Source organism: Embiotoca jacksoni, unplaced genomic scaffold (assembly GCF_022577435.1).
Source record: "Embiotoca jacksoni isolate LCO1_2020_lvr unplaced genomic scaffold, fEmbJac1.0.p SCAF_4, whole genome shotgun sequence".
Taxonomy (NCBI): Eukaryota; Metazoa; Chordata; class Actinopteri; family Embiotocidae; genus Embiotoca; species Embiotoca jacksoni.
This window is the reverse complement of record NW_027185392.1, coordinates 16,542,994-16,687,172: the sequence shown is the minus strand read 5'-3', so window position 1 is coordinate 16,687,172 and position 144,179 is coordinate 16,542,994. Positions and strand designations below refer to the sequence as shown.

The following is a 144,179-nucleotide window of genomic DNA, read 5'->3' as shown; positions in this document are numbered from 1 at the left end:
TACACATTCATACATCTTGTGCTTTGATCAGACAACTGATTACAAACTGATCTAAGCTAAAATATTTTAACCTGTTGCAATGTGACACAAACATGCTGTAGATGACTTGGATATTTATGTTGAGATCTAAAAATTCCAAAAGTGTCAAATGATAAATTGGGAAAATGTGACTCATTCACAGCAAAAATAGTCAAATATTTGTTTAGAAATGCTTTGTTCTTATATTTCACAACAGTTCTCGCTGTCTGTTGTGTTCACAAACTACCAAAGGCACTAACACAAGAACGGGTTATTCCAATTCGCACTTTTAGCTTATGACTAGTCAGGTGATATAATGTTGACCAAGTAATTGTATGTACTCGTCAGTGAGGTTTTCTATCATTTGCAGTACTGTAACAGCAAATATTTGGTCAGCACATAGCAGAATGTAATCTGAAAACGTATTCAAGGACGACAACAAGAACTTTCGTAGTATATCTCTTCCTTCAGAGAAGACTTTCAACTTCTGATATTTGATATCGTTTCCATTTGTTCAATGCAGGGACGCCATACACATGCAAGATCAGGTCAACAACAATGGTGTTGTCCTTAAACAGAGGTACACATTATGAATAACTATATTATTAACAAATTAAGAATTGCTTTAATTTTATGTGGAATAAGACATGCACATCTTTATTGTTTCTCTTACATAAGGCAAAAAAGATTGTGAGTCGGTTCCATCCAGAAAACTACATCAAGTTATACAGAACATAGACCTTTTAGAGTATTATCAATCAACACAAAGGCACTTAAAAAAGGGACAATGAAATATTGCTTTGCAGCTTACAAAATAGGAATCTCCAATCACAAAGATGAATGGGGCATTCTTGCATGGCAGCTTTTTATTTGAGTGCTTCAGTTTGAATAGCGAGTCCTCTAAAATGCTTCATTTCTACAACATATTATTACCAGACTCTTCGTTTGAGACATGTCCTCAAGCCTCAACTGCAGCATTTTTCACTTCCTGTTTGTCTGCAAGAGTGTGACTTTACTTTCATTTTAGGCAACTCAACAGTATGAATAACAGAATTTAAAACTGGTCTAATTAAATAGTTTTACATATTCTCTCAAGCCATCAACCTGGTCCAGTGAGCAACTCAGACTGACAAACATGCATAAACTTCAACACAGATTATGTTCTGTGCTTTTTCTTTCTTTTTTTTCTTAACTTTGCTATCTTTTAGTTTCTTTTCTTATCGGTGTTATTGTTTTGTTAGGCCTAACTGCTTTTTCCATACATATATATTTAATACAATTTTTTTTGGTCTCATCTCTGGGACTCAGCAGTACTGATGCAACTCAACAGTATAATTACATCTGTTCCCACAGTTTCCACAGAAAAAAAGGAAACCACAGTTAATGTGTGGGACTTTGGTCTCATACTCCCATTTTAATCTTAAATACAAATTCCCTGAAGCAATCATATTTCACTGTCCAAATATTTATCCAGTACTTCTGCATTTTTGGGTTAAATTGCCTGCTTTCTGCATTCCAAATGAATGATAAAAATATGACAAATAAATGCTGCGTGTGACTGTTTAACCAGGAGCAGTGCAGACTCCCGTTCAGCCACAGCATTTGGTCTAATAGTCTGTTTTAGGAGTATGGAGGCGAACAGTAAACTTCCTAACCCTTCTGAGCCCTCTTCTGAATGTCTGTGGATGCTGGAAATGCAAGCTTACTGCCATATTTGGATATCCTGTCTGTTCTTTAAAGATAAAGGGCCCCCTGCTTTATGAAATAGTCCCTTTCTGTGGCATTCATCAAAGCGACAGGTCACTTGGTGGGACGCCAACGTCTTATTTTAACTCCAGTATAAATAAATAAGTCCGTGTGGTTTTTCTGCATCATTAAAGACTACAATATGGTGAAATGAAGTACATTTCGAGTTTTGTAATTGGTCGTGTAATCGTGGATTTGATCATTTCCAGGACAAAATGAAGAACATCTATACTCGTTACCACACCTCATACTAAACCCGGAAGTGAGAGCAGAACTTACTGTGTCCCAAACTCCAACACTGGGGGGTTAAAATGCAAGGGCCTCCCGCTCTCCTGTGTATAAGGAGAAGAGCTGTTGAACAGAAGGGGGAAAAAAATAAAAACGTTAAAAGAACACCACTAACAGTATATTTAATCATTTTCACAAAACAAAATAAAGATTAAAAGATGAAAGGAAAAATGTTGTATATTTTATTGAACACCTAAAGGCAAGAAGAACACTGTGTCTCTTTCCCAACAGTGCATGTGACAGTTTCCTGTATGAGGACCAAGCCAGCATTGAAAAGAGATTACTGTCACACAAGAGGAGATGGGAGAACTGCATATTTGCAGTCCTCCCATCTCCTCTTTGAATGAAGTCTTTGCATATGAAAGTCATTACACACTCCACAGCAGGTTACGAAAAAGGTTTGATAACACACATTTGACAAACAAACTAATACAAACTATATACAACAATATAACACTATACTCTGTGTAATAAAGGGAAAAGTCACACACCTCCTAAACAAAAATAATTAACAGTCTGTATTTCAATGAAGTTTTAACCTAGAAAATGTTTTCTTGTTATTCTTTAGACATTCGATCTGACATTGAACCAATTCTCTCAAGCTTGGCATAATGAAAAATCTATAATGACCAACATTTGACAGAGAAAATGTGCCGTCACTGCAGCTCTTTTTTGAGCCCCATTGTGTTTATATTGGTAAGTGTGTGTGTGTGTGTGTGTGTGTGTGTGTGTGTGTGTGTGTGTGTGTGTGTGTGTGCGTGCGTGCGTGCGTGCGTGCGTGCGTGTGACATCGTGCACCAATAAACTTGAAAATGGGAGCCTTGAAGCAGCAGCTGATTTGTGATTGTATGTGCATTTGTCTTTAAACAAGACTCTAACCCGATGACAGAAGACTGAAACGGCTGTTGGCCAAAAGGAGGAAGCAAATAGAAGGACTATGGTTTAAGCATCCATATACATAGATGGCCCTAGCAAAACAATAAAATAAATAAATAATCAGTCAATATTAAGTAGTTAATTTTTCTATGAGCAAGTAGTTTGAAAAACTGCAGTCCACATAATGGGCCAACGCAAACAAAATAGCATGTTAAATGTAAAGTTAACAACATCAAGAGGGGAAATCACTCCAAACCGCATTCTGCTAAGCCCACTGCAACATTTTCAAGTCATCCAATAACTACTCTTCTTTCAGCGACACTTCCTCAAAACAATACCGGCAGGCTGGGTGATCTAAATTTGGTTACAAAAGCACATCCAGGGAGTAGCTACAAATGAAATAAGATAGCATCTTCTGCCAGGTTAAATGGCTCATGACTTAGTGACTATTCAAATTAGTAACAGTTTCTCATACCAGTACCACCAACAGCAATTTTCCATCACTACTCATACTGTAACACTATGGTTGTTAAATGTTATCATAGAGGGCAGGCATGATGGGTCCAGGAGAGGAAGTGATAGAGCTGATGGGATGGTCACAGGTTAGAGGCGGGTGACGCTGGAACTGTGTATGAATGCAACACTGATCTAAATCAATAGTGTTTTAAGACAGCAGACGAGAAAAAACTCCAGATGAGATCAGTTTGCAAGCAGCACAGTTTAACCTGACACATTTTACACTGGTGCACACACCTCTTTTGTGTATCTGGTGACAACAAATGCACCACATACAGGCCTAGTCTTGCAGTCTTGCATAATTTCAAAAGACAATATGAGTTATAAAGCATTTCGAAAGAAATTCAAAGCTCGCCCTGAGGCCAGTCACTTCTTTTTGTTCAATCTTGATTAAGTCAGCGTTCTTCCTAATGTTAACCCTCTCCTGACATATCTGAATCGGTTTGAGTTTTGTGTGTTTGTTTAACAAACGATGGGCCATGTTGGTACAGATTCACTGTTTAGAACAATCTTTAAGTTTTTCTATGACCCCCACCAGTGTTGTAAACTACTTCGATTTCTTCTCACTAGTCATTTAAAAGCCACGCCTTTTTTAAAAAAAAAAAAAACCATCCTCAATTGTTTTTCCTGTAACAAACACTCCTACATGTATAAATCTCGTGAAGAAGTTTAACTAGGGACGTCATGATGAGGTCATTGTCACAATTCTGACAATGTGATTGTACATCTTTGTAATAGTCCTGTGACTACTGCAGATGCTGGACAATATTAGCAACATGTTGAGTGGCAGCAGCAAGTACAGATGTGGCAACAGGGCTGCTGAAACACCAAGAGTTGCATGTGGAGATAATTTGTGTTGGATGATCAGGGACAAGCAAAAGACAGCACACAAATGAACAAAAAAAGAGTCATCCAGATCTGTACACAGTATTCACAGTGAGTGAGTTTCAGTTGTTATCTATATATTAATGTGTCGTTTTACCGTTTCTTATTTTTGGTATTGAATTTGATTGCTGCTATGGCACGTCATGTACAATTTGATCAGCTGTGTTAAGTTATTGTGCTAGAGATCAAACAGTGGAGACGGCATCAGTTCACAAGAAGCTCTGGCAGTGTTGTATGGGTCTCTATCTCTTGTTTTGGAGGTCAACAGAACAGTATTTACTGCTGGGAGGAAAAATTACAAACCTGACAAGTTGTTGAAAAATGTATTTATGGTTTCACACCTGAGTCCAGATGCAATGTCACAAGCCATCTGTGCCAAAGCTCTGCTGAACTGCATCACTTTCATGCACAGTTAGTAGAAAAGAAACAGCTGAAACAAAAACAGTACTGACAAGTCTAAAACCCACTGAGCATCTCTTTATCTTACTGCCTCTCTGGTCAATCAATAAACGCTGATTTTTGCTTTTGTGCCCTAAAAACGTGAAGAGGAAGAATAAAAATAGGAGGATCTGCTCAGTCATCAGTTAAATTTTTTTTTTTTTTTACTTCAGGCTGAACTGAACTGGAATCATTATCCACAGAGGTTATTAGGAGATTGCAACACAGCACAAAAATACACACAAAGACATCCACTACTGGCCAGACTGTGCTATTTTCCTGGGCAGATAGTGATGTCATCATGATAGAGTTCTATAGACACTGAAATAGGTAATGAAAAACTGGGTTGTCTCTTCTACTTTGTAGAATAAAGGGTACAGAAACAGGAGAAGGGTAAAAATATACACCCCCAAAATCCCACAGAAACTTCCATGCTGGTCACCCAGAGTGTACATACATGGATATATATTGTGATAATTATCAGATCAAGAGAACTATAATTATATAAATATCTCATTCAATAAGACTATAGAATGATGATCACTTGATAAACAGACCTAGATCAGATAAGCAGTTACGCCAACTGAACACGTTTTTATTTGCTTGTTTAATTTAGTGCAGTAAAGCTCTTGTTCCTTGTTCCCATTGAGGCTGAATGCACTGACTGCAAGTTGCTTTCAACCAAAGGGATACATGAATGTAATGTAACACTGGCTCGCAAATATGCTGGAGAGGAAACAGTGAAAATAGATTCAGAGTGGAGGTCCAACTCACAAACAGAAGCATAAGAAGCTTTGAATCCTCTGTCCTTTTATATTTAATGACAGTAGTAAGATATTTCACTGTAGGCTGCCATCCAAAGAAACCTAAGCACAGTAACAGGTGAGCATTTAGAGTGGCTGATTTGCGCTCAGGGGGCCTTATTTATTTATATATATATATATTTCTATTTACTTCACATCAGATTGCTGTTGACCGTACTTTTATGGCAGATACTACTACATAATTACAAACTACACAGTTATGGCCATAATGAGTCACCTGCTCTAAAGGACTGAGTTGTCATAATGATTCATTTTTTTCAACAACCAAATGTTGTTGAATTTACCACCTTTGTCTCCTGCAGATTGCATCTATGATAAAAAAAAATAAATAAAAAAAGCTAATTATAACAACAAAGCAAATGAGCTGGCTGTGGGGTATAACTTCATAAGAGGGACACTGACTTCTGTATTATATTACAAGTGCTTCTCTGCCCCAGGCTCTCTGCAGTTCTAATTGTTTGTTAATCCATCAACTGCCGAACAGTATAACTTCAAACAGTGTTACTTAGAGCAGGAAAACTCTGTGTGGTCACATACGATGGGTTAAACATGAAAGGGAAATGAGGTTATCTGCCTCTGCAGAAGAGAGTTGATATAGACCCAAGATTGTTGTCTGAAGGTTGGCAGTTTCCACATTACATGGCCATTTATCGAGTTAAAAGCACATTTTTAAATTGACCTGGAATAAAAACAGTTGTAAAAGACAATGTTTAGGAAACCACTACCTAATAATAGTGTAATCACTGTTAATATGTTGATTGATGCAGATGTAAAGAATATATTTATTTCCATAGGCACAACTCCGACACAATGTTAAAATGCAAAGTAGCAAACATGCTGCGCTCTCTTTGAGGGTTAGTAGTGTCAGGTTCTGTGCAGTGTCATGTTCTCATGTATTTCCATAAAGGTAGATGAGGGCATTTACCTTTTCATAGATATTAGTGACTTAGTATTTACTGTACATTCAAGAGCAGCTGCCCTCGAAGAAAAACCCGGCCTCTCAACAGGCGCACCACTAAGCTGTACTCCAAGGCTTCTGTCCACTGCCACAGTACAAAAATAACAAGTTATGTTTGCTGCTATTTGATCCCCTGGTTAGCAGTGACCTCAGCTGTGCTTCAGGGGAGAGGTTGGGACTGGACGAGTGCTTAGGTCAACTAACGTTTGCAGAAATGTTTGTAGAAGAACGGACAACAATAAGACTAGCAGTAAAATGAAATCCACACGCCACAGTGTTAACAGTATACCGCTGTGAGGAGTCGGTTTGTGTGGGAGGGATATTTTAAAAGGACATCATAAGAAATGACTGTGGTGGAGATTAAAGTAAAAAGAGCTTAAGAGAAAAGGCGGCTCAGACACTTTGACACAGACAGGTGCCTGATAACCCAGGTACGAGAGGCCTCACAGCCCACAGCTCTGCAGGTCTGAGGTCAACCAGCACTGTAAAGCCCGTTCTGCTCGCACCTCTCCAGATTTAAAAATAGCCATATTCACACTGGTCAGCAACTGTTGACTGCATGTAAACCAAATGACTGAAAGCTTGTCACTTTAAAAGGAGTACTCCATCAAGTTAGCATCACACTTTTATGAAAGCTGCAGGTCTCCTGAGCATGGGTTGAGATATTTATTCTTAGACTTTTTTTCTTTTTTTTTCATTAAACGGACCCTGTTTGGAAAACAAACACTTTCTACAGGCTTCTTTCATACGTTTGTAGTCCTCAGGCTCGAGCTGAGATAAGCATGATGACATCACTATGTCATCATGCTGTTATTTTACTAAGACATTGGAAAACTCCTTCCAGAGCCACAAAAAATATTTTCAAAAGTTCTACTGGCCGAGGAGTGACCTTCTTTTAGTACAGCTCCCATGAAATTAGTAGAGTAGTCCCTTTAAGATACTTCTACTACATAAATAGTAATTGTATAAAAATAGAGCATTAAAATGCTATGGCATAACTCAGTTCATTATCATTTAACTCTCAGGGAAACTGAAGACAGTTAGTTAGTGCTAGTCATTCAAATTCAAGCATCAAATCACCTTCAGATTACTTCAACAATTGCATGATACTGTCATGCTGGGTTATTCTCTCTGTCGCTACATACCATTTAAAACTTCCAGAGCAACACCAACATCTGGCAGATCAAATTTAGCGAAACTACACCTATTATGCTACGACACACAAGCGTCAAGGCAAGGAACACTAGAATGTGGGGATCACATCTCTTCAGGTATATGACTGGATGAAATCTTTATATTAAGATAGAATATATGTGTGGCTTAAAGAAACTATCCAACATCCAAAAGAGGGATAAAAAAAGCATCAAGGTTGCTGTTTCTGAGGAGGCATTGTTGCCACTAGCCTTTTACTGAATAATACAAGGCCCTTTTGATATTCTGATGAAAACATCTATTTTCCAAACTATTTTCTGCAGAAACAAAAACAGCTGGGAAAGACAGACCTCCCCTCCTTTTTCGTTCAAGGAGTTCTAAAATTAGCCAGGAATTTGGTTGTGTGCCTCCATAACACACGCCCCCAAACTCTCTCCGTCACACACCCACTCACCCACCAACATAAACAACACAGCCTGCATACAGGGGGAGACTTTTTTAAAAGGCTTTTTAAACTTGTATGTTACTCTGTAACCGCACCATGTCATTTGTCTGTGTGCGCACAAAACAAGGAGTGACTTGCTACAGCTACAGTTTAGCTCTGCACATTGAATAAACCATTTACCAGAGCTCCTCTATGCTTTGTAAGTGGCTAAATATCTTTCCAAAAAAAATGTCACTTATTTTCTGTCCTAAAGAACACAATAGATTTTCCATTGAGCTGGTCACAAACCAAATCCATGCCACAGTTTAATGACAATCTACACTACGCAGGAGAAACACTTCTGTATAATGACATCTCTGTTGGTGTAGGGTTTGGCGATGTGTCATGTTGGAAAGTGTCTACCTTTTCCCCAGAGCCACTCATGCACAGGTGCAAACCTCTCATCAGCTTCATACACGTTTAAAATAGCGGAACGTGATTTTCTCTGACTGATGTTTGAACTAGCAAAGTAAGATGGTTAAAATGTCTTTTGCACCTTTTCATCTGATGTCGGTTGGTTGTCATGAATGCATTATAAATGTGTAAAAAAAAAAAGACCCAAAGGAGAGTTTCAGTTTTAAGCTGCTCCCACACAAGATGAACTAAAAGAAAAAAAAAGAAGAAAAAAAAAAAAAGAAGCTTACCTGTCTTCTAGTGGAAGACCATCTTTTCTTCTCTCTTTCTCCATCTGAAAAGAAAAGAAAAGGACACTTTAGTCCAAAGCCCTTTACGTTCAGGCTGTTACTCCACTTCGTTGTTCTGTATAAAAGGTACAATCACTGGGATGGTTGTTGTTCTACTGCTAAGACGGCAGTCACAGAGCCGAATGGGCACAATACCGGCTCTTCCTTTTACACTGACGTTGAGAGCCAGCATTGCGAGAGACTAGACGCCGATGCTGTTGTGTTACACGTCACGCTGGCAACCTATGGAAAATCACACACTGGGGCGACACTATGCTGACTTTGTTATGTTCAGTTCAAAAAAAAAAAAGCCAGTGTAACGAGAGGCGTCCATCGTGATGACTAGATCGTCTGAGACTTTAGATATCGTGATATGTTTTTCTTTTTTAAATGCTGCATTACTCTAAAGTGATGTCATTTTCTGAAATGAATCTGATACATTTCACTTTGCACCTGTAATCAATTTTTTCCATTTTGTTTTATTTTACATAAATAAAATATAATCTGACTGTGAATAAACCAGCAAATCGAAGCAGAAAACTGGGAATGCCTCGAAGTTAAAATGGGCATTAAATCCTTTGCATCGTCACTCTAAATTAGACAGCAGGCAGCAATCTCTGCCAGTGTTGGCAAAGTATACTATAGTTCTCAGAATAAAACAATGAGCATCCAGTTTGTTTTCCATGACATGCTCTCACAATGTACAGGCAGGATTACTGAATAAATCCAGAACTGAGGATTCTGCTTTTTTTTTACTCAATACAAAATGGACTCCTAGCCTTATTAGTACCATATCATGCATCCATCAGCCTTATGTAAACACAGTACTCACAACGGGGTGAAATCATGGTAATTAAGATGCTTGTATTTTTCTTTTTCACTTTGCAGCACTAATATGTTCCTTGCAGACTGCAAAGCATTTCTACCTGAAATTACTGAAATCTAGTAACTGTAAACCATGTGCATACTTCACACCACTGCCTCATCACTACACTGTGCATGTTTTGATGCATGTTCACCCTACCTGAGGGGAGACCAGTAGCACGCTTAGTGAATTGATAACTGATTGGTCACTGCTACAATAGATCTGTGTGATTTGTGTAATAACACTGTGTAATGTTCTGAGCACAGTCATAAAGAGTCAGGGGCAGTCTGCAAAACGAGGCTCAGTCTCACCACTACCTCAAGACATTTTAAACAATACACACCCTAAACAATGAACATGTGCACAGGGAGTACATTTTACTTTCATTTAGTGAGGCTTGTTAAGAAGGCAAGAATTACCACACAGCAGTACACAGAGCAAACACTGTTAACTGCAGTGTAGCATGTTATGTGTGCCATGCATGGCCGGTAGAGATAAGCTCTGGTGTATTCAAACGCAGAAAAGACAGTCTCCATGTGAACAATCAGGGGCCTTACAGCTACATTATGGTTTCATGATCACACCACAAAACAATACCAGTCTACCATGGATCATGAACTGTCAAGAGATTTAATCTGTCTTGTATGTTGCAAACTACTTCACTGCGCCAAATACAAACACACAGACCTTTTGGAGCCTCATATTGTTGACGTAAATAAAAGAAATCTTCTGAAGAGCAATATTAATGAAACACTTAATCATTTCTGCTGTATTGTGAACAATCATTGTAAGTGTCTTCACAGGATGAGTCAAAATGTGATTGAATTCTGAAGTGAAGTAGGTATCATTTTACTATCTCTATGAATCGCTGCAAATCAAAGAGCAGGACTGCTTTGGAGTAATACTGGACTTATAGGATTTTTGCAACCATGTAATAATAGACCTCGGTTTGTGAGGCATGTATGTTATTCACTGGACTGGCCAAAAGACATTCCTTTCTGGATGTTTTAATTGTTTCTGCAAAATAAAGTGCATATATATGTATATATATATATATATATATATATATATATACACACACACACACACACACACACACATATATATAACAGGACAAGTACCGGAGCTGTCTGCTTTCTGTTTGTCGTCAGATTGACCAATCTAGTTTGAGTGGGCCTTGCTTGCACGATGCCGGTAAACAGTACGTATGGAAAACATAAGAGGTTGGAACCCACTGGTCAAAGCGCAATGTTGCAACCCGTCGGCTATAACCTGACAACAATATAGCTTTTTATTAAATGTGTTGTTGTGGTTTTTTTTTTTTTAATTGTTGACTGAATGTATGTTGTATACATCTCCCAACTCTAACTCTATTCTCATGTCTCACGTTGCTAATAGGACTGTAAACAATGAAGAGGAAGTCTTGGCCCAAATATCTGCTGCCTACACCAAAATCCCCCAAAATGTTGGCCATTAACACACATAGGCTAAATCGTTCGTTAGGTTGGCAGCCGATGACTTCTGAGAACGCCCTTAGGCAAACCCAAAACACAAACCCATGGCTACAAATATCCCAAAAGGTAGGATCGGAAAACAGCAGCAATTATAAACTCTAGTAATGCACACTATATTTGCTCAGTTATAATTGCTATAAAACTAATTTGAGTTCCACTGTCTATCGGAGCGTGTGACACTTCACCTCATGCATCACTATTTCAACAAGCCCACAGCAACATGCAATATTTAACCAGCTCAGAATCAGAATCGCTTTATTGGCCATGTATGTTGACACATACAAGGAATTTGACTGTGGTTTTAAGTTCGCTCTCAGCGTCCAAAAAAACACAGGCAGACATAAATAGACATATAAAATATAAATAGACATATTTACAGGATATAAATGAATGAATATATACATATATACACCTAAAACAATGGTGCAATTGCACCTAGTGCAAATGCTGCTGATGCGGCTGGGTGGCTGACCACCAGCAACACCTTAGTGTGGGATAAAGACACTCGTGTCATGCTCTGTTTCACATAGCGCATGTAACTGAGACAGTCACTCCATTCACTGCTAAACATGACACCTAACACAGTCAACCATCCTGCCATCTGCCAATTGATCTGCAAGGTAAGGACGCATGAAAAAAATAAAAACATCTAAACATAGATGTCCTAATTACTTCTCCGTTTGTCCATCTACGAATGATCTTCACTGCTGAATCAACTCCCCGTGTGTCATCTCTGGTAATGGTAATTATTGTAGTGTGCAGATTGCATAACAAGCTGTTCAAATCTTTATTAACCAGGCTGCAGTAACAAAATCCAGTGTGCACGTGTTGTTTTCTTTTGTGAAAACCAGATCAACTGTTAAGTATTTACAGTAGCCTATATTTTAAAAATTTAACACAAAAAAAAACCTCCCACTCCAGTAAAACATTAAACACAGTTGACCTGAAACAGTTGTTCACTCCATTTTGCGTGATCTCTCCCCCCAAGGAACCAAAATATCAACAGTGTTTCTGTACATAGTCCTGCACAAAAAGCCACACCCCCCTCAGGTAGTAACATGACAAGTCAGCTGTTGACCTCATGGCAGGTTGTCAGTCAACACTGAACTCCTGCTGTTTGAGTTGGCTTTGCTCCATAATTACATAACCATCACAAACGCCTACTTTAAAATGATTAGGGAAATTGTAATGCAGGTCGAAGAAAAAAAAACAAAAAAAAACGTCCTGAGTAAAATGTGCAAACCACAGAAGAAGGTAAAAGTGTGCAGGAGAGGACCGTAAAGGACATATTATCCACACCGCCTCTGTCCTGGCGGTGTGTTACCAAAAAGATTTTGAACTCCACAACGGACACGATGTACAAAAAAAAAAAAAAAAAAAAAACCCGAGGAGGAGCCACATGGCAGGTGGCCTCGCGCTCCGGTTTCATCTCCGGAGTTATTTCCAAATATATGTCGGTACTAGAAAGATTTGTACATACGACGACGATGACAAAACGCTGGATGGTTCCTGACGCATGCACGACTCAAACTATGTGCAAAGTGAAGACGAGCGGCGATGGACACGTGTTCATTCATCTGGCTGCGTTTTATAAGCTGCTGTTTGGTGGTCGTTTTTTTTTATTATTATTTATTTATATATATATATATATATATATAAATGTTTTTTTTTTTAAAAAGCATTAACACACTCTCGATTTCTCCTCCACACAAAACACACCGGAGCAAGAAAAGCGTGTGATGATTGATTTACCTGCAGCGGGACTAATGGCTCCGCGTCTTCTGGCTGCCAGACCTCGACCACGCTGGTGGACATCTGACTCAGAGCTGTTGAGGGAGCAAGACACCAAATGAACAGCTACTTTACTTTACTTTACTTTAGTTTAGTTTAGGTGCTGAGCTGGAAACTGGAAACTGAGCGACATGGAAACAAAAACAACACAAAAAAAAAAATAAACACAATTTTTTTTTTTTTTACACACACAACAGCCAAGCAGCCGATATATATATAAATATATATAAATGGTTTTGCAAACTGCCATGTTTCGTGAACATTACGGTCATGATGATCGACAAAGTGAGGAAATGACTCCGGCTGACAAAAGGCTGTTTGCTAGCTTGCTCGTTTAGCAGCAGTTAGCTCGACGGCTAACGAAGTTGAAACCACATCTCTCCCCCTCTCCCGGTAAACACGGTGAACACGGTAAACAAACACGGTAAACAAACACGGTAAACACGGTAAACACGGCCGGTTCAGCTCCCAACACCGAGAAGAGTTATGACGGTGACAAACCGTGAAGTGACCATTTAAAGTGATCCGCTGCTTTCAGCTAGCATGAACTAACGTTAGCGGGCTGATCAAACATCAGATTTACAAATTAGGTTAAAAAATAATAATAATAAAAAAACGAAATATGTATAAAACGCAACTTTATAATGTCCTCTAACTGTTCTGTGGAGCCTCCAGGAGGAGGTCGTCTCGTTTGTTCTGGAGGTTTGATCTGGTTTGTGTCACCAGCTAACTTCGTCGACGTGGAGAACAAAGCTCCGACAAACCTCCCAGCTGAGCTCCTCCGTGTTGGACGAAGGGAGAAAGGAGCTGCAGGACCCGGAGGACCACGTTCATCCATGTTCTCCTGTGACGGTGGCTGCCTGGATGGAAGTCCTGTAGCCCCGCCATGCTGCTCCGTCAGCTAGCAGCCTGACTGATGTCTCTCTGGTCGGTGTCTCTCTACCCCTCTCTCTCTCTCTCTCTCTCTCTCTCTCTCTGTGTCTCTCTCTCTCTCTCTCTCTCTCTGTGTCTCTCTCTCTCTCTCTCTCTCTACCTCTCTCCCTCTCTCTCTCTCTGTGTGTGTGTCTCTACCCCTCTCTCTCTCTACCTCCCTCTCTCTCTCTCTGTGTCTCTCTACCCCTCTCTCTCTACCTCCCTCTCTCTCTCTCTCTGTGTCTCTCTACCTCTCTCTCTCTCTCTCTGTGTGTGTGTGTGTCTCTCTCTCTCTCTCTGTGTCTCTCTACCTCTCTCGGGGAAGAAGGGGGGGGGGAGACACAGAGAGAGAGAGAGAGAGACACACACACACACACAGAGAGAGAGAGAGTGAAGCTTGTGACAGAAAGCGGGTTTATGTGTTGCAGCAGGTAAACTCAAAGATGTCCCTGTATAATGTACCTACAAAGTACTAATGTACTTCAGAGGAGCTGAGTACTGATACTTCTACTTCACAACAGTTCAGTGAAATGTTGGACTTTAATAGCCATAATTTCCGGTTACTTGACAGATTAAGAAGCAACTCAGTTGTCTGTAGGTCTGTTTAAAATAACAGCAGGCTATATCAAATATCTCCACTTGGGACAGCAAATAGCAATACTTTTATCATTTTTATCTGTTGATAATTTTCTCGATCAATTGATTCATAAATAATAGTAGAATTATTGGGCACTATATTTGTATATGTGTAGCCTACGCTTTGATTGAGCTAATTCATAAAAAAAAAAACTTTTGATGACATTTTCAATGCAGGACCTTTCCTTGTAATGGGATGTTTTTTTTTTTTAAATTTTTATAGTATTGTTATTTTTGCTTAAATATAATTTTTTAATTTTGAGGTACTTGTACTCCTTCATCTTTATTGGAAATATATTGCACTTTTTACTCCACTGTAGTGACACCTGTAGTTAAGAGCTGCTTCACAGATTAAAGATTAAACCAGTGCTTCCCAACCTTTTTAGATTATAACCCTTTTATAACAGCTAAAAACAATATACCTGGGACCTGTTCGTAGTTCCACCAAAATGTGTGTTCCCTTCTAAACATGAAAAAGTTACAGGCCTAAAAATGTAAAATTTATTTTGCAATTATGCTTTCATGAGTATTTCACCAAAAAGAAATAAACTGTAGGAAACTGTTGCATGTTATGGCAGAACCAGTACTTTCTGATATTTCTGTAATCTTTCTAATGTCAGATTGTAATGGATAGTTTTTACATTGTTGTATTGGTACTATTACTTAAATCCAGGTCTGACTACGTCTATCACCACTGACACTATAAAGAGGCACGTGGAAATCATGGTGAAAACATTTATTACTATAGTAGAAATTTAAACCTAGTTTATAGGAACACTGAACATGCAATAAATGCCCTTTCTGCACCACTTTGATGTTTTATGTTCGTCCTTGGGCCTGAGGTTTAGATGAAATGAAAGTCCATAGTACTACAATATTGACCTCTTTTGAGAGCGAAGCACATTTACAACTACATACTCTGTAATTAATACACTATTTATGCGAGTGAGGAAAAACTATGCTCGGCCTCCCGGGAGAGCTTTGGCATTCAGCATGTCAGACTGATGAATCATAGTTGTGACAGTTTGGGCAGGTACACGCATGAAGGTTACTCTTCTGTAGGTGTGTCAGCTGCCTCAAACAAACTGATGCGAGGCATTTCGAATTTTTTATTTTCCTGCTGGATCAGTGTTGCCCCATTCATGTGCATCTCCACCAAGGTTGCCAGAGTAAACGTACAACATGGAAGAACACAGAAATCTGCAAGTTATTTCAGCAACGGATTATTCTTTACAATACCAATAACTAAATTTGCAATCATAAAACTGCAAATGGAAGCCTTATAAATAACCAGTGACCTACATCTTCAGGCAAACCTTAATACCAACATGTTCTTTAATGGCTTGCAGACAAGAACAACTTTGCGTTCACTTGAACCAGCAGACGACACATTTGCATACAATTCATTTACTTGAGGGATAACTAAACTGATGTGGGAGACAAGACGAGCACATTTGAAAATTATACCACCAAACCCAGAAACATTGGCACCGTCAAGTAGGTCAATGAGTAAAAACAGAACTCACAACTAACTGTTCTGCATCTGGTTTGATGGAACAAAAAAGCACTGCAACAGTCATTCTATACATTTAACGACTGCAGTGTTCCCCTTTTTTTGTCATACGGAAAGTGAATGTGCAGCCAACAAAAAAGTTGTGCTTTTGTGGCAGATTCTGCAGCATTCCCGTGTCGATTTCTAAAGAAAAACAACTGCACAAACAGGACTGCAAAACTCACGAGCGTCATTTTATTTGCAATATAAAACAAAACAAGGTTCCACTGAAAGTAAATGTACTAGTAAATATTGACAGCATCATAAACATAACATATCCTCTGTAATTTGATTCTGCCATCTGCCCTTTTTGTAAATGAAGATTCCTGAATGTCAAAACATAAAAAAAAAAAAAGGGGAAAATGTAGAAGAAAAAGTGCACAAGTACTTGAGTCCAAACCATCTGTTTAAACTATGTAAATTCAATCATTAGCAACGCAGATGCAGTCAGTGTTGATCCCTTTCCATCATCAACTTGGATCTCAGTTTTCATGCAAACAGGTGTCCCAAGAAGTCCGGCTGCTAAGTTGTTTATCACATGACCCCGTCACCCCTCACAGCCACTAATGGTTGGTTCAGTCTCTTCTCTGGTTGCACCGAAGAAACGTATCCGCTGATGATAAAGTCCATCTGCTGCTGCCAAAAATCACTGCTTTTCGTCCTTATGTAAAGCCCACCCACAGGCTGTGAATGTGAATCCTGGTGCACTTATTTTCAGTCTAATACTCAGAAAAGAAACTACAAATGCAGAGAGCAGGTATGTGGGCTTCAAACAGAAGCTTAAAAAAACTGATTTGTCGATGATTGTGCCCATGAAAAGCTGGCAGTTAGTCCATGTAGTCAAAGTCTTCGGGGATACCGAAGGCTTTATTAATGCGGCTGTCTTCAAAGGCAAACTTCTTCTTTGTCCAGGATTTGATGGCGAAAACATTGTCTGAAAACAGAAATTCAAACCCATTACATAATTAGATCAAATACGCCGACGCATCTGCCCGTTCAGTGTTCTGCAGATTTACAGCAGAGTCAGGCTGAGAGTCGGAGAATATTCCTGGACTTGTGAGTGATGGATGTGTCGAAGGACAAAACCATCTGCTCCGGGATTCTGAAGCATTTACTCGATGCTATTTTGGCTGAAGATTTAATTTTACTTCCTGAGCAGCAAACATCTCACTTCAGTGAAGATCTGTACCACCTGGAATGAATTGGGATGATCAGGGGGAATCTCGGGATTAAGGGGGCTCTATTGCTGCCTTCAAAGGGACTGTAAAATATATTACATTTTAATAAAATGCAATTTTACATAACATAAACTTGTTTTTTTTCATCCAGATTAATTTTTTCAAAATTTTTGCCCTTCATAGGTAAGAATTTGGGCACTTCCCGTCTAAACATGTTCGTAACTGACACATGATTTAGTTTATAGTTTTTATTTGCATTTTCACACCTTTACTCAACCATGAAAAGGAGGTGGAAATATCTCCAGAACCTCACAATTATGAGGATTTGTGCAATGTTTTATATTTTAACTTAGCCGCTTTATTAGTTGAAGTCTCATGTCAAATTCCTACATCTGATTATTACCCTTAACGAAAAATGCAGGTGCAATGTTGCACTTGAATGCAGCACAGCACACTAGTGCGCTTGAGCAACATTAGTACCTGTGTTTCATGTGTTTATGTGACCACTGGTAGGTAACTTTAAAAAATTACATTATTTTACTTCCATGTAACTCTTGGTCAAAGTCTCTGTTTACTGTAGTATAAACGGTTGTCAGAACAGATCATTTAGAATCACATATCTTTAATCTGATGATTTACGATGTTGAAATCATCCCGATCATCTAAAATGAACATACATTTTCAACATCAGCACAAGATCGTATGATGACTTCTTATTGTAGTTTATCCAACTAATAATTAAATGAATGTATGACTTATAACTATAAGGAAATGTTTTAGAAGGGATTCATGAGACGAGCTGAAAACCTGTAACTAGTTTAAAAAGAAAATCTAGTATCTTCCTGTGGACTAACGCAGGTCTTATCAAGAGCTGAAAGCCAATAAACTGTAAGTTACACTATTAGTAATACTTTTCACTTGAAACCTGCAAATGACTGAACTCCAATTTTGATATGACCAGTGACTAAATGTGTCTCACTGTAACATGGCTCCGTTCAAAGCTGCACATCATTTTCAAAAAGTGAGGCCTTGAGATTTCACAGAACAAACAACAGCTCCAGATAATTCAATATATTAAGCAGGGTCATCAGTCAAAGCTGGAGGGGTCTGGGGCTGCAGAAATAACGCTGAAAACAGCAGTGCATGTGTCATGTTTTGTTCAGGGAAAAAAGGCTGAACAAAGTTGAAGCTATTTCTTTCACCAAGTCTAGAAGATTTGGCTTTTCTTATTTACAAAGTATTACTACTTGTTATAACAGCACAGCAACGAACATTACAGCCTGTAATGAAAAAAAAACAAAAAACATTTTAGTTGTCTTAGGACGGCTGCTGTACATCGTAGCTGTGAGAAAACACTTCAATGCGAATAGGAATGCGCGTTCGTTTCGAAATGTCCACCCCAGAAGGAGGAAGTACAAGTTGTGGAGGAAGCGAATATGACTCAGTTTGTCCAAATGAGCTAAATTGTATGAAAGCAAAGCCGCAACGTGTCAACCAAAACTGACCATGTGCCAACAGAAAGACCACAGACTTTGCTGATCCCCGAAGGTCCGCCGTGTCTGAGATTATCGCTCAGGTCAACAGAAGCACACAGAGAGCCTAAGTGATGACTCCTGGGAGGTGACGGCAGGACTTGAAGTGTCCTTACAGCCTTCACTTTGTGAATGTGAGTGTGGGTTTGGGTACGCTCCGCAGGGAATCCTTCGTAGTCGTTGCGTTCGACTGGGCGTAGACCGAGGGTTCATTTTGAAACTATTGGAGCAGCTTTAACTAGTTGGTATGCGCCGAAACCAGCCAAAACTCTACCACCAATTACATCTCGGAAAAATAGCTCGACCTCACCGTCATCGCACTTAACTACTGACATTGGTCTCACATTGGTGAACATTGCTGTTCAAAGAGGCTGAACGCACGCTAATGCACACAGGGTTCACAAACTATTAACGCAGCAAAGAAAACTGAATCTGTGAGCAATAGTCTGACAGAGCCAAGCTTGAGAAATGCATCAGAAAACAGCACAAAAGTGCACCCAAAGAGATGTCAATCACTGTCTTCAATCATCAGTTTAAAAGCCAGGAATATTCAATTTAGTACAATACAAAACAATTACAGTTGGCAAGTGCTCACTTCTTACCGAGGAGACCATCAAATTGTTCATCAAATGTTGAACACAAAAAAATGGGTTCATTTTCTGTTACTTAAATATTGCAGCTTTAATCCAGACTTATTATGTGTGCATGTAGATGAAAATAAATGATGACTCACCTGTCCATCTGGAAACAGCATCTTTCGCAACAACATTTGACTTTTCTGCAAAACAAAATTTGTGATCAGTAAATGCATTATATCTGTAAAGGCCATCAGTCTATTTACTACTCATCCAGAGCCGGATCTCAGTGCCAGCAGCTTCAAAAATTGCAAATGTGGCTTTGCAGCAGCAAAGCATATTTCTGTCATAAAAAGACTTCAAAGACACAAGCAAAGTCATTACAATAACATCACCAGTTCGATGACGAGCTTTGCTTCATCGTGCTGTAAAAAGACTCCGAGAAGTTGAATGTCATGCGTGAGATTTGAAACAGAACATCAATGTCCATTTAGAATTTGGGTCCATTTGCTATGCTTTGTTTCTTTAGTTACCTTTAGTGCTTATGGGTCAGATCCAGACATTGTGCATATGTAAAATAGGCCAAACAAATAAAAGCAAATGAAAGCTTAACGTAGGAGTTCAACTGACAGTCTGTCTTCTCCAGAGAGGAAAATACTTTTTAGAACTAATGTACGACTGGTAGATTAAATACAAATAAAACTGCCACAAAACAAAGAGCATAAAATACTAGACAACACAAACATAATGAAGGTTTGCATCACTCAGTCAGCCTGATAATACCTGACCCAAATACACTGTGTCACTATAAAGGTGAGGTGTTAGGGTTGGGTCGATGGTCCAAATCCATCAAGAAATCTGTACTTTTATGTTTTTCCTTCTGTGTGGTTGTAAATAAGATGCGTGTATTCACACGTCATACATACATGTCATACCGAGCAGGCACATTAGCTCTGATGCGTTTGCCCTGCCAATGTCTGGTGTTTTTTAAACCCCACCTATAACCACAACAGCTTATTAGTAACTATGGGTGTGGAAACCGTTGTCAAACAACCTGACCTGATAAATGCAACATAATTCATAACGTGGTGTGAACCACCACTAGTTTTCCCGTTGGTTATCACAATGAGCACGACTGTGTTTTTAGTAGTACTTTGTTTCTAATCTAATGAGAGAACTTAAACAATAACTCCAATCCATTGATTTAAATATTGCTTTCTGAAAACAGCAGTGCATGTGTCATGTTTTGTTCAGGGAAAAAAGGCTGATCAAAGTTGAAGCTATTTCTTTCACCAAGTCTAGAAGATTTGGCTTTTCTTATTTACAAAGTATTACTACTTGTTATAACAGCACAGCAACGAACATTACAGCCTGTAATGACAAAAAAAACAAAACGTTTTAGTTGTCTTAGGACGGCTGCTGTACATCGTAGCTGTGAGAAAACACTTCAATGCGAATAGGAATGCACGTTCGTTTCGAAATGTCCACCCCAGAAGGAGGAAGTACAAGTTGTGGAGGAAGCGAATATGACTCAGTTTGTCCAAATGAGCTAAATTGTATGAAAGCAAAGCCACAACGTGTCAACCAAAACTGACCATGTGCCAACAGAAAGACCACAGACTTTGCTGATCCCCGAAGGTCCGCCGTGTCTGAGGTTATCGCTCAGGTCAACAGAAGCACACAGAGAGCCTAAGATGGTTTTAATACCAACAGTTGCCAGAACAGCGTAGTATCTATGCAATTCACAGTTTTGCTTGTTAGTTTTTAAGAAAAAAAAAAAGAAGCAAATTTATAGTCTGAACAGAGACACAGTTGAGGAAGGAAGTAACGCATACTAGTTACCCGACTTCTGATTTTTGAATGAGACTTTAGTATGGACATTCACAATGATTAAAATGTGTGTAATAACAGCAAAGAGCTTGAACCTTGAAGATGCTCTCTGCACCTCAGAGTATCGTGGTTACAGCTGTCTTACATGCAAGAACAGGTCTGGGCCCATTCTGCAAGTTCAGTCCAACCTCCTTCAGCAGCAGACATAACATAATGTGATACACTGGGCACATATTTGCATGCATGCAGCTCACCCAGTACAATTCAAGCTTCACTGAGGGGAGATGGTTATCTGGAACAAAGCTTTTTGTGTGTGTGTGTGTGTGTGTGTGTGTGTGTGTGTGTGTGTGCGTGTGCGTGTGCGTGTGCGTGTGTGTGGTAGTTAAAAAAGAAGAAAGAAGGACCTGCAGGCATGTGGAGACAGTTGAAAGTGAGAGCAGGCCTGTTGTTTCTGGATTTATGTAGTGAATGTGTTTATGATCTGTATCTGACATGCACTGTTGTGGAATTTCAGAGCAGATAACAACAACAGATGACTTATCCATTTAATAAGGTGGCCAGTGATACAATAACAGATGATATTCATATTATTCACACTTATAAAAGTAAAAATGTGATGAAAGGAATATATTCATTCATTTGTCAGTCTGCGAACACGATAATAATTGATTAAGTTACCTTAAATACTGTTATACTTAGATTAACAGGGAATTGTGTTTGTTTCTATGTTGTTTGAGCTTTTGTGTTTAACGCTGCTCTCATTTATTTCCTAGTTTTCACGGTGTTCCATGTTACCTCTGTAATAAAACTTGAATATGGACATCAGTAGGAAGCGTGGACTCTTTCATGACCAGAGTTGTTACACCCGTCACTACAACAAGATGCAAATGAACAGCAGCCTCAAAAATGGCCGCACAGTTGAATCCTCACCTCTCTAAATCAGTTTGAACAGAATTACACACTTCAAACTTCACACCCTTCATGAAGGGAGGATTCACTGCAACACTGTTGTATCAAACTGCATTAGTTTTATACACGTGTACCTAATTAACTGGCATGTGAGCACAGTTGTACGATGTCAAAAACTCTATATGCCGGGTTATATTTATAAACAAGGTGTCCAGCTGCACTTGACAAAGTACTTGCATGGTAGCCTTCGATTTGTTCGGAACGAGGGAGACTCTACGTGGGGATTCAATTTTGGGTTGCAGTTGACAGCTGTTTTATGATTGAATAATCTTTTGGTCAATAAAATGCCAGAAAACAGTCACAAATTTTTCATGACAACGTCTTCGTTGATGACATATTGTTTTACACTGCTGCTTTACTCGCTCAGTTTCCTATCAGAGTCTAAGACAACAATCAATCACATCTGAGAAGCTACAACATGTGAATATTTGGTATTTTTTGCTTTTATCTTGATTGTTATATTGCTTAATTATAAGATGGCTATGAATTCCACCTTTTAGGTCATTTGCAATAAGAGCACTGTTAAGCGCAGCAGTAAAATGGCTTATTTGGACAACAAGTAGGTATCAATAATCTGCCTGTGTGTCCATACGACTGTCAGTGGGAAAAAAAACAGCCAAACTGTGTGCAGACAAAACGCAAACATGGTGCAACATCGGGAGGTGCAGATAAACAGAGCAGATATATTCGTGACACCACACATCGGTCGATAAAGTTCCACACCCAATTTGCCACAGGTCAGCTGGAACACAAACATAAAGCGCTGTAGGATCTTTTATACCACAGATACCTGTGTGCATTGTGAGGCCTGGAAGAGGTGTGCAACAGCCAGTAAAGGAGTCGAGTCCAGTGGTCTTGTCTTGTCTTTGTGTTTTTAAAAGTTTTTAACCGCAGCACTGTGAGCTGAGAAGTCAGAGGTTTATTTAGACTGCAATCAAAACTGACACAGGACTCTTAAGACCAAAAGATGTCTCAGTTTCAGCAAGAAGCATTACATGCTGTCTTGTGTCCATATTTAACTAGTTTGTGGTTCAAGGTGATAAAAACGCATGAATGTGAAAGCATGTTGTGGGACCACTTGTGTTCAGTTTTCACTTCCTCCTACATATTTTAATGTAATCATGAGAACCCACACGTTTGTTCTCAGTAACGCAGTGACAAGTATCTCACGCTGGGTACACACCTTAAAATCATGTCTGAGATGTCTGACACAGGAAGATAAGCTGCATCTAATTGTGTTTCACAGGCCTGCTGTGACTAGTCAGTGAGGCGTGCATTTGTGATCATTACTACATAAGGTAACTACATGAGGTAACGCATGTGACCTCTTTTAACAGCCAATCAGCTTGTCAGCTGATCAAATTGGCAGAGTTTTGGACAGAGGAAGGAGAGGATCACTTCATCAATTCCTTTGAGGAACAGCCGTGTCTGGAAGAAAAGTCGAAACGATGGAACTGACCAGAAAGACGTTAAAAAAGCCCGCTCGGTATTCAATGTGAGGCAGCGACACATGGGTGGCTCCAAATTCTCAACCCTGTCGTTTTGTTTTTACATTTTTGCTGTTCCATCGCAACTAAAACTGCAACTGTTGCAAGTAGCTCCCAATCACTCTCCTCATTCATCTTTTAAGATGCTACAAAATCCTATCTAAATATGAAAAAGGCTGAAAAGCCAACAGTTAAGATGGAGGTGCAGAGTCGTTGCTGTGGAGCTCTTACACCGTCTCGTCCAGTTCATTTCGTCACAAATCTTTGGTCTGAACTGGGCTTTAAATGCATTTGGATAATTTAACACCTCATTTAAATCAGTCTGAAATCCAAGACGGCTTTCAGTAAAATGTGCGAGGAGGGAGTTTGAGGGCGTAAAATACGATCCGTCACATCCTGCGTGTGTTTAATTATGAGCTTTTGACTGAAGGCCAAGTTCAGTGCAGTGCTGCTGGCTGGAGGTGTTTTCTGCTATTATTTCCATTAATGCGACTGTATCTGTGTTGAGTGATTGGTGAGTTGAGCAACTACAAAAAAGGGTGAAAATTGTTCACGTCTGCCAAGTGCACCAAAGTCTCACTGGCATCACCTCAATATCTGACAGTGTGGGAGGCTGCAGCGAAAAATAATCCGGCTCCAACTGCACAATTGTGTGTCATTATCTGGTGTGAAAGCACTTGTCCATGCTAAGTTGAAAACTACAGAAGCTTCCAGCTCTTTCCTCTGCCTCCTTTTAGTCAGAGATCCCACATGGATGCAGAACAGTACCATTTTTATGGATTAGACACCTGATGGTAGACTCCACTGCTCCTTGTTATTCTCTCAGGAGCTGAATTCACTTTTGGAGCCAAAATCAAAGCTTTCAGCAACAACTTCTCACAGTAGAACTTGAAGCTTATTAATACTTGGACTGTAATAATTTACAAAGAACACATGCTGTGGTGTATCAGTGATGCAACGCTTGATTAAATTAACATGAATTTAAAGTCCCATTCTGTATACTGCTTGTAGACTGCTTTACTAGGTTGTGTTAGTTTGTACAGGGGGATAATATATTTATTTTTTTATTTTTTATAAATCGGTTGGCATGTACTCACTCGTCTCTTTAACGACTTCGGGGTCACATTCTCGGTACTTCTCCAACTCGGCCTGCAGCTGTGTTCGTTCCCCTCTCAGAGCCTGCAGCTCCTTCAGTAGAGCGCTTCGTTCTTTCTACACACATACAAAGATATTTTTTGAACTCCTTTTGTTCGGTTTCATTTACCGAGACATTAAATTAAAGTATGAATTTTGTGTGCTATCATATGAACGTATTCTTACCGTGTCTTCACGTCCTACTTGTGCTTTTTTAACCACTTTCTGTAGAGACGTTTTCCGCTGCTTGGAGTCAGAAATCTTTAAAGCACAAAAGAGTTATGTTACAGTTGACATTAGCTCATTAATAAGTCTATAGACAACTGAGATGTTCCTGAACTGTGACATTTAATCAATAATAAAATCACTTTTAACTTACAATATTGAAACAGTGACTGACTAATACAGAGGAATATGACTGTAAATTCATAGTGGGTTCATGAGTCCTCACCAGCATATTAGACACTAATGCACGAATGTGTCATTAACAGCCATTTATATTGCTGTTAATTGAACTGTTCAGGCATGCATACAGATAATTTGGCAGCAAGGCGAAGCTGTGTTGTAGTCTGTACATCGCTTATTATTCTATGGTGACACTTATTTGTCATCTTTTATTCATGCCATGGAGCAAACAAATTTGCATTGCTGTTTAAAGAGATGCATGATGATCTAGTGACCAAATGCTGTGGCTCCTCACTGTCGGCTGTTCGCGTATGGTCCGACCAAACGTGGGTATTTAGCGAGAGCTCGCTGCTTCACAACATTTAACTTCTGTCCCAGAAATCTGGTGGCTAACGTTCTCCGAGGAGTCGCCGCCCTCGCACCATCTGTCCGCCGTGCAACAGGCGAGAGGGAAGTGGGTCATCACAGACGACGACACGTTCAAGGATGCGCGGTGTAACTTTCCGTGACAACAGATCTCTCAGAAACAGACCAGAAGCAGGTTTCTTTTTATCATTTTTTTTTTTTAATCTGGTAATTTTTTTTTAAATAAAATAAATATTGGATTTAAAACATACATAATTAATATATATATATATAGATATATAGATATCTATATATATATATATATATATATATAGATATATATATATTCCTATACATACTCTGAGAAACAGCTCATTTGTGTTTTCTTCCTGTTTCTTTTCACCTTATATTAGCAGAAGTTTTTTCTGGACTGTGTTCGTCACATATTGACCTCATTGCAGTGAACTACAGTGAGCAGTGTCCTCTTAAACCAGAAAACACAACAACTCTGTGTGAGACGAAACTCTATCTTAAATTAAATTATGGTTTTCAACAGAAAGATGCAGAGATACTGTGCATCACAGCATAAGAACATCCCATATGTGCCGTACATGAGGCCAGACTACAATCAGCTGCACTCACCTGCTTCTGCAGCTCGTCCAGTTTGTGCTTGCGAGCGTTTAAGGCCTTACTGGGAAAGGCCCAGTAGTAGTTGGATGTGCCAACTCGTTCACAGTCCACCATGTTGTCATCGACCAGGCTCTGCAGCACCTCCTTCACAGACATGGGAGCTGAAAGCAGCACAGAGGAGACAGCACACTTTTCACATTCAAATCTCAATTTTTTTTTTTTAATCATTATATTGCTTCATAGTGGAGTTAGTAACATCTATAGATTCGTGAGTTGGTTTTAAAATCTAAAATGCATCTGATGTTTAGTATATTTCATTCAGCTAAGGATTTAAAAACTGCTAGTCATCACTAGGTCTCCTTTTTAGCAAAGTATGCTCCTGAAAGGTTCACAAAGCTGAGCCCACACATCTGCAGCTTCTCTGGCCGTTTTTATACTTATCTGAACACGGCATGAGAGAATGTAACAGAGCAGGAGTTATATCTTGAACAGTGTCAGCGGTGAAATGTGATACTCCCACGCGCTTCGCTCAGCCGATCCACTGTGAAACTGAAAGGCCTTATCTGCCGAGAGGAGTTCGAACGGCAGCAAAAAAATAGGACTGGCAGCGAGGATTGAAAATGAAAAACAGTCTGGATGGATTAACCAAACTTGGCATGTGCTCAGCTCAGGAACTGCCTTCTTCTCTGTTCATGTGATTCCAACGGCTTTTTGCCCTTTTCTAACTTCAGACCATTTTTAATGATTACCAGTATGTTATTACCACTTCTAGCTGAGATCACTCCCTTGGCCCCTTTTCTCACGTTTTCTCTTCTTCTACAGGAAAATGTGCCCACAGTGCAGATCTCTTGTTGCCCCCTTCTCTCCCCCCCCACTCCATCACTCTGGAACTACACTGTGCCCAAGTACAGGGGCCTGTAACATGTGCTTTTAATCACAGCAGCAAGATCCAGTTTCTCCAGATTCATGCTTTGTCCATTTAAAAACAAAATCCCTCCTCAGTCCATTCCAACCAAGCCAAACACAGCATCGTTCTTCTGGACAGTCTAGCACTAAAAAAAAAAAAAAAAAAAAAATCTAAGTTTGTATGTTTATCCGTTTTCCCTTGATGCTCATAATGTTAGGCTGATGTTTTACGAAAGAGCTGAAAGCTTTCAAAAGTTCTCTGAAATGTGAGACTACTGCTATTGATAGGTCTGCTGCTGCTTATTCAGACTAAATATGGCAATTGCAAGTCCTGGTTGCCATGGTAACTCGGTAAGCATGTCACCAGTGTTTTCAAGAATGCACGAGGGTGCACCATTGTTGATGCTGTCTGTACAGTCCCTGAAAGAAAACTAATGGGATTCTACTAAAAAAAACAGAACATTGAAGAAATTCATGCATGTTTTATCCCATTTGTTACTTGCCAAGCACATTTTAGTTTTATTCTCTTCTCCTATTATTATTATTAATAATAATAATACAGAACCATTTAGATAAAGAAACTACTGGGAAATCTTCTGCTGGTCTCACAAACATTCCTGACAATTTTTCAAGTGATTGTCTTAATTTAATTCATAGTTTATATTTTCTTTAAGAATTAAGTTGTTTTTGGCAGTTTAGACTAAAAAAAACAACCAAGTAAATGGGTCCAAAACATGCAACACAAATTAACAGTATGATCTATGAGAATATAAGATGTGTTTTTTTTAAGAGTGATGTCTCTGCCAACCTGTAGATTTCGTTGGAAATATTTATTGAGACACCAGCGAGGGAAACAATAAAAAGACTGTACATGTTTTACACATAAGGGCAGTTAATGACAGTTCTGTTGATCACTACTCACTTATGCCTTTTGTCTTCGGGGCAATCTTCTCTATGTCTTTGAGTTGAAACACATCTTTCTGAAAAGAGAGTGAAAAATATAATCAAGGATTTCTTTTTTCATTAAATCCAAAATAAAGGAAACATTTAACAACCATCTCAATCAGTTTCTACATTGATGGCTTAGTGCCACTGTATTTGGGCTCCCTGGACTTTAATACAGTTGATATAATTGTTTTAATTATTTATATATCAGTTTACCTATTTTTAGGCATCCCAGGATATTTTATGTTCTTTACTATTACCTGCCTGGTTTAATTCAACTGCAGTACTAAAATGTTGGAAAGCACTTTCTACATCTTTTGTTAGTACTATTATTAATAGGGATGGGCATTTCGTGCAAATATACTATTCAATTAAGTTTTTATATTTTAACGACTATTTGGATATTTGAAAATCTTGTCCCCTCCCTAATCATTAGATAGCTAAATGACCTCACATGCAAGGACTCAAACAGTGAATGTATCTATCTAGTAAATATATGATATAATGACATACTCAAAGCTTAGAGATTTAACTATTTCAGTTTTTTTTTTTTTTTAAATGGATTCACATTCATAACATAATAATCTCATGTTGGTACTGCCTTGTCCATTCATGTTAAGTTTTTATCAGGCTGTGTATGTGCATGATGAGAGTGTGTATGAAAGAGAAAGACAACCACACAGTGATGAGAACAACATGTTTTGCATCAGAGGCAGCTTTTTGAAATGAGGACATAAAAACCTCCTCTGTGCCCGTTCATGTTTTGGTAAGTACTTTGCATGTTGCTTTTGTCTCCTTCCCAAAATGTAGGCATCCTAACTCTGTATTAACAACTTTAAATCAATACTCTCCTTTTTCAGATTGTGAAATAATAGTAATTTAGTAACATAACAATAGTGACCAGTATGAGTAGTGATCAGCTTTTAAATCCATGCAGTCGCAGTATAACCGAGATAGCAGAGACATAGAGGGGACATAGAGGCTGGGACACATATCACACAGATATCATATATATGGGCCACCTGCAAAGAAAAAACTCACCGATTCAAAGAAAATTTCCATCATGCGAGTTCTCTTCTCCTCCAAACTCAGTCCTTTCTTCTTGGACTGCAACAGAGTTTGATGTGATTACTAATTCACAAAGCAGTAACTGATTTAACAGATTTGCTGAACTCCTGTTATTTACATGCAACAAGGAGCGAGACATATCAGCATAAACCACAGCACTTTGAGATAGCAATTTGTCTTATGGGCCGGTGATACTACCAGCAGAGCTGCAAATAACAATTGCTTTCATTATTAGTTAATCTGTCAATTATTTTGTCAATTGATTGAAAATTGTCAGAAAATGATGACAAATCTCAATCAGTGTTTCCCAAAGCACCAGCAGGAGCCTAATATGTCTTATTTAGTCCAGACCAACAGCCTACAACTAAAAGATATTCAGTTTATTATCATGGAAGACAAAAAGAAGCAGACCATTTTCACATTTTAAAAAGCTGGAATCAAACACTTTAAGCATTTTTTTTTTCATAAAAAATTATTCAAAACAATTTACTCGGTGATCAAAATGGTTGGTGATTAATTTTCTGCCGCTCAATCTCCTAATCGTTGCAGCTCTAACTTCTGAATGAACTGTACGTCTGTCCTCCTGCATGAGTATTGTTGTAATGTGGCCTCCGACCAGCAGCGGCAGCACTGAGCAACGACAACCTTCACAGAGGAGATAGTTAGTGGATGAACTAACAGGTTTATGGGCCAACAGAAATTACCCGCACATAACCGAACCAAGTCGTGTTTTTGTGCTGTATAGTCGCCTGACATCTACCCATGTTCTCTCTACAATGACTTCATATTCTCACTGGTTCTCCATAGCGTAACTTATTGAGCACCGAGTACCGGAAGTAGACGTTTCACACCGGGCAGCGACGCGCCAATGTAATTTAGTATGACGGTCCTGTTGATATTACAATTGATATGGCCACAACGACGCGAAACGATAACCTCGTAGCACTTCGCTTAATGCATAATGTGAAACAAACCTTACGTGTTAACTGCTGCTTAGTGAAGGTAACGTTTCTGATAGCTCAGAGATTACAGCCTCCAGATACGTGAGCGTCGGTGGACCTCTCGACACTGCTCTGCAAATCAAAGTAAACATTTACCTACCATTTTGCGTTGTATACTGTACGAGCAACGACCACTAACATCAACGAGTTAGGCGCTTAAATGTAATACTGCGCGGTTCCGTTTGTAATCCAAAGAAGAAGAAGTGTGTTCAGGCAGGACTGAATTTCCCGCGCTCGGCCGTCACTGGTTAGTGCTGCGTTCAAGGCTCCTCGTAAACGCCTGTACTCCACATACTTTTAATATCAACAGAGCGCCGTTAACAAACCAAGGTTTTCACGCAAAAGATATTAGCTTGGTGTTGTATTACGTGGCAAACAAACATAAACAGAGTTACATATCGTGTACAATAATATAAATGTATTTAATATTTCTATAGATAAATAAAACAAGAATATACTGTAAGTATTGCTCGTAAAGTCAATAACAGCAGCAAAATCATTAACCCAAACATCTGCGTCAATGTCAGCTGGACAACTACAACTACAAACTGGAAATTGTTATAATGTATGCCTGGACATTTGTTAAGTTGAGAAACTACTATGTGCATAAGTACTTTGTGCTACGCTGTCCTGTTGAAAAAGATAAAATATTAGAAATTCAAAACAAAAATAGGCCCACACCGACATCACACATTCTAAATCAATTGAATACGTTTACTTAAGTTTAAACACTACTTGCACGCTCCGTGATTGTCACACCTCTCAGTATTGACTATCATTTAACAAAGAGACTTCTCCAATTTTAAAGGTGGTTACAGATGCACTGTTGTTTGACTTCATCTCATGATTTTCTTACGCCCTCTGCTGTCTAACAAAATTAATTGTTCACTTAGAGACAGCAGAGCAGACATAAAAGCACTCAAAGGAAAACTGCTTATATTTGTCTAGGTTTGTTTAGCAGCATCATAGTAAATTCAGCTTACCTCTTTTACACAAACCCAAACACAATATTATTTTCTATGGGCACTTTAATTCCATTTGGCATTACAAATATAAACAAGACAATGGAAAACAAATGATTTGACAGGATCGTGTAGAAAATGGATGACCAAATTCAGGATAACAAATAATGACAATTGTGTGCTTGAAGACAAACAATGTCTGAGCAAGGCTTTCTAACAGGAGCACAGTGCATTTTCACAATATACAACTCAACTGGTAAACTACATATTGCATCTTTCTTTTGAGAAGATAGACAAATTGTTTCACTAAAATACAACCTGTTAGTAGTTCTAGACATAAGAGCACACAGAGAGGAGTGAAGGTGATCGGAGTTCTGCTGCTCTGATAGATGAAACCTACTTCCAGCATGATGAACACACCTTTCAAACAAAGACTGACGCACCCTGTCGAATGTCTTTTCAGCCTTTTACTCAAATTCTGCCACAAATTCAAAGATGTTTGCTCATAATCACAGCAGATTGTGAGTTGTGTTAAGAGGCCTCATACACAACCCAAACACACAGGTGCATTCACACCTGCACAACAGAGGCCTGCATATCAGGTGGCTTATGTTTGGAACCTTAATTTATCACAACACACGGTTAACATTTGTCTTGCACACGCAAACACACAAAATGTGGTTTTCCAAAACCAATTAAGCCCTCAGAGTACTGTGTTAATTTAAAGTGATGACATAGTTCACACTAAACAGTTGTTTTCACACAGATATAATTATTATTTCTTATGGTAATGTTTGTACGTGTCAGCCTGAAATTGCTTTATATATTGTGCTCAGTACGCTTTCAGGTGTTAGTTAGTAAAAACAGCATGCTCATGCTTGAAAATAACCTGCTACCTACACTAGGTGGAATATTTATTTTATAGTGAACAGGCAAAATGTGAGGACTCTTAAGGGCATCAAACAGGAAGCTGCAGTTATTCTCACTAAATGGAAATCCATTATTTCTCAGGTAGCTATATTTACTTGGATTTCAATCTCACTTAACACAGTGACCAGCCAGTATTTTATAGGAACAGATGCAATTGCATAATCTTCCAGTTTACTGTCGGGTGATGAACAATCCAAGGTCTACCTCGTGTTCAATATTAAAGCTTCATTTTTTTCCCAAATCAGCACGGTCAAGATGGAACGTGAACAAGGTTAAGAGTGACTCCTCAAAGCACCAATCAGCAGCAGCCATCTGTGAGTATCAGAGATCCTCTCGCTCCCACAAATAATCCTTTTCTATTGTTTTCTTCAGCATCAGGGGTCAAACAGATGGCACGACGACAGCGCGATTCAAGGATGAATGGATGAGTGGGTGAGTGCAAAATCTTCCAGTCGCTCCATACTAATGTTTGTGTGTGTGTGTGTGTGTGTATATATACATATACACTGTACAAGTTGTGCGTTGAGAGGAGAGGGGGCTACTGCAGGTAGCGGTAGACTTTGAAGCAGTGGTTGCCGGAATCGGCGACCACAACGTGTCCGTCAGAGGTGAGCGCCAGTCCCTGCGGGCCGTAGAGCGGGTCGGCTGACGTGTTGATGTAAGAGAGGAAGGAACCGCTGCCATCAAACACCTGAGAGAAAGAGAAGGCTTATCAGTGTTTGGTTTGCATTTATATTTGGAGTAAAACAAGGGCATGCTTTGCTTTACATAAATTAAAAGTCATGTGCAATTAAGTCCTTTAATGGTTATGTTAAGTGTAGGTGAGGTAAAGTAGCACACATAAATGGCATTTTGGGATCTTGTGGTACAACAGGTATTTTGATCTTTGCAAAATAACGTCAGTTTATGATAGCAGATAGACACCAAACACAAATATTGCGAGTGAGTACAATTGAATATGATTCCTCTACTAAAACATAGAATGTATTATAATCTGTCAAAGAAAAGATTCTTTCAGTTCTGAGATGGAACATTAACACTTTATATTGAAACAAGTAGAAACACTGCTGAAGTTGAATTTGTCCAGTGTGTTATCCAAGGATAAAAAAAAAAAAGACAAATACTTCTTACTTACTTCTTCTGCTTCCTAATGGAAAATCCATTTAGTTACACTTAATTTTAATAAAGTATGTGATTGATTTCATAGTAAGAGGGTAATCAAAGTGACTGAAGTGGTTGTTTGAAAATGTGGCCTATTAAATAAGTACATTATTTAGAAGAGGAAGCGAGAATTGTTTCTTATAATTTATTTTCATGTTAAGTTTAGACTCCACTGTGGACGCAGCTTTTTCTGTGCAACTAATGCAATGTTGTTTTGGCAACATTACATTACATAATATGATGGAAAACAGTAAAATAGCATGACACCAGATCAAAAAGAAAAACCATCAAACAAAATGTCTTTGACACAGAGTCTGTCAAGTGTAGAAATGAACCATAAAGACATTCTGTACTCTGTAACTCAGACAGCTGTGACTGCTGCAGGGCAGTAAAGCCGACCTCTGTTTGTTTTTTCTTGACACTTGTTGAGGTGAGACGTTTTGTACTTTGCGCTGACCTGTATTCGGCTGTTGCCCCAGTCTGCTACTATGATGTTTCCGTTGACGTCCACTGCCACTCCCGTGGGGGCGTTGAACTGCCCGTTGCCTTCGCCGTTAGAACCAAACTTCAGCAAGAACTCCCCCTCTGTGTTGAACACCTACAGTTTGGTTTTGAAGGAGGAAATAGAAGAGAAATAAGACATTTAAATTACTACAAAAGCAAAATATTGCACCTATGGCATGTGAGTGTAGTTAGTAAAATATACAAATTAAGTTGCAGAAGGTTGGCTATTGCTTTTGATGCCAATAGTTCATTATATTGTGCTCTTAGCAGGAGTAATCATTGATGAGCTTCAGGAGAAGATTACTGGTATTATTCTTTTTCTTAGGCCTTTTTTTTCTTCCAGTGTTTTTCCCTTCTGGTATGTTTGCAATTTTAGATTTGTAATGTTAATTATTTTGCCTAGTAAAATACACAAATGAATACATAAGCTTAAGTATTGTTATTAAAAAAAACAAATTAAGAGTTTCCCTGTAGACATGCATATACCTTCCTTTAAACAATTATTTGTGCCTGACTTATTTAAGAAATCTTAAAAGTAGATTTACTCCTGCTGAACACAAAATGTCTCCCACTTTACTGAATGTAGTCAGGGACCTATGCGAAACATAGTGCATACTGGACTATGATTGGTTGCCAGACTAAGTGTGATGTCACAAAATCCTGCTGGGACATCCAGATGTTAAACAGAGACAAACTCTCCCCCTTCGATGGGTGAATGTGAGAACAGCCCTGTACTGTCATACATCCAAATGAAGTAACAATAGGTAAACACATTTTGCCTGGAGAGGCCTTTAAGGCTTGTTTATGTAAAAAGTTTAAAAAAGTTTAAAAAAAAAACAGCAACAACATTCTATCGAACATGCCGTAATTTTTAGTTTTAAAAACGGACTAAATGTCATCTTCAAAGATTCGATTTTGTTTCCAGTACAGTTGTAATATACTTTCACTACTCTGACATTGCTCTTACCTTGACTGAGTGGTTATGGAAATCCGTCACAATGATTTCATTGTTGTTGTTGACAGCAGCAAAGTGAGGGCCTGGGTTAAAGAAAATAAATCAGAAAAAGGGTTAAGACATGCGTCATTTGTCTAATTCTGCAAAAAACATAGAAATGATTGAGATCATCAAACATTTGCCTGGCAGATGTGTGTGGAAAACATGCAGCTTGGCAATTTAATGCAGTAAAGTGAGATAAGATTCATTACTTTAATTAACGGTATTGTGAGAAAAAAAATGAGGATTTTTATGAAGCTATTCATAGCATGATCAACATGTTCTGTGGACATGTGAGTTAAAAATGTATGTAATGACCAATGCAGCGATTTATTGGACTGAAGTTAAAATTCACTCTACATTCACTCAAGCTCCCATCTTATCTCTAAATGTAGAGAAACTCAGAGTCCGGGCGATCGGGGTCTTTATGGTTCCCGTTTTGTCATTCGACGTCATTCCAGCATGCAGGTGTGAGCTGGTTGGAGAAAGACTGTGCGGGGGACAGTGCACGGTATTACCATTGAGTGTACCTGCAAACTGCCTGTCACCGTTGCCACGGTTACCGAACTTGGTGACCAGCTTGCCGTTGACCTGGAAGATGAAGACGCAGCAGGCCTTGTTGTCGACTACAATGATGTGTCCGTTTCTGTCCACTGACACACCTTTGGGACCCATCAGTTTCCCCGAGCCGATTTTGTTCTGGACAGAAAGAGGATTTTATATTTCTCTGATACGGGGGCAATATTTTTTTTTCAATTTTTCCACGTCAGGAAATAAATAATAACTCTTAACGCAACAAATTATCAGCATTAGTATTTATAGCAGCAGATAAATGACAAGTAGACAGTCCCCTTAGGATTGTACACTAGAAAACATCCATGACTGCACACACACACACAAATAGTTCTGTGACTGTGGTTGATAAAAGGCCTGCATTCAGTGAATGAACCACAGCCTGCCCCCAAGTGGAACATGGGAATATCTCACATCCTGCCATTGCAACTCTCTTGTTACTTAAGAATACAGAACAACTTCTATTAAATTATCCAAATATCCAAACCATGAAACAAATCATTTCTATTTTAAGATATGCAATTTCTACCATAAATAAACAGAGACTGAAAGGGGAAGCGGAAACCTGCATGAGTACATCTCTTAACACTCCAGAAATTTGCAAATGAGGTGTGATGATTGTAAATGGCCAAAGGAGGAGCATCTGGTGCAGCTGTACTGCTGTCTGAATAACAAAGAACTCAACCTAAATTTCACAACAATCGTATGGACCTTTTAAAAAGTGGTGCAGTGTTGCTATAGGGACGATATAAATATTGAATAACAGTATTATTGTGAAATCCCAGTTAACACTAACACTGACACTAGGTAATGATAAAAGTCTGACTTACCTTAAACTTGCCATCACATGAAAAGATGCTGACCCATTTGTTGTCATAGTCGGCGATGATGATGTCACCGTTAGGGTGGACGGCCACACCCGTCGGCCGCTGCAGTTGGCCCGGAGTCCGGCCCCGGATGCCAAAACGACTTTTGAACTGGCCATCATTCGAAAAAATCTGCAAGAAACAAGAAAATTAGATTTTAACATCGATTATATTTTCAAGGTTCCACAAGTTCACGCTATATACTGTATGACAGCAGAAAACTAAGAAAGTACAAAGGCAGCACTGTTGAACTCCACTCAGTACTAGTACATTATAGTTTTCCACCAGCGTCCTCTGACCACAAACCTGTTTTCTGAGAGCAACAGGAAGCACGGGAAGTTCCTCTTACCTGGACACACTGGTTGTTGCTGTCTGCTATCAGCACCTTTCCCAGAGAGGACGCAGCCACTCCCTGCAGGTTAGTGAACTCCCCTTTGTTTCTGCCTTTTGTGCCTGTAAGACACGAAATACAGCAAAGTTCATGTTGGACTGATGATGTGATGTGTTGCTTTTGACATTTTGTTGAACCTGATACTTGAAATGTGCCTTTATGGAGTTACTTGCACGGTGTTACTGCCTGTGATCAGGTGAGACCTTTCAAAGGTGGCATAATGCTCCATATTAGCACCAATAGGCAGCACCAGTCCTGATAAGTTTGTCTACTGTATATTACTGAAATATAGTGTGTGTGGGCCATACTGATTAATTACCATTCAATTGTTTTAATTATTTATTCTTTATTTCTTATTTGTTTTGGTAGAAAAATGTGACATTTTTTTCATTAATACTTCCAAAAGAGTGAGGTTATGTCTTCAAAAAAAAATAATTCTAAACTAAAAAAGTCAAACCTCAAACCCCATTCATTTAACAATGTCAAAATTGAGAAATACAGAAAAACCTCACATTTGAGAAGCTGAACAAACGGAAGATGTCTGGCTTTTTTTCCCCTTTTGGTAAATAATTAGTCATTTGTCAAAATTGTTGTGAATACTTTTTCTGTTGATCAGCTTTAATTGATATGGACTCTACTGCACACGAGTTAGGTCTAAAAAGATTTTACAGAAATGAGACGTTTGAGCTCCTCTGACATCTGGCAGATTTACAGTGTTGATCTATTGACCAGAACGAACTATTGTTTCAAATGTTTTTGCCACCTGATATTGATGCAAACATAATATATGCATTAGTCAATACCTTACATGGAGAAAAAAAAAGCTTTACTTATCTTTTGATAATCCTATTTTTTTTTTATTTTTTTTTTAATAAAACCACAATGATAAACTAAATAGGCACCTGCATAAGAACATACATTTTGGGCCACTTTGTAATCAAGTGCTTAAACTAATTGTAGACATTTATTTACACCAACTAAACACTGATAGTTACCTGGTATTCCAGGCTTATTTCAACTGATACCAAAACAGCCCTGAGGTTTGAGCTCCTGCTGCCATTCTTACCGATTCTGAAGATCAGGTCGTCCTCGATGGGATTCTCTTTCCTCCTCCCTGTGCTGTACATACTGGCCGGCCTCTTGATGGCCTTCTGCTTGATGTGTCCACTGCCTGGAGACTTCAGCCTCTTCTTCACACCGTCTGAGGTTGGCAACACATCTATGGATTTGGTGGCCTTTATCTTAAAGGGGCTTCCTTTAATATGTTGTTCATATAAACGTAGTGATAAATTAAAAGTGCCCTCTTTAGGAGCTGTGAACAGGTACTCATACGTGCCGTTCTTGTTGTCCAGAATCTCTCCGTCACCTTTGCTGCCTTCAGGTGAGGAGATTTCCGCAGAGATGACTGCGTTACCCATCTTGCACAGCTCTCCATCTTTGTCCTTGGTTGTTATGGTGATGGACGTGGACATGCCCACCACACAGTGCCGTAACCCTTCACCTGTTGCCACGGTCTCCGAGGCCACGGCGTTGGTGGTTACAATAGTGCCCAGGTTGTGGATGGACTTCTTCAGTCCTTCGGTCTCCACGAGGAAGTCCAGCTGGTTGTTCTCTCCGGGCTGCAGCGGCAGCTCCTGGCTGGCCAGCTCGACGAGACGCTCGCTCATCTGTTTCTTCACCAGCAGCACCTCGGCCTCGGTGCCGTGGCTCAGCGCCTGCTCCGTGAAGTTACAGCTGCTGTTGATGCCCTCCTGGCCCTGCAGCAGGGTGTCCAGCTGGGCTTGGAGCACCTACACGTGGACACACCAGAGGACAGCACGGTCACATTCAGATTACATGAAACAGTGGGATTTTCCTGATTCCACTGAGTATGTTAAAGAGGCTCGAATATACCTGGCATCATTTTACAAGAATATTACATTTTTTCCCTCTTGTTCTCTCTTTCATCTCACAGATTTATCTTTATCCCTTGAGGATTCCCGATCCCCGGGTGGGGAACCACTGAAATAGACTCTTCTTCTGCAGTCAAGCCATCATTAAAACCTAACAGGCTTCTCTGTTTTGGAGGAGGGACAATCAAAAAAGATTTCTTCTAAGGGATCAAGACCAGTGGGAAAATAAAGCATGACTTGTCAGCATGAAGGGAATCTGAGCTCATTAAGAACATGTTGGCAGAACATGTTCCAGCCACTTGCTGGATTTATTTCCACTTTTTCCCCAAGAACACAATATCATTAAAACAAGCTCACATGCCTCTCCCTAAGAAATAGATGTGACATCATGAGTCATGCAGCAGCATGAAGATGTGTGATAAACAATCTGATTAAAAAAAAAAAAGAAGAAGCATATTTCAATGAGAAAAGTCACAAGTCTAAAACGACCTTTTCTGTGTAACTGAATTGTTGCTAATGTGGTCACGTATGAATTAATATAAAGAAGTAAATCAACTGATGATCCATATTGTGTTAGTTAATAACATAAACTCCAAGTAAGTTGATCCTTTGTTAACATGAGCAACAGGAATTGATGAAACCTTCTGCATTAAATCATCACGAGTCCTGCATTAGCTGTGCATTATGTGTCGTAAAACCTTGATGTAAAGTGTCTTTTTACGGTAACAGGTCACATTCAGATACACTTTAAACTAACCTTTAGGATATCACCACCCACTCATCAAAGCACCAAGGCAAACCCACCTGCATCTGGCCATCCCACTCCTCTTCTCTTCCAAAACGAGAGGCCATTACGTTGTTTATCTCAAACCGGAGTCAAACGTTTCATCCAAACGCCTTCAGCTATCCCACCCTGTCGACTGATTCACACAGTGACGCTCTGAAGATCTCCATTCACACTGTGTTTGCAGCATGAAGAGCAAAGCTGTACTGTATCCCCTCGCCACACATGACACACCCAAATCAAGCACACGGAGTACACTGGCTCCATCTAGCACCAGCAGCAGCGATGCAGCTGAAAGTCACAGATCTGACTTCCCCTTCTGGGCTCCAGTGTTTTGACTGCACACCAGCCAGTGAGTTGTAAATCATTAGCAGCACATGTGATGAATCTCCCTAAAGGGAGCAGCAGCAGGCTCTTAACCCAACACGGTGATTGGATGTCTGGTCGGGGTGGTGCACCAACTCCACCAACCCCCCTGCCAGTTGCAGCGGCTCAGGCCAGCTGAGCCCTTGACACACAGATCAGCAGAAACAGCCTGATGAGTGGTCTGTGATAGGTTGAAGGCTCTCCAAAAAGAGATTATAATGAGGTCAGTGTTGCATTCATTTTAATGATGCACTAATGTTTTTCCTCCTCTATAAATTCCTTATGCTGCATAAAGACTCAGTGTCCAGTTAATACAGCTCCTTTAAGAGCTAGATAATAACAGCAAAGTGTGTTACATTGATTAAAACACTCAGACAAAACTTATCACCACCAGATAGTTTGAAAGTCTATGCCGAACGTTGAAGCAAAACACTAAAACTACACTCTACATTACTGTCACGCCACTTCACCTTCTGCTTGAGGCCGTAGTTGACCTCCAGCTCCATGAGTAAAACACTCTTGCGGACATTGAGGGTCTTCTGCAGCTCATCAAAGGTGGTGTGGATGTCCTCCTCAATGGAGCTCTTCTGATTGGTCAGCTGCAGCAGGATCTCCGACAGCGTCTGCAGGGCCGAGTCGATCTCTGGTAATCTGAGAGCAAGCGAAGGGAACGCAGAAATGAAGAGAAAGGATTGTCAGCCATATGACCCAGTGGGGAAATAAAAAGGACGGCTGTGTTCATGCCATCATGGTCACTGCTCGGGAGTGATATGCTTAAAGTGTGCAGTGCAGTATGACGACATCGTCAGTGCATAATGCTCCTGTTGTACCTCTTCTTGACAGCATCCAGCTGATCCTGTAATGAGGCCTTGTGTTGTTCCACTACATCTTTCAGAGGCACAGTCGGGTGTTCTCCATGTTCCCCGCTGGTGCACTCCTGACACATGGCAGTCTCACATGGAGGACAGTAAAACTCCATGACCTAAGGGACAAGAAAAGTAGAGATCGGACTTTAAAATGGGCATTTAGCAACATTATAGCAACGTCAGAAAGTTCACCACTTTGGTACACACTGAAATATTTCAAAAAATATGGGTAAGATTGCTTGGAAATTTTATAAAGACATTAATGGTCCTAAAAGTATGACTTGGTCCGGCTCCAACATGAGGTTTATTTTGTTGATTTTGAATGAAAGCTGCTGCCATAGCTGTAACCTCTCATTAAAGTTATAAATGACAAAATAAAACACTATTTTTAGTTATTTAACCATCTCCCAAGACAAAGTTATGTTGAACATTCAGTGAACATTTAAATCTACCACAAAAAAACCTGTAAACCAAAAATGTAAAAGTAGTAAGACTATGAGAAAAAAGAAAGACTGTCCAGATATGGTTCCTTAAAGGCTTAGACTCCGTCTCAAAACATAACTGACCTACAGAGCTGGTTTACACACTGTCACTTGTAACACAGTTTAGAGATTTGTTGCATGTTATGTGATCATAATTGAGTATTTTGTGTGTAAGTGTGCGTGTGAGACCAGAGGACAGTGTGAGTAACTCTTACGCTGCCTCCATGGTTGGGGCAGGAGAGCAGTTGGCCCGTAGCCACGGTGGTGATGTTGTTGAGAGCGGCGGCCTCCTGGCTGCGGCTGTCCGGCGCCCGCTGCAGCACGTCCATCAGGTTGGTGATGAAGAAGTTATTCTGCAACGCCGCCACACCTTTCTCCGGCAGGATCGAGGTCTGGCGGCACACGGGGCACGACAGTGTGAGGCTGTGGGCGGGGATGTAATTCTGCAAGCACCTGGAGGAGGAGAGGATGGACTGTGAAAAGTTACATTAAACAAGATGGTTTTTGTCTTGAGATAAGATTCAATAATATGATCAACGACTCCATTAACAGTTATTCCAGTCTATAGAGTGTAATTTCCCCCCCTGAGGTCATCTAGTGGTTGAAATGTTTACACTCAGATTTAAGGTAGCACAGCACACTGAGGCTGTGTTCCAAATGACATAGTTAATGCACTAAAATAAAGCAATCGAATGTGTTAGGACTCTCACTAGAACTTGAATTTTGACTGGGCAGTGTTAATGTCTCAAACCGCACGCTGCCGTTCCGCACTTTACGGAAATAACCGCAACATTTGAATGCATCATCTGCTAACATATATGCAGCTATAATTATTTTACCTGGAAATGAGAACGTTATCATGCCCTCTGATTCACACATTCTGTAAACATACTGATAGCTTCTATCAAACAGCAGTAAAGTGGTATTTAGTGAAAAATAAACACTTTTGTGCAGCTTCAGCTTCCACAGACGCCTTTATTTGAAAATTCCTTTTGTCGGTGGTCATTTATTTCATCTTTTGGATATGAAGTGCCATCACTTCATCATTTTATCCTTTTACACATTTGTGTGAAATGTTGCCATAATTAGCATAAATACTTGAGTTATGGTCACAAACATGTTTTATGAGGTCAGAGTGACCTTTGACCACCAAAATCTACTCGGGTCATCCTAAAACGTTTGAGCCAAATTTGAAAAAAATTCCTCCATGCAGCTTTTGCAGGTGGCTTTTGTAATTTCATGTGTATATATATGCATACATGAAATTACATATATATTATATATATATATATATGTATGAAATTACATATATATAAAATACATCATCACCATTGCTTCGTAATAAATTTCACTATACATGTATTTACATCTTCTTGGTCAGAATTATGGGAGGCTTTCTAACTTTAAGGAGTTAGTGTTAGACTGCACCTTTAACATTCATTTAGTTACTCTGAGTTGTTGTTTCGTTTTATAAATTAGGGAAAAATATAAAGCTGGATGAGTGTTATCTTGCAGAGGGTTAAGGAAAATCAAAGCCAAGGACAGAAAATGATACATTTTGCTTCATATTAATTTCAATGTTAAATATGGGAGGTGATCTCATATTTATCTATGAAACAGATCCACCATCCAAAAAGAGGAAACAACTGCATTGTTAAATGTTACAGCATAATGACTCTCCAGAAGCAACCAGAGCAGAGGGACAGCCAGGCACAGTCCACAGTGTCTCTTTTGTATCAGAAACAAAGACTTTGGTGAGTTCAACACACCAAAGTCAAACAGCAGTGATGCAAAACCATCTACTGTGAAACAATACACAGAAACAATGCAGTAGTGATTTAAAATTATTACGGTTTTTTTACTACATCTTCCTCGTACTGTCGCGCATCCCCTTTATATGTGAATTTATACAAATAAAAAGGTCAACTAGCCTGAAATGGAGAAAATGTACAGGGCTAAATAGAGCAGCTTAGTAACTCCACTCACCTCTCACAGAAGGTGTGCAGGCAGGGCAGTACTTTGGGGTTTTCGTAGCGGTCCAGACATATGCTGCAGATCAAGAACTGCTTGTCAATCTGGCGGACGACGGGACTGGGAAGAGTGGAGCCTTCACTGGCCATCCTAAAACTCTGACATAGGAGTCCCTCTTCCTCTTACCCTGCACCCTGCGGAGTGACACAGAGGGAGCACAGACCCAGTGAGTACAGAACAACATGGCAGCGCATATGATCAAATGCACAGTGACGACGTCATGACGGAGAGTGGAAATCTGTGGGGGGTAAAGATCAGAGTGGGAAGGCAAAGACAAAACACCTTCCTCCTTTCATCCTCTTAGTGAGAGAGGAAATGCCAAACACACAGAGAGAGACACCAATCACCGCCTGTGGCTACAGGCTTTAAATCAAACCCATAAAGTAATACAATTAGAGACAGTGGCTGTAAACATCCTGTCAATAAGTAGGACAAAACTCACGACTGGATCTTCTTACTAATGGTAGGTGGAGTAAACTCAGTAATATGTAATCATTATATCGATGGGAACAGATATAGTATATGAGAAGGTGAGAAGGGGCTGAGAGGTCAAAGTGAGGTCAACATCAAATGTTTGCAAAAGTGTCAACTGATGAACTGATGTTTTAAGACTAAATGTTTTTTTTTTTGTTGTTGTTGTTTTTAATCAATTTATACATATTCATAGCAACAGTCAATGTGTCCTTAACTTTACAGCTTATGATCCTTCATAGCGAAGTAGTGTTTACATTTGATTCAGTGTCACAGCTGCGTATGATTTCCATGATTTTGAGTAATTCAACCGAACCAAAAGCTGGATAAGTATCCAAGTAAAACAAGCTGTGACCAGAGAGCGATATTTCTTTCTCACGTTGTTTGACTTGAATAGCTTCCAAGGTTCTCCTGTTACGATGCACCAGATTGGTATCAGCACAGATACTGATGTTATTAGTGGATCAGGTATCAGCCAGATTTCACTGAACCACAGTTTCTTCGTAGATGTCATTATAAATGTGAGTTTGTCATTTTGTTTCATGAAATGATGATTATGGGCACTACAGCAATCTTTGGCCTCATTTTGCTACATAGATCTTAATTTATTGTAATAACTTACCTGAAGATTTAAAATTTTGGAAATAGAGAGCACTTGTATAAGAACAGTGCTCGATATCAGGTAGATACATCTTAAATTGAGGTGTCAGAATTGGTATTTGTTGAGAAAATGAGAACTTAATCGATATATCCGCCGGCAATTTCATCAGTTGATATTGACCTATTACAGATATATTGGTATTGGCGTATATATATCGTTTGATATGTGCTGATATAAGAACCTTTTTTTACAGAACATAATGCAGACAAAAATGTTTCTGGTAAATTAGACATTGTGCAATTTGTGTGTTTTTGGAATAGTTATTTACAATACCCAGTGATGTTCACCATTTCCGTGCACTGATGTTACTGTGGATGATAAACTGTAAAATATCCAGCCTTAATTACATATATCTGTCACAAGTGTTGAAAATGCTTGATAACCACATTTGAGTCATCGGTGCCAAAAAAAAAAAAAAAGATTTCGGCAGACATCAGTATTAGAAATCTGTTACTCCCTAATATTGGTATCAGCCCCAAAAATCCAGTATCAGTCACACCATAGAGAAAACGTTGAATTAGTGCATCAATACTTGTTAGAGACCGATTGAGTTAAAACTATTATCCTACTTAATTAAATAAGAGTGAGAAATAATAAACATCCTTCTTATTTGCTTTCATGTCACATTTTGTAATTATTTTGTGACCCCACGGTGGGTCTCGACCCCCATGTTGGGCACCGCTGCAGTAGAAGAGCAGGGGCTGTATAAGAGCTGGAGCTGTGCTGGCTGTTTGTTATAAAAGGCACTTTAGGTTATAAATATTTGATTGTAAAGTAAAAGGAGGGCACTCTGTGTTCAGCACAGAAACTACCAAAATAAAACACGACATAACAGAACTAAACTGAATCATATTCACACTGATCCTGCACCATTTCAGTTGAATCTGAAACGTCTTTAGCGTGCATAATTCCCTCTGTCTGATATCCCTGTAATACTGTCTGACACGAAAAGTGTGTCAGCGCTTTTATTGTCTCTTCACATTCAAGACGGGCTCAGAAACAGGCCACCTCTGCTGCTCAGAGGAAACCCTCTGGGACTCTACTTCTTTCTACAGTGCATGCTCTTTCTCTTGCTCTCCTCCATGCTATTTTCTCTTAATCTTCCTCTCTAATACACATCTCCTCCTTTCATTCCCCCACTCTGAAAGAAGATATGAAAGGCTGGAACTACAACGTGGTGGTTCGGTAAGCCTGAAAACACAGATTGGAGGATACAAAATACTGTTATAACGAAGCTGTCATTCTGTCAGTGGGTTATTATCAAACTTTCCGTAATGTCAGTAATGTGTTTGCTGTCAGATGCACCGAGCAGCTCAGTCCAGCTGAACCATAAACAGTAAGTTACCATAGCAGCCAAATGATGGCTCCTCTACGAGCTGATTGAACAGCTGACTTTTACAATTGTAAGGATAATATACATTCGTAAATCTGCATACATGTGTAAAATAAAAGCAATCGTTTGCATCAGTGAAATTTGAATGACAACATGCCCGCACATACATACACAAACATAAAAAGCTCACATGTGAAGCTGCCCGTTAAGAACTTACCAGCTCCACAGACCGGATTAAGCGGATGAATTGAGCCTCGAATATGGCCCCGATTATAAAACTAAAAAATCCTAAATCCTGCAGACAGCCACAACAGGACAACAGGAGCAGCGCTGTGCTGACAGTGCACAAGGTTGCAGCAGCCACACAACGCTCCACTCTTACATAATCAGATCCTCACCAGCTAAGCGGAATAATTCCTGTTGGACTCAACCGTCATCTACTACGCAGAGGAAAGCACACATGACAAAGCGAGAATACTATTAAAGGGATCTATACTACATCGATTGGACCTTTTCGCATAGACTTACACCAGGAGAGAATACTTCTGCAAAAATGTGAGCTCAAGACAACAACAGCTACTCCCAATGGTTCAGTACAACTATGACATTATTAATAAGGAGACTTACAGAGAGTCATTTATGGACCAATCAACAGGCATCATCCAGTCCAGTACACAGACAGAAACACCGTCTCTAAATGCTTCTTGATGCATTAAATCCCTCTGAACATGCTTTCAAGTTCAGTCCTGGCGTGTAGTGATGTTTCCCTCCAGGTAGCAACGGCGAGCCAAACACGAGACGCCAGCATGAGTGTGTGAGCGAGGCAGCTTCTCCCTGTGTTTATGGGTGTGTGCACACGTGAGCAAAGTTGAGGAGGGGCGAGTTGGCCAGACTGTATTTCAGTTTTTACATCATCTTTTCCCCTCCCTCCGTCCCTCTCTCCCTCCTTCCCTCCCTCCTTTTCTCTCTCCCTCCCTCCCTTCCCATCACTTGCACTGCTTGCTCAGTCTGTCTCATCCATTCATCTCCCTCCTTCCTCTCTGTTTGAAGTAAATGCTGGCTCACTGCAGCGCAGCGAGCGTGCGCAGCATCAAGAGTATGTGAGCGAGTATTGGCTGACAGCTGGTGATCTCACAAATGAGGGAGGAAATAAAAAAAGATTAAAAAAAAATAAAAGAAAAATGGGACAGCAGTTAAAGGTCCCCTCCACAGCCAATAGAGATGAAGCCAGACTGCATATGTGTGCAGGTGCGTGCGGGGCTGCTGACTCACCGTACGTGCACGGACGAGACTAAAAGTCAGACTCAAAGTGTGGAGCGAGGGAAGGAGTATAGAGGAGAATAAACTTTAGTAATGAAAAGGGGATCAAAGTATGTCAGGAAGAAAAAAACAGTGCTTTAAATCTGAAAACCAGAGATGCTTCTGTATGCACACATTCCTTCAATACGCCCACACACGCACACACGCACGCACACACACACACACACACACACACACACACACACACACACACACACACACTTCACCACGTCAGGGTGATGCATGGAATTGGAGTTGTTTCCTTACGGTCCCTTGACATCACACTGAGGTGAAACCTTCCTCCAGGAAAGATAAAAAGGCTGCCGGATGTGATCTCAGTCACTGCACAGCTGTGTGTGTTTCAGTAGATGGACTCTATAAAGCTGCAGATCCGTATTTACAAGAACTGATTACTTAAAGCCATGAAGCAAAGCTTCAACCTTCAGACAACGGCAAAACAACGACCTCGCAGACCTTTTGAATGAAGTTAGTACTGCATGTTTTGGATAATGCCAGCACACTACAGTACTTGTACATCATGCAAAGGGTTTGCCACCAAGAGAAAGAAGATGCATGCGTGTTTGGTCAGCATAATGATTGATTTCAAGGGCTTTCGGTGCATGATTGCAGTACGTCAGTTACTGTGGTTGCTGACAGCTGGTTAGTGGTTAGAAAGCAGACGACAAATCAGAGCTTAGTAACGAGAGAGTTGAGAACGAGAGCACCGTCCTCCTGCATGGCTAGCAAGCGTCTGAGCTCAATTCAACTGTGGATGAGATGAAAAGAGCTGTTCAGGTTTGTTTTAAGTCCACAAACAGAAATGACGACTCCTATTTCATCACATATCTTTTTGACCCTTCTCTTGGAACTGCTCCCACAGCTTCTGTGTCCGAATGAAAATTGGGATGGATGCATCACTTGCTACTCACTCCTCCACAAATCAGCTGATATGAGCACAGTGTTTGGCTGAATATATTAACATAAATCAAAATGGACATTTTGTGTGATAATCAGGCTATATTTTTTTGAATTGTTTGCTCCATATGCTGTATAGGAGCATTTTAAAACCTATTTTGTCTCGATGGTCAGAAAAGGAGTCTATTAATGACAGGACATTCTTAATTAGGTATGGAAATGATAATGTAATAACATTTCTTGGAAAAGTCTACAAATAAATGCGAGATATCTGATATTGCTGTATTGGTGCAGAATACAGAGGGAGAGTAATGGCAGTGTAGTTTTTGAGGCTGCAATTTGTTGCTTAAGTCATACAACTAGCGAAAAGCTGCTCTTACAAGGTTTCACCTCAGTGTCAACGAATAAAAGTGCAAAATAACAGCGCTTTTGTTTCTACAATTCTGTGTCGCAATCTTTGATGTTGATGGAGCTTTTCCACGCATTTCATTATGCCTGGCAGCGCCAAGGTTGTTCCAGTGATCTCATCGCAGCCTCTGCCAAACTCAGCGAGCTCAGTCAGCCAGAGGAGTCAGTGGGACACAGAGCCAGAAAAAAACCATGCAACTCTGCAGGCAGGAGAAGAAAGAAAAAACAGGCCAAACAGTTGATTGCGTTGGTGCAGCATCAACATGCAGGCGAATGACGGACCGCAGCCTAAGGCTTCATTTTGGATTAATTTACTCTGAAGGACAACACTGGTGTTTTGTATTTTTGACTTATTGTCAACAAATCTCATGAAAAAAACCCAAACCAACATCGCATTGGTCAAGTTTTCAGCACTTTACAGACTGAATGTCTCCTAAAAGGTTCGAATCTTTTAAGCCACAGTGCGAGACCTTTGTCTCCCTCTTCTGGCAGTGAGAATAATGACAAAAACCCTGCCTGAACGTGCAAATGTGATGGCCTCCGCTGTAGCCTGCTGTGTTGCTACTGTTGCAGCAGTAAAACTGGATAAATTGTAGATAGATAAAACAAAAGACATAACAATGCCCGCAAAACTATCTGAACTTGATCCATTCCGTCAATTTGTAAAGTGTAGAAGAGCCACATGATTTAATTTTTTGTTATCCCCCATTCAAGTTAGCAAGGGGCTGAACCGAAAGTTAGCCGGCTTAGCCAGTGGAAGTCTGCATGCTCAGCCAATAGAGCATTCACAGTATGGGTTCATCCAGCCAGAAATATCACTATTTTGAGCTGTCAACTCATAATCATTTATACATAAGCATTGGTGAGCATGCAGCAGCTATGTGAGAGTCACACAGTAACAGTTATGGGCTGCAATTGAGCTCTTGGCACAGACAAAGAAACTATATCAGGCTCTGGCTCCACTGGAAATACTTGTTAGTCCGATCAATTATATTGGTAGTTTCTGCTTTTTTTTTTAAAATAAAATATAAAAGTATTAACACACTGGTCCTTGACAGATATCCTTGCAAACAACAACAAAAAAAACATTGCTCCATACTGCAGCACTAATAGTGGTCAAAATCTCTAGATGGTACCTTTAATAGAGGCTGCCTTTGATTTGGATAATGCAAATTTTGTTCATGCACTCATCCTTACAGCCAGCAGCTTTTATGACAAACACACCTTCATCACTTTGTTTCTGCTTTTTAAAGGCACACACTGAAATCCAAATCTGAAACTGTCTGTTATGTTTTTTAAATATTAATCCACAATCACATTTCTTATGCTTTCTGATGTCGAGTGCATCAACAGTGTTTCTAAACAAAGCAGGAAAAGAGAAGGATATTTACAAGCTAATGGATTTTCATTTGCAAGTAAATCTCTGTGATTACATGTAAATATCCTCACAATTACAGGTTACGACATTACGTCCCTCAGTTTCAGAGACAACCAGAATGCTCATTAAATCAACAGGTGACCCGAATGATGGCCGACATAAAGAGGAGACACAAAACAAAAACACACAGGTGAATTAACACACCTTCATCATAACCTCGAAGGCATTAAGACACTTCAAAGAAACAGCAAAAATATGCAAACATTTGTAACTTACTTAAAGCCAAAAAAAAGCAGAAAAAACAGACCTGCTACAACCTCAAGCAACCTCAACCAAAGGTTAACCTGCTGCATGTTGAGATTCTGGTCCAAGTTTGAATTATAAATCATTTCCAATCACCATGAAGAACAGGCATGCCGCTCTTTGAACTAAATTTGAGGTTTTGGTTCTACATGCTGGTTGTATGTTACTCTGAGTTTCTCTCTTCTGTCCATCGCACAGCTCTTTCCAGAGCACTGACCTCAGCTGTTTGTAACCATCTCTGTTTCTAAACACACAAAATACAATGAGGACGCTGCCCGGTCGCAACGACCATGTTCACAACGTGTAAACAACAGACACACGTTCAGCTAAGAGAAAAAGGTGTTTCTGTTTGACAGCACTGACGGTGACTTTCGCCTCACTTCACCTGCATATTACTGAGCCATGTTTAACGCTTTATGATGTAAGAGTCATTAGTTTGTCCGGTCAGAAGTCCAAGAGTCCAGTCACATGCAGGTTTACTGTTATAATAGCAGGTTATGGAAGCAGAATAGAGTCACTCAGTCTTTGTAGCTGCTCTCTTTATGCAGAGCCAACTCTCCTTTTTAATCGGTTTATTAAATGGAAGTAGAGCTAAATCTTATATCTCATACAAAGAGGATTATATTTTCACATTAAAGAGCTTGTGTGAATTTAAAATAAGCTACTTTCCACTGTCTGTAATGTTTGGTACAATCTACTTGTCAATATAATAAGGAACAGAAGAAATATGAAGACTGCACTGTCATGTCTGTGCCAAGTGTCTCCCAGCTCTTTATGCTAAGAGCTGGGAGACACTTGGCATAAAGAGTGGAAGAAGAGTGAGAAAATCATGTCCGGATGTATTTGAAGTCCAAATTTACACCTACTATCACCGCTAAAGCTTTTATGGTAATCTATCCAGTTTTGTAGGCGTTTCACTTGAAACTACACATGTGAAATGGGACCTCAAGATCATGATGCGAATGATGGTGCTGATGGAATAATGACAGGAAGCCACCAGGATTCATCCTCTGCGAACCATGAACGTCTGTGCAGAATTCAATCCCAATCAAAGAGCCATGGCTAAAAAGTTTGTTATGTTTTTAGGGGATGCTACCAAAGGTGTAGCGCTGCCGGAGCACATCGGCAAAACGCTCCGCCACTTTTTCTCCAAGTGATAAAATAAAATGTTCACAGTTCTCTTGATCCAGTGCTTGAAAATCCAGTCATCTCTAAAGCATATTTCATAACAGAAAGACAATAAAAACAAATGGAATAGTCACATTTGCCATGTTGGCATTTGGGTTCTATTGATTAATTTACAATATCAACTCAAAGCCTCATTTTGACCCACTACTGTTTGCCTAATTAAAGTTTCTACATTACACTGTATTACAAACTCAACACTTCCTGCATGTGTTTCAATTAAAAAGCGTTTTAGAAACTCTTCATTTCTTAACAAGGCTTTTATTCTGAAACATTTGCAGGAACCTGCTGTGACTGAACTCGGTCAATCACACTTTAATCCAGAACAACCGTTGAAAACTTGGGATTATAATGTTGACTTTATTTAATTAAAGCAATGAAAACATGCAAAACTTGACTCTTTAGGGACAGTAGTTACTTCGGTACTTCAACCCTGGATGTTATTTGCCGTTTCCTCCTGCCTCAAATCTTTATGCTGAGCAGGGCTAACTGTTCCCTCTCTCTGGCTGCATATTAAATTCACAATCACGAGAGTCATGAGTGTCACAAAGCCCGTCCATTCTCCACCGCGCAGTGTCAGCGTTGGAGTTGGTGGAACATTAGCACGTGGGGAGGCGTGTGCTCAGAGGTTGTTGTTGTTGTTGTTGTTTCCTGTTGCAACAGGAATATTGAAAACGGTAGCACACAGACAACGGAAAAGAGGGAGAACGTCACAAACAGTCGGACAAAGGGCAGCTTTATACCCACATTTTACATCCAGTGAGTCAGACTTGGAGAGGAGTGAATCTTCTCTCCTAAAACCCGCCTGATCACACTTTACATGCTATAGAGATAAGGCTGCTCTCACATTACTGCCATCTACCCACTCTGGGGACACAAAATAAGACTAAAATGACTTTTCCTGTCATTTGCACGAACTCCAAGCAAGACAATTAAACACTGCATCCAATTCATCATGCCCTACATGACTATAATGCCACATAATGCCACAGAAGGCCTCCCACGTAGCTGCCAACTAACGGCTCTTGTGCTCATTATGTCTAAAAATCACCATAATCAGGAACCGACAACATGAAAATTACATCATGTTGACTCTGAAGATTGTAAACTATGTTATAAATGGTTTTTATGTGTAATTTGACAGTAGCCGTTTATTTGTTTTGAGAGTTTTCAGTCGAGTACCTAAATTCAGATGCCTATTATGCTTATTGTATGTCCACAGTGAATTTAGTAGGCCCACCATTTCATCCACGGACAGATGAAAAACATATTTCTGTGCAGCAGCTCCATTACGTTGACACAAAATAAGGAGAATGACACCTTTACATAACCTTTCCAGCTTTACGTTTCAGTGGAATCAGGCGCGTTGTGCCTTAAATGATAAAAAAGGGTGATATAAGCCCCGCCCCTGATTCATAAGAACACTCTCATGCTAATCTAAAGGATCCACTGGGGACAGGATAATGAGTGATTACAGTGGAAGAGCACGCCTTTACTCTCAACATCCACATCAGCCCAACCCCCCTTCTCAAACGTCTGAACCAGCAGAAGCATCTTTGCGAACCGCAGATGAAAGCGCGCTGGGTCAATGAGGTTTTTAAACCCTCTGTTTGGGTAGATGTAAGACATTTTTCATGGTGGATAAAGTCGTTTCTTTTTTTAGGTTTATGTGAATGTGTTTGAAAGGTTTCTGAGAAAAGAGCTGTACTCCGAGTGAAAAAGGAAACCCCATGTCAGTGCGTCACTTGGCTGTACACTGTATCTGCCAACCATGTACTCTGGAGACACAAGATAAGAAAATGTTCTGTGTGTGTGTGTGTGTGTGTGTGTGTGTGTGTGTGTGTGTGTGTGTGTGTGTGTGTGTGTGTGTGTGTGTGTGTGTAAATGACTGGGCTCAAATTAAGGCCTACAGATGTGCAGACGTAAGGCCACTGGAAACTGTCCATGCTGCACATCTGTCAGCCAGAGTTCAGTGAAGCTAAAACACTGTGGCTCAATGTCCAGACAAAATGTACTTCCTTAGTCAAACAGTTACGGCATGGAACAGTTTTAGACAACATGCAGCTGAATGAAATGACTGGTTTGTCCATTTGTACAGATTATATTCTGAACTAGAACATTGAACTACCTTGGCTTACTTTAGCATAAAGACTGGAAATAGGGGGGGAACAGCGAGCCTTGCTCTATCCAATGGTAAAATATTTACGAATTGAAATGTTGTGTTTGTTTAAGCTATTCAAAAATCAAAGTTTAGAAACAACAATGCACTGTTTTACAGTGGGTTGTATTTGACTATTCCTTGGCTGCAGGCAGTTGCCAAGCAACCACCAAAAACTCCAGGAAGTTGCTGCTCCCAACCAAGAAATAGCCATTTTTAGTAGATTCACATGGATTAGACAAACGAAATATAACATGGTAATATAGAGGTGCCTCAGGTAGAGTTCAATGATGCTGCTAGGTGTCATGTATCATTATATTTAGTGAGCTGAAATATAGTAGGCTTTTGAATTATTCTTTATTTTCTCTGGACATCAACATGGAGCTTCCTCATATCACCGCCAACTACAACTGAACCTTTTGATTACATGTCAAATTAGTGGTTGTATTTTGAGAGCTACATTTTGTACATTATGGTAAACCCTCCAAGATCAACTTTGGGTTATAAACGTGACTTATTCCTCAACATAGAGTATAAACATGTTGCACAGTGCACCTGCTACTTTTCAAAACAGACGAGCAGACGCAAGTGAACATCACAAACAGGAAAAGGAAATTAAAATATTTGCTGAAAGTAAACGGTATGTATTTCACCATGTGGGCTGTAGCTGAAACCTCTTATTTTTAGTATTAGCTCAGAAGACTTTCAGGGTAACACCCTGGAATGGATTACAGAAGCATCTTTCGATGATTTTTTTTCCTGTCACAGAAGCACAACAGACTGACACACAAACATGTTTTCCAGACTGTATTTTCCATAAGACAACACGGTTATAGTTTGTCCCTTCCTTTAATTATAAATCTTCTATTTCCTCACGTCATCCAGCCCACTTACTTCATCTCCATGGCTGCTCTCCTGTCCTTTCTCTCTTCTCTGGGGCAGAAGAAAACAAAACGCTGCTTTCTGTCAACTAATCCCTCTCATCTCTAAAACACTGTGGTGTGCGAGGCGGGCAGTGAAGGGAACGCATGAAAGAGGCCTGAGCTGTTACGATAATCCAAACAGACTGACAGGGAGCCACTGGGTGTGCAGAAACAGAGGGGGGAGGGCTCTAACAGCGGTGAAGAGGGAAAGCACTGACCATTCAGAGGGGTTAGTGAGGCTGCAGGAGGCTGGCCTTAAAGCTGCTCTTTAACCTCAGTGAGGCCAAGAGTCCCAGAGCCCCAACGAGCGCGGTGGAGAGACAGATAACGGAGGCCAGGGGGATCTGACAGATAAGTCAATTTCATTTGTCAAAGCTCTCCCCCTGACACCGTGGGCGCAGCAGGGATGTGTCTCTATCAACTGTTATTGTTGTTTGTTTGTTTTTGTGACACAAAGCTGGATAAAGTTGAAATCTTTGTCCCCAAATAATCACAAATTGACTTCTTTTTCCCGGAAGTGAAAAGGGACAAAAACGTGTAACATCTATTATGAACTGTTTAACTGCATGAACTATACGGCAAACTATACTACATACTTTAAGACAAACATCTATATTCCTGAGAATCCTGGATGTAAGTGTTCAGGAGCAGCAGTCGGTCAAAGTCTCAGGAACGGAAACGACCATAACAATCTTCTGAATGATGACCACAGTGCAGTCAGTCATATACGATAGTTCGAAGAGCAGAGCTGCAGTTAAACACCGGCTACAAAAACACGTTATTGTCTGTCCTGTTTGCCCTCGAGGGACTCGGTGCACTGAAGAGGAGCTGGTAAACAAGAGAAATAAAAGATGACGCAACACAACCGAAGACTTCAACTCAGGAGAGACAACAAGAAGAAAACTGTTTTCTCAATTGGCAAAATATCTATTAAAATAAAAAAACTACAAAATCAAATAAAACAGGGTTTCAAATCAAATATTTTGATACCACAGCCATTTTTAGGTTTTATTATGATATCACATTAGTTGTTTTTTTTCTGACCTTAGTTTTAAGGATGTACAACCCCATCCTTCCCAACACACACACACACGCACAAACACACACACACACACACAAACACACGCACACGCACACACACACACACACACACACACACACACACACACACACACACACACATCCCCTTTTCTTGAAAGCTTTAATTTATTGGCAGGCTATAAACAACGTTTGAGGTAATTATCCAAATGTATCTGTTTCCCCTCTGAACATCCACTCCCACTTAACTGGATTACACACAGCATAGAAAACTACTCTAAACAGAAACAGGAATATATGATTCAATCCTTTGCTGCTTAGATTTATATCGTAGTGACTGGGTTGTAACTCAGTAACAGGACACTAGCTGAATATACAGCAGTTCTAAAAGATCCAGTGAGTATTGAATATCAATCAAACGTATAATGTCCCATTTACTCATGAGAATATAGAAACAAAGTTGAAATGCCTCATAATATTGCTGAAACAAACCATCCAGTTGCTCCGGACATACTGCAGTGCTGCATGTCGACTAAGTGTCAGTTCAAGATAATTAAAGGGAGTCCGGTGAATGACTGCAGCAAAACGAGACCCAGAAAGGTGAAACAACACTCCCAGACTGTTCAGGCTGTTTTTCAATATTCTCTCACACTTCAGAAAACAGACAAATCCACCTGAATGCAAAAGAACAGAAATCAAAGGAACACGCGATAATCTGAAATCCATACACAAAAAAAACACAGTTTTCTTAACTCTGCCTCTTCCTCACTTTCAAATATGGCCAATAAGCTAAAACAAGTCACCAAGCTGCCAACTGGGGACTGGATATGTTTAAGAAGCATCATAAATCAATATTTATGCTCATGTGAGTTATTTGGGTTACTCGTGTTCCTCTCGTGCAGCGCTGATATCCCCTGCTGGCTGCAGCATGCTGTGCACTCAGCAGGAATATGGTGCATGACAGCAGAGACAGATTCAAGACAGTGAGCAGTTCCAGAGGAAAGGTTAGAGGATGGTTCCCTCCTCAAAATAATTGGTCTATATAACACTATAATCTACCACTGTTACCCATCCATAACACACAGATTTAACAAGATATCACCTAATAAAAATTCATGTAGATGCCGTCTAATCTCGAAATACAACGCAGATTGTATTTTCAACAAAGCATGAGAACATATTTGTAATCTCAGAAGATGAAAATGGTAAAAACCTTACAGACAGATTTTGTCATTATTTTTATTATATTTTTAAGCCAAATGTCAAAACATTTGATGACATGAGATTCTTAGATGTGAGGATGGGCTTCTTGTCTTAGTCACTGAATATCTCGGTTTTGAAGTGTCAGAAAAAACAAGACATTTGATGGTGTCTTGTCTACAAATACAACAAGAGTTGCACTCAGTCAAATTGTTAAATCTTAATACTGTGTTGTTTCATTGAATTTCATGTATATGAAATGGAGAAGCACAAACCAGTCTCATCCAGTTATACTCAATTAGATGCTTTAGGAGTCTGTAATTTATACTGAAAAATTCATCTCCAGCAATTTTCAACAAATATATAAAGACTTTTCTGCGTTTTATATGTTGGTGAAATGGTCATCCATGAGCTATGAACTGTTAATGGGACAAAACAAGCAATTTGAAGATATGATATTAGATTCTGGGAGCTTCTTAAGGGCATTATTTCTTGACAATTCATGGATTAAGCGATTACGTTATTTTAATAATAACTGACACCTTAATTGAGAGTTAAGATAGTTATTATCTGCATGCATACTGTTTACATTATGTATCAAACCAAGCTCAAAGAGCCAACATAATCACACACACAAAAAAAACAAGCAGCTTAGAAATGGTTAAAAAAAAAAATTATCCCAAGGATTTCTTGGCTCGACAGATAAACACCACATACATCGTGCGTATTTTGGGGGTTTTCATCACCAGGCAGCTTTTTCACAACTACGGTACAGAACTCATTAAATAACAGCAGTTATAGAGACGGTGAGCCCAACACAAAAGTCCCTCCTGTTTATGTCGTTTCACAGCAACAGTCACGACCCTTAACGCACAGACAAGCGGTGACCCCTCTGAATTCCTCACACACAGGGAAGCGACTCAGTTAACAGTGACTGAGCTGGCTCGTGTCCAGTGTTAATCAATGAGTTTTAACCAGGCGTCGCTGTGGAAGAGACCCAGCAGAGCTCCCAGCACAGAGCCCATTGATCCGGAGAGTCACAGGGCAACAGGTCAGGACAGCGAGCCTGCAGTCACTGTACAAGACAAACATCAATACCAAACACAGTCAATATGGAGTGGAAAACCTCTTGTCACGATCATCAATGCTTATGGTCAACTGTACATAAACATATATTCAGATACTGTAGTGTTAAAAAGTCCTCTACATTAGATTTGAGTTATAGTTTAGTATTGTAGTTGAGCTATACAGTATGTACTGTATCTGGATTCTAATTAAACAGATGTTTGTCATACAACTTTGAATATGATTTTTGTGTTCATTATATTCATAGTTATTTTCTATTTCCCTTCCTGTATTCTGGAGTATTTCTTTGGTATAAATGACCATATTGGACAAACTAAAGCTCCAGCGGTGGACAATGATTGTATACCACTGTACAAGTGTCAACCTCAAATAATTTACATTATTACACCTGAATAAATAGAAAAAAAAAACAGTCCTGCAATAAACCCTAGCAGTTATAACTATTTGAGTTTTGTTTTAACGACTGGAGCAAATATGGTGCCTGAATTTTGCAATTTATACCAAATTAGTACTTTAAAAATGTTCATCTACAAAACTCTTTTTCAGTTTTCCTAAAGATGCTACATTTCTTGAATGTTAACTGTCATATAAACAAAAATAGCCATACAAAGACTTTTCAAAATTCTAATCTAAATGACAAATTGTCTGATGAAAACAGGAAGGAAGAACATGAATCTGCCATCCACACAGTTTTCAGTACTGAGAGCGGCAGACACGTTTTTATTTCTAAATATTGGAGTTCGATAACAGGCCTCATCTGAGCTTTATGAAGTTTACAATAATATGTTTTTCTTTACTTAACTTGATACTCTTTGAGTCCACAGCAAGTGGTGATATAAGCCTTTTCTAATATTTTGAAAATATCAGAAGACTTGAACTCTACATAAATCAACTGTCAGCGTGGGATGATTGTAAAAGCAGATAGTCTTCACTTGATTTATGACGCACTGTGACAAGTCAGCCAGCTACTGTAACAGCGAGGTTTAGTGCGCATGTTGCATCAGTCCAGGGCTCTGAGTCATCTCAGAGGCTGCCTTATTTCTTGATTAGCATGAGAATGCTCCTACACATCCACTGCTTCAGCTGCAACACGCTGTACTGCAGTGGTGAGAGAGTTATGCAGCCTTTTACTGCATCACCCTCCGCTTCCTGTTCCCAGACCCACTTACTGCATCGGAGCACCTCACAATGTCACAGTGACTGAAAAAACAGCAGCCAAAGAAAAACTACCGCTCAGACATTAAAGACTCTCACACACAGTGAGGAAGAGACACAGACACAGAGAGAGAGAGAGAGAGAGACAGTAACGAGACTTTAATCCATTTAGTTTAACTATGAAGAACATCACTGGAGCCATCTAATGACAGGAATATGGCTCGAGGATGTGCCGCTGAAGCATCATCTGGATGATGAATCCAGTGTCAAAATCTTAAGAATTGATGTCAAATGCCAAGTTTACCAGAATCCAATGCTACTGTTGGAGATCTTTGGTGCTTTGATCTCCTCGCTGAAATTAGTTCGAGGAATAGTTTTACATTTTACAACACTATCTCGCCAACGGCTGAATGAGAAGTTTGACCCCATTCTTGGATGCAAGACTGATATTAATCTTCTCATGTAACTCTCAGCAGGAAAGTGGATATCCGTGTTTCCCAGAATGTCAAATACAGCTTTAGTTAACAGACTTTTTCTGCCATGCCTCCCCTTTGGAAAATGCCCCCCAGGGTGTAAATTGATAGGTTTGTTTTTTTTAAATGTCACAATAATGAGCCGAGAAGCATTCCTAGGGCCGGGCGACATGAACAAAATCAAATATCGCAATATTTTTTTTTAGAATACTTGCGTTGTATATAAGTATCGATATACTACAATATTGTAGGGAGGACTACTGGTGCTTACACAATATATTTATAAATCATCAGAGTGTGGATACAATGACGAAGTGGATAGAGGTAAATAGTAAAAGAAGCTCAGACATTCGGGAAATTATCAATCCATTTACTGTCAACTCTCGTGCCATATCAAAATATCATCGTATCCAAAATCTAAGTCGATATCTGGTCTCACATCATGATACCGATATATTGATGTGTCGTCAAGCGCTTGCTAGATGTGTGCTCTCAATAGCCCGTCCATGTATCAAACCTTATTAACATCAGTCAACTCCCACAGGAATCTGATTCACAGACATTTTTCATAGCAGAAACAAGTGAAACTGATGATGACTCTACTCCAGCAACTACTGCAGTGATCAGAATCTGTGCTGTAAAAAAGGCACTATTAAACTTTAGTATCAGCTCAAACTGCACTTTCAGGTTAAGCTCAACTCCAAACAGTAAACAGGGCGACCAGGTGTCCCACTTGATGTGGGACTGCACAGCATTTGTATCCCTTGTCCAGTGTCCCACATACCGAGACAACGTCCCACATTTTGATTGGGTCTATAGTTTGAAAAGTCAATACTGCAGGACAGAAGTTTTCTCAAATCTGAACATGTAGCTACAACAAAGACATTCCCGCTGAGAACCAAAGCTTACCAAACTGGGCAGCACTCCCAGAGTTGCATTCAATTAAAACACATTTGTTTAGTCCTTCACGTGTCTGACATTATGTTGTGTGTTTCTATGCACTAAGTTGGATAAACTTATCACAGTTTTAGAATTCCTCTCAGCATCGGTAATGTGTCCCACACAAACATACTCTTTGTCCAGCATTTGGTTTGTTGGAATCAGGTAAACAGTAAACCAAACATTTCCTTATTTAAGGACAAGAAAACATACTGTGGTAGCTGTAACAGCTCCCTGTGCTTCAAGCTTCCCTCGAACATGTAAAGTGGGAGCTGAAGTCAGACCAGAGGTTTATATCATCTCACTGTAAACCTGAATATTTGACTGCACTAAAAACGATCTATACAAAACATAAACCCACCAGTCATGTGACACATGAGGTCCTGTTTGACACAACACTCGGCAGGTGCATCAGTAGACACAGAGGTTAATTTAGGATTTCACAGATTTAAGATGCTGACGCAAATACAAACCTGCAGTTTATCCATATACACGTGTCCATATTTATTCTGGAAGTAGATCTAATATGATTAACTGGGTGATTGAAGTGGTCCTCATAAATCAACAGGACCCAGACAGACGGCTGGGACACTTACACTTTATATGATTGGATGAATATTTAATGTTAATCCAGAAATTTAAAATTATTTCAAAGCTTCTTCTTTTTTTAATACACTCAGGTAAAGTCACACATAAAAGCAAAAAAAAAAAAAAGGCCAAATAATCGCAGCTGGTGTTTTCACTCACCTAAAGGTTGTCTTTTCTGCCGGCGTAAAAACTACAATTAAGCACCAGGATGTATCAGATGACGACAAAGCGGTGATCCTCACTGGGATGTTCCAGGTTTAAGTGGTCCGGTTGTGGCTCCCCTCCGTCCCCCCGTCCAGGCTGCTGCTCTGCACGAACAGACTACAGCTGAACTGAGACTGACTCACTTCACTTATTAAAGGGACCCGCCGACATTAAAAAGGGAGAGGCGACCGCAGCCGGATGCAGTCTAATCCAGACCGAAGAAAAAGCAGAGAAACCCTCATCAACATTACATCCACGTGTAAAAAAAAACAAATAGCCTCGGTCCGCACGCTTTACACAGGCAGTTTTGTGGTATGCCGTCCACTGAGGTGTAAAACTGATTATTTTTATCTCTCAATTCCCATCTTGAATTCTTCTGTCGTAAATGATAGTTATCGGAGTCGTATTTAAAAGCTTAAGTAGGCTAATAGTAGGCAATGATAAAAAAATAAATAAATAAATAAATAAAAAAAGTAAAGTTTCACATTTGCTATGCAGAAAAACGGCTCAAGGAATTTGTTTTTAATCTCCAACAACAAATTATATTTTCATAGGTTTTTTTTTTTCTAAGTGTATGAATTAATTAAAAAAAATTAACTACTATAGCTCTCAATGTAACCAATGAGCTACAGTATAGGTTAATATAGGCGAGGTTACTTCCATCTTAAATGTAGTCTGTCAGAAGTATTAAGTGTAGCTACTGTAACAGGAAGGAGGAGACTCGTTGTTTTTTTTTGTGGAAACAATTAAGTTGAACTTCTTCCTTTCTGGCCTAAAGTCAGACAACAAGACGAAACGACCCTGTGGCACGCTTCGATACTATTTCCGGGTTGAACGGCGTGCATCGCTGCTTCGAGCTACGTTTTCGCAGGTTTGGTCGTTACGTCACAGCGGTTACCCAATCAGCAGGGAGGGCTTTAACCCGCCATAATAAAAACGCAGTGCGCTTGCGTAATACCAAAACACATTTAATTTCAATAAACGTTTTGCTAGTTATTCACGTGTTTCTGTTTTTGTATGAAGGTTAAAAAATTTTTTTTTTTAAAAAAAGCTGGTGTATGAGCAAATTAATTAAACACATTATATTTAATGTATCTAATATGTAAAATAACTACAGAAATGGAGTAAAAACGTTACTTTTAGGTGCCCAGCTATTATTCTTCCTAGTTGCCTGGCAGCTGCTTTTAACCAGTCCTGCATATAACAGAAAACTACAATATGTTTTGTTTATCTGTTAGTTCATTTTAACAGATCAAACAAAACAATTTATGGCTGTTTATTTCGCTTTAGAGGTGCTTGTGGGCAATTTAAAAAAAAATTATTTTTTTTTAAAATCTATGGATAGAGCTGTTTCCTCCAGTTTCCACTATATTTTCTGTTTTTTTTTTTTTACTAAACTAGGCTAACCTATTGTCCACTATTTTTGTCCACTATCATTTCATTGCATTCTCATTTAAAAAGAAAATAAGCATACTTCCCAAAATGCTGAACCTATGTCTTAAGAAAACTAACTTGTTATGACTAACTCTTAAAAATAAAAAAATAAAAATAGGCTACTTAAAAAAAAAAACCAACAACAACAACAAAACACCAACTACAACAATACTGCCAAACTTTAAGAAATGTGTTTTGAAATAACACCAGCTTCCATTGAGACTCCTGTTGGGACGTCCCAGCTGCAGTTGTAACTGTGGTGTCCAGTGAAGCCCCTCCCTTCTTATGAGGGAGGCTGTTGCCATGGTAATGCTACATTATGCAGCAGCCCATGAAAGACTCTTTTCAGATTAAAAAGAAAAAGAAAGAAAGACAGAAACAAGTTATTTGCATTCCCTTTCCATTAATGAATTTGTGTGATACCAAAAAAAAAAGGCGGCATGAGGCTCATTGTTTGGTGGGGGAGGGTTTTGTCTTGATGCATCTGAAGGCCTCACAACTATTTTAGAAAACTAATGCACTCTGTGTGTGTGTGTGTGTGTGTGTGTGTGTGTGTGTGTGCCACAGTCAAAGGGCATCTGCTTAGCATGCAGTGCACAATCATGGGCTCGGGGCAAAGATTTCCGTTCGTTTCAGCATGCCACCTCCATTTTCTGTTTTCTGACAACTAAACAAGTACAGTAGCAGCCTTACACCCCCCCTTTAGAAAAAGCTAAAGAGACTTTACTGTATGTAAAATTCTGCATGCAAAGTCTCACAGAAAGAAAAACTACAGGAGTATTATCAGCACGATGTATTAAAAATAAAAGTCCTAATTCTGCAGGATGGTCCCTCAACCTGTTATTCTATCACATTTCACTGATGCAAAATTATTCACTCAGCATTTCAGTATTATGGCATAATGAAAGTAATGCTAATGAACTAGATTTTTTTTTTGTGTGTGTGTGTGTAAACTTACTTTCCACTTCTGATTAAAACAAAAGCTTTTGTCCTGTCAGACAGTTTTCAGTTCAGACTCCTAGCTGCAACAAAAATACGTTTTAAGAATTTAACACAATAAAAAGGTATCTTGCTGTGAAAATCCCAACTCATGATGAAACTTTTGACGTCATCAGAGAAAGCTATCATTTGTTTTCAATTAATGGCATCGTGGGAGCATGAAGAGTAAATAAATGGCACCACAGCGTAAAATCGGACAATCTGCTTCACATGTTTCGGACAAAACCAAAAGATTGTTGGACCATAATTTCACGTCCGTGTGGTCACACCTGCTGCTGTCATTAGTTCAGTAGAGCATGGCGGGATTAGCACAGGGACCAGTGAATGGCTGCTGAATAATTGACCAACTTCTTTTGTCTCATTCATGCTGTTTTGATGGCACACATGTTGAGGAACTAATTTTGATGTGGAAATTGGGATCATTAAGCTTTTCTTTACAGTAAACAGTTATTAAGAACAAGGCTGCTGTTAAACATACAGGATCATCTAATGTCAATGTCCTGTACAGCAGATCTACTGATATCATACACAGTAAGACGACGCCAAACAAGTACAGACAAATGTTTGTGATGAGGTAAAAACACAACCAAGATCTCTCTGACGCTGAATATAGGAGTCAATAAGTAAGAAATGTTGTGTGTCAAAATAAATAAACATTGAACGTGTCTTAGAACATTTTAAATTGTAAATTAAAAGAACAGCAGTATAATATGAATCACATAAATGTAGGATTTGAATTTGGATGTTGCTCTAATAGTTTACTCATAAAATGGTTTCAGAAGTCATTTGTGTTGCAGGAAGTGTTACTGATCTTAATTTTTTTTTATAGCAGCCATGATCATGTCTGAACTGAATAAGTAATATTTCAATGTAACAGTAAATGTTGGGGCTGAAACCAATACATATTTTTATTATTCTTCCATTCACTAATTGTTTCCCTGATGAACCGCTAAGAACCGTAGTTTTGTGTCTTAAATATAAAAACATTTTAAAACAATATTTTGTTTTAACTTGCCAACAACACAAAACCCAAATCAATGTATTAAAACAGCAGCAAATTCTCACATTTGTCCTCCTGGAACCAGAAAATATTTGCCGTTCGGTTTGAGAAAAGACTGAAACACAGTTTCTTTTGAGTGACTATTTTGCTTCAGCTCTGCTGAATATCACTATGCCACATAAAGAAAAAGAGTTTTTTTCTCATCGTATTGCAGCACGAGGTGTAAAAACCTGTGACTAAACTAGAGACACAGCTTCTCACTTTAATTCAGTGTATGAAGGATGTTCCTCACCTCATGTTCCTTCCCGTTTTCTCTCCACCGGGTTTTCTCAGCGTCTGAGAGGTCAGTTTGGAGGCTTGACTTTCACTCTGAGGACAGAGGGAGAAGAAGAGCCACTCACATCACCTCTTCACTGTCACTCAAAGCCTTTCGCTCGCTGACAAATAATCACATTTTGTTTTGTCCTTGATTTCACGTCAGAGCTGTTTATATTTGTATGAGGTCATTTTTTAGTTTGCAGTGTTTGACCAGTAATCTGAGCCATCGCCTGCCGGCAGTTGTATTTAAACTGGCTGCTAATCTCAGGAGTCTGCTGTTTATCTCTTACTGGTAATCCCTGGAGCTGTAGTAGAGTATGACCTTATGGCATGTTTGTTAATGTGCTGTGGAGGCTGTGACACATATGAATACATTTGTTAAAGGTCAGAGTGATGCAGATAGAAGAATAAGTAGTGACATTATGTCCTTTAAAGTGACATGGAGTGAGGTCATAACCGGACCAGAGTGGGTAAAAGCTGTATAGACTGTCACCTGGTATCAAAACTATCTCTGAAGAATGAACCTGCATGAACCAGAGATTGTATGATTAAAAAAAAATAATAAAAAAAAAGGGTCAGGGTATATTTTAATTGTACCGTTTCACTTTGTGGTTGTCGATGTTTGATATCAGGGAAAATGTGCTGCTAATATGTAAACACTCAGTGATGGGAAACCAGAAGAAGACACACTTTTACTTCTCAGAAACAACTGCATATTGCTCCTGAAACAGACAAAAGTTGTGACTCACTCGTTGTAGAGTTGTTGTTGCTACGGCCTCCTCCCTGTACAGCAACACTGTCGTTGTGTCTGATCCCCCCGTGTCTGCTTCATGATGGTACTGGCGAGCAGGAGAACATCCCCGAGCTCCTCTTTCATCCACCAAACAGTCCCAAACTAGGAGTGACCTGGAACAAATGAGAGGACGCGTGACTGTACCTGCAGCTGTTATCAGAGTGAAAGTACAGATCCTCCTGTTCCGGTGTTAGGTTTAGCTGCAGGTTAAGGAGGGATTGGGAGGAGCATAATCTCTCCCACATGGCTACAGCAACTTGGATTGAGAGATAAACGTGCCAAGTCACGAGCGGTTTGACATCTCATGGGGTACAGCAGTACTTTCTCTCAGGTAGCAGCAGCATTGAGCTGAGCCTGAACTCTCAACGCCTCACAAGTCTCCTGTATTGGTTGACTGTACCGAGTCCAGCGTACAGTACCACACCACATGAAGGAAACCGTGTGGTGCTCTAGTTAAACCTGTGTTGTTGTTTATTATGTTGACAATTCAGTCCTGATAGATCATGACGACCGTGTCACAGTTTAATTTAGGGTACAATCACGAGGAACAACGGTTTCTGTAATTAGAAAAAAAACAATAATGTGTAGCTTTTGAGGCTTTTTTTCCGAGGTCAAGGGTCACTGTGACCTCACATCCGTTCCAGTCAAGTGGACATGATTTCTCAAGAATGTCTTTATGGAATTTCTTTATATTTGGCACAAATATTCACTTTTCATTTGAACTCCAGGATTAACTGTTTTGATTTTGGGGGTCAAAGGTCACTGTAACTTTACGAAACACATTTGTGGCCATAACTCAGCAATTAGTTCGCTCATTATGACACCATTTCACATACATGTCGAATAGAAGTAAAATGATGAAGTGATGATGTTTTATATCCAAAAGGTGAAAGGTCAATGTCACTGTCACATTATAATATTCTTCAAAAACACTTTTCTGGCCATAATTCAGCAGCATAACTAAGAAACGTAAGTGCTGATACTATAGATCGTCCGTGCTGTTGAGTTGACGATTTGTTTGAAAAGGCCACGTTGTTGAATTTGTAGCTTCCCTCGCAGCAACATCCATATTTGGAGCATCGTCTCCTCTCAAGGCTACAACTTTGAGTTGTATCAGAGTCAGATTCATCATCCATGTGAACATTTATAAGGACTCCTTCAAAGTCTTATGTACATAAATTATGTGAGTCTGGAAAAAGATGGATGTAAACTGCCTCTTGAGTAGTTGGCGGAGGGATACATGTGCGAGGTGGTAATCTTATTTCGAAAACTTACAGCTGGGAATGCAGTGATTTTAATGGTATAATAAGGTGAGGCGAGGACAGATGTCTGCTGCTTATTGAACTGCTCAAACAGATACTCTGCTGCACTCTAGTGGTGAACAGACAGACGGGGAACCAGCACAGCCCACATGATCACTGATTTAATGGTATCGTTTTTATATACAGTACATGTAACCGTGCTGTACAACATTATTGTATAAAACAATGTATAATTTGATCAATAATAGTTTTACTATATAACTGTATATTTAGATCAATAGTAGTTTTATGTTTTCTTAAAAAATAAATAGAAAATTGTATTGCGTGTGCCAGTGAATTTGTTAAAATAAACCACGTTAATTTTGTCATGATCTAAAGGTTATTACATTAAAACATTCAAATTATGTCCCAAAATAATTCTATTTTGCATGATTTTGGGAATTTTTTTTTTTTTAATCAATTTATCATTTTAAAAATGAACTGTTCTTCATCACGTCATAACTAATTCATTTGCACAGTCAGTTGTTCACAATGCTGCTCAGCAGACCAGATTCTTTAAACATTTATGCTTGACAGCAGCTTCCCCACCTGTTCACTTTAAAGAAACATCAACAACCATTGTCCAGTTTACACAGCAACATGTGATTTTATTTATTTCTTCGATGTCAGAAATGTAAACGGCAACAGGGTAACAACACAATTTGCAGCCCTGCGGTCTAGTGAACAGAGATGATCGTTTGCTTATTGTATTTGATCAGTCTTTTCTTTTTTCATCGTGGGACGTCAGATTTTTAAAAGCAGAGCAGTAGGGCGCCTACGTCTCAGCTGTGAAGACACGTCAACGTTCGCATCACAAGTCACATCAGAGTATAAAACAACCTGCTGTGTCGAGCCGTACCTCTCGGGTACAAAAGACATCCTCGGGGAAATGGATCCCACAACAAGAAACATTTCATCAGGAGGTGAAGGACACACAGGGGAAATGTGTTAAAAAGAATTAGCATCTGTGAGTCTGTGTGTAATGATGGAAGATGATTCACTCTAAATAACATAAATGTATTGTAAGTCAAAGCAGAGTCACATAAGTCACTTTGCTGGGAGTTGTAATGTGACAAAAGTCATTTGTGTTTACAGTTCCTTTTAGTTTGTAAAAGTAACTGATGTTTGAACTGTCACTATGGCAACTTTCCCCTAAAAAGGAAGTTGTGGTTAAACGGGAAAGTCAGTATTCAAATTGTACAGCACCTGCACCACTGCTCTAAGCCAGTGAAATGTAATGTAAAGGGCTGTTAAAACCACGGCAGCAGGGGGCATTGTGGGATACACAAAGGAGGTCGCCCCGAGAGCACAGGAACTTCATGTACAGACTGTGAGAAAAGTCTCTCTAAAGCCACTGAAGTCGCAAAATGTGTTTTATTTATTTAATAGCTCAATTAAGTTTAAATTAAGTTGATTCCCACAACCAAACGTCAAAGGGAGAGATCTTCCACTGCCCAGCTGACAAAGTCTGCTATTAATGCTGGATGCATTTTTTTTCCACACGTGAAGCAGCCATTTTATATGTTTGTGAAACTGAAAAGTGTTAAAAAAAAAAAGTGGATTTTTTTTTTTTTAAACAATTTTTATCAGTTTAAGTCTACATGCTGACACACTTCAAAAGAAGGCGCTTTAAGCAGCTCCTTCAGTTCAGACTGCTGCACCTTCAGTGCAGGAAAGAGCGCCACTGCAGGTTGTTTGTCCCGACGGCTGTCAGGCTATTCAACGCCACCCTAAAATAACGTTGCACTGTATTTCGTTTCAATTCGTAGCACCGGACACTTTCCATTCATCCCAAACTGTATTTATTTATTTGATTTTATTTGTTTTTGTGTATATAGTTTTTGTGTGAGTGTATTTATTCATTGCTCTTATTTTCTTCTAAAAAAAAAAAATCTTTTTATCCATCTTATTTTATTCTATATGTATTGTAATTTTTTTTCTTATTACAACAAAATTTCCCACACTGTGGTATTAATAGAGTCTATGTCTACGTCTAAGTCTAAGTCTAAGTATAAGAACTCGAGGTCGGACCAGTAGCTTTTTCCAGAGCTTTCAACCCCGTGAAACTGCAGCAGAGGGTCAAGAGTGAATTCAAGCTGAATGGCAGTGGAGGCTGTAAAGCAATAGTGCTCTCGGATACAAATCTTAAAACCATGTACTTGTGTGTTGAAATTATTTCTTAGTTAATTGATAAATATAATCAGCAACCGTTTTGATATTTCAGACAGTTGGTTGGACAAAGCAACAGTTGAGAAAACATCTCTTTTATGGATTTTAAGATGAACATTGTTTCTGCTATTTTCTGCATTTAAAGGTCCTGAAAACATGTTTAATCAAGAATTGATTTATTACTGTACCAGATGGGGTCCTAACTAAAGGTTCCCACTGAAGTTAGATCAGTTTAGTTTTTGTTTTGAAATAGGAGATTTCTCTATTTATGTCTTTGTCCGTGCTTTTTTTTTTGTTTTACTGATTGAGCGGGATCAGTTCAAAATGTCACATGCAGCATTTGAATCAAAACGTTGTTGCACTGGTAATTAAATATTATCAAACCAAAATCCTGTAAAACTCTTAATAAAATAAAAACTTTTCAAACTAAACTTTAACTTTAATCGATGCTTATTCGGGCATGGATATGTTATGGGGAAATAAATCATTAAAAAAACAACAACAAAAAAAAAATCGTTGGAGTCCCACATACTTTACATGATACTTTGTGATAGGGGATCTAAATTTAGGCAACATGCAGGCCACACACAGTGGCTGGTCACACGGGGCCTTTTGTGTCATCCCTTCATCAGCTTCATTTGCATCACAGGGAACAGGAAGACACCCACAGCATGTCAACACCCTGCAGGTCAAAGCTCTCTGTCTTCTGATCAAGATACAGTGGCTTTGATCATATTGAAAATCTGATTTCACACATACTTCACTCTGTTACCCTTCATTTTTTTTTTTTTTTATGCTATGTAAACATATTAACAGTCAGAAAATACTATGTCTTTACATTATGTACAAAGTGAGTCATTAACCAGCTGTTTCAGCTCGATGAGATGGAATGTAGGAAAAGTTTCTACCCCGTGCTACAATCGAGGAGTTTCTAGTGGCGGTGGGTCGGATACATTAAGCTTTAAGGCAATGCAATATTGGGAGTGTTGCTGCCATCACGGCCATGGCACAATGCAGTTTGAAAGGCAGGTGGTGTGAACGGGGCTGAATTTGTGCCTCTTCATGTTTACCATTACATTTGAGTCAAAGAGCCAAGAATCCAAGAGCCTTTCCATAAAGAAAAACAATGTTCGAAAAGCTTTGCGGCATCTTTTTTTTTTTTTTTTTACCCAGAACCCTCAAAGACTTTTCAAACCATTTAAGAGTAAAAATACTTCATGTTTTCTTGTTGCAACAGTATTTTCTATCCAGCCACCTGGGTGTGACAAATCTCCTTGCTCCGTGTGTACAACAGAAGAAAAATATAAACACATTAACTTGCATGGAAATATAAACTAATACAATGTGAGTAAATATAGCTGCTAATAAAACATTTCAATATTGTGTCACGAACAAAAGTTACACATTTTGTTTCACATCATACAAATTAAAGACCACATGCGGCAATAGTAAATAGCCAAGTGCCAATAGTAAATAGTCAGAATTTATTGTATTACTGTGAAGGAGAATTTTGTTTTCAAGAAATTACATTTGTCTGTATTCAATTTGTACAACATGGAGGAACATGTAACTGTGGCAGCTTTTTTTAGTCCAGATTGATGCAACATTGGATTATTTAATATTCCCAAAGGAAATAATGTGTTTATATCATTCTTGTGCCATAAACAAATGAAAAAGAACACACATTATGTCATTTCCACAGCCCGGTATCATGTCAGATTTATAATATACCCGTTAGTGTCAGTGTCAGGTTTTTCCTGGCTTCGGCGTGAAAAGTACACGCCTGTATGGAAGTCCAAAACGGAGGTAATTTGAAGAAATACAGAATCCGTGTAGGAAGGAGGTCAGCTGGACGGAACAAACACAAGACTCCCGCTCAGACGACTTGTGTTCGAGTCCGTGACAAAGCAAAGTCAAAATAAATGTCTTTACGTAGCATAACATTACGTGTTTGACTTGCGCAACGCTCCTTTTTTTTTTTTATTGTCATAAATGTGACACCGACGTGGTATTCTGTAGCGGACCGAAGGGTGTATTACACGCTGTGGTGCGATGCCGAGTGGCATTTCTGACTCCATGAATAGGAAACATTGTTACAACATAAGATACCATCTGCAAATCGTTTTTTAAACCGCATGGTTAAAAGTGTCTCTATAAGCGTTAAATGACCCTCTGGGTTCTTCTTCAAACCTCACTGACGATTTATGTGTCAGCAAACTAGATAACCAGCTCTGTGCTCTTGTGACTGTAATTGGAAAATATGCGATTAACAAACTGGAGCTAGGCTGAATTATGACTATTATTGCAGCTGTACCACATTAATAAAGGTGCAGGCCCCGGAGGAAGTAAGAGATGACAACCTTCACAGTAGACAAATTAGATCAGACTGTCAAAATCATCACACGACTGATATTTTCAGTGTTGTTTCAATGCTTGTTTTTCACAGCATAAGCGTTTATCGTGTTTTAGCTTAAATAGGAAACGTTTCCTACGTGCACGTCTGCTCCACGATATTATGGAGGAGTTCTAACACATTTACAAACTACTGACACATACATAAACAAGGTACGAGAAGTACCACAGTTGGTATACACTGGTGTAATATCTGTGAATGTATATATTGTAGTAACATTAATATACCAGGAATTTGTAAAAAAAAAAAAAAAAAAAAAAAAGTGACATTGCAGTTATTAAAAAAATGATCCGGTTTTGTCTACATCTTCATCATGCAGAACCAAAGGAACAGATCTACTATTTTCTGCTGGTACAAGGCCACTGCGATCTTTTTGAGGTATCGAAGCAAAGGAACCGCAAAGCAAACTAAGCGCTGTTAGTCTGCAGGAGGAAGTAGCGAAACTAAAACAACACCATAACAGCAGCAAGATAAGGGACAACAAATCTTGTAACCCTGAATGAAACAGAAACCGAAACTCAGTCTCAAATTGTCAGAGCTAATTAGCAGCATTATATAGTCAGTAGTGTTCGACATCATCACAGACACTAGCACATACAGGACATAAAGAGCTAAGCAGGCAAAAAGGAGTCTGGAAAAACACCAATTTGCCGTTTGTCAGTTTACTTAATGCCCCCCCTTAGAAAAAAAAAAAGGACGTTGTGAGCGATTGAGTTTTCGTATGATAAAACAGGAACATGTGGAGGAGTTCATTGCATCTTGCTCTTTGCAATTAGTAAACCTGATTCAAAGTCAGCTACAGGAGGAACCTTACAAGGTGAGATAGCTCAGGGTTTTCTTGTATTTTGCATGATATGAGAGGATAACTGCACTGCAGATGGCTGAAAAGAGCAAAAACAAAATTTTACACCAAAAAAGGAAAAAAAAAAGTCCGTTCCCATTACGTTTGGTTTTACTTCCAGGTCGGCTTCGTGCTTCTGCTGGACGTCATCAAGTCTCTGGGTGGCATAGACTTTTCGGAAACGCTGCTAGTCTTACGTATAACCTCATGTATCACCGGTGGAAGTGGGGTCTCGCTACGGTGGGCGCTGCGACTGGCCGCCTTCACGCTCTGCACCCGTCGCAAGCTTGTTCCTCGCGGTCGCTCCTCACTGCTGTGAACTGCGGGCGATACTCGAGTCTGCTTCAACGAGGTTTGCCGATTCAGCAGTGAGGGGCTGCGAGATGGGGTGGGGGGGACGGACGGGCCGGACGATAGTCCCAGGTCCTTCTTGGCCCTGGAAGAGAAAGCTACAGTGTTACGGGTGAAGCCGGGGACATCAGAAGCGAGTTTTGCACTTGGCGTGTGTGAGCTGCTGTTCCCAGAGGGAGCGCCGCCCTGGCTCTGAGCTTGTGCCAGGGCGAGGGCTCTCATCGTGGAGCGGCACATCTTCTCCTCGGGCGCAGGTTTGGGTATGTTCCTCAGGGGTTTGGCGCTCGGCTTGTGGATGGTAGCTTTCCTGGGCATCGAATCGCGTGCCCATCTGGAAATACTGCCTGTGAGGCCGCCTCCCCTCTGGGTTTTTGACTCATCGGGGGGCAAACTGGAGTGTCGGGGAGGTCTTGTTGCCTTCTCGCTCCTCCCCGTCGCTGGCGTGCTCTGGTCACGGAGAGGTCGCCGTGTCTCTCCACTCTCGCGCACCGCGGGGCTGTCTGCTCGCACGCCGTTCCCCGTCCTGGTGAGCTTGCCGATGGGCACAACTTTCCGCATCCCCTGTGTCTCGGCGTTGGTCAGCGTTCGCACACCACGGCCTCCGCTGGTCTTGGTTGCTTTGTTAGCTTTGCTCTTTGTGTGGACTTGTTTTTTATTATTCCTCTGTGCAACTTTTTCCGCAGCCTGTTTTCCTTCAGCGGTGTCACAGCTCTCCGTGTCCCACTCTTCTGTGGTAGCGGACGGAGTCATGGACGCCGTGTCCATCGATTTGGGCGCCGAGAGCTCATTGGTTGAAACAGACTGGTCGTTGGTAGACATGGACTCCAAATTAGAGGACAGGGAGCTTGGATCTTGCTGGCTCTCCTGATCTTTGCTGAGGTCGGTCGATTTAAAAAGAAGTCCTTCTTTTGTTAGAGACAAACTTTCACCCTCAGAGTAATCCAAGGTGACAGAGCAGTCTGTTTCTGTGCAGTCTAGTATGTAAAATACTGGCTTCTTATTGGATACAGAGGTATCTAATGGGAGGGTGGTATCGCAGGTTGTTGATGAAACTGTGCTGTAGTCCTCTTCATCTTTCTCTCTCTCAGGAGACAACCCAGCCTGTCTGGGAGGATCTATTTTACCTTCCAATGCTACCTTGGGATCTGCCCCTCTTTCTAAAACTTTATCATGTAGAAGGTTTTCCAGATTGTTAGGAGGTGACAGTCTCTCTTTTTCCAAATCTGACACCACAACATCTCCCTGGTTGACAAAGTGCATGTGATTACTGTTATTGTTTGGACTAGGTAGGTCAAAAGATTGAGGACCTTGAACTAAAGTATGCTTCGCCAAACTAACATTCATGTGGCCAGTAATTGTTGGGTTGGGAAGATGGGCGGCCTTCTGAAAGACACAAAAGGAACGAGGCAGCACACTGCTCTCTGACACAGATGAGTAGTTATTGTTGTCGTTATATGGGTCCTCGTTATCATTTAGCCCAGAGGAGGAAAATCTGGCCAGCGGGCTGATGGGTTCAGTTTCTGCATGCGGTGACGTCGCCGTCTTGTCGCAGCCGAGCTCACGGTTGTCGTCCTGGCCTGAAATCCAGGGTGTCGTCCTCCGCTGGAGAGTCCGGCCCGACCGAGGTAGGCTGTTAAACCTGGAATAGTCAGTCGGATTCCCAGTGCTTCCAAACAGCTCGAGGTATCCCTGAAGTTCCCGGTCAGCTACGGAGGCCACGGTGTGGCGCTGGCGGCGGGCGCTAGCGGAGCGTCCCAGCGGGTTTTGGGGACTCTGAGACCTCTGCTGGAAGAAGTCAAGAAGGCCTTCCTTGGTGAGCATTTCAACGTCGTTCTCGCTGCTGCTGCGACCAAATCCGCCGCTCTGATCTGCGGCCGACCACGCGAAACGCTTCTCCTCCAGTTCTTGCAGACGACGCTGCCTGGCGGCTTCTTTCAGCTCGCGGTCCGTGTTGTCCTGATAAGACACAGAAAAGGTCGTCAATTTTAGAGAGTCCAACACACATCACGGGTAACATCTGCTCCAAAGAAATCCTCTCAAGCATCTTTTTACCTCTAAATTCGCTCAACTTAATGGATATTTCCAAGTTACTTCAACACGTGGTCATCATGAGAACTTCACCACAAGTAACACAGAGTGCACAACTTGCTTCACTCCAATACTTTTAACTTAATAAACCAAAAATACTTTGTCTCTTGTGATCTATTTCCTACTTCCAGTTTTCCTGGAATGACCCGGTTTCAAAAATTCAGTGTATCCAAGATTTGATGGTCAGCTCATCCATTGGCTGCAAGGGACCACTGGTCTGACCTCTGGTATATGTGAAGTTGTTCATGTGGCAAAATATCTGATTTTGTAACAGCAACATCAAAACAAGATGTAAACAAGCCAACAATGTAGTCGGTATTTTAAAGACTTAGGGCCTGATTTACTAAGAGCTCAAATAAAGGGTACTAAATTGCGTGTTTATTCCAGAAGTTTGCACATTTATTTTGCACCTGTTTTGTGGGAGAGTAATTGCACCATTGATATCAAGTGCAAATAGCTGTATTTAAATGAGGGGTTTGCATGTTTTAAACGACGTGCGTTTAAACATTTGCACATTTTGGACATCTCTGACTACAGTGTTATTATTACACACAGGAAAGATTGACAAAACTGGAAATAAGATCACAGTTGTAATAACCCAGAATGACAGACCTTGACTGCTTTATTGAACTTGTTGCAGAAATCTTGAAAGATCCGGAAGCACTCATCCAGCTTGAAGGTGTCCTTGTCTTCGCAAAAGAAATCGATGAGAGCGTTGCCCTCTTTACGCAGATCCAGCCTGCGTCTCTTCAAGTCCTGAAGTGTCAGTGCTGAACTCTGAGACATCAAACACACATGCACATTATTTATTTATACCGTGTTACCCACTTTTACAGAAGTTGTTATCTATAGCGCTCGAGTCAGCAGCTTCAGACATGGACAGTGGCAGGGTTCCAACTTTCTGTGCACGTGTCAGTGTATATAATGTATTGCATAACTAAAGCTGTTGCTTCACCTGCAGGAAGGGCTCCAGCTGCTGCAGCAGCTCCTGGTCTACTTGAACCTTGTCCTCCAGGGATTTGATTCGGACGTATAAAGAGGAAAACTCCGCCTCAATGTTTTCCACTGAAATTCTACGTGAAAACAGCAAAACGATCAGAAGAATAATTTGATTACATGTAAACTAACAACCCTGCTGACTGCAAAATGTCCTCATAATACTGCTTAACATGACAATACTTGACAACATTTTGCTGAATGCTCTGCCACACTGTTAAACATGAAGACGGGACCGCTGTGAGAGATGCACACTGCATCCTGAGGGAGGGAAGGAGGGAAGGAGGGAGGAGTAATGTTGGCTCTGTGGTGCAGGAGCTGCTCTAACACCACACAGGGATGACCTTGTGAAGCTGAGCCTGACAGTCGCCGGAGTCGCACTGTGGTGTGAACATGACTCTCAAAGTACTGCGCTTAAGTGAAATGTCAGCTTGAGTAATGAGGCTGGACTTGGTTGTATCAATGAAAAGATAACACCTGCACACTCACTCCAATTTTTTTTTATCTAAACCTTGTATTTCCAGTAAGCTAGAGTTCAGATCAGTGGCAGGACATGCTTCGACAAGTGTTAAACAAAACCCCACACTCCCTTTTAGGAAGGTCTTGGCTCTACAGCATGGTACCATGTCAAACTGCAAGACACACATCAGTCCACGAGACGATACTGTGTCAGGGTCACGTTTTGCATCGTCCAGGCATGAAAAATACACGCACATATGACGAGGGTCAAAGAAATAGTAATGTGACAAAGTCATGTGATGAAGAACAAAGAGTGATAAAGTCCAAGTATGAAGGTAGTTTGGGGGCGGTTGGATACAGTGTACTGTTTGTTGGGACATTACAAATTAGTCTGACTTAGTTGGTTTAGTGTGAGCATTAACGTCCAGTATTCTCTCTTCTTTTAGTAGTATTTGGTATCTATTAAGACCTGATAGAAATCCCTATTTCAGCTGCTAAAGGTTTCAATATATGTTCACCGGCTAGTTGCTATCTTTGTGTGTCTCCCCTCCGGTTCTTGGCTGTTGGTGTACAGTGGGTATTATTGAGCTTCTTTGGAGAGAACAATGCCATAAGAGCATTAGGAACCAATGAAATAAAGCCAGAAAAGCGAAACAAAGACCTGGCTTAAAGATGCTGAAAAGCCTTCTGTAGGTTTGACCCCATATCAACAGTATGTCGTTCATGTGGTTTAAATGACATGTATACATGTGATCTGTGTAAAATTTGACCGCTTCTTTTAAAAACTACAAAATGTAACAATCTTGACAGCAAAGGTGAGAATGAAGTTTAACTCTTAAAAGGCAATAATTGTATTGTCACAACTTTTTTTCTCTGTTTACCTGGCTGCTCTCTGGACATCCTGAACTTTCTCCGGGAACTTGAGCAGCTTCTCGTCCTTTTTCTTTGCCTCCTGTGTGGAGAGTCACATTATACAATTTACATCTCAATGTCTGGTAATTTACAAAGTGAAGTGGAATGATTGCCGTGTTAAAGGACTAATCTTTGTTTGGTTATGTAACTGCCTCGCCAGCCACTCTTGGCTCTTTTCTGCTTCCTGTCACCATCTGCTGTCCACCTGCCCCTCTGTAATCTCAGTGTTTTCTTAAGCCCCACTGCTGTGAAAGATGTACATAAAATGTATTCTCTTTTACTGGGAAATAACAATCTATTGTTCCATATTGTACTACTAGAGTTTTGCCAGGTTAAACTATGGAAATAAGGACAGACCAGCAACTGAATGAAGCTTTCAATATTAAATGTTACAATGAAACTTTATCATATATGGGTGGATGTAACTCTTCTTTTTTTTCTGAAGCAGTGAAATGTGACTGTGTTGTATTACATTACATAAGAAACAAACGTTGGTGTGCATCGGACTGCAAAAATACATCTTCACTAACCATGGCCACAAAATGCAGCAGGTTCATCCCCGGCTTGTTGGCCTTGGTGTCGGCCAATGAGAGGAGGGATGACAGCTTGAAGCCCACAGCATTTCCCGCGTAGCCGCCCTGAGAACAGAGGCACATTTTACAGACACATTTTTTTTTTTATCTTACAGAAACGTAGCGAGATGTTAAAGGATAAGGCTGGTGATATTTCATTATTCTGTTTGACACAGCTTATTCCTCTGTAGTATATATGTCAGGTGATGTCCAAAAAGCATTGGCCAAAATTTGAATAATATTTTGGGAAAAATATTCTTTCTTTTACATTCTTATATCAGTGGTTTGATACCAAAACATTTGTCTGTACGGACCCAGAGTTAACCATCATTAACAAATGCATCCATTTACTTTAGTTTGGGTAACAGTTACCACAGTGCTCAGCTGTTTAAGGAAACTACTCTGTCTTAGAAACTAAACAATGGACTGTATTTTTGAAGCGTATGATGCATGAGTAGGAATGAATCGGGTTACAGACTGCTGAGAGCTGAGAAATTGGAAAGTATTCAGAAACATTTGTCCAGTATTTGGTGACAAATAAGACCTCAGGCACACAGGACAGTATTGTTAATGTTACAGTATGTGAACATATATCCTTTACGGCTCTTACAGCGTTCATGATGTTTCCCGCTTGCAACACCAGATGAAGGATGGCATGAAGCTCCTCACAGCTCATCAGCTCTATAGGAAGAGATCAATGGAAACTCAATTAGAAACTCCAGAGCAGAGCAGATCAGAGCGGCTCATTACACACTATTTCGTTTTCATGTAACACTACCATACAGGAAATCTATCAGCAGTAAAAATGTGTCCATTCCAGATTCATCAGTCGTTAAGTGAAATTTGTCAAGAATAACAGTTGGGATAAAAGTTTGAATTAAATGGTGTCAGAAAAGTTCCACCTAATTGTCCCATTCAGTGCTTAACTGACTGCCCTGCAATGCAGTGAAAAGGTCACGGTGCTGTAGAGGAGGGTTTAAAGTGAAATCCAATACAGCACAATGAGGCAGGAAAGTGTGACTCAGCAAAAATGATACAGTGGCTCAATTTATGGTTGAAGAATAAGTTTTTTTATTCCGTTCAGAAAAACCCACAGTATATAATATGTTTGGGGATACGTATAAAGGTGTGCATTGTCTGTGTGAGAAACAATACGTGTTCTTTAATTGTAATTTACAAATTCAGAAGCCTGTGCTAGCAGAGTGGCTCTCAGTTTGTCCAGACTTAATCTTCAAATACTTTCACACATTCCTGTTTCAAGTAAGATGTCGTGTAATAACTTTGTGGAACCGCCGGACTTTTCACGTAGTTCTACCATAAGGCCACTAAGCCCCACACTTTTGGTTTATAACTCCTGAAAAACAAACAACATTCCCATCAGCCTCAGCAGTGCTTTGTGTTGACTGCTAATGATCTAATTAGCGTGGTAAACTGACATGGTAAAACATTAGGATTGCAATTGTGAGAATGTTAGCATTTAGCTCAAAGCACTGCTGTGCAGAAGTGCAGGCTCGTGGGAGCGGCTCGCATGGCTGGAGACTATTTTGGGTTGTATCTAACACTCAGCACAAAGCATCACCAAGCTAAGTTTCTCTGCTAGTTTCAACCAACACAGTTGTCATTGTCTATTTGCACTCAAGATTATCGAGTTTTAAACTCGCAAAAGGGGATTTGGACATGCCCTAATGCACTTGCACCATGTGCTTAACACTGTAATCGGATTGTTTAAAAAAATAAAAAATAAAATAAAATAAAAAGCCTTTAGTCTTGTTAGGTTATGTTTAGTGTAAACTCTACATTAATCCAAAAAAAGTTCTCGTCTTCTCAGTTGAAAGCTCACATTAGGCTGAGCAAATGCACCGTAACTGTCAAGAGAAATTAAACATAAACGGTGCCAATTTTTCCAATCGTTTATAGTAAATTATGTCATTCAAAATGCATCCTTTTGATTTAAAAAAAAAAAAAAAGAAGAAGAAAAGGTACAAACATGACACAGCCTTCTCTTTCCATCCTCTGTCCACGTTGCTGTATCTCAGGTGACACGATTCTACTTTTTGTTCACCACTGCTAACAGCTCATATTTCTGGGTCACCTGTCTGTGTGTGTGTGTGTGTGTGTGTGTGTGTGTGCGTGTGTGTGTGTGTGTGTGTGTGTGAGAAGGCAGTAGAGCCAGTGTGTTATTACCTTTAGTGGCGACACGGACGACATCGATCTCATGGCCCATCAGAGCACAGCAAGGGATGAACTCTTCGCGGAGGACAATGGCCTCGATCCGGACCTCGAACCTGTCAAGAGACGGCGCAGAGACGACTTAAATCTGATGGAAGAGGGTTGACTCTCGTGTTTAACAGGGTGAAACCTATTTTGAAAATGGCCGGAGCCAAAGCTAGTGCAGATAGACTTAACATGTTGATATCTTACTATAGGCATTTTAGTATCTTCAAATACTCATTTAAAAATGTTCTCAAACCATTTAATTACAGGATTTAGTACAAACAACTGACTTTTGTTTGCTTTATGTCAATGAACACGTGCTGTGTTTCCCTAATAACCCCTTCCAAGGATGCATCCCCTTAATCACACCAGTTTAATGTGGTCACACTCAGTGAAGTTGCAGGAAGTTGATTAGTCACTTCCAGAAAGTATTAAAACAGGCTTTTAGTGGAATGAACTGATACTAATATGTTCAACTCTCTATAGTTGCAGATGGACCCTTTTAGCATCGACAGGAATGCAGATGATGAATGATGCACATTTCCTAGAGATGACAAATGTGCACTTTACCTACTAATGATTGAATACAAACAACACTTCTGCTAGATGAAATATATAAGTGAGAGGAGCAGCATAAGTTCATTGGAAAGTCCCCAAGTCTTTATCTTCCAACACTACGTACATCACCATTGAAATCAACGTACCGTGGCACCTGGATCAAGAGGTACATAAAGGAGTCAACCAGTGTCAGCTTGTCTGGGTCTCCTTTAAATGCCTGTAGTTTCTTAATCTGCGGCGTAAATAAAGAGAAAGAAGAAGCTCAGCAGGACCTGTTGTTTTTAATCCACATAAACGTCTTTTATCATCAGCTCTTTGGTTGAAAAGCTTCATCCCATTCATACTTTTTTTAAAAGGCAACCAGACAAACACAGACCTCCTCTGAATCGGGAAGGAGCTTCAGCAGGTCTTTGAGCAGCTCTGCTCCGTAAGTCTTTCCTTCTCCTATTCGTATGTCGTCAACAATGGAGCGGTTGGACCTGAAAGACAGATGATTTTGATCAAGTTCAAAGATAAATGGCACAGGTGCTCTCTTTTAATGGGCCCTCTGTTTACCAAGGCACCACATCCAACTGTTCCCGAGACAGTTAGGTGTCCCTGTCTGACCTGGTGTCATTAACAGGCAAAAAACCCAAACATACTGACAATGAAGATGTAATGAGCAACACAAATAAAATGGATATCATACTCTGCAGTTTATAGAAATATATTTTAAAGATGATTTCTCCAGTTTATATATTTGATGTTGTAAACTGACTGGAACAATTTAAAACTGTCTCCAGAGCTGAATATGAAAAAAAAAAAAAAAAAAATCATCATGCATTCTCAGTCATGGCTTCTATTGAAACTGATTCATGATATTTCCAGGTCTGTAGTGCTGCAACTCTATATCTGATTACATCACTGCTATTATAAAACCAGACTATTAGAGACAACCTTCACAGACAATATCAAGTAAGTTGACACTTTACAATATGATGCAAGCCAGTACAGTAGCTCTGTGATGAATACCAACTTTTACAGGACTCTTTACATTCAGGTTTTGTTGAGACTGTATCAAACACATGTTTATTCAACTCACGAGGCTGCAGCTTCTAGTATTAGATCACATTTTTCTTCAGATGTTGTTGCTGTGTCATGGTTTACCCGAGCATAGCATGAGAAAAGAGCTCTGTGCTGTATGTGATTATTTTTTTTTATTCATCCTGCATTTTTTACATTACATTTAGCTGACGCTTTTATCCAAAGCGACTTACAACACACCGATGGTACACCATTGGGAGCAACTTAGGGTTCAGTGTATTGCTCAAGGACACTTAGGCATGTGGACAGGAAGAGCTGGGGATCGAGCCACCAACCTTCTGATTAGTCTGCAACCCACTCTACCGTCTGAGCCACGGCCTCCATTTTCAAATTATCTTGCTGAAAAATGATATGGTTGTTGAAGAAAAATTAAAGCAGCAGAGTTCAAAATCCTGGTAGAAGGCGTGGAAGAGCTTATACTAAGAAAGACCATTTATGATGTTTCTTTCCATTAATTTTTTCATAGACAATATTCAGTCATTTACAGATGGAGCACTTCAAATGCTTATACAGGCATTAATTCTCCTGGTTCATTCATCAGTTTTGAAACTTCAGACAACTGTAACCTGAATCTTCAGCCCCACTCGTCCTTATGGAGCGTTATTGTGAGTGCCAGCTCATTGTTCATCAATCTGCTCTGCAACCTTTACTGTTTTTTTCACTCTCACTGCTCTCATAGTGTCATTTTCAGCTGCACACACAATTAGAGAGTCACTGGTGAACACAGTGGAGCAGCTGAAGAGCCTGACATTTCCCTCAGGATTTGGTGGAGACCAAAAACAGAGCGAAAAGGAGGGTGACTATTTCTTCAAATCAACATACAAAATGATAACATGTCGTGTTCCCAGCTTGTTTCTGGCGCCCCAAAGTAGCTAAATAACATAATTCATTGCAGGTTCAAATCAGTTCTTTCTCCATCATAATGGCCTGTTCAAAAGTGGATGGGGGAACAGTTTGATGACTTTTGCCAGCTGAGAAAGACACATCTGGAGGAGCTACATTAGTGGCAAACTGTAGTGGCAAACCACCAGTGAACATGTTTGCCATTAACGGCAAACTCATTACCAGAAGATTACTAGAAGTTTGCAATTAGTGGCAAACCACTGGTGAACATGTTTGCCAGTGGTGGCAAACTTCTCATTATTGCCAGAATGTTTCTAAAAGTTTGCCATTAGTGGCCAACATCAGCCAACTTGTGGCAATTTTTTTTTGGCAAAGTAATATATTTGTGGCAATCCACCACAATTTTGCTGCAAATTTGCCACAAATATCTTTCTTTTGTAAGGGTGGGCACCATTACATTTACTTTTCAGAGAATCTGGATTCACACCCGTTTTTTCATTCCTTTTTCTCCTCCCTCCTCAAGTTCAGTATATTTTTTCTATTTTTGTAACACAATATGAGCAAACCTTTAGATTTTGGGTCAGTTTTAGGTAAATGTAGCAGCTGTGGTGTTGTTATTTTCTTGATTGCAACAATAAGGGGGAAGTGAGTAAAGCTCTGACTCAAGCTTTTCACTGATGACCTTGTGATATTGATGGCAGCTGAGGTGGATGGGTATTGTAATATTTAGAGCCATTCAACAAACTAAGCATTGAAATATTCAATTCCTGCTGGTTAAACAAACTTCTGTAAGCAGCGGCTCCTCCAATTTTATATAAATTATATTTTGGCCTAATGTTCATTGAATTCTGCACAATTATGTTGTGAAAACAGATTCAAAGCATCTGTAAACCCCTTTAAGGATACAGATAATAAACTGGACAGAAGAATAATGAAGTTACAATGACTAAAACAGCCACAAACAGAATTAAATACTGAAAGTGATGATGTCACTGCCCATACTTAGCCAGAGGACAAAATGTCTCACAGTCAAATATCATTAAAATACAGTGGGGAGCAATGCAAATAAGCACTCATGCAAACACACACACCGAACACACTTTTGGCGCTCTGCTCCGGACAACTTACGTACAACGATGCTGATTCTAGTGCAACACACCTTGAGATTTCCAGAGCCAATTAATTCTAAACAGTGGAGCTCTAAGAAAATCTATTAGAGGGACTGACACAGATTTTGACCCCAATCTCCCTCAGTTATATTAGTTTTAATAGATGTCCCTCAGTCAGGCACTAAAACACAAACTGAAACTGAGAATATTTTCGTGAGAGCATGTTATTTCAGGATCAGTGTTTGTTTACTAATCACAGAGAAATATTTGGAAAGAGGGTCAGGATATTCCTCTCCTCAATACATGAGCATTTAGCTTTTCAGCTCACAACACATTATGTAAGCTCACTACATGCTCCTTATGTAGCTTAATGTTCTGGACTTTAAGACCCCGACATCTCTACAGCACAACAACGCTGAGTTTATAACACTGTGTCTGAGTGGAGAAAACATAAGGAGCACAGATGATTTCACAAAGGGAACAGAGAGGTTCTCCAATATTGGGTGACCTCCACAGTCACAAGAGCTCAGTTCAGTTGAACAACTAATTGGATATTTTGGACCAAAACTCAAACTAGCAGCATTTAACATGCCTCAGAATAACAAAATCCATCGGTTTCTATGCAAGACCACACAGCAGAGTTGTCTTTAATGGGAACTTTAACAGCGGTAAATGGGAAGAAATTTGTCATTTTAATTCAGAACAGCATGTTTCAGTGATCAGACAGGCGGGTAAAAAATGTGTCATGATTTATTGCTAGTCAACCCTTAAAACCCAATTGATGCAAATTGGATCCAAATTCGTTTCCCTTCTTCTCAGTTGAATTGGACAGCGAGTACTCGTCAGAGAGATGCAGCACATATCCTATGAAACTACACAATTTGAGCTTTCCAACAATGTCAGTGCCTCATGACATTCATGACATTTATTTTCCGTTGGACATTAAGAACACATTTTTTTCAAATTGCTGAGTCATACAGTGTCTCAGAACCATGGTTCAGATATCGCCAGATCCGCGAAAACTCCTCTACACAATTATAAAAAGATATCTCTACTGACAATATTATATGGTGAAATACATGTAAAAACACATAAATCGCATATGATTTTTTTCCCCCTTGATATAAAGGCTAATATAAAAAAGTAGCATAGACTGTCCTGGGAAAAAAAGATATATCATGAATGGTTAGCCCCTTTGTTGATCAACTTTTGAACCTCAATCTAAAGGTAGTGAAATTACCCTGAAAACCACAGAGGGTTCAAAGGGTTAATGAATGTTACCCAATGACTAAACAATCAGTAAACAATCAGTGATTAAAACAATCAAATAAAGGGATAACAAGACTTTTTGGACTCCAGGAACTCCCGTATGTAATGAAGGTGCTCTGAAAGCTCATCTTGGAAAAATGACACGCTAAGATACTTAAAGTGTTTGTTATTTTTCTTTAATTTGTCACCCATCTGTGCACGTTTATGTGCCTCTGGGATTTTTCCCTCAGATAGAAGGAGGAAGACTTACTTCTTAAACTGTTTGAGGAAAATGCCCACGTTCATCCCCCTCTTTGAGTCAAGGATGCTGATCTGAAAAAAAGGAGAAAGACAACAGGATTGACACACGAGTTTGTTGAACAAACACAGTGAAACACACTGTTATACCCACACTCTTCTTAAAGCAGCACTCCTGATTGTTGTTGCTTGTCTTACCAACCCCCCCCCTCTCCCGCCCCAAACAGGACACTGAAATTCCCCCAAGCCACACGTGTGGTTCACTCCTTCTTCATTAACAAAGGCTTGCGCTGCCTTCTCTGAACAGGTGACTGTACAGTACGTACATTTTTAAAAAGGCTCCCTCACAAGACCTAATTACAGCTTTTAAATGGCAATTAGATACTTCTGTTGTTTGAGCTAAAGACAGAGATCACAGGTGAGGCGAAGTTAGAAAGAAACCAGGTAATTAAGTTAACCTCCGCATACACAAAGATATCCTGTCTACAATAAAGAGCTGTAATCGATTTAACCAATCAATTTATGATAATTAATTGAAGTTGTTTATCAAAGTGCTTTGGAACTAAGAAATTAGCAGTTTCAGCTTCTCAAATATTAGCGAGTACTTTGTTTCACTGTTTTACAACATTGTTAAATGAATGCCTCGTATTTTGAATTGTTTATTGACACAAATACGCAGTTTTAAAGATTAAGTTTTCAAAAATAAATTTGTGAAATAAACTAGTATCTTTTAAAAAATGATTTTGTGGCTATGACACAAATGTCGATAAAGTGCAGGACAATGCGATTCATGGTAATATGTACTAAACGAGGACGAGCTGCTAGACGGTTTTGAGAGATAAGCTTGTGTGTGCAGAGACTGTGGCTTTATCCGAGTCTCCCGAAGGAGCGTTTTAGTAACAACTCTTCCCCACAAACCGCTCAGGTTTTGAGTCACTTCAAAGTGGCAGTTCTTCACTGCTGTGAGTCTCCCTGCGCCTCACGCAGGTATTGCTTTACAGTCCACATGTTTCTTTCCAGGAGTACACAATGACGCAAGCATGCTTTTGTTCTGTTTATGAACACAAGTAATTTTATTTATTTATTTATTTTTTATAAAGAAAAACTGTTACTTGGCACCATTACCTGACTTGTCCCTGCAGGGATGTGTTGATATAGAAGCAGCAGGACAGAGTTATGTACTGTGGCTTTGTGCTTAAGATTCTGGTACTGTCTAATCTCCTCAGTGTTGTGTTATGTCGAGAACTCTGAACTTAACCTTCATCTTCCTCCTTAACTGTCTGTGTCAGTCTTACCGTCTCACGACGACCACTCACCTCATCCTTGCTGCTCTCCTTAAAGGAGCGGGCTCGAGATAAATGAGCTGAGGTTCCAGTTCTTGGCGTTGACCCTCGTACGCCCGTCAGCGCCTCCTCCTGCTGCCCGAATAGCTCCTCCACAGAGCGAACGTCGATCTGGTACTGCTGCTGCCGCACCGCCAGCGTCCAGATGTTCGGCTTTCCGCGCACCTTCTCCTCCGGGATCGGCTTCCAGAAGAAACTGCGCACGCGGCGCTTTTTCCTCGCGTTGTGGCTGGTGAACGTGGTCGCCAGGGGCGGAGGGGGCGGGGGTGCCCCTGGAGGTGGGGGCGGCAGGGGAGGAGGAGGTGGGGCTTCATGCTGGGTGCTGTCGGGGGTGTCACCGAGGGAAGGCAAGGTGGAGTGGGTGTGTCCAGACATAGAGGAGGGGTCCGAGGTAGTGATGGAGGAAGCGGCGCAGCTGCTGCCCTCGCTGCTGCAGCTCTCTGGCTCATTGGTTGTGGATGGACAACTCATAACAAGCATCACAAGGATTAACAGTCAGCATACGAGCTCTATGCTGCAGGACTAGAGTACACAAACTTCACGAGTCTGATCAGTATCTCCTCTTCTTCGAAAGTGATTTCCAGAGAACTAATTTGTTCTTTTTTTAGGTGCATCAGTTCACTCTGCTGCAGTGTGCGTCCTCTCACTGCTGGAGGTAGGCGGGTGTCCCTTCATCTAGTCACAATGAAGGGAGTGTGTCCTTTGATTCTGTCCATCTCCATCACTCAGCTGGTCATCCATTGCGCTGAGAAAGGCCTTTGAAGGTTACCTCCCCGGGGAAGAGGGCGCGGGGTGACGTCGGCCATGGGGCTACAAGGGCAACAAAAACAACATAGGACAGGATTATACAGAGGTAGTCATGCATGTTGTCATGGACAAGCTGGAATTAGGGAAAATTAAGGGGTGCGGCAGATCAAAAGAGAAGGGGTACCTAGTCAAAGGGGCTCACAGTGAACGAAATGGCAAATCCTATTTTTTTTTCTGCTATTGAAGGGCTTTGAAGTCAGGCTGTGGGCTGGATAATGGCTGGAGACATTATACACACAGCTTAGCTTCTTTTACACAGTTTGGTATAATTTTTTAAACAGTTTTCATGTAGCGGGCCACAAACAAAAAGATGACTGATGTAACTGCAGATTAAGACCAAAATGTCATACACACAAAAAGTCACATTTAATCATGTTATGTGTTGTGTATTGTTCTCTGGTGGTTTTGCATTAGACACACACTGGACCTCTAAGTGACTGTTAAGGTAATATGTCAAATAAATAAGTACCATTTACATAATTTGTCTTTATCTGTAATTGAATTAATTGTAGAGACTATAAAGGCTAATTACTAAAATTGAATTATCAGAGGAACACAAACTGGAAAAACAGCCGCCAGTCCCTCATGTATTCAGATCAGCATCATCTGTTGCCATAGTGAAGAGCCTGTCACATAGCAACACCATTAACAACAGAAAAAACTTGAGATTGAAAAAAAATTACGTCATATCACTTTGTCAGCGCAAATTCAACCAAAGCAACTGAAAAATTAAACTTGGCCAGGCCTCAAATTTAGTACTTTTGTAGAAAGACTTCAAAACTCAGCTGATTGCTCACTCCTTTCTTTTTACATACATCTTTTTAAATGTTACTACAGTATGTGCTGAACAGGACATTCTGCAGATGAAAAATAAACTCCTCACTGTGTAACAGAAACACTGATTTTGACTAACCTCAAACATCAATGTGTTATGTCTGTGCAGAAATGTCCTGTTAACTTTTTGGCTGACGTATAGACAGAGACTGATGTATCTCCAATGAGTGAGAATCAGATAATACACCTTTTGTCTCTGTTACGTATCTGTCAAGAAACACAGATTACTGGTCACTGGGAAAATTTAGGATCAATTTAAATCGCCCTATTTATCATTTAAAAGAAGTATTTAACATTTAACAAACAGTTTATAACACATTATGTAGCTTCCCGTAGCTGTAAAGCCATTTTAAATTCTTATAAAAGTATAATATTTGTCAACAGTAATAATGATTTTTTTTATTTTTTATTATTACACTGTCATCCATTATTATATTGTCATGGATTATCCTGTGGACGTCCACTTTACAGGAGTAATTAGAGTTAAATATATCAATAAACAACTACCAGTACATTACAGTGTGTTATAAACAATGTATTAAATGCCTATATAGTGCATATTATTGCTAAAGAGGGACTTTAGCAAAAATGTGGTGTTGTTTGTTTTACTCACGAACACTTAGAAAATGTGTCTCATTGGACAAGCCTGTCACAAACACCTCCATGTTTTTAAAAGACAAGTTAAAGAACACCGTGTTCAGTGGATCTGGAAAACCAGTAGGAAAGTCAGCCTTTGAGTCTCCCCCCTCTCGACTGTATCACCGGCTGCACCGGAGCTCTCAGTTGGAGGGAAACTGGTTGTGTTTCAGGAGAAGACATCACTCACTGCTGTAGTTGACATGGCTACAGTGACCTGATACCTCTCTGATTTATCTACCTTCTATTCATTTCTTTGTTTATACAGAGGCATGGTGGTGATAGTACGTCGCTTTCAGCCCCTTAAAAGAGAAGAATTTGGCTTCCAGAGAAATAATCAGATTCAAGATTACATAATTCAGATAACAGCTGTAATAATAAATATTTGGCATTAAACACCGTCCGAGTGGCCACTTTCTGGTGATTTCCTGAATCAACTCTTTGCCTCTTACACAAGTTTACCATTTTACAGTTTTCCCGCTGGGTTGCAGCGTCGTCCAATTGATACCCACAGCTTATTACTAATTGATAAAGCAGACGTCACTAATGGCCTCATGTTGCCAACATCAGCCTGCACGCTTAGCTGTCCTGTCCTCAGAGCTGGACTGCACTGTCACTCATGATTAATTCATGAGACTGAGAACATCTGACCTCACACCGAGTCATCGCTTTCTGCGCTGCAAAGACATGGCCACTCCGGCAGATTTTTATGGAGGAAACTCAGGAGCAAAATCAGTTAAACTGTCTGCCGCCTCCCGTGTCTCTTTAGTATCTCTTTATACTGTTCATCCAAGCTGCTTTAAAAGGAGTGCTGAGCTGCTTTAAAAGAGTTAAATGAGAAGATCAATAGCACTCATGTCTGCTTGTGAAATATGAAGCTCCAGCGGGTCAGCGCCGATAGATGCTGCAAACCAAATAACTGTATAAAAACTCAAAATGTATCATATTTCACAAGAAACTAAAATCACAGTGAGAGCCTGAAGCTCATAACTGTATTTTACCGTCCATTTACAGGTTGACAAGTTATCAGAAGTGAGCTCAGACTCCAGGCCAGCATTTATATTAAAGGCTTCAGGACACACTGTGCATCTTGGTGTCAGGTGAAACAGTTTAAAAAAAAAAAGAAGAGTTTTAAGAGGCTGTGAGCAACAGTATTAGCTGTAAATGGATCATTACTTGCAGATCCAGGGTCAGTCCTCAGTAATACATTACTTTAGGAATAGAAGCTGTTTCTGTCCGTTTCATGTCTTTATGCTCTGCTACCTGAGCATTGCCAGTTGCAGCATACAGAGTGGTATCAATCAAACTCTGTGAGAAAGCCAATGAATGTATTTCCTTAAGTTCCAAAACCATTCTTTTAAACTGAGCCTAAACCTTCCTGTCAGCACTGTTAATGTGCACAGCCTCAAGGTACAGCAATCCTGCCTTTCTAAAGTCATAAACTAAGACTTAGTGATTGATTTGTGGTATATCCCATTCATTTAAATATATTTCACACTCAAGGGACGACAACCAACCAACAGCAAGGCGCTAACCGACATCATTTGTCAAACATGATTTACAGAGGAGGAAACACACCTGTGAGTAATACTACACGGAGAAGCCCTGAGGGAAAGAAAGCAGAGAGACAGTTTCCACACATCTGCCTGCTGCCATCAATGAACACAGAGCTTCATCTAAAGGTCCACCTGTCGCCCGCCCCGAGGCAATCCCACCCCTATCAGTCTTCATTATAGGGATAGGGATCACCACACCCTCTGTGATCTGAGGTAGGGGTCCTTACTGTCTCACGACGAGCCAGGTCAAAATTTCAGTCAATCTAATAGGATCTGAGTAGAGTCCTTCTCCGTTTGCATGGGTCTCACACTAATCTTTCAATGTTCTCGAGTAACCAATCAATCATTTGGTCTTTAGTCTCAGCAAACTGTGATTTTCAAATGTCTCGTTCTGTCCAACAACCAACAGTCCAAAACTCAAGGATATCTGGTTTACTATCATAGTAAAATAATGACATTTAAAAAGGTAAACAAATGAACTCTTGTCAATTTTGTTTAAAGAGGGAATATCTGTTGTTTGGGGTACCATTTAAAGAGGAGAAGATGAAAGAGAAGTCCAAAGGCTTCTTTAACCTTAGTCTTTAAGGACGCTTACAGAGAGGTGACAAATTAAAGGAAAAACCTTGATAAATAAGTTGAGAAACATAACAAACAATGGTCACGTAAAAAAATGATGTATCTTAACCCGAGACCTTTGAGACATTTCAAAGCAACATTAAAACACCAAATGATGAAATAGCTTTTGTTATTTCTCTAGAGGTCCTTAGACAATCTATACCACGGAACATCTGCAGGCTTGTTGGGGCCCCATTAATGCTAAGCAACGCCATATACCCACAGCTTTATCCCCTTGTTCTATAAAAATCCATCCCCTGAAGCTGAAAAGGATTTTAACCGGAGGTAACTGTCAACAAGTTTCCGGGGGGTCATCAAGTCCAAAACAAACACAATCCACTCCGACTGTCAAATGTGTAATGCTGTAGGTCAAGGCGCCACCGCCTGCTATAATAATCCCCTGTTGCTAACTTCCAGTTCAATTTCCTGAGGGTCAGTGAGTCCCTGCAGAGCACAAGTCTTTCACTCACACCGTAGGGGCAAAGAGGCGCGTTCACCAGGGATTTGGCCAATCCTGCTCTGTCATCATTACCATGGGAACGCTCGTTAGCAGAGAGCAGTTTGCGTAGAGCACGGTGGGGTGTCGCTGTCGGACCTGTTTGTTTCCGGCCACCTTGATCCTAACTTGTCCAAACAGTGTCGGTGACGAGGCAGCCAGTGATGGCATTTCAGAGGCACCGAGATATTTCTTACACATGACTGTCACACAAGTAAGAGAAAGGGCTGCAAATAATGATCGTTTTTGTGATGAATCATTTAGTCTTCAAAATGAAAAAAAAAATGGCCTTCACAAGTTGAGGCCAACTTGATGAGTTGTTTTGTCTGATCAAAATCCAAGACCAAAAAGATTGCTCTTTTCTAATGATAAAAAAGTAAGAGCAGTAACTTTATTTGATCTTAATCTTAAACTTCACACTTTCCAGGCACCTACTGCACGCTTCATCCTCTGTGTAAACAGTATCCAGCATTAACATGCTAGCATTAACAGTATGGGCATGATATCATAGTAATATTATCATATAGTTCTCAGCACTGCTTCCAATTATCAACGTCATTTATTTTCTGTTGGTGGACAGACTAACAAAACCTTTAGTCCAAATTTAAGCTGGAAACCAGTTACTGTGGGACTTGACTTGGGCTGGGTATCATTTAATAATTTTCAATACCTGTACCAGTACTAATACCTTAACTTCAAAACCAACAATAATTTCCAATTTTTTTTAATTCCATTTCAAGAAAAAGAAAATTATAAATCACAGTACAAATCTTTCGTTTTCATGTAGTTTAGTGGGGGGAAACGTCACCCCAGGTTATCAACTACAAGCCACTGCACACAGAAAAGCCTCCAGTTACTGCAGTGCACACAGCTCATACAGACATGCATCAAAAAGGGGATGTGTAATATAATGTAAGATTTATCTCAGTTGAAACGAGGTGATTTAATTTAATTACAGACCTGAGTGGGCCATCCAAGCAGAGGCTATATTATGGTGACTGCAGTGGCTCCCTGACGCAGATGAGATTTACTCCTGGACTAACTTAACAAAAGTTATGTGGTTTACAACGAGAACATGTTAGCGTGGAAAATCGCCGACGGGTATCAAAATTGGGTACCCAAGCACAAGACATTTTTAATAGCAGATAGTATCGACACAATTGGGTCGATGCCATAAAAGTGAGTTCAGTACCTAACCAGCTCCATCTTTCCACACATTAGTTTGTTGGCTTTTCTGCTTACGTATTCAAACCCCAACTGAGAATATAACTCCATGTTTTGTCTCTGCTACTTCGTCCCTCCACCACCAATGTCAAAGTCCTCTTTACGGCTCCCATGCGAGATTTCCAATTGGCGGCAATTCAAATGGCTTCATAAAGTGATTGACTAGATTAAAGTATAATTGCAATAAATATAAACAAATAGGCACACACTGTCTGTATTTCACCACTTGTATTGTGTGTTTCTTTATTGTGCAGCAGGACAATGTGTTTTCTAAAAATGGACTTATTGTCCATTTGGGAATGCTCTTCACAGCGCTGGCTTATCTCTCCAATTTCCATCAGTCGCTTACAATAAAGAAGACACACAACAGAGAGAAGTGTTGAGCATATTGTAGCGCGCACACACACACACACACACACACACACACACACACACACACACACACACACACACACACACACACACACACAGCAGAGGAGCTCAACAAACATTCAGAAGGTGACAGACTGCAGCAGGATCACTAATGTATTCAAGTCATATAAATCTGTGTGGTTAAGCCACCAGCCTCATCCTCAAACAAAATGCACCTCAGTCACATAAAGTGTATGTCAATTCTTTATACTAACTCAGTTTGTGTTATCCAGACAAAATGTGTTTAAGTCACAAACAGTTTGAAATGAGCTTGTGTCTCTGATTGTGTAACGAACAAGTTAACACCAGAGAGCCTCAAATAACCTCCCTTCCCCCCCCCCCCCCCCAGAAAAAAGCTGTGTAACTGGCAAGGACAAGGGAGCTATTCTTCAGGAAATCCTGGATTTATCAAATATTTTCAACGATTGAGCGCTTGTACCTCACGTCTGCATTTTTCTAAGTGAACCCTGGCAGAACCTGACCAACGTAAATTATTCATAGCACCATGAATAAAACCCCTCTTCCAACCCAACTGCTGCTGTCCTGAGCACCTCAACGATGCTGACCCAGAGATAACTCACCTATGTAAACTTATGGTTTCATAAAATATTCATAACAAAGGAAGCAACATGTACTGAGCTGAAAAAAGAAAGATAACTTCTGAGTCATTGCAGTTTGCTTTTGCTAAATTACAGTTCATGTGATAATCACCTGCAGGATCAATGATTTAAAACACTAAAGCTTCCAGCTCAACTCCCCTGACACAAACCAATCAAGCTGTGGACGCTGGACGAGCAAACACATCAATGAGCATGTCACAAAGCTGTCAAATCAGTTTCCTCTGCTCACCCCAACATCTCTGCTTAACTCTTTTAACTTCTATTCAAGTTATGTCTAAGCCTTTTTTTTTTTTTTTTTTTACGTATACAGTCCCTAATTAAATCTGTTGTATGCGCTAGAAGACAATATTTAATCTCAAATGAGAAGGAATAGTAAAACAATTACATAAAACGTAATATTAAGTATGGGAACCTCTTACGTTTCGGGGGACAAACCTCCATTTAAAGGTCAATAACCACCAAAACAAACAACCATGTGTGATGCAGTAGGTTCTACAGGAAGGATTAACATGGCTCAAACGGAACTCAAGTTTCTTCACTCTCAAATCTGCCAAATCGGTTTTGAGGAGATTATTACATGGTGCTATTTGTCTGGAAATGAAGATCAACAAAGGCCAAGTTACAGCATGGTGCCTCATGCCATGTGAAACTATATCCTGCAATACTGTCCGACATGGAGCTTTCCATCACAGGTTGGTCAGCAAAAGTCAGGAGGAGAGTGTCACCAGTAGGTCAATATTCTCATTTTACACACCTGAACTCTGGTTATGCAACTTCACTGATGTTAAGAAGCAGGAAATATAGAAAAGAAAAGTGAAAACTCTCTCTTCTGACAGCATCTTTTTATAGTCTGCAACACACTGCCCACTTAATTGGTTAAAAGTGTTTTTTTTTTTTTAAGTCCTCGACCTTCACAATTGTTCCAGATGTTCCTTTGCCTCTACGTCAAAATAGGGTGATAATTCAGAAACATTACTATGAACAGACTGCCATCTTGTTCCATCTCTGCATCACTCACATTCAGAGATATTAGAAAATCTGCCAGCTGGAGGTGACAGTAATGTCTTTCTGATTCATAAACTTTTACAAACAACTCGACAAATAACCTCTCAACAACAATTATCTCATTTTTTCTCTCTAACTGACAGAAATGCAGGAGGATTAATGTGTCAAATCTGCTACTACTCGGCTGGTCTTCATCATCGGTAATGGTTTTTAACAAAGGGTTAATCACTTCTCCGTCCCTATAAAGAGCTAATATACAAAAACATAGAAGTGCCTTTGATTAGCTTCTGCCATCAATGTGACTGAATGTGAGATAAATGCAATGTGGGTTTCTGGGTTATGTAGTATAGTCAAGAAAGTACAAAACACTTAGTAGGCTATATGAGGTGCTTAAAGTTCTGATTAATGATCAAAGTATTAAAGCATTGTGTTCTGCTGCGACACAGTCCTGCACGAGTTATATAAATGTGTTACAACACCTAACGACTGAGCTCCTCTTTCAGGGAAAGAAGGTTTAAACAGTTTCAAAGTGTTTATACAACATACAACAATAACAGGCATGTGCAAGAAATGGAACAAGAACATGGATTTTTTTACACCATTGTTTTATTCTTTCGAGACTAACTTCTGCTGACTGTCTGTCGTTCTTATAATATCCCCATAAGTGACTACTATATTGATATTTTATCACATCATGAAATGAGACTAGATATTGTCTTACATTTTAAATATCATAATATCGTGATATGGTATAGTTGTTGTCTTTTTTGGTTTTAAAGACTGCATTACTCTATGATGTAATATTCTCACCTTAACAGACTCTTCTATTATTTGCCAATAATATTCTTGTCAATAATCTTGTTGTGTAAATATTTTGTGAGAGTTTAATAGTCATAACTAAAATATTGGGGCGATATTAATATCATAAAATATAATGATGTGTGATTTTGTCTATAACAGGTAACTGCTCCTCTCAACGGGCTCCCCTGACTGGTGGGGTACCACAGGGGTCCATTTTAGGTCCCATTCTGTTTTCACTATACATGTTACCTCTTGGATCCCTCTTAAAAATACATGATATTGCCTTTAACCTTCATGCTGACGATACTCAAATATACCTACCTCTGAAACCTGGCACTGCCTTTGTAAAATTGTTTCAGGAGCTGCTTGGCGGATGTCAAAACTTGGCTATCGCAAAATGTTCTGTCTCAATGAAGGCAAAACCAAGATCTTGTTGATTAATCCCACCAGCCTTCCAGCAGTGCCCCTGGATAACCTTTTATATAAAGGATCTTGGTGTTATTTTAGATTTATTCCAAATTAAATCTTTTGTTCAAGCCAGTATCTTTCAGCAAAGCACTTTAGATAAGGTCAAGCCCTTTCTCTCCTTAAAAGACCTTGAGAAGGTAATTAATTAGTTTCACTTAAAGGTTGAACTATTGTAATTCTTTGTATGTTGGAATAGGGCAGACTCTAATATCCCGGCTTCAGTTGTGCAGATTGTTGCAGCGAGGTTGATGACTTGTGACAGATTTCACCAATCTTGGAATCACTACATTGGCTACCTGCTCAATATAGGATTCAGTTTAAACTTTTACTGTTCGTATCTATGTGTCTGACCTGTTGCAGCCCGATACCTCATGTTGCTCACTCAGCTCCTTGACGAGCAGCTATTAGCTGTTCCTCGATCCAAACTGACTCCATGCGCCCACCGAGCCTCCTCTGTTGCAGCCCTGGAACAACCTTCCCCTGCACAGCAGGTCTTCTACCTCCATACCAGCATTCAAACGCTGTTTAAAGAACTATTTATTTTCACTGGCTTTTCCAAATTAACCAGTATTTAAGTTTGTATTTACTGCTCCTACATTATTGTGTACTTCGTGTTGGCTTAATCTGGATTTTGATCTTAATTGTTTTTAATGATCAAATACATTTGCCTGTTTAACTCTGTTTGTCTATGTGCCACACTTTATTCAACATTTGTTGCGTTTAAAAGTTCTACATAAATAAATTTGACTTTAATTGACTTGACATATCACCTGGCCCAATAACACAGTTTATAAGCAGCACAATGAGGGAAGAGAAGGAAAAAAGACAGCGAGTTGACTCTTGACTTGAAGATATCTGTCCAAGGTTTTGACCAACATGACCTTACATTAGTCACTGGTTATACCGGACCAATTACAGCTGTAGTCGGAGAAATGGTACTAAATTGACCAAGAGTGTGTTTTAATGACTTAAACTTTTAATTTGTAAGAAGAGGGTTGTGTTAGTTTGTCTTTCAGAACTTCCAGAAGTCTTGCTTTAAGGAAAGCAGGGGATGTCTTCCTCTACTTTTATTTACTTGCCAACAGCCAATTCATTTTAGATAATGTGTTCATCTTAAACAGATCTAACATGGAAAATAATAGAAAAAACCTCTGGTGCATTAAAACCCTCTGTTTTCACTGTCTTCCTTTGTTGCACACAGACAGTGATAGCCTGCCCACTGCTGAGGCAGCATTTATAAGAGGCCTATGCAAGTGCAACTATTACTTTCTGATGACAGTATGAGAGAACTATTGATGATAAGTAGCACATTCCAATTAAAAGCTGGATCTGGCCCGAACATGAGTATTGCCAACATGATCACAAATCATACTATTACTTACATCAGCACTAAATTATTAGGACAGAGTATGTACTGTTCTTCCAATCTGAAGAAGACAAAAATCTAGTAGCGATTCATCTTCACATAAACTTGACTGCCAAACCCCTTAAACAGTCCTGTAACTGCTTTCCCTTCAATGTGCCTCTGTGTGTATCACAAACACCTGCACAGTCAGAGAATGAAGGGTTTTGTAAAGGCTATGAGCAGGTACAGTAGCCCCAACACAACATATCCCCCGAGCTTAGTGCAAATCTGTTGATGACAGCCTGCGTCTGAAACGAGGGTTTCAGATTTGAAAGATTAAAGCTTTCAGTTTGCAGATCACGAGTCTGATCTCTGAACTACTGTTTAAATGGGCTTCAGCCACGTTCAGGTAAGACTAATATGAATGACTAGCTCACCTGTAGCACTAATCACTGTATCACACCTGTCTGCTAACCTGCAACTCAAGAGGGAATTCACCTAATCATATAACCAGCTGTAAATCCTCCATAAATCTCAAGCAAACCAGGAATTGTGCTTATCCTCTTAATAAATGACTAAGCAGAAAAATGTTTTGACCAGCTTGCTCATTAAAACTGTGTTTAAGCAGCAGATAATGTAAGATGGTATTCTGTTTCTGAACGATAATACCCCAATGCAGTAATACATCTTTACATAACATCATATCAGCCCCAAACTTGTTTAAGAGAGTATTTGTGGTACTGTACTCAATAATGGGTTAAATGATTAATCAATTTACATATACTCTATTGCAATATGATTGATTAATCCTTTTAGCCATTTAAAAAATGGAATAACACAAATTTTCTTCCCCCACTTCCTCAAATGGGACACATTGAAGTTGCATTCTCTATTTCATACCCTAGTACATTTTATAAACTTATGTTTGAAAAAAAAACAACTTGTTCGTAAAGGTGTAATATGTAAGATTTTTTTTTTTTTTTAGCTTATTATAGACAGTGTATTATGTTGCCCAGAAATCTACTGAGGTTAACATGCTAACCAGCTAATCTCAGCCCCTCCTGTCTTGTACCACCCTCCACCTCAAGAGGTGATAGTGAGACACTGTAGCATCCAGTCTGCCTTCACTCATCCATGACATGAAGAAATAGTGTAGTCTAACTTCTTGGCATAAGAGTGAGACAATAAACAGAACGATGGCTGAAACTCTTGGCAAAACAGAAACTGAATGGAGGGTCAACATCCACCGCTGGAGACGGGTGTTTGTGAGTAAAGGGATGAAGTTTGTTGCTGAACTCGCAATGTAAGCAAACACCTCTTAATGCCAACGGCGATTATGTAGCGATAGCTTATGAAAGTTGATATTTGTAAGATGTCAGTGGTGCACAGGTCATTAGGAAAACCAGGACAAATCCCAGTGGAAAAAGTAGTGGGTCCACCAATGCAGCGATCTACTGACGCACTGTGCTGCTGCTGATCAAGTTCGAGCGGATATATTACGCCGCTGTATAACATAACTGAAAGGGTTAATATGTTTTGTTTACTGCATGTTGCTATGCGGCTGAGACCAGTTAAAATAGTTGTATGTAACTAGCTCAATTAGCTTATCATAACTATCGACCAAACCGATGGTGATTTTATGTAGCAAACACACCAGGCGTACTGACCTTGTTTAAACAATTCAAAATAGATCTTTAATGCAGTCAATGACATCACAAACTGTACCAAATAATATTCAAAATTATGTTAATATGTGGTTTTGCTGTGGCTGTTTTCTTACTTCTATGGTCTTGCCTAAGACGCCATTTATTTAGTCAAACCACCGCTGGGTCCATAAAATCTAAACTTGCAATCATCTGCCATAAAAAAAACTAAACAAATACTAATTAAAGGCAACGCAAGAATACACAAAGTTTGACAAAACTGCTGAAACTTACAGCTGGACCGAGGGCAGACTGCCTGGACTCACAATCGCCTCTGAAGGTACAAAGCGGTATTACAAGACGGGATTGAAACCTTACACGTTGCACCTTCATGCTCCGAGTGTCGTCATGGGCTTTTTGAGCTATTTTCTAGCAATGTATAGACTAAACTGAGTTTATCGAAAATTAATAAGCAGGATAGTTGATCATGAAATTATAATTAGTGACACTGATATACTCGGACAGTGCTGTTTATATTGTGACATGACACCAATGGGGCATTTTGCTATACCATGGTATTAATGTTCAGTAGCCAGTTTATTAGGTACATTTGTGTTAGACGCAGGGGTGTTTCAAATGTTTTCCCCACCCAATCAAAGAGGAAAGTCCAAATATTAGATGATAAGTATAATATCCCACAGTACACCAGACATAACATCTGAGCTATGACACAGCAGGGCCAAATGTACTTCAGAGGACATTTCCCAGAAGCACATCACTCCGACCACAAAACAAACGCTGAATCTCCTAATAAAAAATACAGAGGGAGGAAAAGTAAACCAGGTGAAACAAAACCCACACAGGCGAGGCAATGACAAGAAGGCGGGAAGAGATGGGATAGGATACATCGTCTGGGAAGGTCCGGATCAAAAACAGAGCTTTCAATCCTCTGCTGTTTGTTCTTTTGTTAACAGGTGATCAGTGTCTGGCCTGCAGCAGACCACTGCGCCTGTATCACCTCTGGTTCTGGGCTCCGATTGTTGCTTCAGCAATCTGAGCCTGGTGCCAAGATTAGCTTTAGGCAAATCTCGCTGTACCTCTTGGCTTAATGGCCTTGCGCAGCTTTTAACCTGCGTCTGCCACAGAGGCTCAATCATTGAAAACGGCATTACGGAGTCTAACAACACGTACAGTGTAGGATTTGGTAAAAAACCTGGCCTAAACCACCAGATCAGGAGTGAGACGCAGGTTTCACCATGGTATACAAAGGTGACAAATAAAGCTGCTGTTCAGGTCACCATGGAGACAAAAACAGGCTATCACGGAGGGAATGCAAACATGTTTACACGGCGGTGGGGAAAAGTGTTTGCCCAAGAGCACAGAGACATAGCAGGCATCGTTAGGATACTCTTTAATACCTGCAAAAGACTACCAACAGGCCAAGTATGCACACGGATAACACGACATGGAGTCTGACTGCCAGAGCAACACATACATCCCTAAAACAATATTTATCAGGAGCACATCTGTGGAAAGAATACTGTGGAAGGTGTGTCAAGTCTTTTTTTTGTTAAAAAAAACTTTTATTTTGGCCTTGTTTTCTTTATTAGACAGTTCCTAGTTAAGGGTGGTAACATGGGTCAGAGATTGGGACGTGATATTCATCATGCAACCCTTTAATCTTCAGCCACTTTTCTTTCTTCTTTTGTTATCGTTTTCTTATGTTTACCCATTTTCACTGCAAACTATAATTGAATTTATAAGACAAGGACAGATTTCCAGCCAATAAAGAACACTTCAGTTGACCCAAGTTGCCAACAACTATTCAGCTCCTCCCTGCTCCCACACAAATAAATCAAGCCCCCCAATATCGTCCTGCTCGGGCTGACGTCAGAGAATTGAGTTTTCCATGTTACTCTCTGGCTCCACAGCAACCGGGGGTGACACCACCCTCCCCCCTGACCTGACCCGGGGAGAATCTTTTTTTTTTTTAACCACAGGGGTATTGTTCCCCACACTTGAATGGGTTGCCCTCTAATTCATCTCAGCATGGATAATAGTGTACAAAAGCCAAGGAAGCTGGGGTCTGATGAGCAGAACAAAACCAACGGGGGCTGTTATAAAGACATACGCGGTGAGCTAAAAGGGCATTCTGTTCGTGAAGCCACAACAACACAGAAACATGTCTTCCTTCTCTAGTAATAACTTTACGTAAAATTGAAACGTCCTGAGCCCAAAAACTTCAAGATTCAAAAACTATAAAAGCTAGCACTGGAAACTGAGCATCTGCTCATATTTTTCTCTGATTTAATAATGCCTGATTTAAATCAAACTGATAAGCACTTTATCCTTATCCTTTGGGAAGGCAACAAAAGAGAGAACTTTATCTCCAAAAGGGTTACTGCAGAAAACATTTTGACATTTGTTAAAATGTTAAGTGTGCTCAGATTACTGTAGTGCTATTAAACAATCAGTTTGACTCCAAAATGAAGTAATTAATACTTTACTAAAAATGCCAACAAAAAGTATTGTCATTGACATTAAAAGTAACTGTAGAGTGAAAATTCCCTCATTCAATGTGCATTTAATCACGTTTGAGCTCTCTGTTTGTAATGTGAAATAAATATAGCAAAGTTCTGCGGAGGAGCCTTAAAAATACAGAGAATAAGCCAATGTTTCTGGAGTAAAGCAACAGATTCAGGGCTGACTAAACTACACTAAATCTCCATAATGATGTAATTTTGGACCTGGGCTGCATTGCAGGACACCACTTACTGTCACCGTAGAGAGGTTCACGGAGAAAAAGGGGCAAAAGGAGAACGGAGGTGAAATGCTCACTGGTTTTTAACAAGGCGTGCTTCTCAGTGACTTTCCACAGCACAGTTACATATTGTACATCCAGAGCACAGCGTGATGCGGCGGTACCGTCCTGCCTGACTTACCCGGACGGATGAGAGGGCTCGTCGGGACACGTATTCCGCTCCGACACCGTTGAAGTTAGTAGGAGATACTTTTCGGAGGAGAAAATCTGTCCTGTTTCAGGTTATGAGGTGAGCTTGCTGGGTGTCCTGGCCGAGCAGCTGCAGCTACAGACAGTGCAGAGGGACACAGCGGCGGCGGCGGCGGCGGCAGCAGCAGACGGTGGCGGTGTTCAATGAGCTTGCGCGTTCGTGATTGGGCCAGGTGGAAGAGGCGCGTTCACGTGTCTCCCTGGGTGCGCGCACCCGAAGGCAGCTTGTGACCACTGGTGCAATCACAAGGCAGCAACCAGTGAAGAGGTGGCTCAGTTGGGTTAATGCGAGTACGTATATTTGATCACGTGTGACCACAGGTGGAGAGTAACGAAGTACTGTAATGACGTAATTTTATACAGACCAAATGATCCGCTTATATAATTTGATAAATTGTCATGCATGGACCAAAGTGTGCCAATGATTAGCATATAAGCCAATAAAGTAGTTCACTCCACTAAACTGTTGCTTTCACATTAATTCATTAATGCAATAATTTGAAGTATAATACCCTTAAATAACAGTCTTAATTAAGCTATTTTGCACAATGCATACTTTTTGCAGACATAAGGCACATTTATTTTTAACATGACTCACATTTAAATTAAGAAAACAAATGAAGCTAATGTAGGCTTCTTTTTTTTTATTATAAAAAACACCTTTGTTGCACCATTATTACACAAAAGATTTAAAAGGATTAAGGATATATCAGCTAGTTTGTTGGTGGTTTGTGGACCTCTGTGTAAAGCATTCAATAAATTAATGTTTATCATCATTCTGATCTGATAACACATTACTCAAACAGAAATATGTGTATTGAAAAGTATTGAACAATAGCCAACTACATATTAAAATTTAGTACATTAAAAGTGCCAAGGAAAGTTTACCTTTGCAGCTCCTCATATGCACAATTAAACCTCCAGTTTCTGAATAATGAAAAGTAAATCCAAAATCTAATTGGCAGAATATTTAGCACACATTGCTGTTGTATAACATTTCTCACTGCTTTGAAAATGTTCTTTATTGTTTGAATACACCTCTAGTTTTGCCAGAAATGACTTGGCTATAAAGTTATAAAATTATTGACTGAAATACATTTTGTAATATTTAAGTTGTTCCTACTCTGTGACACGTTTCCACACATTAACATGCCCTCATAATTACTTGTGCTCGTATTTTTCATATTTGCCTTCTGCTCCAGTGCGGCGCTCTGAAAGGACACATTTGATTTACAACATACTACAGATAAAACTTGTCACTGACGCTATCATCAACTTCCTCAAAGCTTTTCTGGGGATTAACCAGATCCTGTCAAATGTATACCTGTGGGTGTGGTGGGCTTCTGATTGTGCAAACATAAAAGGGGAACCTGAAAGCACCTGGACTTAAGTAAACCGAGACAAGTTCAAGAGAAATGGATCCACGTTCAATAAAAACCTCAAGTCCCTCGGTCAACTACAGCAGTTTGTATGTCAACAGAATACAACAGGCTGTACAATAAACCACCGCTGTCTATGTGAAGAGGTTGACAAAGCACAAGCACAGGATGGGGCAGAGCAGGTTACTTAAAAAAAAAAAGCAAAGAAAAAAAACAAGCATGCTTCATTAATTGTAAAATCTCACCGGGTGTGTCATGAGCAGTCGGTTTCCTGTCCACTAAAACGTGCTGAACAGTTTCCTATTTCTCTGTTGGCCCCTGGTGGTGACTTTTTATAAAACCCTGTTAATAAAACTCTGGAGACGCTTAAAGAAAAAGAACATTTTATTTTCCCAAAAAGTTAACACAACATTCAGAATCCTTTTAACTCAACATGTGTTAATGTTTCATTATTATAAAGGTAGATATCCACCAGTACGTAGCAGTACTAGTACATCATTCTTTAGGTCTTCAGGAAAACAAAGCGAAACGGCAGCATTGGTCATACTAAAGGTAAAATAGAGATTACAAATATAAATCCATCTATTTCAAGGAAACAATAGATTGTTGTACAAGATTCACACTCTCAAACTGCTATGGTGAGCCATAGGAAAAGTACAAATCCACAAGGTGAGGACATGACCGCTGGTTGTCAATCCCAGCATACAAAAGTCCCCTTTGAAAAAAAATATACTTTTATACAGCCCAGTGAAGGAAACTGTTAGCAGCCAAGGGAAAGGATGCTGGTCTATCAAATTTACAAAAGACATAATTTCTCAAGTTAATCGTATTTTGGTTTACACCTTACATATCATACAGTCGTTACAGGTTTTTTTGTAATTAGTCCCAAATGCATAAATGTGCATATGTGCAATATGGATAAATATCTTTGAGAACAGCATGTTTACAAATTCATTTAGACTTTCTGAATTTACAGGAGTTGCTTTGTTTAAATACAGCTTTCATTTTGTGGTGTGTTTTAACATGTGAAGTTGTACAGGCTCCACATGTACTTCCTCCAAGTGTGTGTGTGTGTGTGTGTGTGTGTGTGTGTGTGTGTGTGTGTGTGTGTGTGTGTGTGTGTGTGTGTGTGTGTGTGTGCATGTTTGGTCGTTTCTCTTCCATCAAGAGTGAGAGCTCCAGTTTTCAATAGTAAGACCGGGTAGCAGGCAGGGGAAGAGAGGAACGAATTCAAAAATCCAAGGCACGTAAGGCTGGTCCTTCATTTTCTCTGGAATTTAAAGGAATCAACACTTTTACCCATTCAGTCACACTGTACGTCCTGAATGAAGAAAAGATAAGACAATTCCACCCCAAAAAAACCCTGAAATGTTGAGTAAAAGTGGCATTGTGGATGGAAATGCATCAGAACATGCAGAATTTGTTGTAAACAGCCAACTTTGAAACATGTCTATAGTAGGGAGTGTTTCAGACTTTTGGGAAATACTTTGGTTTTGCAAGACTTAGAGGAGAAGATTGACACCACCTCGTGAAATTGGAGCCAGTAGCCGGTGACAGTAGCTTAGCATAAAGTCTGTAATCAGGAAGAAGCAGCTAGCCTGACTGCCAAAAAGTACATACCCATCAAACCAGCCAGCAAAACCACAACTTGACTTTGTACACTTTGGCTTTTGTATTACGCTGCCTTAAAGGAATCGATAGGCATATTTTTATTTTTTTTAACCGGTACACAGTTAAGCTGAAACCCACACACTGTGTGAGGTACTGTTTTCAAGCTTTGAGTCTGGCATTTTGGCCATTGCCAGCTTGGTTTTTTGGAGCAAGCATTGACCATATTTGGACAAAGTGGGGAGGAGTTAGGGGTGGGTCTGTTTGAGGACTCTATGCTCTGCCAAACCTATACAGGCAACCTGACTGCACCCAGGGCATGTCATTCAAACCAGGCACGCCTCAAAACATACCTCTCTTTGACAATTAATATGTAAATAATTATAGAGTCATTTTCCCATGGATTGCCAGAACACTGATCAGAAGGAATGAATTTAGCTCATGACACTATAATGACTTGTGGGGGAGAAAAAAAAAAAAAGATTGACTTTGTATTTCAAGCAAGAAGTTGACGTGTTTTGAATGGCAGGGTATTGGACGTTTTTTTTTGGAGCCAGGTATTTCACACTTCAAGAGATTTTTGCATTGGCTTCACTTTTTTAGACCTGGAGACTACATCCATTTATATATACAATGTATGAGCAATCGCTTTCTCTGCTTCTCCAGTCTTTTTGCTAAACTAAGGTAGCTGGCTGCGACCTCAGTGAATGGACCGACAGTCTTATGGATCTAAAAAAAAAAGCAAAAAAAAAAGCAAAGTATAATTCCCAAAATGTCAAACTGCTACTTTAATCAGAGTTTTTTGGTCAGAGACCAATTCGCATGATCCTTAAATATTTTTTTTGTCTTTGAGATAATCATATTTTACTTTATTTGAAAAGGACAGTGGAGATAGACAGGAACTGTGGGGTCAGAGAGTTGGGGAATGACATGCAGTAAAGATCTGGCCAGGTTGGAATCGAACCAGAAATTCTGATTGCAGTTTTGCTCTGTTTATCAAAACAGGTATCACGTTGGATAATGCAAGAATTTGTTAAAAAAAAAAAAAAAAAAAAAAAAAAAGAAAGAAAAGAAGCTTCCTGATTGGACTTTGATAAAGCACTCATCCCAGTTTCAGTCAGCTAGAGCAGTTCAACAATGAAGTGGCAGTCGTTTTGATCCCGTTGCTGCCCGTTCAAAGCCGACATGTCCGCTGTGCTGGGACACAACATTCATTCGCTGCAATATAAAAGGCCATTTAGAATTTCCAAATGTTTTTGATGCAGCATCTCCCGTTTAACAGCTCTGTCAAACAGCATGAAAGTGCGTTTCCTATGATTTGCAATAACGAGAGTGAAAAATGGTTTAACATGAAAAGTAACACGGAATGTGGGAGTGTTTTCTTTCTTCTTTTTGTGCATTTTGTTAAAAGATTTACAGCTCTGAAAATTTGAAAAGCAGTGACAGCAGAGTTAAAGGGGGAATGAGGTTCCTGTAGTTTATGCTCAGTTTGACATTTCCTGTCAAACTTAGCCAACAAGATTTAAAAAAAAAAAAAAGAAAAAAAAAAAGAAAAGGAGTGATTAGTGCTCTTCCAGCCAAGACGGACTGTCCCCCCCTGGCATTTTCAACTTGATGTGGAACTGCTTGAGTGTCTGTTCCAGCTGCTGTTGGTTTCCAGCGTAGTATGCAGCTATAGCATTGTGGAACAGGATGAGCTGGTTATGCAATACCTTCACCTATGTGGAGCAGCAATAGGGAAAAAAAAGAAAAAAGAAGAGGGATGATGAACACACTGAGTTTAAAGTGGACAGATTGGCAGAGCTATGTAGAGCAGAGATCACATCTAGCCTACCTTGTTCTCTTCCAAGAACTTCAGCTTGACAGAGACGTCGTTTCGCATCCTCTCGTACTTCTCGCGGTGGATCTGGAACTGTTGCTGGGACTGCTCGATCTTCGGCATGGTGGTGGTGTCACGTGGCCCCAGATTCAGCTCCTCCAGATCTGTGCGGTATGCATCGTACTCCACCCTAGGAGTGTGTGGTTATAAAAAGCACATCAGAAATATGCAAAACATGTTTGTGTATATTAGGGCAGGTAGGAGAAGAGCCTGAGCGGAGCAGTGTTGTTATACATCCAATAAATGGTACATGCAAATCTTTTAGAATTCACCCGGTCATAGTAAGAACGATAAATATTGAACTACAGGTGACATTTGTACTGAAACAAATAGTTCATTAACAGAGCAACAGAAAATGAATCATAGTTATTATTAGTTTGTCACCCAAGAGGCGTAATATACAAAAACCCTGCGTACAACTATAGTTCAGTGTGATATAAACCATTTATTAAATGTATATCTAACGCTAAATATATGAGACTTGAAGTCTTTCCCTTTTTTGGGGGTATTGAATTCTTCATAAAAACAGATAAGACAGATGAGAGGGTGTTAAAAATGTGTGCTTTGGGAGCTTAACCATTAATCAAAATAACACAATTATTTACATGTTAATTAATAAAAAAAAACAAATGTGTTGCAGCCATGTAGGACATTTTGACAGGGTTTTGATTCTCAAAGTTTGATAGGCAGAGTTTCTGTGATCAAGATCCAGCCAGGATTTACATGATGCAGTTTAATTTACATTTGAGAAGTAGATTTGATGCACATGCAGAAAAATAAGAGACATTTTCAGACTTGTACCTGGCAACTTCATACTGTTTGATATTAATCATGGTGTCTTCGATTGTTTTGTCCACTAGTGTGTTCACGCTAGACATGAAAAAGTTGATTGCACCCAGCAGCGTCTCGCCATTTTTGGACAACAGCTTTTGGGTGTCAGCGTTGTAGCCAAACTCCTCCTAAAGAATACAGTGAAGCACATGTAGAGGAGAATTAGTGCTTATCAAAACCGTATAAGGAAAAACATTTTTTGTGTGTGTTCATATTGCCCTGAATTAAACACACAAGTTTAATTTCGAGGTAGGCAAAGTCTTCTACAAATTGAGCTCACTTACTATAAGTAAGTAGTAATGCACTACAGCCTCCTGATTGTGCGTACAGTAAAATCAACACCACACAAACTGAACATTGTGACCATCCTGAATGTAGGAGTTACCGCCCAAGGGTTGGGTTAGATTTCACTGGTTAGTGTACCTAATAAACTGTTGACTGAGTGTAAAAAATTGTACATCTATTTTTTGATATTCCAGTATAGCACACTTCTTCAAAATCAAATATGCACTTGTGTTCCAAAACATGGAGCATAATACAAAATTCTGTAACTCAATTAGAGGCTTTAGAAAGAGGACCTTGACATTAATTATGCATTACTTGCAGCCTTTTAAGCCATTAACCTCCATGCACTGTAAACTGATGCTTCGATAACATTAAATATAAAAAAATAAAAACAACAACAATAATCTAAGGGATCAGAGTGGAATCAGGGAAAACAGCCCAACAGATGGCTCACAAGTCAATACATTCGGCATCATTTTTAGATGACTCTTTGCTGCGTATTATACCCAATCTGCCCAATTTCAGAGTATCTTAATATATGGACCCACATGGAGTTCTGGTGATTTGAGGCTGAGGTCAGCGAAGGCGTCGCCCAGCTGCCTCTGTGTCTGCATGATCTGGGACAGCTGATTGGCCAGCGTCTGAGCCAGCTTGATCACGTTCTGGTACTTTCTCTTGTTATCACGGAGCACTTCAATTTGGGCCTCCAGATCCAGATCCACGGTCTTCGAGCCCCGACCCAGCTTCTCAGACAGGATCTGCTTGGTGCACTGCAGAGAACAGAGGGATTATTAACACACGCAAGAGTTTAAGACTATTTAAAAATATCAACAAGGACTGGAGGGAGTTTCTATTGTCCTCAGTCAAAAGTGGTTCCAAAACAGAAAGTCTACAGCCAGAGATGAATTGTGGTTTTCAGCTTTGGGTATCGTTCACTTTTCTGCCAACATCCTAATTAACTAAGAGAAGATAAAGAACAGGACTAAAGCTGAGAGAAGAAGCAGGATAGAGAAGGAACATAAAAGTAAATGAAGGAGAGAGAAGTTTACTTTGTATGTGGTGATGCTCCACTTTCTCACGAGGTCTAGTTTTTCCATGGCTGGGCTCTTCAAGTCATCCGAGAGGACCACCGCTCCGCTGTTGGGCTGTGCTTGCATTGCGCCTGGACAATCGAAAGTCATTCACTTAATGAGTGATTGATTTTTTTGGGATTCGTAGGCTAGGAAGCTGTGGTGAAAAATTTGTTAGGTACAATTCAAGTGATATAATGATGAAAACGGCAATGAGATTGTCATTTCAACATTAAAGCGTCAGTGCAGACCAAATACTAAAAGGTAAGACAGTAGAAGATGACATGTATGAATATTGAAATCAAAGTGAACACTAAACTTCAAAGTGACAAGAAGTTCATTATGTTTTGTATATAAAGAGGAAATGCTGAAAGAGACGGAGCTCCAAAACTGACAACACGTCGAAAAAGGTTATCAGATAAGTAAAAAAAAATACAGCTTTAACTGATATTTTTAGAATAACAAATTAAATGACAATTAAAAAAACATGACGATCTGAAAACGTAATGAACCTACAGAGAAATATCACCTGAATCTGCGGCTAACCTTGGCGTGTATGGCGGTTTATAATGATATAATTTATAACTTTTTTTTCTATACTAATATACTAACTAAAATCCATTTAAGGAAAATGAAAATAACATTATGCATTATATGGTATAAATCTATAGGTTTCATGCAGTTTAGTGGGGGAGAGTGTAACCTAGGTTATATTCTGTAGCTACAATCTACCAATGTTCCCTAAACGCCTCACATGAAAGCTTTCTGCAACACGACTCAGACAGGAATGTGGCCAAAAATTCACTTGGAAAGAAGGAGAGAAGGTGTTCTACTGTGAAATTTACCAAAGCTGAAACTGAGTGATTGGATCTATATGTGCAGGACACAAAAGAGCCTATACATGATAAAACATACACAACCACTGATGAAGTTTAATCCAGCGAAAACGTAGCAAAAGTTATGTTTTAAAACAAAACAGTATTTGGTACCAAATGACGAGGCATTTTTCCAAATTTTCTATATACCACTGAACCAAATTGGATTGGCCATAAAACTATCGAAGTTCAGTATCCAGCCCTAAACATTTTCCCTCATGAGTTGATAGAGATTAAAAACAGAGCAAAGAGAGGGTGAATATTGGACTTGCACTTATCAGGTGGCCAAAAGACAAATCTAAATGATTGATAATGTTGTTCTGTAACAGCTGGATGCGTAAATAAGCAGCTGTCTGCCAACAAGTTAATACAGCAAAAACAAGTTGTATACACAACATTGACACATTGTAAGTTGAAATGACTATTGTGGTTTATGAAGTTAGCTTCAACAAGGTAGCCAACTAAGATTTAAACAACCAATTGGTGACTTTTTTGTAACCAAAGTTGTGGTAAAAAATGCAAAATATTTGTTTTTATACTAAATTATATCTAACTATTAATATGAAGCATTCCCATATTGGCCTCTTTTCTGACTAGTTTTTTCTACATATGTCAGCTTTGAGGCTCCATAAAAAAGACTAGAGGTGACAAATTTTGCAAGGACAAAGGTTGCAAGCAGGAAAACCCAGAAAAAGCAGTTTTCTTTTGAAGCCAAGCAAAATGTGTACGCATCAAGAAGCTGCATCAGATCTAGAAATCTTGAGATCTAGACCGTAAGAAAATGACTGTAAGGAGTGTGTCAGTGCTCATCAATAGCCCCTGCCAAGCATCAAACTACTTCAGTTAGCCAAGACTTATGCACAGACAAAGTTTGGAGAGCTGACAAACAAAAAGGGGAGGAGAGAGGGTTGGTTCTGAATGCAGCACAGCCTGTGGGAAAAAGGAGCCGGTGAAAACCAGGAAAAGGGACAGTCGATTGAGGTTAATCTTGTGCACAAATAGTGATGATTCAGCGTCATCTGATTCATACTCCATCGCTCAGCGGTACCTTTCTCAGCCTGACTATCGCTGAAGGAGCGCGCCAGGCGGCTAGCAACAGCCGAGCTGGGAGCTACAGGTGCCACGGGAGACGTGGGCAGGCTTGCTGACCCTGGGAGATATTCAGAGTTATGATTCATTAGTATGTCTCCCCACCGCCGCACAAGTGGAAAGGGGAATTTCTCATTGATATTGATTTCCTGTGTGTTGTTTTGTTTTTCATTACAGTGGCTGTAATGTTGTAGGATAAATGTGCACATGAACAAAAGCTTACTTCAACCAGTGTAAATAACATGGAAAATATCCATGGCAACATTGTGGTGAACGGGCTACAACAGCTCTTGGCTCTATGGGGAGTTTTGTATTTGCATTTGTAACAAGAGCACGATGATGAAAATGAAAGGAGGATTACGACCTGGAGATCAGAGCAAACTCATTAAATTCAATTGGATGTCCACCTTTACAAATTCAAATGTCTACCTTTCATATTTCACACAGATTAAAAACCTAAAGTGGAGACTTGAGAATCCATGGAGAGGAAGGCGGTTTGTAAACCCAGAATGGTGCATAGAAATAAAAATAATGTGAGAAGATGACAACGCCTGATTCGATTTTGACAAGCTGTTTTGAATAGTGAGGAAACAGTATACACACAGTAAATATTGAGATCAACAGTTAAAACGGGGAGAGGATTGCTCACCTTTGTATGGTCCTGATTCGATGATGCCCTCCGTTGTTGAAGCGAAGTTGCTGGAGATGACACAAGACTCTGAAAGGTTCAGGGCTCCTGGGCCACTGGGGTAGGAGTCCTATGAATAAAAAGCTATATTAGTAACAGAAAGAGTTTTAGTGGGACATAAACAGAAACCAACTAGGAAAAATGTTCACCTGCTGCTCTGCAAACTACTACTATAACTGTGTGAAAGTTTTACACCAGAAGAAACAAATGGATTGAGACCAACTTTTAACCTTGCTGAAACCTAAATATCCCAAGGTCACTTAACCCAGGGAATGAAATACAAAAAAAATACTTTCTATGCTTGTCCATATTTTTTTGTCATGTGTATAAAAACAGTCATGCTAATATCAAACATGGCCTAATGAAATTAACGCATGTAAAAGCAGCAAAAAAGCTCAGGCTTCAGACTGCTTTGAACAATCGGTTCACGACAACCTGACATACAGTTTGCTCGTCACAGGGTTTTTAATATGATTGTTTACTCCTGTCCCAGCACGACACAGAGTACATGGACGCACACATCCACTTGCTTCGTCTGTCCCTGAAGTTGTTTAACCGCCCTGCCAAGAACTCAGAAGCACGGTGTATTGTTGCCCAGCAGGCTTCCTGAAACTTGGCGAATCAGAAGAAAGTGGGCTTTTTTTTAGAAAGGAGCCTTAATTCAATTCAATTCAACTTTATTTATACAGCGCCAAATCACAACATAGGTTATTTCATGGCACTTAACACATTAAAGTCCTTACAGCAAGACGTTACAATATTATACAGAGAAACCCAACAATTCAACAATTCCCACATAAGCTAGGAGGGAAAAAAAAAAAACCCTCCTCTTTAAGGGAGAAAAACCTCCAACAGAGGGAAGGAAAAACTCCTTAAAGAAACGGGAACTAAACTGGTTTGTTTCAGACAGATGATGAACTGAGGGGCAACGTAAAGGATTAGCACAATATAAATAAGGATTTTTATTTAAATTGTGAATCATGCAAAGCTACTCTAAAGGCCTCCAAGAATAGAATAAAAAAAAATTAAAAAAAACTGGAAATTAACGTAATAGGTCCTTTTCAAAAAGATAAAAGAAAACAAAATTCTCAATGGTTTTATTGTGAAACAGCTGGAATAATTGTTAAACTTATGGTGGACTAAGAAAAAAATTACATATTTGTGTCATTTTGTTTTTGATGTTCTCATTAATATTCAAGTCAAGTCGGATAGAAATAATCAATGTTCGACAGAAAACAAGGCAATACACAGCAAATCCCTTTATCGATTTATTCTTTTTCATTTGTAACAGTATTAAACCTTTTTCATTTCCATACATGTTTGTGGTTGCAGCATCTTTCTGGCCACAGAGTGACAGTGTGGGCGATTAGGAATAAACAACAGGCCACCTGGAAGCGCTGCCAGCTCACAGACAGATTGATGAGAGAGAGAAAGGGCACCCTGAGGTCTCTGTCAAAATGACTTCACTGCAGAGGGAACCCTTCTTGTGTGATTACATCACCGTTTCACAGAATAAAAGCTGTTTTGTTGTGCTACAATTTATCAATTAGCAGTTATTTTTCAATCAAAAATGCCAAATGTTTGCTCAAACGTGCACTTTAGATTTTTTTTTTCTTTACCAGTTAGGAAGGCCAACTGAATATCTTTTAGTTTTGGACTGTTGGTCAAAATAAACAAAGCAAAAAAAATGAATCCATCTCCCTGTCACTAGTTTTCACTGCTTTCTGATTGAAAAAAAACAACATCTCATCAATAAATCCAGAAGGTAATGGGCATAATTGTTAGTGAAAGCCCTTCTACTTTGGATGCAATGGCAAAGACTCCAACTTTGCAGACTTGTTTGTACTGTTAATTTTCCTCCAAGAATCAAACCTCTGGGGTTTAATGTTGAGCCAATTTATTAAAAGATATAGCTGATCAATGAAATGCAGTGCAAAGACATCATCTTTAAACCAGAGGATTTGAAGGGAATTTAGGGAAGCTGGTAAAATTGCCTTTTAGATCATTTTAAAGAGAATCAACGAGTTGTTGTCCTTCGTCTGTAAACAGGCCCTTACCCTCTGGAACACCGACTCAGGGCTCTGGTCCAGGTCTCCATTGCTGGTGACTGGGATCTCAGCAGCTGAGCTTCTATGGGACTCCTCAGCCATCCTGCTCTCCTGCAAGGAGGAGGGTGAAGAAGCAGGTTGCTGTTTAAGAAAATAAGAGTCAGGATGTACTCTTGGGACACAACAGTTGTGGACTGCCATCTTGTGGACACTAACATGGTGAAATTCAAGACTGTACAAACGTTGCTCAGCAGAATCACAGAGATAATCAATACCCTATATATTCAAACCAAATGCAGTATGAAACACAAACATAAATTGAAGTTCAGACAGTTTTACTTCACGACACTAACATTTCAAAATGGTTTAATGCAATCAATCAATGAACATTAGTTTGATTGTCTAACAATAACTAACCCATGCTGCAATTACAGGATAGAGATTGTTAAATGTGTATCATGATGATCCTTTTTAATCTAAATTGTCCAGTCCCAGTAAATTGGTGCGACCTGATTAATCCGTCCTCATGTTAGAATTTCTTATATCTATTTCCACGACACAGTGGAGAGTTCGGTGAGCTTTAAGACTGACATTTTGGACGATTTCAGAGCTAACCAGGATGTGAAGTTATTGTGCAACATCAGTGACACTAATTTTCCTATTTTACAACATCATTTCTGTTTAATTACCAAACACAGCAAGATGCAACAAGACACCAACAGAAGGACACCAACGACCCTTTACGAACAAAAAGTTTTGTTTCAGTGGGGTATTGGACACGTGGGATCTTTTATTATGAGTGTACCAAAGATTTAGCACATAATGTGTGATACCACCCGTTATACGCACATAATGCAAAAAAGGGTTTTTCTCCAACACGTGCTGATCTCTTTAAACAGACAATATCCAGTTTTTGTGGGTTACATGCGTGTCACTGTTTCTTCCTAATTACAAGGCTTTATGTTTTACAGTGACATCAGTTTTTCCAGACACATTAAACCCACTGGGTCACAGTTTAGAACTGGTAATTTTGTGGGTCTAACCCGCGTGGAACACTCGCAACAAAAATAACAACCCCAGATCGAAAGTCCCGTTATAACCTTTCTTGACAATATATACATCATGTCTTCATCATTATTGAAAGGCTTAAAAATAGCTTTTCAGCAATGACCCAGCGTCAGTGTGGAAAGCCCTGAAAACCTGACGGCCTACAAGACATCAACACTGTGGAAAATCCCCAACTGGCTGACGACCTGAACGTGTTTTACTGTTGGTTTGAAAAGCCCACTTTCACACCTCTCACCCACCCGGACATCAAACAACCTCCTACTCCCTCTGCCCCCACTCCCCACTGTCTCTTCACCTGCACTTCAGATCTGTGAAGGAGATGCGCGTCAGCTCTTTCAAAGACAGATGATCAGGAAACCACAGGGCCAGACGCTGTGTCTCCCTCCTGTCTGAAAGCCTGCTCCGACCCTGCTGCTTCAAACGCTCCACGATCGTCCCGGTTACCAAAAAACAGGAGGACACTTCAGGCCCCCTGCTGGACTCCCTGCAGTTTGCCTACCGGGCAAACAGGTCGGTGGATGATGCAATCAACATGGGACTGCACTACATCCACCTCGACTCCCCAGGGACATAAGCAAGGAACCTGTTTGTGGACTTCAGCTCGGTGCTCAACACCTTCATCCCGGACACCCTCAACACCAAACTCTCCGGGCTCACCGTGCCAGCTTCCACCTGTCAGTAGATCACAAACTTCCTGGCAGACAGGACGCAGCAGGTGAGACTGGGAAACATCACATCCACCACCCCGACAATCAGCACTGCCCCCCCCCCCCCCCCCCCCCCCCCCCGAGGGGTGTGTGCTCTCCCCACTGCACCGCAGGAGACTCATCTGTCAAACTCACGAAGTTTGAATATGACACAACGGTCGTCGGCCTCATCAGGGACGGTGATGAGTCTGCATACAGACGGCAGGTTGAACAGCTGGTTCTCTGGTGCAGTCAGAGCCACCTGGAGCTGAACCCGCCCAAGACTGTGGCGATGACAGTGGACTTCAGGAGGAGCCCCCCCCCCCCCCCCCCCCCCCCCCCCCCCCCCTAATCACCATCCTCAACAAGACTGCGTCTGCTATGGAAACCTTCAGGTTTCTGGGATCCACAATCTCCCAGGACCTTAAATGGGAGTTTAACATCTCCATAGTGGAGATTATGGAGTGTTTAACACACTCCATAATCAAGAAGGACCAGCAGCGAATGTACTTCCTGCAGCAGCTCAGGAAGCTCAACCTGCCCCAGGAGCTGCTGATCCAGTTCTACAGCGCCGTAATCCAGTCTGTTCTCTGCACCTCCGTCACCGTCTGGTTTGGCTCGGCCACCAAACAGGACAGGAAGAGATTACAACGGACAGTCAGGACTTCAGAGAAAATCATCGGTGCCGACCTGCCCTCCATTGAGGACTTATACTCATCCAGAGTCAGGAAACGGGCCGGTAGCATCTCTGCAGATCCAGCCCACCCTGGACACCCTCTGTTCCAGCTCCTCCCCTCTGGTGGGCGCTACAGATCACTGTGCGCCAAAACAACCAGAAACAAGAACAGTTTTTATCCGCAGGCCTTCACTCTGTTAAACACATAACATGTTCAACATCACTGGACCTTTTTGCACTACATCCAACCGCATCAGCACCATTTGCATGAGGTGCAATTGCATCATTGTTTTGGTGTATATATGTTTCTTAGCTGTATATACATATCTATTTATGTTTCATATGTCTATTTATGTCTGTCTGTTGAGAGAGAAGATACAACCCGATTCTAATTCCTTGTATGTGTTAGCATACCTGGCCATTAAAGCTGATTCTGATTATCAGGTGACACATTTGGCTTGTTTAGCTGCATGTTTACATGTTGGCGCTGTGTAGACACATCAAGTTTGTTCAGGTTAAAAGAACCTATCTGCCTGCAGTTATGGGATGAAGACACAGCTGTGCCTGTGTTAGTTCATTTGTATGGCCTAATCACTGTGGAGTTGGGAACTGGGACACTGATATAACAGCATATCACTCTTCATGCGAGCTTCCTGAGATCTGACGATTTAAAGCTGTGGCAAAACAGGTCAGTGACGAATTGTTTTAATCATCAATAAATTGGAATTTTCAGCTTTGATCAGGATCCTTCACCTATAGGACCTTGACTGGTGTCTAAATAATGCAACCAGTTACCAGATCGCACGGTAACGTGATCCCGGTCCAGTCTAAACTGTCTGTGTGGTTTTACTGTGAAAGCAAAATAGAGCATTCAATTGCTGGATTTATATCATTAACATGCGAGTATGTTTAGGTACTTAAAAAAAAAAAATTTAAACTTTTACTGACCACGTGATATAACTCCATCTAGTCAGTAGTAATTTAAAGTGGGAATTGCTGCTTTTTAAATAAAGTACTATGTGACCCCAAAAATGATATGCAGCGTCAGTCTTAAAAGAAAATGTAGTTATTCCTGTGGATTAAAAAAAGAGACTTAAGTGGACTTTACAGTAAATATGAACTAACAGTATCTTCAAAACATGTTGACTCAAGTTTTAAATGAAATACTTACAAGGTGATACAACTGTTTTATAAGAATCTTCTCCAATACTTTATTAAAAAAAGATTTGTTTTAATTACAGTTTATCATCTGATGTCTACGAAGGGTTATAGTTGGTCTGTGCTTGATGTAAAGAAGTTGACGTGTTTGGTTGTTTTGTGTCTTCAGGAGTCGAACCGTGTTTATTTAATGCCACAACCCAGAACCAACCATTTCTGCTCTGCTCCGTCAGAATATAACATATTTAAACGTCCAAAGTACAAGTACTTTAGAATGATTTCATGTCGGCATGTGTGACAAAGACTTTACTTTGTCGGCTGAATCATGTGATGGACACATAAATACTTTAATGCCATAGGACACCTGCATGCAGGCAGCACAGATAAGCACTGCTCTGCTTGTCGAACCACCTCCTGCAAATAAGACGAGCTCCTGTCTGACATCAGGTTTAAACAGGTTGTCTGGAGAAGACATATTTCTTATTTCAAGCATAACAAAAGTGAATATAAAGGCTGATTGTGGCTAAATTTTATGTCCAGCACTGTTGCTGGTGCTTTAATCTTTTTAACTGCAACTTTACGATCACTATCCATGTCTCCTGATTAAAGTCCATTACACATTGCAAAACCTGAACGCAACCATAGATCCACAGATGATAAGGGATGATAATCTGCAAACAATCTGCAGGAAAGGTCAACCTTAGTGTCAACCTACTGAAGCACAGAGTAGTTAGGTGGCTGTGAATTAATCAGGTATACGACGGAACAAGGTATGGCATGTCATAGTTTGCTATTTCCCAGACGTCCGTATCCTGGATACACGCTAACATGACGTGCGAGGGAGGAATGGATAACAACAATAAGCTTACTGTCCAATTACCTGCGTCAGCTGAAGAGGAAAGAATCACATCTTGCCTCTCCATTTGCGGAAGAGTGTGACTCAATCATGCTGCACAATGCAGGGTTCAAAATGCAAAAAGGCTAGGAAAATTGGGCTTACAGCAAATCCTGAAAAGTATGCGTGACAGCTGTACTGCATTTTCAGTTACTGAACGAAAATGGGTTTTCGATATAATATTCTTATTGCGACATGCAATACTGGCCCTGAGCCCGAAGCAGAACCTGAATTCACAGCCTGAGGAGTTGAACATTACAACAACACGGGAAATGTGGGACTGCCTGTGAATATGCAGTCAGGAGGCCAAATCTGTCTCATTTATCCAGTCATGTGACTGACGCATTGGGGATTCAAGAGCTGCACACACACCCAACACACAAACAGGAAGAAAATTGTATCGTTTGCACACTTTCATACACACTTTCACTGACAGAGTCGATGTCAATTCAAAGAAGGTGTATACTTACTGACAGCAGGGATAACGACTGAAAATCAACACTTTGTATTATAACAGCAGATATATCTTCTATTGTAATGAACGGCAAAGGTAAATGCTTCTCACCAATCACTTTGCAATAAGCCAGAAGAGAAACATGTATGAAGCCTTGATCATCCCAAAACGCACGAGGCACATGACAAAGCAACGCACTGGTAATTACAAAGAAAGCCACCAAGTGCACATTAAGCAACAGCTACAGCAGCTAATCTTCTCAAAACTCCACTAACAAACATAACAAAGAGAAACAACCACAATCATCTTACACTATAACTCATGATGTCGATTACTTCAGGTGAAGCTCCACATCAAAATTGAACCTAATAATAATAATAATAATATATTGATTGTATAGAAAAAGAGATCGCCGCCACCACCACCACAGCAAAGTCAAGATCCAAACAGCAACATGAACGAGAGCACAGTGAGGAAGTGCGAGGACAGGTTGATTGGTCAAAGTGAAGTGAAATATATATCACCTTTGTTTCAGTGTGAGAATCTCCACTTTCCTCTGGCACTTCAGTGGTTTCAACATGGTGTCCTGTCTCGTGTTCCCCCTTGTCTACACTGCCAGACACCTCATGCTCCCCAGGAACATCCTTACCACTGCTTTCTGCGTTTTCTTCATCACTGTTAATATCCACGTCGTACAGCACCTCGGCTCCCTCATCTTCCTCATCGTTTCCAATGCTGTCGTCTACACTCTCTTGTTTATCAACCTCGCTCAAATTCTCCTCTGCTTTGTCAGCCTCCTCACAATCCAGCTGAGGGTCCTCGGCTGAGGTCCTCCCCGACTCAGCGTCAACACTAACTTCAGACATACCTGAAAACAGACAGACAGGTGGGTATGAAAAGCTCCTACAATGCTGGCTGACTGCTTACAGTGCGATGGGGCAATATACAGCAGTGTATGACTAACCCGTCCACTGTTTGTGCCTGAATGTAAACGTTTCATTATTACATTCAAGTCACAGAAATAAGCACGTGTTTTTTTCTGCGAGGTAAATCTCTGTTTGCTGCTGTTTAGAAGATGTTTCAAGAAACCTGAAAGACTTTTTAAAGCAGCATCTGGACAAAAATAAGATTTTTAACCCATTTCCCCAAGCTGCGACTATTTCAAATGTAGTACCTGGAAATATCTATATTTACCGTGTTACCGGGTTATCAAATGTCCTTGAGAGACACAAACTGGGGCTTTAATAAGCAATTACACTAACCAAAACAGTAGAGGCTGAAATACACCTGAGAAGTTGGACATCCATAAATCACTAATCTGTTTTAACAGATGGGTTTCAGATACCACAGAGTCTGCACAGGATTTGATCACTTTGAATTGCTTTTGTATTGCAAAAAAAAAACACATGCTTTTCAGTTATAGCTGCATTTGATGATCTCCAGCTTTTATCAATAAGCCATAATAAAGACGTAGAAATTTTAGCTGGTATTTAAAATACCGGAAGCTATATAAATAAACAGACAAAACAATATTAGGGTGTGCACTTCTGGGTTCTCTGCAGGAAACCCATTTTAAATACTGTCTTGAGTTTTAAAAAGGTTCGTGACATTACGTGGAGGCTCATACAAGTACACGTACAGTCAAATACTACTGCTGTTGTTGCCATGTTTGATATTTCCCCTCTCTGCACCATCACACCCTGTAACAGGCTCTCAGCGAGGTGAGGAGGCAAATTATACCTGTTGCAGAGGAGTCACGTGACTTGCGAGAGCGTCCAAGTGATAAAAAAAAAAAAAAAATACTTTTTAAGCTATACACATTATATAACGCTGTTGATTAAAAGAAAAAAAGAGCATAATATATTAGGAAAATAAGCATTTAAAAAAAACAAACAACCTTTCCGTAGCTTTACCGCACCGGCCCAGTAATGTCAGCCGTTGACGTGTAGTTAGCTAATGCAGCTAAATAGCAGACAACGCCGATAACGAACGACAGGAAAACTTCAATAAAAGGCATTTTATTTAGTTACCCTCGTTTCACTATATATATATATATATTTATTTATTTATTTATTTTATTTTTTTTACCAGATATGCTACCCAGCGCCACAAGGGCACGGCTGTGATGAAAACTTTCCGTCAACGTTACCTGTCTGCGGCTAACTGTTAGCCCTTGTAGGAGTTCACTGAAATCCTTCCGGCGTCCTTTCTGGGGCTTCTTCTGAAAAAAAAGGCCCCGAGGCCCGCGGTCAACGCAAACGTTTTGAGGAGATACGGTTATCGGTCAAGTCATCGGTGCTCCCTCGGCTCTCTGCTCCACGAAGCACACCGGACGAGCTGCTTTGAACGCCGGAAAGACTCGCTCCACGGTGCGGGGCCGCTCGGCTGTCATCCGAGGCGCTCCGGCTCCGTTTTGCTGGCAGCGCTCGCCCCCTGCTGGTCACACGCGCTGCGTGCAGTTTGTGTCCGAGGTCTAAAAACAAAGTTAATTTAACAATTATTCTAATCTCGTATAAGTAATTGCTGTAATTTTTTTTTTTTTTTGAGGAGGAGGAGGAGGAGGAGGGGGAGGTAACGGGCAGACTAATCCGCAGGTCGAGCTTCCGTTGTTCACGTTTATCTCGGCAACAACTTTACTCCCTGCAGTTTGCCGTCACGTGATTTGTACATAACAAACTCCATTTCCCATGAGCCTCCTCGGTGGGGGAGGAGGGGGGAGGAGGGGAGGGGAGGGGAGGGGGGGGGGGGGACGCGTTCGGCGTCGCAACGCGAGCCGAAGCCTGGTTGAGTCAGGCGGCCAGAGGCCATATTGGAATCTATGAAGTCGGCTTGCGCTTTGATGGACCTGAGCGTCGGTCGTTTTCGGGAGTCTCTATAATCGCTATCCCGGATTTGTACACGAGTTAATTGCACCCGGGCAATTTCCGCTCGAGACTCTTGTCAAGTCCGGACGGCAAGTTGTCTCGCTTTGTGTTGCGGGGAGGACAAAAAAAAAAAAAAAAAAAAAAAAAAAAAAAAAGGGGGGGGGGGGGGGAGGAAGAAAAAAAAAAAGAAGAAGAAGAAGAAAAAAAAAAGAAATGAGTCCAACCGATGCTAAACGAGGAGCTAAACGCAGGAAGAACAAGCGGGGCGGTGGCAGTAGCTGCAGTGCTGTCTGCAACACCAGCGGCGGCAAGGCCGGGGTTGCTTCGGCCCTGGGCTGTGCGGGAACAGCGACGCCGGCCTCGGTCGTCAGCTTTCTAACACCCGGGAGTACCGGAAGCGGGAATCTAGTCTCTGTCACGGGCGTCGCCGGAGAGGTAAGACCGTCTCACGACGTTAACCGGCGGATGGTCGAAGCGGGGAGGCGAGCAGCGGCGGAGGAGCGAGTTATCAACGACACATCTGATGTGGGCCCGACACTGATGCGAGGACACACACACACACACACACACACACACACGGGCAGCTAGCTCGCTGTCAGAGGCGACGCAGCCTCGGAGTTAACCGGCTTTAATCACAAGACGATGGTCGTTTTCACGCTTTTTAGCGGAAGGTTGTTTTCGGTGAGTTTGTTTGGTCGCAGCTGAAGCGGTTAAACCGGTCTGATGGCGACCGAGTCGTCAAAACATCAAGACGAGCTCGCTTTCGGTCTGACCATCGTTGTTAGCTTTCAAGCGAAGACAATCGTAGCTGTAAATCGACCAAAAAAAAACGACTCGGACGCCGCGGAGCGTTTATTGTGGAGGTAAATACAGCCCCGTGTACGGGGAGATTAACGCCGGCCGGAGCCGAGGTGACTTCTGCGGCACCATTATTTCACACGGTTCACTCTCGGGGCTGTTGTTACCCTGATAAACACGGGTGCTAGCTGATGCTAACAGTTTTTAAGACACCAAACAACTTCAGCCCGCCGGCGGGTCTCGAAGTGTTTTCACAAGCTGACCTTCCGGTCGGTCCTTCATCAAGATTGGAGTTGAACTTAAACTATTATTTGTCAGAAGGAAGAGCATGCTTCACTAACTTCAGTGATCCGGGTTATCTCCTTGAGTTAGCCCTGAAACAGTAGCTGTCCACAGACACCGTAATGTGTCACAGACTCGTTTAATATCTCTGTTAGTTGGGTCGCAAAAATCCCAAATGTAGTCGATATGTGTTTAGTCGTCAGTGTCTCTGGGTATTTTAATGTACTTTTGTAGCTATTCATTTAATGAAAGACTGACATTTATCAGATGCATGTTTGATATACACACACACACACACACACACACAAACACAAAGCCAGCCTGTTTTATTTACAGAACCACATGTTGGTGTTTGTTTGCCCACATACAGTTTGTTTATTAAGTTTACATAACATGTAATTGCTGTAGTATTGTCAAGTCATTCATCTGCCACGAAGGCAAATGTAGTTATTGGGTTTAGATAATCGGCAAAATAAGAAATCAGTCATGAATGTTTATCAGTCATTTTATGTAAATCGACAGAAAGCCGAAACTGACTGCACGCCTGGCTCGATATCCAAGATACAGGAGTCGGGTGGGGAATATGTTTGATTGTAATTTGTTTGTTTACAGACATGATTTATGAACACTTTATGTTTATGTAGTAGCTTGTCTGCCTTGTCTGGGCAGGCCTCACTGTACACATCATAGTCCACTGCAACTCCACAGCCAAATCACTCACATTCACCAGGCGAATCACTTGTAAAACTTGTATTAAAGATGATCAAACTTTTACTGGCTGTTATTAAGCAGCCAGGTAAGTGCCCGTTGGTCAGTCATATGTAAACACTGAGCTGTTTGTGTCCCTCAGGTCAAAGTGAACAACAGTGTTACACCACAGTTTACGGAAGGACCAGTAAATGCTGACTTCTCCGGAGTCCTTCAGGTAAATTTGACGTCAGGTGTTTTTGGAAGTTTATCGAAGCACTACAGAAAGATTTTTCTCCCGAAGTCCCGTCCCATTTGCCAATGTAAGTCACACTTTCACACCAGAAATGTAGGTCCACGTGACGGGGCCACGCACTCGGTTTGGTCTTTAAGTTATTTTCTTGTATTTTTAATACATTTGAAACATTACGTGTCTGAGGCGACATGGTTGTCGCAAATATTGAGCATATTCAGTTCTGATAGGACTTGCTCCACAAACAGTTATGCATTCAATAACAGCAGCATATTTGTACTTGATCTCCACATCTGGAACATAATTATACCTTTTTTTGTTGTTGTTAATAAGTCAGAAGCAGCTTCTCGTTACCATTTTTCCAGAATTATAGAGACTCTTACTGCTGAATTGCGACTGTCTCGCTTACATGCACAATAGTAAGCATTCAGCAGTAGAGATATATTTGTGTGCGTGTAAGACAACACACATGGTGAGCAAAATAATGTACACCATCCTTGTTCAAAATATGTCATGTGGCTGCTGAACTGAACTACTGTCTGTTTTTGTTACCACACATCGTTATATTTGTCATGTTATAAACACTGCTTTTGTTACGCTGCTAAGAAATTACTCCGGGTCAGTTCAGGTGGAACCTTATTGTTTCAATACAAAGCCTTAATTTACAAAGTTCAAATTGTTGTAATGAATTGAAAATAGAAAAATATGGAGTATTGTTAGATATTGCTATTTGTTGAATCCAAATGGATTGTATTAAATCAAACCATGAACTACTTCAGCTGTTGTGCTCAGTGTGATCTTTGCCTGTATGTTTTCATATACTGCAAACAATTGGGGGAGAGAAAATTGGCCAGCGTTTGGGTTTACTGATCTACTTTTCGATTCAGCAGTGATTCAAAAAGAATATACCACTGCTGCAGGAGTGGGTGAAGTTGAGTAACTCACAGCACCCACAGATTCAAAATCTCCTGGGAAGCACTAGACACCTTTTTAAAATGTAGCTGAAACGGATGCAAAGCAACCTGCTTCTAAGAATCCTAAAGCCATCGTACTCACTGATGCACACCATCAATGCGGATGTCATTAATTGAAACTTCTTGCTGCTAATTATGTGTTCGGGCCCCTCTGTGGTTCGCTCACTGACAGTGGCTCTCCATTAAGAAAAGGTTGCAGGGTTTTAATGGAGTGCACTGAGGCTGTTTAGACAGCTGGCTTACCTGGAGTGCACTGGGTCACAAAGGATTAGAGTTCAATCTCGGTTAATATATAGCAGATGCCGTCCAATCCAGGAAGAAATGTTGGTAAATGTTAAGTTTTACTCAAAAAATATAACTTGGTACATTATTTTTAATGAAGGAATCTAATTTGACCACCTGTACTGACTAACATAGTTTGATATTCATTGTTTTTTTTTACAAACAACTAAACCACTGTTTTTCTTTGTAGACCCTTTACAAATATTCACAGATTCTCCTGTTATACGCTTTTCAATGCAATCACACCGTAACTTAATGCAAACGCTTTAATGGCTGTGTAAGTCACTGTATATTTCTCTCTCTCCATTTCCTCCTCCTAACATACTCGCCACAGACCCCATTCACGTTTGGCCTGAACCAGCGGGCGCCCTACACAGCTGGTGATCGCTGCCTCTTATGCCGGTGTGAGCGGAAAGACAGTGTCGTGCCTTTAGAGGCAGGTATCTCGGGCCAGAACGGTACGGCACAGCCCGACAAGACACCCAGTGCCCTCCAGCTGCCTCTGTGGGTGTGCTCCGACTGCAGGCGCACAGTGGAGAAGGAGGACCGACATACTACTCTGGAGCAGTCGTTGGGGGTAAGCCATCTCGATGTAAAGAGATTTAAAAGTTGTTAAAAACGATATTTTGACAACCAAATGTTTGTGGCTGCAGGGAAATTGCTGGATCTCAAAGTATCTGTCTGAGCATCAATGCTACATATCTGCAGTTTAACTCGCACAGCTGCAGTTTGTCTTTCAATGGATGATGCAGCTCTTGTTTTAATTGGCACCTCTGGTTCTTTGCCAGAACAGCCAATACAGATGCAGCTGACATGAGCAGCAGCTGTTGCTGTAAAGAGAATATAATGACGGGAATACAGTAATCTGATTTTACAAATATGATTTTATTTATTTACCCAACTATGTAAAAGCTTCTTGCTGCTTCCGCTTCAAATGTGTAGTTTCTGTCGTGTTCCAAGGAAGTCCCAGTGGATCAAAATATAATGAATGCATATATGAATAGTACATTAAATATTCAAGTGCAGCTATCAGTCGATTAGATAAGTCAAAGAAAATCAATCAGCAACAACTTTAATAGTTGACTAGAGGTATAATAAAACATTTTTAAACATGGTCACGTTTGATAGAACAAATAATCAATTAATCAAGAAAAAAAAACTTGCAGGATAACTGATTAAAATGATTGGCAGGCCTAGTCTCAGATATTCCTTTCTGTCTGATGGTTTATACGTTTTACTTTTCAGATTTCCTTTCCACATCAGAGAGTGACTGTACATATCTTCTCAGGTTTATGACGTATAAACGACATGATGAAAGAAGGCTAATACTAGGGATGCCCCGATCACGCTTTTTCTGTCCCGATACCTGGACTTTGGGGAAAGGCCAATCCAACACCACTGTTTAATAAGCTATGTGCCTCACTGCGCGTAAAAGACGGGGATCGTTCTTTTTTGTGTGAGGAAAAATCAGGCTTGAATTCATTGGATGAAATAACTCTTTCCAGCCAATAATTTGTTGTTAGCTCCCTCCATGTCTTGCTCCCTCGTTCTTCCTGCCAGCAAACAACCGGGTCTACCGACGCGCTGCTGACGCACGACATAGTACGCGCACTAAGATGTAAACAAAGAATTGAACTGAATAGATCACTGTCAATGTCACTCATACTAGCAATTTGAGTTATTTTCGCACCGATGCATCCCCAGCTAAGCCGTCTTCATATAAAGAGCCTCTGTATGTTGGGACGGCTCAAGATACGTGCTCCACTCGCGTCCGGACGACTCTAATTTAGCTGTGGACAAATCTTGTGATTGAACGCAGTATTTTTTTCACAGGAATACAAAGTCAGTTTTCTTTATGCGGGTTGTGTTTTTAGGGTGTGATTGATGGTCGTAATTATTAAATCTGCTGACCATTAACTCTAGACTATTGACTTTTTTTCCCCCAACTTTTCCATTTCCATTTTGCAAATCGATTTTCCATATCTAAATTTGACTGAGAATGATTTACAATAACAACATTTTATTAGCAGTGCAGATTGTCAGAAATAGATAAATATTCGCTCCACCTAACGCTGACTGTCACCACTGTTTCTGTATTTTCCTTGCTGCTGTTTTAGCTATGTTTTGGGCTTATAGACTTAATCCTCAAGTAAATTATCAATCAGAAGTAATGTGTACTTGTCTTTGTTGATCCTAATTATTTTCTAATCTATTTTTGTCTCAACTGACTGTCTAATTTTATACTTAAAACACTTTTATGACATTAACACTTAAATGAATCAATATTCTAAGTTATTGTTAAGTATTATATCTCATGATTACATTTTATTAGTCGTTGGCAGTTGCTTCATAGAACTGGTTATTAGTCTTTCTATTAGTCTTTTGCTTTGCCTTGGATGCTGGCCTTGGTTTCCACATAAACTTATTGTTTAATTACATCCTAACTGCAGGGGTTTACTATGCTGAGTCATAACATTAGGATCCTGTGGTAAACAAAGCCAAATCACTGGACGGCTCTTATGAAGCAGCTTCAGACACTTCGCACATACTTGCAGCGTCACGGGGGCAGCTGCAGCTCAAATGGTGGAGCGGGTTGCCCACTAAGGTTGCCGGCACAATTCCCAGGTCCTCCTGTTCTTGGGCAAGACACTGAACCCCAAGTGGCTCCTAATGGCAGGCATGTTTTTTGTCAGTTCTGTAAAACTGGCAAAAACATCAAATCGTTAAGCACTTTCAGAGCGCTTTTGTGAAAAAGTGCTACGTAAGTGCAAACCATTTATCATATAGTGTAGATCTAGTAGCTTAGATCAGAAACCAGTCAGGTTTTGTCTTTGAAATTGAGGCCACCAAAGTCAGTCAATGGTTCTATATGTAAATGTTGACATATTTAAGAGAATTTGTGCCTGCGACCCATTTTAGAATATTGAAGTAGGAAAAAGGATGGAGAAAAAAAAAAGACACTTGCTGTGGATTGTGTGAACTTCAAATGTTTAAATAGAGTCACGTCTGTCCCATGGTGTTATCCAAAATAGCAAGACATTTTTTGGGGGGGGAATTCAAGATTTTAAACTATCAGTATAATGTGACTTTTATGTCACCATCCTGTTACTTTTTGGCGCCTATTATCTTATAAGCCCATGAGACCCACACAAACAAACCAATCAATCTTCGTCTGGCCTTGTAGCTGCCACAGTAGAAAAGGAGATAGTTGCTGATGTCTAGATCTGCAAATACAGTTGATCTACATTCACCTTACATGCTATATTTTAGCTTACTGAACACACCTGTTGAGATGCGCACATTTTGCCAATCATATGATGTACTTTTTCTTTGGACTTAGACAGAAAATCATGATAAACATTATCAACATTGCTCACTTGTGTCTTATATAAAGATTGTGCTGTTTCTTAATCTGCTGTTTTTTTGTTTTTTTTTCATATTGCCACAGAGTCAGGACTTTCTTTTGCACATGCCTGTGGGTAATGGAAACCTGGGCCAGGAGGCAGCCACAGGGGACAGACTTACCACTGCTGCTCCTACGCTACCCATGCTCCCCGCCCCGGACCTCACCGCACCGCTGCCTGCTGACACAGTGTGCAGCTGTGATGCCTGCAACGAGAGACGGTCAGTTCAGATTGATTACCCCAAAGGAAATTTACATCCAGTTCAGTAGGTGTATTGTCTGTGAGTTTTATGGCATCCTCATGAATTCATGCAGGGAGATCTCTGCCGAGTCGGAGAGGGAGTCGCAGCAGCTGCAAAACCACTGGTCGGAGGTTCGCTACCTGGTGCGCTGCATCTACCGTCAGACAGGAACACCACTTGCAGATGACCACGACCAGCCCCTGGAGAGAGACAAGGAGGGCATGAAAGAGCTGGTGGACAGGTATAAGCGCAAACAGAAGTCCATCTCAGTTCTTTCTTCTCTCTTTTAGGGTGTGTTTCCACTAGAGGTCTCTATTGAGTTTTAAAAGCCTCTTTTGATGCAGGAAATGAGCTTCTTCAAAAACAATCTGAGGTGTGATAGCCTCTGAAAGCAATGATGTCAACAAACTGAAACGGATTACTTTTCTATTGTAATCAGACAGGCCCATAAAATGGCATCATTTACATTCTTGATGTGACAAATGATCTGTTATCTTGCCATGACTCACTAAGGAAAAGATTTAAACTGCAGATTGAGAAGAGAAGACCAGTTGTACTTGGTAGTAACAACGTTTTGTTGTTATTGTTTGGGGTTTTCATTTCCACCCACTTCTTTAGTCTCAAATTGCTGTGTATTAAATGCTTTATTTTCCTCTTGTAGACTCTGTGAGAAAGACCCCTATCAGCTCTACCAACGGTTGGAGCAGCAGGCTCGAGAGTATGTATTGGAAATGAAGGTTCGGCTACTGAAGCACCTTTCTGCAGGCTCCAAGACTGCAGGACCACCGGGGGCCCTGGCTGCAGCCCAGGGTCCTCCTCAGGCCCACCAGTTCATCTCACTGCTGCTGGAGGAGTACAACGCCCTCTGTCAAGCTGCACGCACCATCAGCAGCTTCCTGCTCACGCTGGTTTGTTTCCCTTTTGTGTGTCAGATTGAATGTGTAACCAATCTGCAGTGTTTCTCCTTGTTCACTTCTTAGCCGATGTTTCAATTTGTAATATAAACCTTTTTTATTGTCCTTGTTTATTTATTTTTTTCAGGAGAATGAGCACCTCCAAAAATTTCAAGTGACGTGGGAGCTGCATAACAAGCACCTTTTTGAGAATCTGGTTTTCTCTGAACCGATCTTACACAGCAGTTTACCGGCACTCATTGCACAGCTGAAGTAAGACATGGTTAAATTATACTTTAACTTTGCACTTCATTTTTTAAAAAGCTGCTCTGATTCAACACAGATTGGTGTGTTCCTGTCTTCCTGTGCCACTCAACAAGCGTCCACAGTACTGGGCCAGCAGGCTTAATCATAATCCTATTTTTTCCAGACATGGCACAGCCTCCCATGATTCATACAATGAAGATATGTACAGTACCTTGTTAGAGAGCTACCAGCAGCTGCAGCAGGAGATGGCCTCGGTGGCTGCTGAATGGCAGGAGTGCGAGAAGAGGATTGATGACTATGTAGATGAGCAGGTACACACGCACACTCAAGATGAAACAAAAATGAAAAGTATCTCTGTAAAGGTGGTTCTTAATGTTAATGATTAATGGCGTACTTTTTTTTTTTTTTTTTTTTTTTTGCAGCTGCTTTTTAAGGTGGAGGGTCAAGGGGTCACCAACCAAAGAACAGAGCCACACAAGTCCTTGATTAGCAAAAACGTAAGAGATTAAAATGACGTCTGAACACTGTACTTTTCTTTCTGTCTTATGTTTATTTTGTATGTGCTGTGTTTATCTGCCCTTTTCCAGACTTTAAAGACAAAGCAGCGGATGCTGAAGGAGGACTGGGAGTTCTTTAAACAGAGAAGATTTATAGAAGAGCAGGTACGCGAAAGGCTAAGACTCTGCTTCGAAGGATTTAAAATCTACATTTGTATGGTTTGGAGAATTTCAAATATTTTCTTCTATTAATAGTTACCCAACAGTAAGAAGTCATCCAGCGGAGAAAACAACTTCACAGACACTATGAGAATGCTCTCATCTCGTCTGACTATCCCAGACTGCCCAAACTGCAATTATAGAAGAAGGTAAGTTCCCGGGATCAGTGGTGTGTTATTGTCTGGCCTGGATCATGTCGCTGCCAACGCAATGAATTTCAAACATACCTAAAATTATTTTTACCGACAAATGTAAAAGTATTTTTACAGAATAATTTGTTGAGGTTAGTTTTGATCTTTTTGTATCAAATAAACGATTACATTCCCCAAGTCTTCCCCAAGAGTTGTTACGGAATTGACTGAATATAATGCTTGTGGTTTTATCCAATCAGTGAGTTAACTTAAGAACTTTTTGGATCTCCTGTAGGTAGAGATTGGTAATAATCAATTGTTATTAAAATAACCTTATATTAAGAGCAAGGATGTCATCCTGTACTCATGATATTTTGAACACGTGAAATATTCCTCTTTTTGTTTTGTTTTCTTTCTTTTTTTTTCTACCACCAAAACAAATTTTACTTCAAGGGATCTGACCTTCGACACATCCTGTTCATTACATCATAAACTACAAATATTGAGATAATCCTGTTATAATGTAGCATTACATTTTGTCAGTATCACTCACTTCTTCTTCCAACAGGTGCACATGTGATGACTGTAGTCTCTCCCACATCCTAACTTGTGGCATCATGGACTCGCCCATCGCCGAGGACCTCCACATCAAGCTGCCCTTGCAAGGGGAACCTCCCCGGGACTACCTGGCGGAGGTTCACCCTCCCAGCCTGTCCTCTGGCAGTTCAGCATCTGGCTCCAACTCCAGTTCTCCCATCACCATTCAGCAGCATCCAAGGCTCATTCTGGCTGAAGGGGATACCAACACTTTGTAAGTCAGCCCTTTACCCTCCTATCAAATTTACTTAATGTACACATCCTAAAATACATGATCATAAATTAAAACTTGTCTTCCTGTAAGCAATAATGTCCTCTCCTTTCACTCTCCTGACCTGACTGTTCTTTTCTCTCTTGTTAAAGTATCAGTGATGATGACGAAGTGCCTCCGTTGTCCAGTAAGTTTGGGGACATCTACCCTATAAGTGGTTACGACGACAACAGTGTCGTGACCGCTGCTGTGAACGGCCTCCATAACGACATCAATGGGGAAGGTGACAACATGGCACTGAAGACAGGGGTGAGTTCTCTATTTAAAGAAATAAAAAAATGCCCGAGAGCTGACCTGTGAATTTCCCTGCCGAGTTTCTGGATGACAAAATCAATATTCATTATGAGTGGGTTTACAGGTAGTTTTGGAAACTGTTTTGTGTACTGATCCTCATCTATTTCCTAATTCCGTGCTTGTTCCGCACATTTCTGTCTCAGTCTCCTCACATTACCAGCAGCAGTAGTTCATCAGAGGGTGACGAGGAGGAAGCTAATGGGGAGGTTGGTGGGGAGCCCCCAGGGCAGCAGGAAGAGCTTTCCTCAGGAAATACTAACAGTCCTCCACCCTCTTACAACCACCAACAGGTATGGCTACACTTGCAAAGGGCTTTCTTTGACATTCCTTTGGGAATGCCTTAAATGACCACATTGCACATACACAGACATAGTTGTGGAGGCATAACGAAGAATGTTACTTTTAATGGTTCTAATCCCTGCTGGTCAAAGGCAGAACTGTTAGCTATGAGCGGTGCACAGACATACACCGAAACAGTGGTACTGAAAATGCCAAATACCAATGTTTACTATTGTTGGTTTAGCAAAAGAAGACATAATTCTCAAGTGTACTTCTGACTTAATTTCTTAAATAAAAACAGAAAATTTGGATTTATCACACGTATTTGAAAAATGCAGAGAGCACAGCTGAATTGAATCTTTGGGGATTCAAAGCATTGAGAGGGGGCGAGCACCCCCTTACGACGTACAAATACACTATACACTTGCATATTATTTATTTCATTAAAATTTGATGTTAAAGGGCAAGACCACACCCTACAGACGAAAAGTAATCTTGTCTTGACTTTATATCACCACCTTCAGGTAGAACAGGTCCAGCATGCGTGCGAGTGCCACGTGTGCAACCAGGACCCCAGCTCCTCCACCCTGGGCCCTGCCACATGCCTGCCCCCCAGTCGGCTCCACGCCGCGCCTCCCCCTGGTGTCGGACACCAGTTCTTTACAGACAGCAAGACTCCCCCCGCACACCCTGCCCTCCACTTGTACCCACACATCCACGGCCACCTGCCCTTACACAACTTCTCCCGGCCCCTACTGCACCCTACACTCTACCCACCCAGTCCTCCTCTCACACACAACAAGGTGAGGATATCATGCATCCAGAAGGCGAGGTAATTTACCTCCTGATTACTGATCAGTATGCAAAAGTTATAGCTACGAGAGTGTCTCTTAAGGGAAAATGTATTCATTTCCTTATCACTGGGGATTTTTTTAAGGTTCCAGGAACAATGCTAAGCTTAGTTGTATTCTAGTTTCACTTAGTGTCACTGTAGTTTTTTTGTCTGCCACCAGGGGACAGACTGATCCCAATCTAAGAAAACCCCATCAGCAATCCAAAACACAATTATCTGCTACCTTAAATTTGCTCATCTCATAATCCCCAACTAATGACCATTTTTCTTCCTTAAGCCTCTTCCCCCAAGCCCTACATCAAACCACTCAGCAGCCAAGCAGCCAGCCTTCAGCTCATCATTACCAGAGCATGTATACCAGAACTGCTTCGGTGGTGCAGGTGGAGCAGGTGACTGGAACAGCTCGCTGCAATGCCTCTCACTCAAGTTTGAAAATCTGTGGGATGCTGCTGTGATGAAGAGCTGGAATCCGTCTATGCTGTTGCCTGAATCCCTGCCAGGTGAGCCACTCAGGCGCAGCAGAAATGAACAACAATTATGATAAAGTTTAAAAAAAAAAAAAAAAAAAAAAACTCAAGTCAAAGCCGGCTAGAATGACGGCCTCCCTCGTGTTTTTTGTTAACCCACAGGTGACATGCTTGGACCCCCCCTCACTGATGTCCCCCTCCCTCCAACATCATCTATCGGCCCCCAAGGGGAATATCCTTCACTGCCCACACCTCTACCCCCATCTTCCTCCTCATCACTGTCATCATCTTTATCATCATCGTCGTCGTCATCATGCTCCTCTTCAGAAGCCAAAGAGCAGAAGAAGACTGGCGCCAAGAAGAAGTGTCTCTACAATTTCCAGGATGCCTTCATGGAGACCAACCGAGTGGTGATGACCACCTCCGCCTCCACGTCCTCTGTGTCCTGCACTGCCACCACTGTCCAGTCAAGTAATAACCCACCCATCCACCTAGCATCTAAAAGACCCAACTCTTTAGGTAATATAGGAAGTAGGGGTAGTGGTTAGGTTTGTACTGATGATGGGGCTTTGTTATGATTGGGTTATGGGCCACTAAGACAATCATCACTTTGACAGTTATACTTTAGGTGTGACATCCTTTGTTGTCTTTTACTGCCGGAACCAGGAATGTCCACTTAGCAACTCTATTGCTCCGTGTAGCCTATTTTTCTTGTTTTCCACATACCGTTGGTTAAGTACCGTTTAATAGCCAGGCCTAGTTGTTTGATTCTCTGGGAGCTCTGTCATTGACCAAAGTGGTTTTTAAGGACCATAAAAATTTAAATGGTCTAATTCTGTCCAACTTTGTCTCCTCTAGACGATGTATTTCACAATCTGGGTAAAGAGGACCACAGGCAGCCTACTTCAGCCCCCCCTAGAAACAGCTCCACAGGACTCGCCTCCCTCCCCCCGCTCTCCGGCCCCGCTCTGCCCCCAGCACCCACCACGCACCTCTCCACAATGGGATCACAGCCCTTTCCAAAGATGGCCACTCCAGCCCCAGACTTTGTGGAGTCCCACCAGGGTCTGTGCCTCCCGCCTGCAGAACCTCCAGCCTCCTTAATGGATGGTCCTGTCAGTGCCCCACCCAGTGTCTGCAGGTACATTTTATCACTAGAATTAAATCGATGTATGACGCAGAAGAAAATCCAAGGCAGGTAATTTATAGGGACTGGTTTTCAATGTAATTATTATTTCAGCGATCCTGACTGTGAAGGCCACCGCTGCGAAGGGAATGGGGCGTACGAGCACCAACCGTACGATGGAGAGGAGAGTCAGGATGAGGACAGCTGCTCCGAGCATAGCTCCTCAACCTCCACTTCCACCAACCAGAAAGAAGGAAAGTACTGTGATTGCTGCTACTGTGAATTCTTCGGGCATGGCGGGGTAAGACTCAAATTTACGTTTTCTTGAGGATGCAAATTACAACAACTTATTTAAATTTTATTTTTAAATTTAAAGAGATCTTAAATTTCAGTTCTGCTTTCATCCTATTTGGTTTAGATTCACTGCGTAACATAAAAACGTGAAAAAAAAAAAAAAAAAAAAGGGTTTTGTAGTGTGGTGAATAATAATAGCTTTTTAGCTTAACGCATGAATTTATTCACGATATCGTTACTGAGTGCAACACTGTTTTATTGACAGCCCCCAGCTGCTCCTACCAGTCGAAACTATGCAGAAATGCGGGAGAAGTTGCGCTTGCGTCTGACAAAACGTAAGGAGGAACAGCCGAAGCGTGAGGAGCAGCAGCCGGTGATAGAAAGAGATGGAGGGGTGGAGGACCACAGGCGGGTGGAGGATCTGTTGCAGTTCATCAACAGTGCCGACAGTAAACCTGCTTCCAGTTCTAAGGCAGCCAAACGAGCCAGGCATAAACAAAAGAAGGTAACTGTCCCGCCACATAAGTTCAAAGCCCCTTTTTAACATTATCACAAGAACCTCCAGTAAAGATCCATCTAGTCTAAATCTCTTCTCAAAACTAGTTGGAAAAACAATAACTTGTTGTCATTATGCTGAAAGTGTATGTGTCTGTGTGCTTCAGATGGAGGAGAAGGCCCGTCTGGAGGCAGAGACCCGTGAAAGGGAGGAGCAACAGTTGTTGGAGGAGCAGCAACGGCGGCAGCGGCAGGAAGAGGAAGAGGCAGCCCTTCAAAAGGAACTGCTCCGACTGCAGGAGCTGCAGCAACACCGTGCTGCCAAGAAGAAAAAGAAAGAGAAAGCAAAGGAAAACACCGCTCCCCCTCAAAACAACCCACAGCCCCTCAAACAGACAGCTCAGAACGTCCTAGATAACCTTCAGAACGGAAAGTCGCAGCTGCTTCAAACCCTCATCCGCCTCCCTGACCAAAAGGAACCCAGATTTGACCCCACACCCCGGCCCACCTTACAGCACAGCCCAAAACGTGCCACTGAAAAGGGGCTTTCTACCGGGACCAACATCCCCAACTGTCCAGCCATCCTCCAAAATGGCACCGTTACATCCCCGCTTGAGATCAGCAGTAAAGTTAAGACCAAGCAATTGGCTAAGGTGGCCACTTGTGAGGCTGCTGTAAAGAGAGCTGCAGAGTTACCCAAGAGCTGCGATGGGACTGCAAAGCTAGCCAATGGCACCACCCCTACCACTGCAACGGACACCAAAGCAATGCGAGTCAGGCCTGCCGAGGACCTAGCTTCTCTCCCAACCACTGAACCACGGGGGGAGGAGAGGAGTAATAACAGAAGTGCGAGTGGAAAAAGGCAGCAACAGCAACCCCTTACCCAAATAAAGGAAGACAGGAGAAGTCCCCCTGTATCACACCCTTCCCCATCTCCTCCTCCATCCTCCCAGTCTGAGCAGAGCCAGCAGAACGGCAAACCTCCCAGTGCAGAGTCCCCGCAGCCTAAAGGCAAGACCAAGAAGAGCAAGAAGAAGAAGGGGGACAAGATGAACAGCTCAATAGGTCAGTGGCATTATGAGTCATGATTTGATTTTGAAGATTTAACTGGTTGTTAACAATAAACGAAAATTCATCTGAACCGGGTTCACTGCTGAATTAACTGGTGTGGCTACACGTGCATCATACTAAGTGAGGGGAAATACGAGCTTAACAGGACACTCATGGGCAGCTGGACTGGCCAACATTGTGTCTATTTTCTCACTTGTCTCCTGGGTATTCTGCGGTATATCCACAGCGTCACAGCATGATTAGCGAATTGCTGATCTCATTTATGTTGACACCCATGTGGAGTTTCTTAATGCAGCAGCCACAGATACTGTGTTCAAACTAAATCTCCCGAAGTGCTGTGAACACTTCCAACCCCCAAAGTCCCCAGACTCACTCGGGCAACTTAATCCTGCTGGACCAGCACACTGCAATTATATCCAACTTTGGTACTCCCCAGTGATAGGAAACAGTTTGTTTCCAAGTTTCTATTACAGATGAACTTTATAGTACGCTTACAAACAAATATTTGAAATTAGATGTAATTTATTTTGTTGTAGATGATGTATTCTTGCCCAAAGACATCGACCTGGACAGCACTGAGATGGATGAGACAGAGAGGGAGGTGGAGTATTTCAAAAGGTACGTGTGTTAAAGTAACTAAACATCACCAAATAATAATTGCAATTTTCCAAAATGTTGAGGATTTTTTCTGTCAGTGGAGCTGCAAAGTTTTTAGAAGAAAGTTCACGCACAGTTCTCACTATCAATTAGAATATGTTCTACTACTCGACAGTTAGATTTCTGTGTGATTAAAACATTTCGCTGGTCCTGAAAAGGCAAACAAGATGACAACCGGTACAAACAAAACGTGCATGTTAACATTGCAGGCTTCAAAAATGTAAAAAAAAATTTGCAGATGTTTTTAGAAGTAAAGAAATGCACTCAATATGTTTGTTATCCCTCTTGGATACAAACTGAATAGAAACAACTCCACAGACTCCACAAGGCGCCTGTAACTTTAAAATGTCCACCCGTGTGATGCGTCTTCGCAGGCTTAACATCTGTTTTTCTGTTTCTTTAGATTTTGCTTGGACTCTTCTCGGCAGACCCGTCAACGGCTTTCCATCAACTGGTCAAACTTTAGTTTGAAGAAAGCGACGTTTGCTGCACATTGAGGGTGTTAGTGAGTGACTGTCAGGACACAATCAGTACCTTAACAGCTATACAAACCCACCACCGACCCTCCACCCCTATCCCTGTACCTCCACCCAACTGTTGTCCTCCCAGAACTTCTCTCCTGCTGTGCCCAAATCACACCCACGCTGCCTTGCTTTGTTCTTGTCACTGTGTGGTTCCAACACAGATCCATCTGGACTGATCCACCTGCAGAACTAAAACAAAAAGGAAATGACACAAAAAGAATCACAAAATGCTACTTTACATCTGATTAATTTTCCTTGCGTGCTTGTGTGCTTTTAGTCTGAGTTGGGCATTTCTCTTGACTGAAAAAGCCATGGTCTGAAATTATTTTCTTATATTGGCTTACCTGTCGTCAAAAGATGCTTACTATGTCTGGATGGTTTCCTCCCCCCACCCAAAAAAGAGACAATGGAAACTACAAAAAAAAGAAAAAGAAAAAAAGAGATGTAATGAATTAAAAGCTGTATTTGAGCTATTGTGGCTTACTATCCCATCGTTTCCCGTTCCTGGCACGCCATTTCATCCACATGATTGACATGGGAATGGGCTCGGTTAGCTGGTTTCCACTCCCCCGCACCCACCACCCCACCACCACCACCACCACCACCATCACCACCACCCTATTTCACAGAAAGGAGGAAGGCGTAATACTTGACAATGTTCTTTTTTGGTTTTTAAGTTCTGTTTAACAAACTGTTGAGTAAAAGTGTACCAGTTACAGTTTTTGTTTTCTTTATTTTTGACCTGTAGCCAGCTTGTATCAGAATACTTTCAGAATGAAATTGAAAAAGAACAATACTCACACTATCAATCTGTTATAGAGTGTATATTGTATTAACACTGAAGCCAAACTGGCTACTTTTAACATATTGTTAAGTAATATTAAATCTTGTCTTTCTTTTTTGAAAGATGGAATACAGTAGTATGGCAGGATTATGTGTCTTGTGTCAAATCTTATTTCCTACATGCAGTAAAAGTTGTCCAAGGACATGCACACTTAATACCAGTGTTTCTGGCAGAGAAAATCGATACCTCGTTCTACAAACGGCACCCAATTAGCTCTGCTCAAAGACTGGAGGCGTGGCCCTACAGCTAGCCTGGCTCTTTCCAATGGTAATAAAAAAAATCTGCTTACAAGGTGTAAAAATGTGTCAAAGTTTAGCCAACACATAACCACTCATGAAGCGATACATTTTTTTTTACACATTGGTTTGTTGGGATTAAACAAGAAATATCCGTCAGCTTTACAAGGATTTTCTCACCATTATGTTGAGCTGTTCATATTTACACGACGGACAGGAGAGTGGTATTCATTTTCTCGTCTGATTTGATGCCATAAGGTAAAGCCCACAAATTAACCCATTGTCATTATTTTTCTCATAGATCTGTACAAAAAGAAGCCAAAGTGTAAAAAGGTGTATTTCTCGGTTGGGCACAGTCATTTCATGGGGAGTATTCGCTGGTTGCCTGGCAACCTCTTATCTCCAGAAGAACATAGCCCCTCGTGAAACTGTAGAGTCCTATTAGTCTTCTCAACCAACTCAGTAAGTACGGAAATAAGTGTATTTCTCGGTTTGTGTGAACTAACGGATTGCCGTAACTTCACTGTGACCATTTCCATGTATAAGAGTAGTGAACTGCATGTGCTGCTTGCACAATGCCAGGCATTTTACATTGTTGCTTCTCTGCACATCTGCAGCTATATACAAGGTTGCAGGGTGAGTCACACCCTCGTATACAAGTTCCTTTTGAGCAATCCACCAATTTACAGTCATAATCAATCTTAAAAGGGATTTGTAACCGAGTAAAGTCGATCCCAAGGTTCATTTTCACCTGTGACGTACCCCAAACAAAAGGCAGCTGCCGTCAGGCTACTTCAGGCATTTAACATGTAGCTCTATTTCATATATGCTCATCGAGGAACTCTAGAGAAAATTGATTTGAGGCGGTTATGAAATCAAGTACATTCCCTCTTGTTAAAGTGAGCATGAAATGAGGTCAGGCTCTGGCTTATCTAGATGTAGATGACTTCATACCTCATTGAACAGTACTAAAAGGACAACGTGTACATCAACACTGGTAAAAGCTTTTGTTTGGCATTTTTCCAACTGTTTTGAATCAAAGAGGAATCTGGACATTTTTATAAACTTTTTGAAATCCATTAATGTCCACTTAGCTTCCCCTTCTGCCAAACAGTGGAAAATGAGCTCATCTTAATGTCAAACTAGTGGGTTTTAGAAAACTGAGAAACTGATCTCCAGTTTCAATTTGCAGTTCTTTTTAGTTACTTGAAATTAACTTCATATCTACTTGCACAGACATAAGAGTAAAGAGATGCTGAAAATTTCACAAAAATAGGAATTTGATATTTTCTTATTTAAAAGTAAAACTAGAATCATGGTTTTTAGCAGATTGATTTTATAAAATGTGGAAATATGAGGCTGTAAAAGCAGAGTAGATTCATAGTTTATATTTAGAACCGATTGGACAGAGTGGAAGAGGAAGTGAGTAATAGTTACATTCACCACTGTGACTGCTTCCTCTTAACTTTTCCCAAGACTTACTATTTCTTCAAACAGCGGGATTTTACAATGGTCCTTGAATAATGAATGAGAGCGCTGTGGTAAAAGTGCAAGAGAAGATTGAAGGTTTTGATTTTGAAAGCCACCAGATATGACTCAGAAATTATTTCAGGTATGAATGACTGTCTGGCCTTTTTGTAGTGCCTGCTCGCTCTCAGTCACCAGTGTTGTAAGATGGGATCTACCACGTTTAGGCAAATGCCCCACAAAAGTACACATACGTAGACAAGTCAAAAACACCCAGAAAAATGTCTGACACACAAACTTAGGTCGTGATCTTAAACTTAAAAATGGCGCAGATCTGTCTTTTGATATAAGCAGGGATAAAGGGCACTTAAATCAACACATTCCCTCCATTAGAAATAATGGTAAGTCTATAAATGTCCAGATAAAATTTCCAACGTGTTCGTTCAAGGTGTCTCCCCAATTGGACTTTTGTTGTAAAAATTGCCTCAGTGGATGAAGTGAATCAAAATGGTGCACTCACTCAGAGTTGTCAGACAATGACAGGGTTGAGCGTCAATAGGTTTATTAAAAGGGATCGGAGCTGCCTTAAAGCTTGTAATCAGAACGCTGTTCTTTTCATTGTCAACTGCCTTGAGCGCTTCAGGATCACATACACTTCCAAGGAGGGAATCTCCCTTCCTAACTGACTGCAATCTGCCACAATGCTGTTTTCAACGGCCCGAAACCTGGGACATCCTTACCAAGAAACCTAAAAAAAACCAAAAAACATTTAGCGTTGATACCAACTACTTCAACCAATAAACATTGAATTAGAATGATCTGTTCAAATCTACAGCGCTCCATTTCAAATAAACTTGTCAGCTTTTCATTTGGGAATTCCCTTGCAATGGCGGGAAATTCCCATTCTTTTAGGATACACAGAAGATTAAAGGTCGTATCTATCCATTCTGTGTTTGCCTGGATAAGTGTCAGGCTGAAGTTTTCCCTATCTGTTTAAGTATATGACAGCAACATCAGCACATCCTGATGCCTTGAAACCTGTTTCCAACAGGAACTGATCTACCGCTGTAACCTTTCTTAGTAAGTCTTTGTTTCTTAGAAAAGTTCCCAGACACTCAGGTGGGGACTTGTGACCTGTTTTTTTCCACTCTCAGATCGGTGGGTAGAGCATTTGTGTGCGTGGAAGTTCAGTCACTTATAGACCCGGTTGTAAATGCGTAGGTGTGCTGGCGGGGGGGGAGAATCCCCAGAACATAGCTCTTTGCCTTTTTCGGGCTTCTGCATATTTTCTACCAGTCTGCGTGTGGTTGGCTTATAGACGAGATGCTGAAGTTGCCCTTTAAAGCCAAAATTGGAGCCAGGCTACAGCGTTACGTAAATGAAATAACTATGACGGAAACTGATTTGGCCACAAATATCTTCCCCAGTTTGCTGATGATTAAGTTTACATGTGATGCTGCCTGGTGTCATTTGAGCTTGAGGGATGTACCACTCTTACACTAGTTGTTCTTTTCACCTTGTAGCACTGTCTTTAATTAATAAAGCACCTTAACCTCAGTGTTGGTGGAAAGAAAAAGAAAAAAAAAACCCCCCAAAGTTCTTCAATTCAGGAAATACTTTTGTTTGCCTTCTGTCACAGGTCCACTTGATACCCTAGCTACTGGCTGTATTACAAAAAAAAAAATCTTCATATCACCACCTTTAAAGTCGTATCTTGTGTTTAATTCATGCAAAAACTTGTTTTACAAACTATTTCTCAGCCATCAAACTGATATCAAACTACTTGTTTCAACTCTTAGTTCAGCTACGCAAAGCTAACTGTCTGTGGCAGCTTATTTCATATAGACATGACAGTGGCTTGCTGAAAAATGTTAAAAAAAAATTTTAAAAAAAAATTTCTAAAAGCGTGAAATGAAAATGTTTTTACTTTCTCAAAACACAAAGACTTTGTAACTTGTGTTGTATAGCAGCCATTTGTCGATAGTGTATATAGTCACCAGCAGTTAAAGTTGCTGTATCTAAAGTTGACTTAAAATTAGCCCAAATAAGCTGGTAGTCACGAGGCCACCAGCTCGCAAGGCTGCAAAGTTTGAACAAAACAAAAAAAAAAAACCTAGGAGTATTGAACTAAGCAAGGTTTCCTTTAAATACTCAGTGGCTCAAGTTTCAAGTTGTAAGAAAAACCTGTTTCTTTGAAAAAGCTGTTTTTAAATTTAGCATCAGATAAAAAAACAAAACAAAACAAAACAAAACATTGCAGCAAAAGTAGATATGTTCACACACACCAGTTATTTAGCAAAGTCTTCTCTATGCACTGCAACGGCCTACTTCCTTTTTAAACAGGGGATGTCCAGCTTCCTGTGCTTACTTCACCAAACCCATGACAATTGATTCACCAAACAGCCCTGTTGGCCTGTTTTGCGTCAAAGTGATACTTCACAGCGACTCACTGCGTGAGGTTTCAGTCGCTAACTGATCCGCAGGCAGTTTTGTTGAGGGTTTGGATGTAACACAAGCTGTCGTCTTGCCGGTCCTTCTCAGTACCCCTTTCTCAGTAGTGTTCGCTTCAGCTACACAACAGCTGGGAATCTGGCTGTCACAGTACAGCGTGCCTATTCAGGCAACACTGGGAAGGGGTTTTCCAGCATGCACAAACACACGCACGTGATACTCTAAAAAGATACGCACACAGACTTAGGTTAAGTCGCGCCGCCATCTTTCGTGGTTAGGTATGATCTGTTGTTCCAGCTCAAGGCTGCAGGCTGTCTTTAGAATTAAAATACCACCGTGCAATAATGAGCTGTAACCGTCGAGCTATTTAAATCACCGAGAGATAAAGTGCGGGTAAACAAGTCTTTTTATTACAAAAATAAATGTGCCACCTCCAGGAAATCAGCACATCTCCAAAAATAAGCATATTGTCAGTTGGAATGGTCTTTACATGCACATGCATCACAAATTATTTTCTCAAGCTATATAGTTTACATTTTTAATCTGAAAAAGTAAAAAAAAAATAATAAAAAAAAAATATTTTTTTATGGCTTTGGCAGGAAAAAAAAAAGGCAACAAAACATTGCACTAAAATTATTAGCCTTTTTCAGTTTGATATACAAAGAATAAATATCAATATAGTTTTATATTTTTAAATCTGTTATTAAGAATATATACTTTACAGAACAGAAATATGTGAAGTTCAATCAAAAATGAACAACAGCACCACTATCAACTAGATGTCTAGATCCAAAATAGGAAGCTTATGAGTTGTGAATCTCTTAATCTACGATTCTACAATTCATTTTTGGCTAGATGTAAAAAAAAAAAAAGTGCAACAGGTTTGTAATTTGAAACACTGAGGTATTTGATATTTAATAAATTGCATTAGCATCCTCTTCCTCAATCTCCTGCAATTAGACAGGCGAACTCAACACTAATTCTTTTCAGCCAGGCACACTTAGAAAGATGGACTCGTTTATCTGGCAGCAGGGGAACTTTGGGTTGGACAGTTTTACTTCACTATAAGGAGATCTTAAGTCACTCGTGGTAGCCAAGCATCTCCCAATTGGAACCTGTGCTCAGGATCATTTCTGCAGTGTAGTGCTGGTCTTCAGTGTTCAGTTACTGTCAGTAAAAGATGATCATTTCCAAATAAAGAGTTGTTCCGTTTATAGCCGGGCACACTCTTCGCAATGGTTCAGGTACTCAGCAGCGTCCGTGTCGTTGAACCTGGCGAGGCACTGCGGGCACTGCAGCTCCGACAGGCCGGGGCTTTCCATCCAGGCAGAGTTCAGTGCTGCAGCTGAAGCTGTAGGCGGCGGCGCCGGAGGCTGCTGCTGCTGCTGCTGTTGTTGCTGCTGCTGCTGCTGCTGCTGTTGTTGCTGCTGCTGCCTTTCAGCTGAGGTCCTCAGCAGAGGCGCTGAAGTGTCCTTGCTTCGCCTTGAGGAGATCCTGTGTCCTATGTGCACGTGACACACAGGAACCAAGTCTCTGGTCTCTCTACTTGCTCCCTGCTGAAGACAGCCACATACATATAGTGTCAGGATTGAGCTGCACGTATGGGAATGTGCTGATGATAAAAAAAGGAAATGAATGCGTCTATAGATGAACTTAATCTAAGGGCTGCCATCTCACCTGTTTGTGTAGCTGCTGTTTTAACTGAGAAACCTGCTCCTTCAGGTTCTGGATCTGGCCCTGAGCTCGCTCTCTGTCGGCTCGCTCTGACTTAAAGTCATCCGTGTAGATGAGAACCTTGAAGAGGAAAAGATAGAACCTTTATGTTTTTGTATACAGGAGCCATACACATGCACACAGCAGAACGCAGAGAGGCACCAAGATTGTGATCTAGCACCAACCTGCTGCTCCAGTGTCTGGATGCGCTCTTTGTCTCGTCTCGTTATCTCCTCCACTTCTCTATCCAGCCTCCCACACTCACTCATTTTCTCCTCCAGTAAGCCGTTGAGTCTGGAAATCTCTTGATAAAGCAACCCACTGCTGACGGAGCCCATTGCTGGCATCAACCCCGGCCCAGTGCTCTCCTTCAGCCTTTGACATAAACCTCTGATATAGTCCTCCCTGCTAGAGTCGTACTTCTGCCACTTAGAATTCAGACCTTGTACCTAAAAAGGAACAAAAAAAAGTTAGACCTTCTGATCGCATGTTTTGTTTTTCATTAAAAAAAAGAAATTGGTAAACGTATAGAAGACTCACGTAAGCCACGCGCTGTTTAAGCTGTTGGTTCTCCTCCTGGAGCTTACAAATTTGAGCGTGAGCAGCACTTATGTCAGACGACTC

At 40.5% G+C, this 144,179-nt stretch overlaps 7 protein-coding genes across 25 annotated transcripts in view; 1 reads left to right on the top strand and 6 right to left on the bottom strand.

Moving 5' to 3' along the window:
• Positions 1-14,151, bottom strand: part of tmem131l (transmembrane 131 like) — a 32,664-nt gene extending 18,513 nt beyond the window's left edge. For 3 of the 6 annotated variants that reach the window (XM_069167021.1, XM_069167020.1, XM_069167023.1), the window contains exons 1-4: positions 13,803-14,150; positions 13,000-13,073; positions 8,830-8,873; positions 2,044-2,115 (exon numbers count right to left, since the gene is read on the bottom strand). In XM_069167021.1, the coding sequence (XP_069023122.1) occupies positions 2,044-2,115; positions 8,830-8,873; positions 13,000-13,073; positions 13,803-13,926 (314 nt within the window). In that variant the 5' untranslated portion in view covers positions 13,927-14,150. Of the gene's footprint in view, positions 1-2,043; positions 2,116-8,829; positions 8,874-12,999; positions 13,074-13,802 lie in introns of all 6 variants that reach the window. The other 3 variants (XM_069167018.1, XM_069167019.1, XM_069167022.1) reach the window with 2 other exon arrangements.
• Positions 14,152-16,319: 2,168 nt separating this feature from the next.
• mnd1 (meiotic nuclear divisions 1 homolog (S. cerevisiae)) lies at positions 16,320-31,064 on the bottom strand. Its single transcript, XM_069167017.1, has 8 exons — positions 30,244-31,064; positions 29,116-29,181; positions 28,052-28,109; positions 26,236-26,384; positions 25,030-25,104; positions 24,807-24,921; positions 19,582-19,626; positions 16,320-17,072 (listed from the first exon to the last, which is right to left on the bottom strand). Exons 1-8 carry the CDS (start codon positions 30,244-30,246, stop codon positions 16,966-16,968), a joined length of 618 nt encoding a protein of 205 aa, XP_069023118.1. The 5' UTR covers positions 30,247-31,064; the 3' UTR covers positions 16,320-16,965.
• Positions 31,065-31,153: 89 nt separating this feature from the next.
• Positions 31,154-60,746, bottom strand: trim2a (tripartite motif containing 2a). 8 transcript variants are annotated; one of them, XM_069167014.1, is made up of 13 exons: positions 46,038-46,299; positions 42,901-43,079; positions 41,130-41,367; positions 40,397-40,548; positions 40,037-40,217; positions 37,861-38,314; positions 37,591-37,725; positions 36,483-36,586; positions 36,098-36,265; positions 35,213-35,393; positions 34,668-34,738; positions 33,654-33,794; positions 31,154-32,726 (listed from the first exon to the last, which is right to left on the bottom strand). In XM_069167014.1, the coding sequence occupies exons 2-13, from the start codon at positions 43,032-43,034 to the stop codon at positions 32,574-32,576; spliced, it is 2,112 nt and encodes a 703-aa protein (XP_069023115.1). In that variant the 5' UTR covers positions 43,035-43,079; positions 46,038-46,299; the 3' UTR covers positions 31,154-32,573. The 8 variants fall into 8 exon arrangements, with proteins under 8 accessions (XP_069023115.1, XP_069023111.1, XP_069023110.1 ...); XM_069167010.1 differs by lacking the exon at positions 46,038-46,299 and adding an exon at positions 60,618-60,746 and having other exon boundaries at positions 37,591-38,314; XM_069167009.1 differs by lacking the exon at positions 46,038-46,299 and adding an exon at positions 53,951-54,117 and having other exon boundaries at positions 37,591-38,314.
• A 10,617-nt stretch (positions 60,747-71,363) lies between these two features.
• fhdc1 (FH2 domain containing 1) lies at positions 71,364-86,445 on the bottom strand. Its single transcript, XM_069167238.1, has 11 exons — positions 85,938-86,445; positions 84,635-84,696; positions 80,457-80,559; positions 80,227-80,312; positions 79,493-79,593; positions 77,919-77,989; positions 77,267-77,374; positions 76,706-76,776; positions 75,325-75,442; positions 74,982-75,146; positions 71,364-74,237 (listed from the first exon to the last, which is right to left on the bottom strand). The coding sequence occupies exons 1-11, from the start codon at positions 86,442-86,444 to the stop codon at positions 72,042-72,044; spliced, it is 3,588 nt and encodes a 1,195-aa protein (XP_069023339.1). The 5' UTR covers position 86,445; the 3' UTR covers positions 71,364-72,041.
• A 16,735-nt stretch (positions 86,446-103,180) lies between these two features.
• arfip1 (ADP-ribosylation factor interacting protein 1 (arfaptin 1)) lies at positions 103,181-120,496 on the bottom strand. Of its 4 annotated transcripts, XM_069167563.1 has the most exons (10): positions 120,274-120,496; positions 118,649-118,992; positions 113,197-113,298; positions 111,101-111,209; positions 110,411-110,512; positions 108,467-108,579; positions 107,966-108,187; positions 107,103-107,260; positions 106,257-106,431; positions 103,181-106,140 (listed from the first exon to the last, which is right to left on the bottom strand). In XM_069167563.1, the coding sequence occupies exons 2-10, from the start codon at positions 118,988-118,990 to the stop codon at positions 105,985-105,987; spliced, it is 1,479 nt and encodes a 492-aa protein (XP_069023664.1). In that variant the 5' UTR covers positions 118,991-118,992; positions 120,274-120,496; the 3' UTR covers positions 103,181-105,984. The 4 variants fall into 4 exon arrangements, with proteins under 4 accessions (XP_069023664.1, XP_069023665.1, XP_069023667.1 ...); XM_069167564.1 differs by lacking the exon at positions 110,411-110,512; XM_069167566.1 differs by lacking the exon at positions 118,649-118,992 and having other exon boundaries at positions 113,197-113,328.
• A 381-nt stretch (positions 120,497-120,877) lies between these two features.
• Positions 120,878-137,775, top strand: fam193a (family with sequence similarity 193 member A). Of its 2 annotated transcripts, none has more exons than XM_069166785.1 (23): positions 120,878-121,423; positions 122,919-122,993; positions 124,599-124,841; positions 127,713-127,888; positions 127,983-128,150; positions 128,571-128,817; positions 128,951-129,075; positions 129,233-129,380; positions 129,492-129,566; positions 129,657-129,731; positions 129,822-129,934; positions 130,485-130,727; positions 130,877-131,033; positions 131,222-131,368; positions 131,882-132,160; positions 132,488-132,710; positions 132,840-133,148; positions 133,536-133,818; positions 133,918-134,104; positions 134,363-134,602; positions 134,760-135,657; positions 136,200-136,281; positions 136,724-137,775. In XM_069166785.1, the coding sequence occupies exons 1-23, from the start codon at positions 121,202-121,204 to the stop codon at positions 136,815-136,817; spliced, it is 4,809 nt and encodes a 1,602-aa protein (XP_069022886.1). In that variant the 5' UTR covers positions 120,878-121,201; the 3' UTR covers positions 136,818-137,775. The 2 variants fall into 2 exon arrangements, with proteins under 2 accessions (XP_069022886.1, XP_069022885.1); XM_069166784.1 differs by having other exon boundaries at positions 132,840-133,196.
• A 4,455-nt stretch (positions 137,776-142,230) lies between these two features.
• tnip2 (TNFAIP3 interacting protein 2) overlaps positions 142,231-144,179 on the bottom strand; it is a 3,663-nt gene continuing 1,714 nt past the window's right edge. For 2 of the 3 annotated variants that reach the window (XM_069167342.1, XM_069167344.1), the window contains exons 3-6: positions 144,096-144,179; positions 143,741-144,004; positions 143,520-143,636; positions 142,231-143,398 (exon numbers count right to left, since the gene is read on the bottom strand). The exon at positions 144,096-144,179 is cut by the window's right edge and continues 6 nt beyond it. In XM_069167342.1, the coding sequence (XP_069023443.1) occupies positions 143,054-143,398; positions 143,520-143,636; positions 143,741-144,004; positions 144,096-144,179 (810 nt within the window). In that variant the 3' untranslated portion in view covers positions 142,231-143,053. The remainder of the gene's footprint in view (positions 143,399-143,519; positions 143,637-143,740; positions 144,005-144,095) is intronic. The other variant, XM_069167343.1, reaches the window with a different exon arrangement.

Coding starts and splice junctions, on each gene's coding strand:
- mnd1 (XM_069167017.1), bottom strand. Junction 26,385..28,051: donor CCCGAAGACAAAAGGCATAA/GTGAGTAGTGAT, acceptor TGCTGCTTTCAG/CTCCCATGTCTGTGAAGGAG. Junction 24,922..25,029: donor AAGTAGGACGTGAAGACACG/GTAAGAATACGT, acceptor GTATGTGTGTAG/AAAGAACGAAGCGCTCTACT.
- trim2a (XM_069167010.1), bottom strand. CDS start 43,034: ATGGCCAGTGAAGGCTCCACTCTTCCCAGTCCCGTCGTCCGCCAGATT. Junction 41,368..42,900: donor CTGCACACCTTCTGTGAGAG/GTGAGTGGAGTT, acceptor CTCCTCCTCCAG/GTGCTTGCAGAATTACATCC. Junction 32,727..33,653: donor GGGGCAACAGCCGAATACAG/GTCAGCGCAAAG, acceptor TCTTTCTCTCAG/GTGTTTGATGGCAGCGGTTC.
- fhdc1 (XM_069167238.1), bottom strand. CDS start 86,444: ATGCTTGTTATGAGTTGTCCATCCACAACCAATGAGCCAGAGAGCTGC. Junction 80,313..80,456: donor TCCTTCCCGATTCAGAGGAG/GTCTGTGTTTGT, acceptor TTTACGCCGCAG/ATTAAGAAACTACAGGCATT. Junction 74,238..74,981: donor AGTTCAATAAAGCAGTCAAG/GTCTGTCATTCT, acceptor GTGTCTTATCAG/GACAACACGGACCGCGAGCT.
- arfip1 (XM_069167563.1), bottom strand. CDS start 118,990: ATGTCTGAAGTTAGTGTTGACGCTGAGTCGGGGAGGACCTCAGCCGAG. Junction 110,513..111,100: donor CGAATCAGGACCATACAAAG/GTGAGCAATCCT, acceptor AATATCTCCCAG/GGTCAGCAAGCCTGCCCACG. Junction 108,188..108,466: donor GGAGCATCACCACATACAAA/GTAAACTTCTCT, acceptor TGTTCTCTGCAG/TGCACCAAGCAGATCCTGTC.
- fam193a (XM_069166784.1), top strand. CDS start 121,202: ATGAGTCCAACCGATGCTAAACGAGGAGCTAAACGCAGGAAGAACAAG. Junction 131,034..131,221: donor ACATGGCACTGAAGACAGGG/GTGAGTTCTCTA, acceptor TTTCTGTCTCAG/TCTCCTCACATTACCAGCAG. Junction 136,282..136,723: donor GAGGTGGAGTATTTCAAAAG/GTACGTGTGTTA, acceptor CTGTTTCTTTAG/ATTTTGCTTGGACTCTTCTC.